Below are 144179 nucleotides of genomic sequence, written 5' to 3'. Positions count from 1 at the left end.
ATAATACGTATTTAATACGTGGAAAACATAGAGTTGACTTGCAACACTTAATCTTTCTATAAATATATAAGAATTGACTATCCATTAAGAACTCACTTAGCTTCTCCATACCTGCCTTCATAACTACAAGAATCAATTTCAGCTTTTTTTTTTTTTTTTTTTTTTTTTTTTTGGTTTTTCCAGACAGGGTTTCTCTGTGTAGCCCTGGCTGTCCTGGAACTCACTCTGTAGACCAGGCTGGCCTCGAACTCAGAAATCCACCTGCCTCTGCCTCCCAAGTGCTGGGATTAAAGGCGTGCGCCACCACCGCCCGGCTCAATTTCAGCTTTCTAAAGAAAGACTCAATGCAATATTTTTGTGTAGAACCTGAATTCTCCCTTACTGATGAATCTGGTGTATCCGAATTAAAATAAGATTTAATTATTATGTTAAAATTTATTTTCCTTAACCTTTATTAAAGAAATATGATTTCTATTATTTTCACGTGCAAAGTTTCAAGTTCCAAACACCTATATGAACTGCAATTTTTTTCTATATTTAGTACAAAAACTAGTAAAAGTCTTTTTTTTTTACTCTTCAACAATAGTTAAGATAAAAACACGTTACAATAAACTCAAACTGTCCTGTTTTAATAAATGTAAACCATTCTATTATCTTGTAACACACAGTCGCTGGGGTTGGCAAGGATAAAAGTGGTGAGGGAGATGCAGTCCATCCCCCTTGCCTTAGGAGAGCTGTGCAGCTCACAGTAATAAAAAAAACAAAAAACAAAAAACAAAAAAAAAACCAAAAAAAAACCAAAAAAACATTGAACAAACAAGAAGGTTCTATAGAACTTAAAACTAATATGTTACAGAAATTTCAACTTTCTGTCAGCCATTTGATTAAACAATAACTTACTAATCCTTTTTAGAAATTGTGTTTTCCTATTCCTCCTATCCTGAAACTACACCAGTGTAACTAGATAATCTCACCTATACACTACATCCATCCATGCGCACACATAGATATACATAGTAGGTAAATATTGTATATACTAAGATGAACCTCAAGAGTTTTTATACATATAAGGTAAAACAGTTCAGATGCTCACCCCATTTGCTTTCCCTTTATTTTCTGTCTCAATCTTCTTAATTATGTGATTTCTAAAGAATAAAAGAATGTAAGTTAATGTATCTGACTTGAAAGCTTAAAATGCAAATTCTCTATTACTTACTGTTTCCCTCTTAAGTACTAGAAAGCTAAACCATAAACATTATATTTGTTTGAGGAAAGGATAATTCTTGTCCAAACTAAAGACATGAACATTTTCTTTGTTTTCTTGTTTTTCATCTATTTTCAAAATAGGGTCTAAATTTTCTACTACTTCCATGGCCTTCTACTGACATTTATCAAGCACTGAAATTACAAGCACACAAAGGCATATCCACTGGTGTTCTGTAACTTTCTCTACAAGATTAACTAGAACCTATCATCTCTAACATAGGAGTTGTCATTTATTTACTATGTGAATAACATATGTTTTTCATAAAATGAACAATACATTTTTCCTGAGCATCTGCTCCTGGTTTTACATTTGCTTTTTATAGAAGGCGTTTTCTAACACATTAAACCCTATACCACCACATATAGGATTGAAGTCCTGTATTCAGCCACAAACCAGCTGGCTTGTGGGGAGCAGACAGAAGGTGACTATCATCCTTGCAGCCATCTTGAGCCATATACCCTGACAAGAGGCTTGATTACATCAGCCTACAACAGCTGAGACCACTCTGATAACATCTTGGTTTAGATACCCAGGATCTTCCCTTGGGTGTGTGAGATTGAAGTTGTGTGACTTAAGGGCATGACTTAGAAATCAGATTTAGAGACCAGACCTAAGGGCATGGCTTAAAGGTATGACTTAGAGGCGTGGCTTAGATGTGAGACATATAAAAGGCGAGAGGCAGACAGAAGAAATTATTATTAAGAGTAGGAATTAGGAGAGTACAACTTGGAGTACAATTATGAGTACTATTATGGGTAGGAATTAGGCAGAGTAGGAATTAGGCATTGAGGAAGAAGACACTTGGACTAGAGAACTTGGAAGAAGAATTATTAGTTATTATGTACTTGGCACTTGGAGGAAGAACAGAGAATTAGGCATTAGACATTAGGCACTTAGCACTTGAAAGAAGCTTGGAACTTGGAGGCACTAGGAACTAGGGACTAGGGACTAGGAACTCAAGACTTGGGACTTGGACTAGGAAGAGAGACTGAAGAATAAACAGGATTGAGTCACACTGTCTGGTCTCCATTCTTCCAGTTGGTCCTCACTCTCTCTCTTGCTGAACCCTGACCTGCAGATCGGAGCAGCTCGGGGCAGTGAAGGCTCTAACATTTAGCCCCCAAGGCTTTTGGCAGAGCCAGTTCAAACATTGACAGAGCAGTCAGAGACATTTTGGCCCTCAAGCTTGGGGCAGCTTGGGACGCAACACTGGCTTACTACTATTCCAGATGATATGACATAAGAATCAAGTATGCAGGATTAACTCAGTAAAAATTTTAATGGGAAAAATGACAACACTTGAACAAGTAACACAAAAATGTGAATTTAGATGCTACACATATCCAAAGGCAAATATATGGTCACAGACTTACAAATGCAGGACTTATGACAATGCTATACTAAATTCACATCCTGGATATGCTGTTTTTTATTTATTTATTTATTTATTTATTTATTTATTTATTTATTTTTTGTAGCATTAATAAGTACAAAATCTGCTTAAGTAACATTAATAAAAAAATTTCATTTCTTGATAAAAATATATGAGTAACAACACCCAAAACTGGACTACACCAGTTATTCATTCTTTCAAATGTCTATCTACAGTGTTACTCTAATTAAATTTCCCACTGCAGACTGAGGGTCAGACTACAGCCTTACCAGATGTTGTCTTAAGGTCCTCACCCTAGGGCCAACTTGACTTCTTGGTAATGATGGTCTGACTACATAGAAAAATCAGAGGGTAGATGCAAAAACAATTTTTTAAAATCCCCACTCATTTCTACTTGTCTCAGGCTCTGGCTGAATCGTTCATGCACTATGACAGCTAATTGTGAATACATCCAACTCTCATAAAAGGCCAGTGAAAGAAGAACACAAACTGGAAAAAAATTTTAAAAAGCCTATTTAGTCCCAAATCAGAGGAAGCCTGCCTGATAAGATACTGGATAGAGCAGGAAGTGAAGATCCACTTAAATATATTTAAAGTGCAAATTATACTAGCCCTCACCAAACTCCCAAAAGTTAACAAAATGATGTAAGTATTAAAAAAAAAGAATCAAGCCAGGTGCAGGACTTAAACCCCAGCACTCAGAGACAGAGGGCAGGCAGATCTCTGTGAGTTTGAGGGCAGCCTCGTCTACAAAGTGAGTTCCAGGACAGTGAGGGCTATACAGAAAACCCTGACTCAAAAACAAAACAAAATTCTGACAATTAGCTTTCCTGTGTAAAGCCTGACCCTTTAGATAATCAATAGTAGCATATCCAACAAAAAAAAATGCATGTATTACTGGCAAGAATATACACCATTAACAATACATGTTCTATGCTGTTACAGCAAACTAGAAATACACATGTGGAAAACAGCTGTGTCAGAAATATAGTAAACCACACATTTAAATAAGTAACATTATTTGGATTTGTACTAAAAAGTCAGACCCCACAAGCAGACCATCATGTACTTAGGTGATGCCATGTGAATGTTCTCTATTTTAATTGGTCAATAAAAGTAACAGAGCCTATGATTGGATAGTTGCAGGGAAAGGTGGGACTGGAGGCTCAAAAGGGGGTGGCAGGTAGAGGAAGAAAAAGAGAGAAGGAAGAAGAGAGGAGGAAGCCACTATGAACCAGAACCTCGTGGCCAGGAGAAACCACAATTAATAAGGAGTCTTAGCTTTGGGAAATAAGTTAGTATTGTATTAGATTTGCCCAATCTTGACATATGACTTATAATTAAAATATTTGGATTGTGTGTCATTTATATATATGGGCTATTAGGGTTGGAAATTTTAGCAACAAATTGGTGCACCTTATGTCCAGCTTAGAACCTATCTATGCTGAGATGAAAATCCGCCCCCCATTCCCCACAAAATAAACAAAGAAGGCTTCACTCTAAAGCTGCATCAGGGTGGAAATTAAGCATGCAATGAGTCTAAGAAGTCTACAAAGAGCTGACTGAGAGGCTCCCTCTCCAAGCTCCAAGCAAACCTAGGCATCCAAAGGTAGCATCCCAACCCTGAGCTGGGACACAAGGTGGCGCCAATGTCACAACAGTGTTGGGGTTCCCTGAAAGAAAAAACAGGGACCCAAAGTCAAGGCTTCCAGAGAAGCAGCCTTCACAACTGGAGATCAGCATCTAAAAAAACAGCAGCTATCTTTCCAAAGCTTTCTCACAGACACAAGAAGCTGATCTAGACATCTGGGCCCTAAGTCAACCCTTTCTGATTTCCTATATTCTCCCCAACCCCCCCTCCCAATCTTCACACACTTCTAAAGAGGGCACAGGACAGCCAAACCAGTTCTCACAAATGATTACACTGCAGGCTGCCTGAGATCAATACACTGCAGGCTACAGCCCAGACAACAGATCAGAGGGCTCACAACCACAAAAGCCAAGGGGCTTTGTGCAGTCAGCCCCTCCCTACTAATAAAAGAAAAGGAAAGAACCACAGAAAGGACCACTAAGTCCTAAACCAAACACAAGAGAAAAACAAAGACAACAAAGAATAAGACCAAATAATAAAAATTAAAATAGTGGCCGATGGTGTTGGTGCATGCCTTTAATCCCAGCACTTGGGAGGCAGAGGCAGGGGGATAAGGGTGATAGATTAACAATCAATAATCAATAGCAATCAATAATCAATAAATGGTAATCAACAATTATCAATACTAATTGATAACCAATAATAATCAATAATTGATGGCACACACTTTTAATCCCAGCACTTGAGAGGCAGAGGCAGGCAGATTTCTGAGTTTGAGGCCAGCCTGGTCTACAGAGTGAGTTCCAGGACAGCCAGGGCTACACAGAGAAACCCTGTCTTGAAAAACAAAAACAAATAAATTTAAAAACAAACAAACAAACAAAAAAACCCCAAAAACAAAAGACAAAATAAAACAAATATGGAGTCAGTCCTGTTAAGGGCCTACTCCTTAGAGATACCCTTTCCAGACTGACAATATTGCCCTTTCCTGACTTCTTTGGCAAAACCAAATGTTTTCTGCTGTATATGTACCCTTTCTCAAGCAAAAGAAAACATCAGATCCTTTCTTAGGAAAATCACAAGCATGCACCACAAAGGACATCAGAGCCAACCCTAATCCTGAGTCCCTGCATGAAGATCCTGAGAGATAAAGTGAAGCCTGGGTTGCTCCATGGACTCCAAGATGTTGGAGGCACCTAAGCTGTGAGACATCTGCCAGGAAAAGTGGCTTACACGAAGTGGAACCAGCCTATAAGAGATATATTCTGGAAAAAAAAAAAAAAAGCCAGTCAGTGGTCATGCATGCCTTTAATCTCAGCACTCGGGAGGTAGAGGCAGCTGGATTTCTGAGGTCGAGGCCAGCCTCATCTGGATACATCTGGCTGTCCTGGAACACAGAGTGCGTTCCAGGACAGCCAGTGCTACACAGAGAAACCCTGTTTCAAAAAATAAAAAAATAAAAAATAATTACAAAAAAAGAAATACATTCTGCATGCAGAAAAGATGGAGGGATGGAGCCATCTAAGCCCTCAGATATCAGATACTAAGCTAGATATTAAGGGTTTCAACCTTCCTAATGCTGTATCACTTTAATACAGTTCCTTGTGTTGTGGTGACTCTCAACTATAAAATTATTTTCTCGTGGCTACTTCATGACCATCATTTTGCTACTGTCATGAATTATCATGTAAATATCTGGTTTCAGATGGGTCATGGCCCACAGCTGGGAATTGCTGAGCTGGGGATTCGGTGATTACATGCTGGGTTATCAGTCTTGTTGGGGCCAGCATTTTCTGACGATGCACCCATGCCTCCTTTTAGGAATAGTCATGTGTATCTGTGCCATTGTATGCTGAAATTAATTCACTATTCAAACTCACAGGGTTTATTGAGACTGTGGAAGACTATGGGGGCTTCTGAAGTAGGATGAAATATACTTTGCGTTATCACAATAGCCTCTGAGCCTTTAGGGCCTAGGAGTGGAATGTAGTGGTTTGAATGAGAATGTCTACCATAGGATCAAATATCTGAACACTGGTGGTGACTTAACAGGCTACACTTCACTAGAGGCAGGCTCTGAGGATAGTATGTAGACTAGCCTCAGTTCCAGTTCACTCTCTCTGTTCATGTTTTGGGGTTTAACATGTGATCTCTCAGCTCCCTGCCATGATGGTCTCATCCTTCTAGAAGCACAAGCCAAAATAATCTCTTCCATAAATTACCTTGGTCATAGTATTTTTTACAGCAACAGAAAAGTAAATAATACAGATTATAAATAATTGAGGATTAAAACATTTTTTTTTTCTTAATCCTAAAAAGTTCACAATAAAATTGGGCACCAAAAAAGTAAAATGTACTCAACCTCTGTGTTCCACTAAATATTTCAGACAGTGTCCCATCCTCCTGTGTAGCAGATCTGCTCCTCCAGCATCTGGATCTTGGCAGCCATGTACTGATCCTACAACCAAGAAAAGGCAAGACAATAAACAACAGTTACAGCTCCCTGCTGTAATAGTCAGTCCAGCAGCCTGCCCAGCAGAGTCAATAGCTCTGGAAATGAAGTAGTGGAGGCAGTGGTCCTTTCTAGAACCCAAAAGTGCATGTGGCTGGATAGAATATGCAGGCAACTCTGGAGGATGAGACGCAAAGAGAATGTCTGAGAGGATCCTGTTGGCTAAAGGGTTATGCCAGTTTGAGGCCAGAGGTGACCTTCCCCCAGAAGGAATCTCTCCTCCAATGAGTCCAAATGGCTACTTAAAGGGTGTGACTCATAGCAGACCATGTCCTGTGCCTACCACTACTGTGTAGCCCACTGTCCAGCTATGAACCAATACGCAACACTGAAATGCTATGAGCGAGAAAAACAAAGCTGTAAGACAAACCTAAGCTCTTGAAAAGGCAAGTAGGTAAATGTTAGCAGTGGGGGCAGGGGTCATAAGCAAAAACACAAAAGCAAAAACTGAACAGCTCTGATAGTAAATCCTGCTGTCCTGAGGTAACTGACATGCAGTTGTGCCGTGGGTAGACAGGAAAGCAGTACTTTTTTTGCAAATCTTTATACCAAGAATGTTCTCAGAATGTAGACATAGTCATTTTCATATTTATATTTTATTTTATATTTTACATTTTGTATGTTATATTTTATTTTATCATATTTTTATTTCTTTTATTTGAATTTTATTTTACAGTCTATATTTCATTTTATATTTACATTTTATTTTATATTTTATATTTTATATTTTATATTTTATACTGCATACAACTGACAACTACAAAAGTCCCTAAAGACCACATGTGGCAATTTTTTATCCCACTTTCTGGAAATGGGGTTGGGAGAAGGAGAGAACAAGCTGTCAACTGAATCATACCACATGTGTACAAACTGCCCCTGTCACTACAGGACCACCCATTGTCCAGCACAGACCCAAGATAAGCACAACTAGAAGCTGATTGGGGAGGAGAGTTACATCAGGATGAGCCTCCAGACAAAGTCAAAGAAAGAATGTGGGCTTTTGTGGTTCAACAGACTGAGTTCATAACCCAGCTCCACCACTGCAAACTTAGTGACCCAAGGAAAAATCCCTCCTCCTCAGGCCCTTATCTCCTCAGGGGCTAAATGAGATAGCCCTGGATATTCCCATTAGGTACTGGAGCAGGTAAGTCGACCAGGCAGCAACCCACATGAAACCCAATCAAGTGGCATGGTAATGCCCTCCATCACCATAACATGCCAAGGGATAGCGATAGGTTCTTCTGACTTCCATATGTACTCAGTACAGGTACAGTAGGCAAGCCCTGGGGATTAGGCAAAGTGGAGAAAAGTTCAGAAGTCTTTGCTTAACAAATGGTGGGTAAGACCTTCAAATATCACAAAACAATCCCTGACATTAAAGATGATTTAGTATGTAAAGGAATATGAACTATTAATGGATTGAAAGACTTGAATACAATTTACAAAATTCACATTCAAAAATATATACAGAGATGAAATCCTCCGGAGTTGATAAACACACTCAGTTAAAGAACAGCTAATTAAAATGCCAAGGAAAGGGTACTGACTGATTTCAGGTAAGAACTATTTAAACTGGCTCCAGCATTTATGCAGAAGAACAAGGGGCCAAGAAGGACCAAACTCTCTTGAAAAACTAGAGACTTGCCTTGCCATGGAGACTTAGAAAGTTATAGTAACACACAAAAAACGACCCAGGCACATATGAAAACCTAGGTAGTATCATGTATCTGTAGAAGGAAGATATCTAATCAATGAATCTAGAACACACAGGATGTAAAAATCAGAGTTCTGTCCTGTGTCAAACATGAATAATAATCCACATGTATTCAGGTCTTAAATACATGAATAAAAACTTTGAGAAACATAAAAGCTCCTCCTCACTTAAGTCAGCAGTTCCTGAGTGTCCATGTGATAGCAGACAGCGTAGAATTATTAGGATGTGAGGGCACCATGAAATAACAGAGAAAGTCCAATTTAACAAAAAAAAAACCAAAAAAACCAAAAAAACAAAAAACCAAAAAAAACAAAAAAACAGCAATTTTGTTTTTCTGTGTATCTAAAGATTAAACAAACAAACAAGAATTAAAACTGGAAGCTATAAACAGTGTTGGTGGTGCATTCAACTGCTGACAAATTTAGTACCCAAACATAAAGCTAAAAAGTAATGAACCCCCCCCCAAACAAAAACGAAAAAAACCCAAATCAATAGAAAAGTAGACCTGATTCAAAACAGGGAAAGAATGGGTAGTTAACATGTAAAAAGATGTGTGTGTCCTGGTACCTGGTACCAGCATCTCACACCTGCTGGTTGTTGCTGAGTAGAGACCAGCTACAGAGATATCAAAGCTAAGCAAGTTGCCCTTGGATTTTGATAGGAGCTAGGTGAGCAGGTGAGACTAGGATCGAGGCAAGGGGAAGATGGTGATAAACTCTTCAGTGTGTCTCTTGTGTGTGTGAGTGTGTGATGGAGGCCACCACGACAGGTCTTGCTGTGTAACTTGGCTGCAAGCTGTTGTGGTGAGTAATCTGGCTTTAGAGGCCTGCTCCCTTCCCCTCCCCCCCTGCTGGTCCTCCCTTCCCCCACTGACATGTGCCTGCTCCTTGGGTTCCAGTGAGGAAGCTTTGAATCTGGGCTAAGCCCTTCCTACCATGCTGTCTCCACTCCTTCAGCACTTTTACCTGCTTCACCCTCCATCAAGCTGAGGGTCACCTGCCTAGAGGAGGTGCTCACCTGAGTACAGCATGAGGACCCACCCACCATCCCCTCATTTGTCCAATTCTTAGAAAGCACTGGCAAGTACACAGGGAACCATCCCCTTCTGCTAGAATCCCCATTCTTCCTAAGATCCACACCCGCCTTCAGCACATCATGTGGTAGTGACATTTAAGAAATGTGTCTTTAAAACTTGATTTGCTCTAGTTTGTGGTTTGTCATAGGAATTCTGAAAATACTAAGTAATTAAAACAGGTAGTGGGGTAGTAAAATTCTCTTCTCTTCCAGGGAAGAGTTCTAATTAGGAGCAGGTGGTAAGATCTCTAACTTCTAACCTCACACTAGAAAGGGCGGGTGCACCAACAAACTGCTGCCATGCTTGTAGAAAAGATAAATGTATTTGGTTTATTGTAAACATATTCCAGATCCATGCTGTGTGCATGACACAGACCATGGCCTACAGAGTCCCCCCTGCCCCAAACCAAGCTAGAATCATTTTGAAGGCATCACAGGCCGTTATACCACCTATGGCCAGCAGGTGGGGACATGAGACTGGCCAGGAGCCCAGGCTGCTGAGTGACAGTCACTGGTCAGAAGGCACTAAATATCTATGCCCACAGAGTCTTTATATAATTAATATGTGTGCAGTGGGCACACCAAAACGGTAGGATGAAACTCTGAAACAGGAAAGAGAAGGTTGGAGGGAACAACAAACATGACAGCACTCATGTAGACCGAGACACCAGGGAAACACACAGAAGCACTTGGTGGACACAGATCCTGGCAAAGGAATGGAAAGAGCATAAGGCCTCGTCCCACAAGACGGTGACAGAGTAATTCTTAACATCCCAATGGTTCTAGTCACCAGAAAGTGAATCAGAATACCTGACCCAACTTTCCTAAAACACCAACCATGTGACCAGTAACACTAATCATTACAGTGCCCCTCTCCCTGGCCCCCTTAACTATTCCACTCCCAACTATGGAAATACCCACCTCATCTCAGACCAGTCTCACAGAAAAAAAAAATGCACTCAGGTGCCTCCTTGACCCCCAGGGTATCACAGAGCTAAGACAGTAAGGACCATAAAGAAGACCATCCATCCTAACAGCCTGGACTGGAGAAGAAGCACCATTCTTAAGGGGCACGAGTCACCCAAGGTCACACAAGACTCTAGCAAAGAACAGAAGGCAGATGAGACTCACACTTCTTCCTTCGAAGCCTAGAGTTTCCTTTTCCTCTACACACACACACACACACACACACACACACACACACACACACACACACGTTTCTCTTAAAATCCTGATCACTCCACAGGAGATGCATACAACTGCCATGCAGGCTCCCTGAGGCCGTCTTTCTCCTGTCCCCATGCTTCTTCTGGACCAGGCTTGGCAGGTGACAGCCTCAAGACAGTGGCAGGATGGAGCCTGGGGATGAGCTAAACATCTGTGCTGAGTAGTCTGAGGTGTGGTGAAGAGAGACAGGGGGAGGCAGCAGTGAGGACGAAAGAAGCAGATATGAATTACGTTTTCATCCAGTTTGTGTAACTAGGAAGTACTTGTGTATGCAGTCACCAGCATCACACATAAAACAGGGTATTTCCAAGCCAGCCCATCCATTGATACTTTCTCTAGAAAAATTCATCTCCCTTTGTCTTTTTCTCATCCTGGAGCCTCCTGGAGCCTGGAAAAGTGTTGCCAGACCTGTTGGCTGCCCAGTCCACAGCAATCCCTCAAAAGCAGCAGGCTGCCCACCCCCATCCTGTATCCTTGCTTCCTCCTCTTCCTGGGAGCCACCTAAGTGAGCAGGAGACTGTGACCTCCACACCCCTTTCCCATGCCCACCATGCTACAGACTGTGCCTGCTTTCAGAAGCAATAGAAGAAACTCAGAATCCATCCTCACTGTCCTGGACCAACACAGGGGCACAGCTGCTCGGTCTGACTCACACCCATGGATGCAGGTTTCCTGGTGCAGGAACTTCAGTGTACCTTTCCTTAGGAGAAGGAGGCAGTGGCAAACATTGCCATCTTTCTAGGAGAGCATGTCTCTCCTGGAAGACTGACAAGTTGAAGCCTCCATTCAGCCATAAACAAGAGGGAAAGGGGAACAGAAAGCTGCAGGGATTGGGAGGGTGCTGCAATTTTTAAAAGCACTTACCTTTGGTCAGAGAAGTGTAAGATAGTGCAAGGCAGAAGTGGAGGACATTCATAGTGTGTAAAGCAAGGAGGAGCAACAGAAGACTCAATGGTAAGGACTCACCCAGAATATCACATTGAATAGGAACATCGTGTGCTTCAAGCAGCTGCGATAGCCCCTGGCCAGGCCGCACTTGGTAAATTTTAGGAGGAACACAAAAGACAGGTCCAGGTAAAACCCACGTACTTGCTGCCTTTGGGTGCATTGTACTTGTCAGTCTTTTTGTTTTTGTTTTGTTTTTAGTTTTTCAAGCCAGGGTTTCTCTGTGTAGCCCTTGGCTGTCCTGGAACTCACTAGGTAGACCAGGCTGGCCCCGAGCTCAGAAATCCCCTGCCTCTGCCTCCCAAGTGCTAGGATTAAAGGCCTGTGCAACTACTGCCCTGAGTACTTGTCATTCTTAATGCCGGCCTCCGTGCGGTTCTGATCAGTGAACCAGCGGTGCCTTAGAAGGTGCCAGCAATGAAGCCCTGGCCAACAGATGGCCAGAGGTGGACGACTTGGCAAAGTCCGAACCCTTGCTGTCCAAAGACGGACTCCGGTAGATCGAAGAATCCTCTACTCAACCTCTCTATGCTCGCCTCAATCCCTGGGGGCACGAGGGGTACATTGCTCCAAGAGTGGAACGGAGGGGGCACCCCGAACGGGCACGGGTTCTGAGCGAGCGGGCTTTGGAGCTTCACATGCCCTCTCTCTGCACCCCAGAGCACTAGCGGAGCAACCAACTCTGGGGTTCACTCCCTCTGGGACAATGCCCCGCTCCCAGACTTAGCCCGCTGGCCCTGGAGGGCTCTGCGGCACCGCTGTAAACACTCGTGGGGAGCGGGCTCGCCTGCATAACTAGGCTTCTTTGGAGAGACTGCATTTTGACTGCTCTTTCTCGGGTGGCTGCACCACTGGCCAGACGCAGCACTGGATGCGAAAGGGCACCGGGATTCTGGCTCCGCAGCCACGCCTCTTTCAGCCCGGGCCCCACCACCTTGTGGGCACAAGGCTCCCTTGCTCTGCGACTTTGAGGAGCCTCTGCGGGCTCTGGGCTGCCTGGGTGGGCCACGGGCAAAAAGCTGCAGCTGCAACCACTGGGCTCGCCCTGCTAAATCCTAGCCCTGGCTCTTAACAGTCTCTGGGCCCCACCCCCTGCTTTGCATCTGACTAATGGGGTCAAGGTTTGTCTGGTTCCAGTAGGGGAGCTACTCCCTTCCCCAATGACACAATATCTTTACTAGCATTTGCGGTCTGCTTGTGGGCCTAAAGTAGCATGCCAGACCCTGCTAAATGTCGCAGGCTCAGTGGCTGGGAATGAACTAATACCTCAATGGGAAAGCACTGGTCTCTTGCCCCAGCAAGGGCAGCGAGCAGATGAAGAGAACTGGAGACAAAAAGAACCCAAGAAAACCAGAAGATAGGGCTAGGGGAAAAGGCTGGAAGAAAAAGAAACAGCAGCCACTACCAGGCTGGCCTCCGCCCCCCTATGAATATCAGGCCTGGCTAGCCTGGGGCACATGGTCTTAAGAGGTACCTTTACACACACACACACACACACACACACACACACACACACCACGCTTTTGCACATGCGCGGCTCCAAGAGACTCCTGCATCTGTGCAAACCCTGCCTCCGCGTTCCTGAGTGGGACGATGGGCTTCAAGGGGCAGGCGGCTCAAGTGGGGTACTGCTTTTGCCAGCAGTAGAGCAAGGTAGCAATGCTTTTGGTAACACCCGAGTCCTCTCAGAGCCAAGGTCAGAGAAAAGACTGGGGAAAAGCCTGCCAGGGGAACATCTAAAACAGCCTTTGATCCTCTTGTAAAACACTGCAATGAAGACAGCCTCCCCTGAGCTTATGCAGGAGTCTGCATTGCTGACATGGGGCCACCAGGTCATGGCAAATGATAAAAACTAAAAGACTGTGGGGGGTGGGGGGGGCGGGGGAGCAGAGACCGAATCTCTCCTTTGTGCAATTAATCAGTGTGGAGCTAACTTTTACCAGGCTCCCAGCATCTAACAAGGAGCTCAGGCTCTGGAAGGCACTCCACAGGGACAGCTAGATGGATGACGCCCTTCCTAGGAGTAGAGATGTCGACCCTGAAACCTTCAACCTGGGCTCCAAGGGTGAGGGAGCCCTTGAGGAAACACAGGAGTGCTACTGCCTCCCTCTGGGCAGCAGAAAATCTACTTAGGGGAAGAAGTTACTGGAGGCACTGACAGACTCAGATGGCTGTGGCTGTGCAGAGAGGGGGATAGTGACTCTAACTAGGGAGACTTCACCTTCACTTGCCCCACCCCACCCTAGAGGTGATAACTGTAAGATCTGTTTTGACTCTTCTGAGTCGCTTTTGAAGAAGAGAGGCCAGTAGCAGCAAAGCTCTGTGTGAACAACCACCACTGACATCTCTCCTTTGGGGACCAATAGTCCTGGGATATTGTCTGCAGAAAACAAAACAAACAAACAAACAAACAAAAAAAACCCAAAGAGCTGGGTCTTGTGAGAATACCAAGCAGTCTTACCAGGAAAGCTAATACTCCCTGTCCTCTTCAGCCTCACCTCCAGGATGCAGGGTTACAACTTCTCTCTTAGAGCATTACTTCTGGTCAGGGCACCCACCAGCTGGACTAGAGTCAGGAGAGCTGCTCTCCCCTGGCAGCTCCTGCCTGGCTGGCCACCATTTCTCCTGTCAGTGTGGAGGCCAGGATACCCAGGTTTGTTATGTGTGAAGTGAACCAACAGGGGTGAGACCAGTCAGAGCAGACAGGGTCTGAACACAACATGGTACCATTATATCTCAGGTGGAATGAGGTGTTCCCAAGGGTCCCCATGCTAGCCCCTACCTTGTTAATGTTTTCCCATGTCTTCTCCCTAGCTCACACCTGCTCTGGTCACACCAGTCTCCCATGGCCCCTGGACTGCTCCATCATTGGGGCTGATTAGAAATGAATATACACTTCATACTTTATGCTAATCTGTGAATAAAATTTATAACTTATGCTAATCGGCTGGTTCCTCTACAAATGTGCTCCTTGAATATGCTAATTTATGCAAAAAATGCTAATTTATGCAGAACCACCAGTGGCCCTGACTCTGCAGAGATCAGTTGCATAAATCTGCATCCCCCTTGCACCCTGGCTGTGATCTATGCTGATTTCTGCTGATTTCTGCGAAGGCGACTTCTTATATACACCTCCAGGGCTTGGGACCAGACAGCCAGATGCTAATGGGCAGGTAAAAGAAAAAGGCTGTCCAGTGTCATGGCCCTGCTCTCCCTGGTCAGGCTTGTCAATGCTACAGTGAAGTCTTGCTGTGACACCTGGGCTGAGCCACTATCAGACTAATAAGGGAAAATGCAATTCATCAACCCTTACATTCACCAGGCTGACCCTCCCATATAGGTGTGGTGACCGCTCTGTTTTATGGAAAAGGAAATGGTAGGTTTGGGTAGCTTTCCAAGCCCAGTGTCCTCCTCTCTTGGATTTTAAACACTTGCTGCCCTTGGCAGTCTAACAGAAAAGGCGCAAGACGGAGCCTGAGGTAGCATGTCCCAATTTGGGGTTAGGGCTGGGGTCATAAGGTAAAAGGACGCTGAATTAGGACAACAGGGAGGAAGATGGCTGGGGTGGTACTCTGGACAGGACCGGTCATCAGCAAAGGGTGGTAATAAAGGATGGAGAGAGGGAAGTGCAGAAGAATGCAGTGAGGTACAGAGGGATTTGCTGGGCAGTGGTGGTACATGCCTTTAATCACAGCACTTGGCAGAGGCAGAGGCAGGGGGATGACGGTGATGGAATAACTATCAATAATCAATGCCGATCAATAATCAATAAATATTAATCAATAATTATCAACATTAATTGATAACCAGCAATAATCAATAATTGATGGCACACGCCTTTTATCCCAGCACTTGGAAGGCAGAGGCAGGGGGATGACAGTGATGGAATAATGATCAATAATCAATGCTGATCAATAATCTATAATCAATAAATGGTAACTAATACCAATTGATAACCAATAATGATCAATAATTGATGGCACACGCCTTTAATCCCAGCACTCGGAGGCAGAGGCAGGTGGATTTCTGAGTTCAAGGCCAGCCTGGTCTAAAGAGTGAGTTCCAGGACAGCCAGGGCTACACAGAGAAACCCTGTCTCGAAAAAACAAAAAACAAAACAAACAAACAAACAAACAAAAAACCAAAAAAAAAAAAAAAAAAAAAAAAGAAAGAAAGAAAGAAAAAATCTGCTGTGTGTGTTCCTAAAACTAATAAGGAAAAGAAATAAGGTTTGCCTCAGTGGGAGGGCTCATAGTTCTTAGAAGGGATGAATTAATCGTTTAGTTCACATTAAAAATCAGGGTAGGCTGCATCTTCTACAGAGCGGCTCTCTCCCTCGAAGTTCTATGCTATACACACCATCATGACTCACTTGCAGCTGGAACCTTCTGCTGACTTCAGGGTCTCCTGTCTCCTGTCCCTTGTCCCTGGTTCCCTCTACTGTGCCTGGAGGCTATAGGGATGGTGCTGGAGTCTCCCGGAAGAGACAGAACAGAAGAAGCACTTAGCAGTGCTCTATAGTTCAGAAGATGGAAATGTACCCAGATGTCTGCTCTGCTCAGAAACCATCAAAGGGAGCCGTGTGTGTTTCTTTCTCTTCTGTTTTGTTTTTTTTTTTGTTGTTGTTGTTTTATTTGTTTGATTTTTGTTGTTGTTTTTCAAGACAGGGTTTCTCTGTGTAGCCCTGGCTGTCCTGGAACTCACTCTGTAGACCAGGCTGCCCTGGAACTCAGAAATCCGCCTGCCTCTGCCTCCCGAGTGCTGGGATTAAAGGCGTGTGCCATCAATTATTGATCATTATTGGTTATCAATTAGTATTGATTACCATTTATTGATTATTGATCAGCATTGATTATTGATCGTTATTCCGTCACTGTCATCCCCCTGCCTCTGCCTTCCAAGTGCTGGGGTAAAAGGCGTGTGCCATCAGTTATTGATAATTGCTGATTATCAATTAGTATTGATAATTATTAATATTTATTGATTATTGATTGGCATTGATTATTGATAGTTATTCCATCATCGTCATCCCCCTGCCTCGGCCGCCCAAAACATCAGGGTTTTTTTGTTTGTTTGTTTGTTTTTGGGTTTTTTTGTTTTTGGGTGTTTTTTTTTTGGTTTTTCAAGACAGGGTTTCTCTGTGTAGCCCTGGCTGTCCTGGAACTCACGCTGTAGTCCAGGCTGGCCTCGAGCCATGTGTGTTTCATCTCCACTGGAGGGCTAACAGTGCCCATCAGCATGGGCCTCCCTGTTGCATGTCTGAGAACTGGTTCTCTCTCTCCTCCCTCTTCAGGCTGGCTCAAGTCAGTGAAGGTGCCTCCAGCTGGAAGTTCATACTGAAAGCACTCAGTCCTCCCAAGACCTCCAAAGAGTTTTCCTCAGGTCAAGCAGTGCCTGAAACCTCCAGCCGTTCTAGAAAATCTTTCCAAAGTTTTAGATTGAGTCAACAGAGATTTATCCCAGTTGTGGCCCAATCAAATTGGACATCTGCCCAACCATGACCCAGTAGGCTACACCTCCTCTGCACATGCCCAGAATGCATGTTCTGTATGCACATGCCACTCTGAAGGCACAGGCACACACTCACTCTCTGCCTCCAGCTCCCTCCCTGTTACTGCCTCTGCCCGAGTTCTCCTCACCCTGTCGTGTGCTGAGCATCATTGCCCCAGAGCAGAGTCATCATCCATGTCTGTGACACCCACAGTACTGTCCCCTGCCTGCCTGGTGTGCCTTTACCTCAATGGATGCCTCCCTACCATCTTGGCCTCCTCTGCAGACCATGCATCTACAGACACCTCCAGATTCAGCCATCTCCAGAAACTATAATAAAGCTCAAATGTCCATCCTGGACTCTGTGAGCCTCCGCATGGAGCCGTACTTCACACACATCCTGCACACACAGAGATGAACAAAGGAAAGGAGAGAAGCTGGGGTGAGAGGAAGCAATCCTCCTCCATCAGAATTACCAAGCTAGGACAATCATGGAATTTCCACATCCACTGCAACCTCAGGGGACATACTCGGCTCATCTATCCTGGGAAACATAACAGACACTGCTTGCCCCGAATACCACCTTCATCACCTCTGTCCAGATCGCCCTTTTTCTTGCACACTTCACAGACTATGAGCACAGACACTTTGTCAAAGGAAAGCAAAGATGGGCCCTGTCTTCCAAAACCATGGCCCAGCAAAGTAGAAATAATAAAACTGGCCGGGCAGTGGTGGCCCACGCTTTTAATCCCAGCACTTGGGAGGCAGAGGCAGGTGGATGACAGTGATGGAATAATGATCAATAATCAATGCTGATCAATAATCAATAAATGGTAATCAATACTAATTGATAACCAATAATGATCAATAATTGATGGCACCCACCTTTAATCCCAGCACTCGGGAGGCAGAGGCAGGCAGATTTCTGAGTTTGAGGCCAGCCTGGTCTACAGAGCAATAGATACTAAGTGCTTCCCAACCAGCCCATGGGGAAAGCCCTGACCCACAATGCTTGGCCACCATGGCCAATTGCAAACAACCCATTAACACCAGCTGGCAAATTCCCTGATTACTTACTCCTATGAAGCTCTCAATTGGCCATCTAAGCAGACTTCAGCAAAACACTGTAACAAACCCAGCCCCACCCAGAGCCCTCCACCCCCACCCCACCCCCAGTAAAAGTCTCAGTGGTTAGAATTTGTGGCTTAGTGATGGATGGAGGCTGAACAAGGCACAGGGAAAACAGGGCAGGGAGCTTTCTCAGTCTGCTGGGGCATCCTCAGAGAGACCATGAACCCCAGAAAGACAACTGCAGTCATCCTGTCCCATGAGGCAGACCAAGTCCGTGCTCTGGGCAAAACCCTACAGATTGCCGGGCGGTGGTGGCACACGCCTTTAATCCCAGCACTTGGGAGGCAAACACAGCTGCGATTACGGTGATGGAATAACGATCAATAATCAATGCTGATCTATAATGAATAAACAGTAATCAATTATTATCAATACTGATTGATAAACAATAATGATCAATAATTGATGGCACACGCCTTTTATCCCAGCACTTGGGAGGCAGAGGCAGGTGGATTTCTGAGTTCGAGGCCAGCCTGGTCTACAGAGTGAGTTCCAGGACAGCCAGGGCTACACAAAGAAACCCTGTCTCGAAAAACCAAAAAAAAAAAAACAAAAAAACAAAACCTACAGCTTCCCACGGCCCCCAGAGTAAAAGATGAAGTTCTTACAAAAATCCATGCCATCTCTTCATCCCTCCCTTTTCCACCCTTCCTCACTCTGGCCAGAACCCATTCTGTTCTCTTACCTCAGAGCCTGAATTCAGCCTTGGTGTTCAGTCTACCTGAGTATTCTTTCCTCAGATCTCCACACCGCCAATTCGCCTGCCTCTTAACTGTCATTCAGATGTCTCCTTCTCTGGGATGTCCCCACCACACTCTCCCACCTTCTGCTTCCTCCAACCCACTTATTCCCCAAACACAAGGGAACATGTCTTTTTACTACAGAAACTGTTTATGATGTCAACCGACTAGAACCACCTTCAGAAGGGCAAAGGTGTGTCTGTCCGGTTCCCTGCCACATTTCCACATCCAAGAACAGAACTCTACATGTATGTGGAGGGAGCAGTGGCAGGGGGTCTGCACATTTTTCTGCATCAGTGAGTGAAGGCAGGCAGGCCTGGAGGTGGTTTCCCTTAGCTACCATCTTGATTTTCTTAGAGGGGATAGCTAGGCTGAAGTTTATTCCCTGATCAGCAGAGACCCCAGATGCCCTGGCTCTTCCACTGGGATGTAGGACAGGTATCCCTTGTCCTAACTCTGCACTTCACTTGCTTTCTTCATTTAGGCTGCAATGAGGCCCTATATGGCTAACCTGGACCAGCAGAAAGTGCCAGGGAGGAGGCCAAACAGGATGCCAAGCCTGAAGGCCTCCACTGAGCTACAGTGGGAGAGCTGAAGTGAGGATTGATGTGTTCCTCAAAAGGTTCAGAGAAGACAAGCCCTCTGAACCCCCTGACACCAGTTATATGCCTCCAGCCACTTTGATCCCCCATTCCCTACTCTGAACCAAGAAGAACCACCCCCCAAGTGATGTCTACTCCAGTGGTTAGGGCCAAGCAGCTTTTCCACCATGCCTCAGGTAGGCTCCCCACATGCAAGGCAGACAGCTCATACTGCTATTTTAAGTTCCGCAGGCCCTCACAGTGACAGAGGAGGGTCTGTGAGCAAATTCAACATCAATTCTGAATCTTTTGTGTGCCAGGTGAGGCAGGAGCATGTTCCCTGGCAAGATGCAGTTTTTGGAAGAGTTGGCACTTCAACTAATCCCTCCAGAATGGCTCTAATCCCACCAGGATAAAGGCTTTCCAAGCTAATGGGCCATGTGACTAAAGGCACAAAGGCAGGTAATTTATAGACCCATGCAGGAAACAGAGACTTGGCTGCTACTTGGAAACATAAGTCTACAAGGCAAAGGCAGGCCGAGGACAAATTCTGAAGAGCCTTGTGCTACACTGAGGAGCCTGAAAACAAGCAACAGGGACCCTCTGAAGGTTCCAGGGTGGCAGTATGACATGACCTGAGGGGTGCTTGGGGAAGGAGACTCCAACCACAGAAGTGGACAATGGGGTGGTCACTTCGGTGGGTCTCTTCTGAGGGAAGCATCAGACAGGGAGAGTGTTCACAGACTGCACTGAGGGAGGGCTCTGATGGGTGGCAAGGATGCAGGAAACACTGTTTCTAGGGGTGCACTCCAATTTATTTAATTAGGTTGAACTGAGGAAAGCAAAAGGAGGGAATTCTGTGCAGGCACTGGAAAGCTGCCAACTCCAGGAGCCTGTGTTGTGATCTGGTGCTGAGAGCCCTTCATCTCTTCCATTACTTTTATTTATTTATTTATTTATTTATTTATTTATTTATTTATTGAGTTAGGGGAGGGGAATGGGGGAGATGAGAGAGACACAATAGAATGGCTCAGAGAACAAAAGCTCTGGTTCTTTTGGTGCCTCACTTTTATCAGGGCGTGCAGCTCTCTCAGTACCCTATAATCACAGTGCAGGCAGGAATGCAGCCAGTGACTTACCATTCAGGCATGGACGCATTCTGGACAGCAGGTCCTCCTGCCAGTGTCTGCCAGCTCAGATCTTGTCCACAGGATAAGAAAGGAGGCCTGAGAGTGGACGGGTTTGGGCCAAGGTCTAGCTGGTCCTCTGTGATCTCAGGACACGGGACACCTACAGTTCTCAGTTGGCCCTGACAACAGCAGCTGCCACTCTGAGCCTACTATGTGTCTGAGGACCGTGCTAGTTTTTAAACTTCATAGAATGCCCGATGAAGTATTAGTCTTGCCACTTTGCAGATGGAGTAACTGGGGTTCAGAGGTTAAAGAGATCATTCAAAGACATGAAGCTAAGACTAAACTGGATCACTTTATCTTCAAAACCTAAGTCCTTAACCTATGCCACGCTGACCTGATAAGAGGAAACACACACACACCCCACCCCTGCCCACATGCCAGCTTGCCAATAGGCTTCCTGGGAGAGAAACACATCAAGGGAACCAGTCTTACAGTCCTTCTAGACTACAGGTGCTTAAGGCAAATGTGGCCCTTGGGTTGGATTGGCCAGCTCTCAGTTAAACAGGCCCTGGACCAAGCCCTTCTTCTGTCCCACTTTCTAACTCACCCACTATCACTCTACCCATGCCATCACTGGATCCCTGGACTCCAGTGACTGCTACAGGTCATGTTCAAGTCTTACCTTGATTCTGTCCCACCAAGGTGATAGAGCCAGTGGTTCCCCCTGCTGTACTTGGGTCTATCTTGGAGGGATGCTGCACTGGGCTTCACCCTGGAGATCAATACACATGCTGCAGGCTATAGCCCAGACAAAAGACCCAGAGGGCTCACAACCACAAAAGCCAAGCATCTTTGTGCAGTCAGCACCTCCCTACTCATAAAAGAATCAGAAAGAACCACCAAGTCCTAAACCAAACACCAGAGGAAAACAAAGACACCAAAAGATAAGACCAAATAATAAGAATTAAATAGTAATAACTGCAATCTTTTCCTCCTTCATTTCCTCCCATGTGAGTAAGGTGCTATAAAAAGGAGTTTCTTAACTAGTGATTTAAAAAACAGTGGTTTTGTTTTTCTTTTTAACATTCTTAGTTTCTCAGAGTATATGTGCCCAAAGTCGAAGAAATTAAATTTGCCAAGATATGTTGAAGAAAATTTTGCATATTCTAGACACTAACACTAAAAACTGTACTAGGATCCACACTAAAGTAACATTTACCAGCAAAACTTGTAATTATAAACAGTATGATCCAGCCAGGCAGTCTTTAATCCCAGCACTTGGAAGCCAGAGACAAGTAGATTTCTGAGTTCAAGTCCAGCCTGGTCTACAAAGTGAGTTTCAGGACAGCTAAGGCTACACAGAGAAACCCTGTCTCAAAATAAATAAATAAATAAATAAACAAACAAACAAGCAAACAAACAAACAGTATGATCTGCCCTCATTAGGCAAAGCAACTATTTTGATTGATTAGTACTTAATTTTAACTTAACAAACCTGTCCTGAATGATTCAGTCATCCCAGAGACAACAGTACAATACCACAGTAATGAAAATGTAGCTTCAGCTTTTGTCTACATAACAAGGAACTACACTAAGCACTGAAGAGTGCTAATATGCACATACATTAAGAGTCTTTGTCCCAGAGAAACAATGTAAAATTATTTAAACCAGGCAATCTAGCAGTGGTGTATGAACAGAGAACTTAAATACTAAACATGTATCAGCAAACTGTACAGGTTAAAAAAATGCAATACTGACATACATATTGTAAACAATTTGCTGTGGGGATAAACATACATAAATGTCACCATAAGAAGACTCAAAATTAAAAAAAAAAATTGGGAATAATACCCACTAAACAAAGACAAGTTCTAAAATGATCAGAAAGGAAATAATCTAGATTTGGTGAATTAAAATTCAGAAAGAGGTTATTTGGAATCAAAAAACAGAAAATAAAATTAAATAAATAAATAATTTGGGAGGTGGGACAGAAACTGATGGAACAGTCTCACCGTGCAAAAGAAAGTGGGTGAGTACGTATCTTAGAGTTTTATTGCTGTGAAGAGACACCATGACCAAGGAAACTTTTATAAGGAAAACACTTCATTGGGCTGACTTACAGTTTCAGAGTCTCAGTCCATTATCATCATGGTGGGAAGCATGGCAGCATCCAGGCAGACATGGTGCTGGAGAAGGAGGTGAGAGTTCTACATCTTGATCTGTAAGCAGCAGCAGGAGACTGTGTCCACACTGGACACAGCTTGAACATCTATTAAAACCTCAAAGCCCACCTTGACAGTGACATACTTCCTCCAACATTGCCACACATACTCCAAAAAGGCCACATCTCGTCATAGTGCAGCTACCTATGGAACAAGCATTCAAACACATGAACCTATGGGGGCCATTCTTATTCAAACCATCACAGTAGATAAGTCTTCAGACAGAAACTGCATAGCTAAAACTATATATAACTTAAAATTTCCTGATATCTTCACCAACCCACAAGACACTCTACTCAACCACTGCAGAGATTAGACCCAGGAAGAGTAGACAGAGCTGGTAGAAGAGACAGCAAAAACAAAGGGGTAATTGGGTGATACCCTTTCCAGACTGAGAATATGGCCCTCTCCTGACTTCTTTGGCAAAACCAAATGGTTTCTGCTATGTATGTACCCTTTCTCAATAAAGAAAGAACATCAGATCCTTTCTCAGGGAAATCACAAGCATGTACCACAAAGGACTTCAACCCTAATCCTGAGTCCCTGCATGAAGATCCTGAGAGATGAAGTGAAGCCTAGGTCACTCTACAGACTCCAAGATGTTGGAGGTGCCAAAGCTGTGAGACATCTGTCAGGAAAAGTGGCTTACACGGAGTGGAACCAGCCTGTTAGAGACATATTCTGCAGGCAGGAAAGATGGAGGGATGGAGCCATCTAAGCCCTCTGATATCAGATATTAAGCTAGAAAACTGGTTTTCAACCTTCCTAATGCTGTATCCCTTTAATACAGTTTCTTGTGTTGTAGCGACCCCAACTATAAAATTATTTTCATTGCTACTTCATGACTGTTATTTTGCTACTGTCATGAATTGTCATATAAATTACAATTTTCAGATGTTCTTCGGCAACCCCGCTATATATGGGTCAAGGCCCACAGCTGGGAATTGCTGAGCTGGGGATTCGGTGATTACATGCTGCATTTTCAGTCTTGTTGGATCCAGCATTTTCTATATGCCCCCATTCCTTCTTTTAGGAATAGTAATGTATATCTGTGCCATTGTATGCTGAAGTTAGTTCACTATTCAAACTCACAGGGTTTTATTGAGACTGTGGAAGACTATGGGGGCTTCTGACGTAGGATTAAATGTACTTTGCATTACAGCAATGGCCTCAGAGCCTTTGAGGCCTGGGAGTAGAATATAGTGGTTTGAATGAGAATGTCTACCATAGGGTCAAATATCTGAACCCTGGTGGTGACTTAACAGGCTACACCTCACTAGAGGCAGGCTCTGAGGATAGTATGTAGACTAGCCTCAATTCCAGTTCACTCTCTCTGTTCATGTTTGGGGTTTAACATGTGATCTCTCAGCTCCCTGCCATGATGGTCTCATCCCTCTGGAAGCACAAGCCAAAATAATCACTTCCATAAATTACCTTGTTCATAGTATGTTTATTTTACAGCAACAGAAAAGTAAATTATACAGACTATAAATAATTGAGGATTAAAGCAATTTTTTTCTTAATCCTAAAAAGTTCACAATAAAATTGGGCACCAAAAAAGTAAAACATACTCAACCTCTGTGTTCCACTAAATATTTCAGACAGTGTCCCATCCTCCTGCATAGCAGAAGTGCTCCTCCAGCATCTGGATCTTGGCAGCCATGTACTCATCCTACAACCAAAAAAAGGCAGAACAATAAACAACAGTTACAGCTCCCTGCCACAGAATTAATTTAAAAGACCCCCTGACAGATTTACAAACACAATTTCACTTTTTTAACCCTAAAAGAATTAGGCTTCACTGAATTGATTATCATGTCTTTTTTGTTTGTTTGTTTGTTTTTTGGTTTTTGCAGACAGGGTTGCTTTGTATAGCCCAGGCTGTCCTGGAACTCACACTGTAGACCAGGCTGGCCTCGAACTCAGAAATTCACCTGCTTTTGCCTCCCAGATTATCATGTCTTTAAAGTAAAGCTGTAGGTGACAACAATGGTATGTGTTGTCCAAACTGCAAACGACTTGTTTTTACCGATTATTAAAATTTTATATGTTGCCTGTATTTTCTCAAAATAGACACATGAAAAAGAAAATGTTTTACTATATATAGATGATTAACTGACAACACTATGTATTAGATACTTATATATTTTTCCCAATTCTCAGTATTACATGCAATGCTGAGATAAACTAAAATATATTAAATTGTTCTGTGCAAGAATATCTACTTCCTCAGGACAAAATCCTTAACAGTAAAATAATCTTTAAGGGTTAGAGTTTATAAACACTGAAAATACAGAGTTGGTGTATAAAGTCACATGTTATACCTGAAGTCATATCATAAAATAAAAATATCAAAAATTATCTAGACATGTAAATATCTTTAATCATTAAAACATACCTATTTCCCAGCCATCATTTTCTGCTTGCTTCCTGCAACACTGCCTCATGGTGGGTGGAACTTCTGTATGAGGAGAAAAAAATAAGTTAATTTTATACCATAATGTACTCTTCACTGATCTTCTATCAAGGGAAATGGGAGATTTGAAAATTTAAATGTCCGATTAACGCAAGACAAAAGATTAATGCCAAGTAAACCTTATCAAAATGAATTATTCTCAGGTTGTTTTATCTGTTCTATCTGTCCAGAGAACATCCTCCCTACAATTTAAGCCTCATATGTAAACACTTCTCAATTTTTCAACTGGGTCAGAGAGGTTGATGGAGAAAGAATCTATGCCCTCCTGAATAACAACACTTAACATTCACTTTGCATAAAACATCAATAAGTCCAACTAACAGTTACTTACTTTTTACCGCCAACTAGTTAAACAATCTACTAAAATATTCCCTTTATCCTCTGACCTAAAATGTGCCTTAAACCGTGTCACACTAGCCACTCAAGAAAACACACACAGTATAACACATTACCCATACAAATGCATCCTCCAAGAAGTTCATTAGAAGAAAACATCATATGCTGGGCGGTGGTGGTGCACGCCTTTAATCCGAGCATTGGGGAGGCAGAGGCCGGGGGATCACAGTGATGGAATAATGATCAATAATCAATGTCGATCAATAATCAATAAACACTAGTCAATAATTATCAATATTAATTGATAACCAATAATGATCAATAATTTTTGGCACATGCCTTTAATCCCAGCACTTGGGAGGAAGAGGCAGGCGGATTTCTGAATTTCAGGCCAGCCTGGTCTTCAGAGTTAGTTCCAGGACAGCCAGGGCTACATAGAGAAACCCTGTCTTGAAAAACAAAACAAACAAAAAAAAAATGCATCCCCCAAGAAGTACATTAAAAGAACACATCATAAGGGGCTGATTATTGTGATAACAAATTTAATACATGAGGCTGAAATATAATACAGCAAGGGAGTATTACTGCAGCCCCATGCCAAGATGTGCTCTCGAGAAATTACTATATACAAGAGGTCAGATATAAGGAGGTTTATTGGGAGAAGGGAGAGGGGTGAGGCCTGCAGACTGGGTAGAGGCAGACAGACAAGAGCAGAGCCATGAAGGCAGAGAAGGAAAGAGGGGGCAGAGGACAAAAAAACACTGGCATTTGTAAGGGAACACTTAACTGTACCATAAAACACAAGATTATTAAATGCTGGCATGTCTCAAGCTTCAGGCTTAGGAACTAACTAGTATGCCAGTTAAGTCATTGTTAGATCCAAAGAGGCACAAAGTCAAATTCTTCTAGCTACAAGTTAGGCTATCACTGCATTATGGTTCATAAATACAATATTCACATAGATTTCTGTAATTATATGAGTATACATCAAAGATTATTATATGAAGCCTTACATACACTGTGAAATTCAAATCGGCTTTGGTAAGATTTATGAGAGTCTTTAAAACATATTTTATCAACACACATGACTCTAGTTTTTGAAATCAACTTTGATTTGGTTTCACTTTCTGATATTTGTATTAATGATATATTATATACATGAAAGATGGCTAAAGACACACAGACTTTGTCAGCTAAGTCACTGGAGTGAGAAAGACAATTTATATGTTTTAGGGGCATATGTAAAAGACCCTGAGAATACATTACTAATTCTGAGGATAGAAGAGTTTTGCTTTTAAACTTGCTTTAGGCATGTGCAAGGGTGTTCAGTGGTGTCCATGTTATCAAGCCCAGAATTTCCATGCTTCTCTTAAATTCTCCTTACCTAGATTATATGCCAGTCCGAAAAACTTCTTCCCTGGCCGGGCGGTGGTGGCACATGCCTTTAATCCCAGCACTTGGGAGGCAGAGGCAGGGGGATGACCGTGATGGAATAAAAAAATCAATAATCAATGCAAATCAATAGTCAGTAAATGATAATCAATAATTATCAATACTAATTGATAACCAATAATGATCAATAATTGATGGCACATGTTTTTAATGCCAGCACTCGGGAGGCAGAGGCAGGCAGATTTCTGAGTTCGAGGCCAGCCTGGTCTACAGAGTGAGTTCCAAGACAGCCAGGGCTACACAGAGAAACCCTGTCTTGAAAAAACAAAAACAAAAAATAAAAATAAAAATTAAAAATTAAAAAAAATTCATCCCTTAAGAGTCAAAGAGATTGCTATTACAAAATGACAGGTTCAAACTCTGAATCTATATACCTCCTTTTAAAAGCAAATAACTTGAGAATTCTGCTAATGTGTATGTCACAGCCATTAAATATAAATAGTGACTGAGAATGTCCCCCAGACTCAGATATTTGGACACTTGTCAGCTGGTGGTGCTGTTTGGAAGGGATTAACAGGTATGGCCTTGCTGGAGGAAGTAAGTCCCAGGAGGTGAGCTTTGAGAGGTTGAAGACTGTTTTCATATCCAGTCTGCTCCCTCTGCTTCCTGCTTTGTGGCTGAAGGTGTGAGCTCCCAGCATTCTGCTCCAGCTGCCATGCCTGCTGCTTGTTGCACTGCTTCCCATCATGATGTCTATTAAACTGTAAACAAAGTTACTCTCTCATGGGAAAAGGAATGGGAAGGGGGCTTCCTCAGGTTTGCAACCTACTTGTCAGAACACCAGGATTCTCTGCTTGAGAACATAAGCTTCCTCTGTCTCAGTCAGCTGAGAATGACAAAGACTCTAGGTTGCCTGGAAGCCAGCAAGCTGGAAGCAGTCTCCTCATGCCATTTCTCTACAAATAGTCAAATATATCTTCAGATTTAAAGCCAGGTAGTACACCTATAATTTCAGTGTCTGGGAGGTCGAATGAGAATCAGGAGTTCAGGGAAAGCTCAAGAGCTCAAGACCAGACTACAGGAACACAGTCTCAGTTATAAATAATATATAAATAAGAAATAAAAACATAGTAATTCACCTGGGCAGGGGTGGTACACACCTTTAATCCCAGCACTCAGAGGGAAGCAGAGGCCGGGGATCACGGTGATGGAACAGCGATCAACAATCAATGTCAATCAATAATCAATAAATGGTAATCAATAATTATCAATACTAATTGATAACCAATAATGATCAATAATTGATGGCGCACACCTTTAATCCCAGCACTAGGGAGGCAGAGGCATGTTGATTTCTGAGTTCGAGGCCAGCCTGGTCTACACAATGAATTCCAGGACCGCCAGGGCTACACAGAGAAACCCTGTCTCAGAAAAACCAAAATAAGTAAGTAAGTAAGTAAGTAAATAAATAAATAAATAAATAAATAAAATAGTAATTCATTTGATAACTCATTTAAAATCACCTTATGCTCACCAGGGTTTTTACTGAGAAAAGTCAGAAAATTCTTACTGATGGTGTAGTGAGGATGGTAGACAGGTCTGACACTGAGATAGATGCTAAGACTATAGATATGGATCAGGGGTGCAGTACTTGCCTACCATTCAAGAGGCAGTGGCCTTGGTGTCAATACTGAAAAAAAAAAAAAACAAGCAAACCCCATAGAAAACTAAAACTGCGTTTTCTATACTAAATTGTCCCAAGGCAAAGACACCTCCCAAGTAGTGGAAATTAGTTATGAATAAGAGTAGAACAAAATTTACAAAGATCTGCTACTTCTCCCCAAATGGGATTCTTTCCCCTCTGAGAGTAGATAGTCTGTCAACTTCAGAGGAAGGGCTGAAAAGTGGGCCATGTTTTTAACAAACACCATACTAAATTAATGAGAACTGGAGTCTAAGAATCTTCCAAATATACTGATCTCTATATTAGGTTGTTGGTATCTTAGAAATAAGAACAAACTAGAAGTAAACAAATTATGGCAAATTATATAGTGGGATTATTGCCTGGGATAGAGACATAACAGCTAGAGGATCAATATTTGCTCTTATGCTAATTAAGGCTTATTGTAAATACAAAGGTTGTGTGTGTCTTCTATCTGAGAACTAAATGGCCAAAGGCAGGGTAGAACCCCTGAGTTGAGATTAAATAATTTCTACAACATCCACATACACAACTCCTGCACACTCACACACATAAAAATAATAAATGTAATTTTTAAGATTTATTTATTATATTTGTATGAGTATACTATAGCTATTTTGAGACATACCAGATAAGGACATCAGATTCTATTACAGATGGTTGTGACCCACCATGTGGTTGCTGGGAATTGAACTCAGGACCTCTGGAAGAGCAGTCAGTGCTCCTAACTGCTTAGCCATCTCTCCATTCCAATAAATGTAATTTTTAAAGTGGGTTAAAGCACTTGTCATTAAGCATGAGGACCCAAGTTCGATCACCAGAACCCCTGTGGTCTGACAACCTCCCTACTCATTGTCCTCTGACCTCCATATATGCACACGAACACATATAGACATACATACACAGAATAAAATAAGGTCATTATAAAGTACTTACTTTATGTATTTATTAAAGGTTTTTCCCATCATCTCTTCTTGACCCAGACTCACTTCTGTCTTTGGTTGATGTAGCAGCCTGCGGCCACAAATAAACTGGGTTTGTAGAGTGAAAAATTATAAAGGCCATCTTATGAAATATGTGTAAATTTTTCGCCTTAGACCTTGGGCAGAAAAGCACCTGCCAGCAGGTTTGGGTCCATCTAATTAGTTACAGAGGAGGGGGGAGTTACAGTACAAAGGCCTGTTAAGAACATCCCAGAAACTGACTGGCCAAGGGAAGAACTACACCCTGCCCCATGGTACGGCCTACTAGTGTTCAAAAAAGGTAAAACAACCAGTCCTGTGCACCCGCGAGAAAGTTCGATTTTTCCCTACCCCGCCCATATATAGGCGCTATGCCCCTGAGCCACGAGGTCAGTCCCTCTATCCCCTAAGTGAGATATGGGGATATGGGCTGGCCCAGAGCTCTGATTTAATAAACCACCTCATGTGCTTTACAGCAAGACGGTCTCTCTTGTGTCCTTTGGGTGCGTGCTATCCTGTGACTTAAGTGGACCCCTTTCTGGGGAGTCCCGGACCTTTCAGGTTCACCTGAAAGGGGGGCTGGGAATAAAAGGGGACAGAGGGCGAGAAGAGACAAAGCCAAGACAAAGTTCTCTGATCAAGGCTTGAAATTTAATAATTGGCTTTCACATATAAAGGGAAAGGGGAAGCCTCACCCCCCAGAGTCTCTTCTCCAGGGGCTAAGCAAGGAGATAGCAGTCTGGGAGGTGTCAAGGATAGCTCAGCAGTGTGGGTGAGGGGTGTGCATCCTTAATCAGGGGCCAGAGGTGTAAGGAGCTAGCTCAGCAGGCAGTCCATTCAACTCAACTCCAGTGGCCAACTTCAGGTCTCCAATGCAGGCAGCTTCCCAGGTCCTTCCTTATTTGGATCTCTAGTGGTAAACAGCATGTTCCAGCCAGCTCAACCTAGACGGGTTAGCAGCCTGGGGGAAGGGCACAGGTTGACATAGCTTGTTCCCCACATCTACCTCTCCTTCCCTCAGGCCTATCATGCTCACACGTGTTTCTCCTCCCTTAATGTCCACTTTTAAATCTATATTAAATGCTTTATAAACTACAGTTCTGGGGACTAGACAGGTTGGTTATACATTAAAAGAAAACTTGCTGCTCATGCAGCCTGGAGTCCAAATCCCAGCATCCTTCAAACACCCATGACTACAGCTTCCATGAATCAGACAACATCTTCTTAGGCAGAAATAATGAAAAACTGCTTGTAATTTGGAGGAACATACACTTACAAATATATGCAAAACTTTGTCCTTTTAAAATGTTGCTCACAAAAGAGTTAGGATCTGGGTCACGAGTCAAAGAGAAGTAAGTAAATATCCTGGTTCCTTTATACCATGTGACCCAAGCAAGTACTATTATCTCTACAAACCTGTTTCTGAGTGTGCCAAATTTTTGCGGTGCTTTTGAATATTAAATGGGAAAGCACTTAGCAAAGAGTTCTGGAACAGAGCCCATACATAGTAATTTACAAATTATTATTAAATTTTGGAACAAATGTTAAAAAGACAAGCAGTGTTTCATTTTCATTTTTAAGTGTCAGGCACATGGCTTAGAATCCTGACTTAAAGTTGAGACTGAGATATAAAAGAAATTATAAAAAGCCATTTGCCAACAATAAATGATAAGTAAAATATCTAGTATTATGGAAATATAATTGACATAGGCAGAATCATGAGTTTGTAAGAATAATTTGATGCATAATCTCAAGGTTTTTATGATTAAATGTGATTTCATTTTCATAAACAATAAAGGAAAAAACAACACATCTTAAAAAAGGAGAGCAAAGTTAAGTATGTAGAATATACTAGGTTGCTTTACGCTCTAACTTGAGAACCAAAATATAACATGTAGGAAAAACTCCTTGTACAAACTGGTAGAAAACATCACACTAAAGATGATAAAACACCTCTCCTTCCTGAACACTTCAAAACACAGACTTCCCTGAGATCTTCGAGTTTTCCTGTCTGGAAACAAGAAGGCCCAGTAACTTTGTCCATCACCACAATCATATTTCCAGTAGAACATCAAAGCAAAACCTAGGAAAGCCACTCTGGTGGCTTTCTCACTCTCAGTACTTTTTATTTTATTCTAGACATACAGAGAAACTATTTAGAAAGTCAAATAAACTTTGGTAGGCAAAAAACTTTCACTCAAAAACAATAGAAAGACGAATTCTATTTTATCTTATGACAATAAAAAATGTTGTCAGAAGACAGGCAATGGTAACACACTTTTTATCCCAGCACTGTGGATGCAGAGGTAGGTAGGCAGATCACTTGACTTTGAAACCAGCCTGATCTATAGGCTACCAAGGAAGAGGCAGGGTTTCACAGAAAAGTCCTGCATCAAAAAAAGAAACAACATGGTTGAAAGTGTGGGTTGTCTGCTTGTTTGATTTTAAGGGTTAGGGAGGTGCTCAATAAGTGAAGTTCTGCCCTGCCAGCAGGAGGGCCTCAGTTCAGACTCTTATCCACTTGAAATCTGCTGCACTGCTGCCTGTTTCTATCCACTCCAACACTTTGTCTGACAAGACACAGATCCTAGGAGTCAGCCAGTCCAGCCAAAATGGCAAGGCCAGATTCAGTGCTTGACTCTAATATTAATGTAGAGAGCAGTGGAAGACATTGGGCATAGTCCTAGGGCCTCTACACACAGCATAGAAAACTCAGACCTATGTTCTTTAGTATGTATTAACTCAATTCCTCACTATAATGCTATGAAGTAGGTAATACTATAGTCATCATATACAGCTGAAAAAATGAAGCACCAGACGTCATTAACCAGTCCAGGCTCATGCAATCAGTAAATGGGGGCTGGCAGGATCTGGACGGAAGATGTCACATGTTCAAATCAACTACAGGATCCACTTAGTTAGAATTTTTACCAAGAGCCTATTAGGTACCAGGCACAGTTCTAAGTACTAGGGATAAAATTATAAATAATCTAATGGATCTCTACCCTGTAGTTAGGGAGAGGAGAGCCACAAAGTCTAATGGGAATAAATAACAAGTGAAAAGTGCATCTAATAATAAATACAAATGAGAAAAATATTTAATACCAAACAAAAGAGTCAAAAAGCAAAAAAAGACTTGCTTCTATTTTGGGAATCAGGAGTTCTCTCAAGTAAAGAACAGTAATAGAAGACAAAAACAACTACCACCAGTCAGAAGAGGTGTCCAGTGAATCTGCCTGGGTAGCATCCTGAAGCCCAATAGTGAGAGTCACAGGGTAAGGCTAAGGGTAATTTGGCAGCTGCCCTGATGGCAGGGAGAAGGAGCTTAAATTCAATCCTGTACGTAACTCAGAGCTTTTCGAAGAATTTGAGAACAAAAAGTTCAATCCATGTTCTTTTTCAAAAGAACTTGGAAAAGATCATTCTTATTATGTGAGGTACAGCAAGCAAAGTAAGGACACCAAATGACAGCACTAATCCCACAGTCTAAGGAAGATGACACTAGATCTTAAGACTTGCTTTTGTATAAGGTTTACAAAGAGATGAGATATTAAAAGAACCTACAACTTGTCTCTCAATAATCACTTTTCTCATACTCTCAAGTTCTGTTCAAAGAAAATTACATTTCTAAATATCTATGAAAACCCACATTGTTTCAGTTGGCATTGTTGTTAAAATAAGGAAAAAGAATTTTTGGTTGCTTTTTTCCAATATTCTGCTTAACTTACCCTGTGACTTATTTTGGTCTTTATTTATGGAAACTATGCAAGGCAAAGAGAGAAACCTTACACTGGAGGTGAGCGGTGAGAGGAAGCTGGAGAACCACAGCTCAGGCCCCTGGCGCACCTTTTCTGATCTGCAAAAGCTGGAGCAGCAGATCCTCACACTCACAGGGAATGAATGGCACGGGTCGCACCAGCGCTGGAGGAAAGAGTGACTTGTGACACTGTCTCGGGGGCTTAGAGGCAGGCCCGTGGGCGCACAGGTCGGCAAACCACACAGTGCAGGCAGCAGAGCTGGGGTGGCCACACCGCGGCGGAGAGGGAACCGGGGGTCCCGGTTACACAATTCGGCAGCCTGAGGTGTGAGGGCAGCGCGGACCGAGAACTCCAGACTCCCCGCCATTCCCAGACCTGCTGGTCCCCGCGAGGGTCGCTCACCTTCCACACCGCCTCAACACACCATACCTGGGCCTCGCTGTCACCACCGCACCACCCTCACCACAGCCGGGAGGACATCGGAGAAGGTAACCAGTCAGCAGGGCTCAGAGCAGCACCATCTGAAACACGCTGCAGCCCTTGCTTCCTCAGTTGCGGCACCGCCTCGCGCCTCCACAGTGGCCCCTCCCCACTCCTCCCCCCACCAGGCTTCTCTAGCGTGCCCTGTCCCCATCCTCTGAGTGACTGGGCAGCTGAGTGAGAGCTGCTCGCATTCAGTGTGCACAGTGTACAGGGACTGCTAGGGCAGAGAGCTAGGCGACCTAGTCCCGGTCCTCCAGCCGAGTGGGGGGATGGCATAGCCTTGTGGTCCATTGCTGGCTGGCAAAGGAGGCCTCTGTGGTATCCAATTTGAGACTCCATTGTTATTGCAATAATCTTTATTGTTGGAAGACTCAAACAAGAAGCCAACCAACTCCTCTCCCAAAGTCCAAGACTTTACTTCCTCCAACTTAGACATTTGAAAGAGTTTGCAAACACTCAGTACTCTTTTAAAAACTGACTTTGCAAACCTGACTTTCCCGTGCCCAGAAAGACAGGAGATATTCAAATAAAATCGCTCTGGGTCTCCCTCTTTTTCACTCTCCTTCATAAATTCAACTTCGGTATTACATCCCCATCCCTAGAAAGCTGCATGTTTCTCTGGACCCACATGAAAAAGATAGATACAGCTTAATTTCAGGAGTTACAGAGCTCCTAGATGTACCACCAGTATGTCATGTCATGAAATGCCAAAGGGAAGAAAAAAAGAAAGAAAGAAACTGAAGATTTGGAAAATTAGGGTTTTTTTGTTTGTTTGTTTGTTTTTGTTTGTTTTGTTTGTTTGTTTGTTTGTTTGTTTTTTCGAGACAGGGTTTCTCTGTGTAGTTCAGGCTGTCCTGGAACTCACTCTGTAGACCAGGCTGGCCTCGACTTCAGAAATCCACCTGCCTCTGCCTCCCAAGTGCTGGGATTAAAGGCGTGTGCCACCACCGCCCGGCAAAATTGTTATTTTTAAAATTGTCTCTACACAGCAGTTGTTTCCACTAAGAAAACTGACAAACTTTATTTTTGAGACTGAAAAATGCACATGTTCCAACACCGTTCACAAAATTCATTATAACCCAATAATTAGTTATAGCATACCTTCTGTCCACCACTCACTGTACCAGTCTTTGTGCCAGTGGATAAACACATTGATTTCCTGTGTTCAAAACTACTTTTAGTGGCCGGCCAGTGGCCTAAATTTCTACTGTCTGAGAATAGGCTAGAAACTCTATCTTCTGCCTTTGATCTAATTTTTAAAGATCAAATGCCTCAATATTTTAATATGTACAATTAAATTTCCTTCTGCTTACTATATAAGTCTATTCTTAGGCTTCTTAGCTGTCATGTCAGGAATCAATCCCAGAATTCCCATGGAACCCACTTTTAAAGAATTTGAGCATATCCTGGCAAGACCTTTTCAAGTCTTCTCTAAAGTAGTTTTTCACTCAGTCTCTCTTCTGTGGAGCTTAATATCTCTGTATACTTAAATGATTACCATTATATTCCCTTCTGTCCTTAAAACCAATTAAATCAATTTTCCTTATCACTGTCCTTTTCCTGCTTTTTGGAGGCCAGCAGCCTTTTACTGTCTGCCTCTGCCTTCCTCCAAATACTCTGTCTCTGCACAGCAAAAACTCCCAGCGCCTGTGAGCAGCTCTTCCTAACAGTTCCAAAGCACAGGAAGAATTCCCCATTTGGTTCAGGCAAAATCTGTATTCCCTTCTATCTTTAAGAACAATTAAACCAAACTTTAGAATCCTATCCTTTGATTGCCTGCTTGTAAGAAGCAGGCACCTTTAGCTTTTCATGTCTGGCTCCCTGCCTCAGAGCAGACATCCTGTCTCACTTCTCAGCAGGGGATCCTAGCACCTGTCAGCCCAGCCAGTCAATGTGTTCCCTTGTTTAAGTTCCCCACCTCCCCCTCCCCCAGAAACTGCAGCCACCACTTGACTCACTTCACTCTTCTTGCTGAGAAACCAATTTCTCCTCTTCCTAGACTTATATCACTGTGTGTATGTGATCAATCCAAGAATTCCTAAATTAATAGTGGATTCTTGACTGTATCTTTTTACTTATTTTTTTTTTTTAATTTTCATACAATGTATTTTGATCAGGTTTTCCCCTTCCCCAAATTCTCCCAAAATGTAGTCTTGATGAGACTGACCTATACTTGAGAGGGTGAGGACAAACAAACAAACAAACAAGAAAAGAAAAGATAGGAAAAGAAAGGAAAGGAAGGAAAGGGAAGGGAAGGGAAGGGAAAGGAAAAGAAAAGAAAAGAAAAGAAAAGAAAAGAAAAGAAAAGAAAAGAAAAGAAAAGAAAATGTTTGAAAAAGCATGCACTCATTGCAATGTTATCTGTCCTTCATTCTATTAAGAAAAATAAGCCAAATTGTCCTGAGAGGAATGAAATATACCTGTAAAATACAAAGTTAGATGGTTGTTCATGAAATAGTGGTCACCTGACGTGTCATTTTTTTGTTTGTTTGTTTTGTTTTGTTTTTTAGGTTTTTTTTTTTTTTTTTTTTTTGAGACAGGGTTTCTCTGTGTAGTCCTGGCTGTCCTGGAACTCACTCTGTAGACCAGGCTGGCCTCGAACTCAGAAAACCGCCTATCTCTGCCTCCCAAGTGCTGGGATTAAAGGCTTGCTACACCACCACCTGGATCATTTATTTTTAAATCATATTTTCTGTTGGAAAATAAGAGTTGGGAAAGTATTACTTCTACTCTTATTTACTTCATCTTCAAGTGAAGAAAGCATGAAATTGTTCAGTGGCTATACATGACTGTAATCTCAACGATGGGGGGAGTCCCAGATGTAGGAGAATCAAGAGTTCAAGGTCATCTTTGGTCATGTAGCCAGTTGTCTGGCTACAAGGATACAAAAGAACTTGACTCTGCTGTCCAATACCAGGTAAGGTGTTGATGTGTATACACTCTGCCTAAGAAGCAGCACAGGTCCAGCTCAAGCTGACAGCTCTGAGAAGTCCCAGCCTTGGTCCACTCAATTTGCTGTGAATGGGAATCTCAGACAGATTTACTGCTACTTTGGGCAAATAGATAATGAGGAGCTCAGCTTGTCACAAACACATTTAAAGAATAAAAACACTTTCAGAACATAAGAAGGTTGAGGTAATAATTTCTGAAGTTCTTAGTGCTTGGAGCTGCCAACTGTGGCATTCTGCAAACTTCAGGAGCCAATTTACATTGTAGGCTTAAAACTTACATTAGTTTAAACAAACAAAACATAAACAAACAAAAAAATGTTTAAACCAATGGATCACTTCAGTTGTGAACTGTGTTAAGAATTAATATTATGAAAATACATTAAACCTTAAAATTTTAAAGGTTCTGGTAGCAGAAGAGGTAGAGGATTAAAACAACAAACAAGCTGTCTCAAGCCCAGTATGTTATCTATCATGAGCAGGTTGTGATAAGGGTTTAGGGTCCCCGTGGGAAGACGAGGGACAGGTCGTTTCCACTCAGGAATCATATACAGGATTGACTGTGAGATGGTCAGTTCCCCGAGAGGGGAGGGAGTATACCAGAGATAGAGGATTGATCTTTAATTGCTCTTTAATAATGCACAACAAACAATATATTATCACCAATGCTAAAGCTATTGTAACACCGAGGTATTGCCACATTTCCTATGCATTAACTCTTATCAATATCAATACAATAAAATAAGCACATGCTTCTGTGCACCTCTTCATCCACATCTTTAATTTTAAAATATGGTTGTCTAATCCCCTAACCCTAACTCAAACCCTGCTTGCTGTGGGGCATATTTCTTAATTACACCTTTTGAAGTGAGAAACCCTTTATTAATCTTGCTCTTTTGAGATATTCAGATCCACCTTTAATCTGGGCTACAGATTCTTTTGACAACCTAAATATATAAAGGACATTGGACAGGTGGTGTTTTGGGTTTTGTTTTTAGTATTTGCCCTACTTTTTTACAAAACAGAGGTGATTTGTTTGTTTATTTGTGTTTTAAAACTGGTATTAACGGAGCTGGAGAGATGACTCAGTGGTTAAGAGCACTGACTGCTCTTCCTGAGGTCCTTGAGTTCAATTCCCAGCAACCACATGGTGGCTCACAACCATCTGTAATGGGATCCGATGCCCTCTTCTGATGTGTCTGAAGACAGCAACAGTATACTCACATACATAAATAAATAATTCCTTTAAAAAAAAAACTGGTATTACTAAGTACTTAATTCTTCAGAATTCTTGTATTCACTGAAGATCAGCTGTAATATCCTGCAACATGAAATCAACCAGCCCTTGAGGTTTCTAATTTACCTTGTCCAACAGCCTTTATTGGGACATTCTATTACATAACCTTTCTGTATACAAAGATTCATTCTCTCTATGATTTGAGCTATGTTAATCTACAAAATGTGTACTAATACAACTGTTGTTTTTCTCCACTTTTCCACTAATGAAGATGTGCTGGCTACCAATAGTGCTCAACTGTGTTTCTCTTATGTTTCTGGCTTTTCTCCAGGGTTGATTGATACCTGTCATCTGGTGGAAGGAAGCTGCAGTTTCCCTGAGCTCAGAATGAAGCCACAAAACAAGACTCTTGTTTCCTAAAATCCCTCTTTAATGTTAACATTCTGTCTAAAACTCTACCTCACTGTTACCTGATGACAGCCAGGTATCCTCCCCACAGCTTTCTCTCTTTAAAGAGAGATTGAATGTGTTCTATGAGTGTGGGGTAAAGGGATGTCTCAGCAGACTCTTGCCTCAGGCTGAGATATCTTTTCTCCCTATGGAACCAGCCACAAGACAGTATTAGTATAGAATATAGCTTATTTAGGACATTGGGAGGGGAGTTAAGAGGGTAGTAGAGGCAGAAAAAGGCAGAGAGAGGCAGAGAGTAGAGAAGTAGAGGCCAGGCATGAGCATGTGGAGAGAGAGGGGGGAAGGGAAGAGCCCAAGAGGGCAAGAGAAAGAGAACAAAAGGTCAAGAGATCAAAAGAGAGGAAGGGGTAAGCAGCCACCTTTACAGGGGGTCAGGCAATAGCCAGGTAACCATGGGGAAGAGCACATCTGGCTGTTGCCAGGTAATTGGGGTGAAGTTTAGACAGAATGCTAAGAAATAACTGGGCATCCTTCCACTTTTGGTTCAAATTGATACCTCCACTGCACACTGAGTACTGGGCTATGGAAACTGTTCACCTTGATTACATGAAGAAGAAGGCAAGTGCTGTGAGGAAAGCTTAGGTAAGGTCTGGAGTCAGGTCCTGGTAAGTGCAGGATCATTGTTCTTGGGGCAGAACAGCAGGCAGCTTAACAGCCAGAGCTGGAATGCTGGGTTCTCCCCCAGGGCTTGGTGGGGTGAGATTCCTCTTTGAAGACAGAAACAAATGCTAATTGGGTGTAAACTACTCCTGAGCTCTTGAAAAGGTCTGATCCTGGCCCAGAGGCACACTTTAACCTTGAGGAGTGGTAAGACTCACTGGCCAATCAAGGCTCCCAGGCAGACCTGTCAATCAGACAAAGAGATGGGTTCTTCCCAGTGTTATTTTGCAAGTTTGCTATGCCTGTGCAGGCTTGAATGGTCATCTGTGCCCTGCTCTGAGCTCTGCTGTGGGTGCTGTGTGGAGACCTCAGGGGAGCTCTGAAATCGAGTCATGGTGAGCACAGGATCACTGCCCACAATGGGTAGGGGCAGGCGGGTGAGCAGTGGGAGCTAGGGTGCTGGGTCCTCTCTGGGGCTGCATGGGAAGCATCAGCCAGATGTGACCACCTGTGAGGTCCCTGGTGATGCCCCTCATGTGTTAGATCAGGAGGTGACCTCTGAGTAACTTCATGTAAAATCAGCTGTCATGGCTGATTCTGAATCTGCCCCAAACATTTGGACCAGTTGCTTTATTATAAAAACCTGGGTGGTTTCTCTGACTCTGCAGCACATGTGTCCATACCCTTCTGTCTTTTATAGTATACATTAAGAAGACAGGCACAGCTGGGCAGTGGTGGCTCACGAATTTAATCCCAGCACTTGGGAGGCAGAGGCAGGTGGATTTCTGAGTTTGAACCAAGCCTTTCTACAGAGTGAGTTCCAGGACAGACAGAACTACACAGAGAAACCCTGTCTCAAAAACCAACAAACAAAACCTGTTTTTAAGAAGACAGGCATAAATCTAACAGATCTGCTTTCATACATTACTTGTTTTAGTTTTGTTTAGTTTTTCTTAATTTTTTCCATTGCAGTTTTTTATGTTTCTTTACTTTTATGTTTAGTGTTTGATTATTATGAAGTAAAGAGACTGTTTTCCCCTCCAATCTCTTGGGTCTTTTGGATGCTTCTTGTACATTAACATGCATGTTCTTTGGTTTAGGAAAATTTGCATTATTATTTTATTGAAAATATTTTCTAGACCTTTGTGCTGAGGTTCTTCCTCTATTCCAATCATCTGTAGTTTTCCCTTCTCATATGTTTCAGAAGTCCTGGTTGTTTAGGGTTAGAAAAGTTTTAGAATCCACTTTTTTTTTTTTTTTTTTTTTTTTTTTTTTTTTTTTTTTGTTGACCAATGTATTCATTTTGTCCTATTCTTCTTTAATGTCTGAGACTCTTTCCTTTTCCCTGGGTGAACCTTGCCTCTGCAGTTGTCAGTGCACAGGTAATTTCAATGCTCTGCTCTCAGGGACTTAGCAACTGCTTAAGACATTCCCTGCCTCCATCACCTGCTGCTGTTGTCAGGTGTGCTTTATATACATGGACCACCAGCTACACAGCTCTCTCTGTTTGTTCCCTGTCTCTGTTCTCTGCACATGTCCCCTCTATTTTTTCTCTACTCTCAGGGCTCTCTTTCTGCTTCCTGTTTGTGTTCCTGTCTGCAGGTCCTCTTCTGTGCCTCTATCCCTTCGCCAAGTTCTCACTCATCTCCCTTCCCCTAAACAACAACTTTTTTTTTTTTTTTTTTTTTCTGGTTTTTGAGACAGGGTTTCTTTGTGTAAGCCTGACTGTCCTGGAACTCACTCTGTAGACCAGGCTGGCCTCAAACTCAGAAATCCACCTGCCTCTGCCTCCCAAGTGCTGGGACTAAAGGCTTGTGCCACCACCGCCTGGCTAAACAATGTCTTTTGTACCATATCTGTTGAATGTTTTTATTTCTCAGGACCTGCTGTGATAGGATAGCTTGGATATTTTGGTGACATATTTCCCTGGTTATTATTTATTATATTCCTATGCTGGTGTCTAGGCCACTAGGTTTAAGGTGATTATAGATTTACGTACTGATTTCTGGATTTGTCTTGCTTGGTTGGAAATTTTGTTCCTAGGTTGCTGTTTGATGTCTGGATTTACAAAGAGAGTTGCCTGAGTGTTGCTTCATTTACTTACGTGTTTGGTGGGTATCCTCAATAGGGAATGCTTGCTAATGTTGGTAGCAGTGAGAAGAGGTGGGCAGGAAGAGATGATCTTAGCATCTACAAGGAGACATAGTCAGGACAGAGGTAAAGCTGCCTCTGGTGTTTAGTACAGTACTAGGGGAAACTGTGATCATTGCATCTGGGATAACAAACAGTGAGGTAGATTTATAGAAAGCTTACCTTGTGTCCTGGCAGGTAAAGCAAGTGGTTGAACAGGGACTGTCTGCCCAAGAGGGGCTGAGACACAGGTATGAGGCAGGAAAGGAAGGACAGGTGGGGATTGTCTATCTTACCTATAAGAGGCACGCACAGGGGGAGAGGCAACTTCCACTGGTATTCTGTCTCAGAGTAAGTGCAACTGATATTAGGATGTGCAGTAAGAGATAGTGAGGTAGGTCTTTGGATAAAGTACCTTTTCTACTGCAGTGCATGGCTTGTAGTTGAACAGGAGCATCTTTCAATAATAAGGACCTCAGGCACAAAGATGAGTTTGTAAAGCCCAATCAATTCTGTTTTAGAGAGTGTACGAAGTCTATTTGAGCAAACATCCTATGACAATCCCCCCTTGTCAACAGCCAGTCAAGGTACAACTGCAGGGTTCAGTTTCATGTAGATAACTAATTCACCTTACAGAGAAAAAGTTAGTCTACCCACCATGATTGTCAGATGGTTTTGCTCCCTTGATTGGTTCCTGCAGATTATGCCAGACATGTCGTTTTTAAAATATTAAGTTGACGACCTGTATGTTAATGTCTCAATCTTTCTGTAACTACAATAAATACCCAGCACCCCTAGACTTGGTCTCTCTGTTTTGATCTCATGTGAGGCTGACTGGTGAGAATTCTTATTACAGAGCTCATAATAAAGACCTCCCTATGTTTGCATTGCAATGGGCTCCTTGTTGGTCTTTGGGGTCTCTGTGAGTTGGACATAACATCTTAGTGAGTGTATTGACCCAAGATCCTCAGGACTCACAAACAAAAGATTGAAAGGCTGTTTGTTAACATGCACCATTGTTGTTTTTGGGTCAGTGGCTTGCCTGCTAGATTTGTTTCAGTGTGCCTTGGTTTTCAGGTTTTTCTTGAGTATATGTGGAGGGAGATGACTAAATTGAATGTGAAACCCTGCTAGAGTGGATACACTGGAGAGTCATAGCCCCAAAGTGCTTCAAAGATGTTCCAGAGACTGGTATTCTGGACAGTGTGCCTCTGGTCTAAATTTCTGGGAAGGTTAGAGCAGGCTTGGAACCTTGCTACAGGGCTCACTCCTGCTGCCATCCTGTTTTCTTTTTTCTTCTTCTTCTTCTTTTTAAATGATTTATTTTTATTGTCTTTTTTGTTTTTTGTTTGTTTGTGTGTGTGTTTTTGTTTTTCAAGACAGGGTTTCTCTTTGTAGCCCAGGCTGTTCTGGAACTCATTCTGTAGATCAGGCTGGCCTATGCCATCCTGTTTTCATTTCTCCTCTGTACAAGTGGAGGAATCTCCTGGGTAGCCTTTACAGCCCCCTTGTGGCTGTCTGTTATGTGTGTAGCACTTTATTATTCTGTGACTGAGGAAATGAGACTGTTTCCATTCCAGTTGATTTAGTTACTGACCCCTCACCTTGGGTTAAATCCTTCTTACCAATAAAACTAATACCCATTGACTAGTCCATGACAGAAAACTCTTCAAGACAGCATCCAGGGCACAATCGCTTTCTTTCTACCTTGTTTTACAGGGTGGAAAGGACAAAGACCTCATTTTCCCTCCCATTTCATTCTACCCTCTGCCCCGTCTATATGTGACTCTGTAGTTTTGGAGTTGTCATTAGATGGAAGGTTGTTCTTCATTCCAACAGAGTTAGCATATCTTCCTTGGACCAGAGATCCTGTCCTTTGGGGAGGCCATTTCCAAGTCTGTGGGGCAATCTGCTTCTCTATCCACCTTCCAGCTGTTTTAGCCACATCTTTGGTAGCACTGGCCTGGGAACCCAGGGTTAAAGACACCTCTCCCCAGGTCAGCACAGCCTCTGAGCTCCCCATTCTAGTGTATCCTTCCCTGCTCTGAACCAGATGCCCTCCCTATTTTGTCCTGGCTCAGCCACAACTCCAAGTCCCTCATGGGGTGGCAGGGGCTCCTGTAATTGATATGGTTAAATCATTGATTTTGTGGTGTAACAACTTTCTCATTTATTTTTGTGTCTATGTCATAGTTGTTTTCAGTTCTCAGCATTTCAGAGCTACAGTCATCTGAAAGAGTCTCAATTCAGGGCGTGTCCTCATCAGAATGGCTGGTTGCTATGTCTGTGAGAGATAGTGTTGATGATTGATTAGGAAGGCTCTTCCACTGAGGGTGGCAATATCCCTAAGCAAGTGGTCCAGGGCTGGATGAGAGAGCAGGCTGAGCATGAGACAGTGAGCAAGCAAGAGAGCAAGCCAGGAGACAGTGTGTGTCCATGCTTTTTGCTTTCAGTTTCTAATCTAAACTCCCAAAATGATGGACTGTGATCTGACAGAACCATGTACAACAACCACTTATTACCTGAGATGCTTTTGCTCAGAGCATTCAATCACAGCAGCAGAGTAGCAAGTTAGAACAACAACAACAAAATGGTATCCAGATGTGATTATGCTGCTGGACAGAATCTATATTCTCTTTTGAAGGAATGTGGAGAATATCACAAACTGAGATGGCAAAATCATAGAGAGCTGTACATGGATCTTAATCAGTTGTTCTCATAGGACATGGAAGCTTGGGTGTTGACAGTAATGCAGCCAAAGGTAGTTGAGGTCGTGCTTGTTCAGTGGAAAATAGACTCTGAGAAAACTTTAGAGGTCATTTGTGTGATACTTTTGTCAAAAATCTTCCCTACTTTGGCTTATGCCCTGAGACATTGAGTAGGGTAAAATTTAAAACTAATATGCTGATTTGTATATTTTTATTTTATTTATATGTATTGTTTACTTTTCCCATTTATTTATATATTTCCTTATATCTCAGTTACTACCCCCTCCCCATTCCATCTTCCATAGTACCTCATCCCTGACTCCTTTTTTCTCCCCAGGGAGTGTTGGGGGCCACTTGAGTATCCCCCAGTCATGGCATGTCAAGTCTCTGCAGGGTTAAGCACATCCTCTTCTACTGAGGTCAGACATGCCAGCCAAGTATGGGGAACAGTGTGGACAGACAGGCAACACCTTAAGGGACATCCCCCACTCTGGTTGTTGGGGAACCCATGTGAAGACTGAGTAACATATAGAGTACATATAATACTGGGGACCTCTGTCCATCCTGTGTATACTCTTTGGTAGGTGACTCAGTCTCTGAGAGTCTCCTAGGGCCCAGGTTAGTTAACTCTGATGGTCTTCTTATGAACTTCCTGTTTTAAAGGCAAATAGTTGGGTCTGTCTTACACTTTCAAGTGTTTAGTTCATGACCAACATAGCAGGTAATAGGGACCAACTGAAGAAGGCATCACTGATGCTAACTCAGTCCTGGCAGGACAAATTTAAAATATAAATTAAAAATAAAATAAAATATAAAGTATAAAATAAAATAAAGTTTAAAATTTAAAATATATAATAAAATAAAATGTAAAATATAAAACAAATATAAAATATAATATAAATACAATTTTGAAATGTAAATTAATAAAATAAAGTAAAATATAAAGTATAAAATAAAGTTTAAAATTCAAAATATATAATAAAATATGAAATGTAAAATATAAAATTTAAATTCAAAGTACGAAAATAAAATAAAATATAAAATATATCAAATATAAAATATAAAATAAAAAAGTAAAATATAAAATAATATAAAAATAAACTATAAATATAAAGTATAAGTATAATAATATTTTAAATTTTATATTTTATTTCTAATTTTAAATTTTATATTTCTAATATCTTAGAAAAAACTTTCCCCAGTATGCAATACCTAATAAGGTAATAGAACCCGATAATGGACCTGTCTTTGTTGAACAGAGACCTGGACTGACTTGGCCTTGGAGACTGGTGGGAGTGATTAGACAGTACTCCTTCCCTTTGCCTCATTCCAGGTTCAGAACACCCCAGGGACTGGTTAAATCCTGTGTGGGAGCTGCCACTGCTCACTGAGACAGGGGGGCACTCAATCCTTTTCTTCTTTTTTTTTTTTTTTTTATTCTTTTTTTCTCTTTTTTCTTTTTTCTTTTTTTATTCTTTTTTCCCCTTTTTCTTTTTTCTTTTTTTCATTTTTTCTTTCTTTTTTCTTTTGTTCTATTTCTTTTTTCTTTCTTTTCTTTTTTCTCTTTCTTTTTTTCTTTTTTCTTCTTTCTTTTTATTCTTTTTTCCTTTTTTCTCTTTTTTTCTTTTTTCTTTTTTGTGTTTTTTTTTTCTTTTTTTCCTTGTTTTCCGTTTCTTTTTTTTTTTTTTTTGAATTTTATTTTTTTTTAAGGGCACTGAATCCTAATATTGTTCTTTCCAAATCCCTGTTTACCCACATGAAAGCTCAACGAGGTGGCTCAACATATGAGACCGGAGGCCTGAGCACCAGTTCCAAGCAGGAAACGCAGTCTGACATCACTGAGTTGGAAACTTGGAACCCAGCTGAACGCACCTGATGAAGACTCCAGCCTCAACCCAAGATACACGGGCTCTAGTGGCTGACTTTGTAGGCTACAAGCTAAGGCAGAAGGGTTATGTCCGAGGAACTGGCCCAGGAGAAGGCCCAACAGCCGACCCGCTACACCAAGCCATGCGGGCGGCTGGAGATGAATTTGAGACCCGCTTCCAGCGCACCCTCTCTGACCTGGTTGCTCAACTACAGGTGACCCCAGGCTCAGCCCAACAATGCTTCATCCAGGTTTCTGAGGAACTATTCCAAGGAGCCCCCAATTGGGGCCGTCTTGTGGCATTCTTTGTCTTTGGGGCGGCCCTGTGTGCTGAGAGTATAGACAAAAACTTAGAGCCATTGGTGAGGCAAATACAGGATTGGATGGTGGCCTATCTAGAAATACACCTGGCTGACTGGATCCACAACAATGGCGGCTGGACGGAGTTCACAGCCCTGTACGGGAACAAGGCCCTGAAAAAGACATGGTGTCTACGGGAAGGGAACTGGATGTCAGTAAAGACAATACTGACGGGGGCCGTGACACTGGGGGCCCTGATATCTGTAGGGGTCTTTCTTACATTGGTTTTTCTTCATCCAGGCTGCTGAACTTTTGTTAGAGAAAGGGTAAGTGCTGTTCAGATTTTAGTGTTATGCCATCAATATCGAACTTTAGGTCAGGAAAATGAAAGTTATGATCATACTGAAGTTTAAATTTTCCAAAAATTTACGTTAGAAGTGGGGTGGGAGCGGGCCTATGAATAGTTAAGTTTTTATGATTAAAAACCTAATGGAATATTAACAATGTGGTAAATCCTTTGCATGTCATAGTTCTTTACACATACACAAAGAAATTACACTGGAGAGAATCCTCATTAATGTAATCACTGGGGAAAAACTGACAATTCACTTTTATCTGCGACTACATAATAGAACGCATTCAAGAGAGTGACTCAGTGTCATCAAGGTGCTAAGCCCTTGCACTGCACAGTCATCACCCATTACATAAAAGAACACATACTAGAGAGAAACTGAATGTCATGAATGAGGTAAAGACTTTCCAGGACACAGTCATCTCTGAATACACAAAAGAAAATGTGCAGAGTGAAATTTATGAATGTTGTCAATGTGATAAACCTATGCATGTCACTGTACTCTCCAAACACTTAAAGGAACACACGCTTTAGAGAAACCTTACAGATGTAATGAATGTGGTAAAGCCTGTGCATATCTCTGTAGTCTCCAAAGACATAAAAGAACACAAACTGAGCAGAAACCTTTTGATTGTTCTAAAGTTGGAAAATCGTTTACATGCCACAGTGGTTTCTGAATACAGAAATGAACACATATGAGAGAGAAACCATCTGAAAGTAATTAACATGTTAAAGCCTCTGCACGTCCTAATCATATTTAAATGCATGAAAGAATTCATAGTTGAAGTAAACTGGTGATTTAAATATTCTTGACCCTAAAAAGTGGCAATATAAAGAGATGTGCCTTGTGGGAGTAGCTGTTACCTTTTTGAAGGAAGTGAATTACTATGGTTGTGGTTTCTGGAGCTCAGGCCAGTACAAAACAGACCCTCCTGCCACCTGGCTGGAAGAAAGTCTCTTCTTGGATGCCTTCTCATGAAGATGCAGAACTCTCAGCTTCTTCTCCAGCATCATGGCTGCCTGCATGCTGACATTCTGCCTGCTATGATGGCAATGGACTAAACATTTGAAAGTGTAAGGCAGACTGAATTAACTATTTGCCTTTAAAACAGTTGCCTTGGTCACAGTGTCTCTTCTTAGCAATGGAAATTCTAAGACAGAAGTTGGTACCCCAGACTTAAGTATTCTTATTGGTAGGCCTGACCATGCTTTTGTTGAAAGCAATGTGGGTTTTTAGACTTTGCATTTGTACATGCATTAAGTGAACTTCATGGGCCGTCCTAGTAGAACACATATGACCTAAGTGTAGTTTGAACTTTGCATAGAATTTTTATAATGTTTTGCTGAAGAATGCTGTTGTGTTTTGTTCTCATCTGAAGGTAAACAGGTTTATTTTGTAAACTGGATTGACAGAGGAAGTCTCAGGAAAGCCAAGCATAGCTTTTAGCCTGTGATTACTCTCATGGTGATTGTTTTGATCATGCTTAGTAATCTTAGAAAGAAAAAATATGAAATGTTAGCTTCAAAGAGAAAATCTCACCAGGAAGTTGAATGAAGCTAAATTCTATGATCAAAGACACACAATGGCATTAAAGAAATGGTGATATTATGGCAAGATTCCATTCACCTAAACATATGGAGGTGAAGTTGTATGGATGAGAACTGTATAATGTTAGGCATTATTATTAACTGGTTATTGTTTTTATGTGGACATAAGAGGATAAAAGTACGTGTCAAATTGAGAATTGATGGATTGTGATTACTATACAGGGATTTCAACTTAAAATCTACAAGGATATAGGATATACTTAGGTCCAGGCATGGTGGTACACACCTTAAACCCCTGGAGATGAACGTCAAGCAGATATCTGATTCAAGTCATCCTGGTACAGAACAAGTTTAGGTAATGAAAAGGTTAGATTTGGGCAGAGTGTTACACACGTATTACTCAACATTCAGAAGATAGAGCCATGCAGATCTGAGTCCAAGGTTCATCTATAGAGCAAGTTCAAGGACAGCCGAGCTTAGGCAGTGAAGTTGTTGAAAACTAGAAAGCTGGTGATGATGTAATAGAAGGGGCGATGTTTGGGCCCCAGCAGGCAGAGGAACTCAGGAACTTTGTCCATGTGGCTCTGCTTTTAGAGGAAAGAATAGAAGGGACGACTGAGACCATTGATGCTGGTTGGCTGTAGTTAGAAAATTAGTGGGGATGAAGAAGAAACCAGCACCACTGAAGTAACATATTCTATTAAGTGTTTTCTGAGAGGACAAAGAAGTTGTATTCCAGAGGTAGCCAAGGTTGTCCCTTGTGGTGCAGCTTGACTCAGTCCTATGCAAGACTCACCCAGGTGGCACAGGTTTTAAGGCATGAATGTTTCATGCAGTGCAGGTGAGGCTTGGCACCTTGAAGGGAGCATGAGAGGAACACAGTCAAGACTGTCACAGAAGAACCCAGCACATTGAAGATGTCAGTCCCTTGGGATGAGCAGAAAGAATAGCAGCAGCAGTTGAGAGGAGTCAAGCAGGACCTAGTGTACCATAGAGGGAAGAGCTAGAGAGAGACCCAGCTTCTTTGGAGCAGTGCAGAAGATCATCCGTGGATCCCAGATACTGGAACAAGAAGATGTAATTTTGAAGTTACTTTGGAGACCCCAAGTGTTTTAGATTCCAGAGCTGTGGGATACCTTCTTAGAAAAACTAGTTTTAGGAAATAAAATCAGCCAAAGAGAAAGAATTGTGTTCCAGTGAGCAAAGCAGGAAGGAGTTGGAGATCTGAAGAACGCTTTGACATCAGACATGGAGATGCAGTGTTTGGAGATTGCCTTGCCGGCTTTTGGTCTTCTTTTGGCCCAGTATTTCCTCACAATGGTAATTAAGAATGGTGACCTATATCCTGTGAATTTGGATGGATATTATGTGCTATATTTATGAATGTATAGGAGATTACAGTTACATGATTAGAATGATCTCAGAAAAGACTTTAAACTTTAGACTTTTAACATTTATGAGACTTCTATAGATGATGAGGACTTTTTAATTCGAACCTCACATATTTTGTATTATGCTATTTTTAAATATGGTCCCCATACACTCATGTGTTTGCACAATCATATGGGGGCCAGGCAGTGGAATGTGGTAGTATAAATATGCTTGGCTCAGGGGGTGGGAGGAAGTTATTATGAGATGTGGCCTTGGAGGAAGTGCATCACTGAAGGCTTTGAAGTTGCACCCAGTGCAGAATGGGCCCTCCTACTATCTCCCTGGCAGACAGTCTCTTCCTGGCTGCCTTTGGATCAAGAAGCAAAACTCTCAGCTTCTTCGCCAGCATCATGTTTTCTTTCATGCCTGCCTTGCTTCCTGCTAAGACAAAAAAGGACTAAATCTCTGAAACTGTAATCCAGTCCCAATTAAACTGTTGGTTTTATAGAAGTTGTCTTGTTCATGACTTCTCTTCTTAGCAATGGAAACAGTAAGACAGAAACCCTGTGAGTGTATTTAATACAGTCTAGCCTTTGCACAATTCTCTAGTCTTCATTATCATGAAAGAATAAGTGCTAGAGTCTAAGCATGCCCCCTCCCCCCCCCCGTGACACAGGACACGCCTCCTGAATCTTAAACATGCCCCCAGAGTCCAGAACATGCTCCCTGTTACTCAGGACATTCTCCCTGAGTCTTAAACACACCCTTGTGACTCTGGACAGAGTTCTAAACAGGCTCCCTGTGTCATAGGACACACCCCCTCTGAGTTTTAAGCAAACTCTCTGTGACTCTGGACACGCCCCCTGATTCTTAAGCTTGCCCCTTTGTGACTCAGGACATGCCCCTGTGACTCTTGACACACCTCCTGAGTCTTAAGCACACCCCCTGTGTATCAGGACACACCTTCTGAGTTTTAAGCATACCCACTGTGACTCAGGGCTTGCCTCCTCAATCTTTAACATACCCTCTGTGACTCAGGACATGCCCCTGAGTCTTAAGCTTGCCCCCTGTGACTCTGGACTGGCCTCCTGAGTGCTAAACATGCACCCTGTGACTCAGGACATGCCCACTGAGTTTTACACACATTTCCCTGTGTCTCAGGTCACACCCTTGAGTCTTAAAAACACCTTCTGTGACTCAGGACACACCCCCAGAGTCCTAATGGACATGTTTAGTATAATGAAGCCTTTGCACACCTCTGGAGTCTTCATCATTATGAAACTATTCATACTGGACAGTGGTTACATACTGCCTTTGCATCACGGGGTCCACTGAGATCCAACACAACCACAGGAGAAGGAAAATGATAAGAATTTATTGTAATCAAGTCACTACTGATAAATCAGAGCCGCAAAATTATACTCAGAAGGTTAGCTGCAATACGCCAGCCTCAGCCCCACCCTGAACCAGAAAGTTATATAGCTACCAAAAGTCAAAACCACAAAGTCCTGTGCCAAGTTACACCTATATTTTTCTACCAATCACGTTTGTTTTGTTTTTTGTTGTTACTTTATGTCCAATGATACAGAATGTAGGTTGTATGGTCATCATTATCACAGCCATTTGTTCTTTTATGGTTAGGAACATGCATTCCATTTTGAGAAATAAAACATGAATAACAGAGACTAGTGTTAGGAATGAAGACCCCAAACTTGGGAGACCCTTACTCCAGTCTCGGGAAGTAACGGCCACCTACAAACTCACAAGACACCATACCTGGATGCAATCAGCAGAGGTTTATTAGGGAGGAGAGTTGGCAACCAACAGTCAAACAGCTCACGATCACAAGAGTAGAAATTGACAAAAGACCAGCAAGCTGAGGGGCATTTTTAAAAGTTAAAACCATAAACCAGGGGAGTGAGAAGGGGGGATGAGGGGTTGTCAAAGATACATAACATAAAAATAGTGGAATATTCCAGAGGAGCTCAAACCTAAATGATTCAGGATCATGTAGAAAGCACTCTGCAACCCATTCCTCACAAAAATGTGGTCTTGCCATGTCACTTGTTCAACTATTTTTTGATTAACTAGTTGATCCAATTTTTAAGTCCTTGCTTTTTGGACAGTTAACCAGTAAACAGATAGTGGTGAGATGGCTCAGAAAACCAGGGTTCAAGTCCCAGCAAAGACATGGTGGCTCATGACAAATGGATCTGATGCCCTCTGCTGGCATGCCAGGGTACCTGCAGAAAAAAGCCATATAAATTAGCTATTAGAATTAGCAATCAGTTAACCAGTAAAAGGCAATTTCACTTAGACAATCTCAGTATTACTTGGTGAGGTAACCTCTGGAGTGTCTAACACTTGAGTTGTTTTATTTGTTATTTAGCAGAAAAGGGCAAGGGATCTATTAAGTTCTACTTTCAGAATAAGCTGGGGCCAAAGAGATGGCACAATTGTTAAGAGTGCTTGCTGCTCTTGCAGAGGAGCAGAGTTTAGTTTGGTTACCCATTGAACCAGAAGCAGAAATTTTAAGGCATATTTGGAGAAATATTTAGTACACTTATCCATGGTTTCAGTTACTTGCACCTATAGTCCACTTCAGAAAATTGTGTGTGTGTATGTTCATGTCTATGTGTGTATTTGTGTGTGTATGTGTGTATCAGCTGTAATCCAACAACGCTACATGGAAACTTCCAGAAAACACTCCATAAGTTTAAATCAATACTGTTCTTAGCTGTACATTGTAACCTCTTATCACCTCACACTATTTTGTCAAAATGAATCATCCATCTTGCTTTATAAACTAGAATAGGGTCCAGACCTTGGGCACCTTGACATCAGGATTGGAAGCTGAGAAAAGTAGTCATACACAAGCCTGAACCTCTTCTTGCCTCTGCAGCAGTCTGCAGTGTTTATGATTTATTGAAAAGCCTCAGGTGTATGGGGATCATGAATTGCAGTTGGGATTTGCTTTCAGAAATGCCATCTAGGAGCCCAATGAACAAACAGAAAAATGTACAACGGTAAACAGTCTTTTAACATTCAGGTCTGACTTTGATTTTTCGTTTTGCTACTAAATTCCTGTGAGAATTTAGAAGGGGTAGAGGAACCATTCTGAGCCTTGGTCTCCTTATACACAAAGGAGGATACTAGGACTTCTCTTACATGATGTCTGTGCAGATCAGCTGTGATAACCTTTATGGAGCTTAGCTAAATGTCACTAACCATCAAAGCTATAGTTCACTACCAGACCTCTCTCCTGAACGGCTGAGTTTTACCTGTGCACCAGGACATCTCCACTTCGGATCTATTCTAAGGCAAATTTAACAAAGCACTATCAAAACTCCTGTATATAAACTATTTTGACTCTGAAAACCTGTAACATGTGAAGTCTTTTCCAACCATTTTAACATAGACCCATCCTTTTAGATTTCAGGCTCAAAAATCTCACTAGCCATACCATTCTCAGCAATTCTAATTCTCATCTGAGGCAACTCCATCTTTACTTGCTCCTGTAATACTCTCCTAATGCTGCGACCTTTCCTGACCACATTATGATCTGATCAACATTGTCAGATTTAATACACAGCAAAGCTCACATCTATGATAAGATCATGCTCAACATACATGTATCATTCAAAATAAATATGTAATTCCTGACAATAATCGCATGTGCTCTGCCTTATCTCTAACTCTGATTCTTAGCGTTTACTTTCCTTTGTTACATTCTTGACTTTCTTGCAACAAGTTAGATGAATCCCCATGTCATGATTTAGTATGGCTCATTTCCTCTACTTGAAAACAAGTCTAGATACTCTGGCTATATATATATATATGCATGTGTGTGTGTCTGTGTGTGTATATATATATACATATATATATATATATGTATATATATATATACACATATTATATATACATTACACAAATATATTACATATATATATTATATTACGTATATAAATTACACATATATTACATACACATATTACATATATGACATACATATATTACACATATTACATATATATTAAATATTACATATATCACATACATATATTACATACACATATATATTATATATTACACAGATTACATGCATATATATTAAAGATTACACATATATTATATATATTACATATATTACATACATATATCATATATTATATACACATATATAAATTATATATTATATATTACATATATATTACATATATTACGTACAGATATATATTACACACATATATTAATATATGTATAATATATACATATATATTACATATATATAATATATATGTAAGATCTTCAAATTTATTAGTGAAAACTAACAGACTATGTTTTTAAAAACAGCATATTGCCTGCAACCTACTCCTAATCTCTGTTGAAGTGACCTATGCTCCTTATTAGAGGATCAGTCCAATTATGTAGGGGCTTGTACTGCACAGTGCTGGACTTTCTTTTTGTCATTTTTAAATTTTTTCAGACAATTACATTTCCCACTTTCCTTTCCTCCTATATACTGCCCTTCTTTACTTTTTATTCATTTCCTCAATGAATCTAGTTGTTGCTGTGTGCTTCTGTGTGTGCCCGTGTGCATATTCCTAAGCACATAAATATTTCCTAAGTAATTTACATTTAGTAATTCAGTATTACAGAATGAACAAATAAATGTCTTCACAGCTAGGTGTCTGTAAACAATATTTTGCAAAGGGCAATTGTATTGTACAAGAAAAGTGCTGAAATAATTAGTAGGCAATTTACAGAAAAGAGACTCTTAAAGGAATGGAAAAAGAAATCACATATGCTAAGAAGCAAAAAATATAAATTATATAGGAAGCATATGTAAAATTAAATTAAAAAGTATAATTAAAAATTAAATTAAAAATTAAAAATGTAAATTATATTAATGCCCATTAAGTAGACAATGAGCAACACACAATTACCAAATACAAAAATGCAACAGAACCTGAGATTTAAAAGGTAGTACAGCTGGGACTGGTGCTGTATACATCTAATCTCAGCCCTTGGAAGGGGGATCTGGAGTCCATATCTGTGAGTTCAGTCAGCTTGGTCTACATAGCCAGTTCTAGGTTAGCTGGGGTTACATAATAAGACCCTGGGCCAAAAAGAGTTACAAGAGGCTGATTAATCAGTGATGAAATAAAGCATTTGCCTGACTTTCTACCTCAATTTTTGACTTCGTACCTCAAGTACAGAAACAAGTCACTTCTGTGACAGGGAAATGTAAACACTGATAAAATAGTAAATAACACTAGGTGTATAGACATTAGACATTTCCACTTAGAGACAAATGATATAAATGAAAAAATATAGATGTAAGATTGACTTCAAAATAACCTGGAGAAGCTGAGGTAGAAGAAAGCAGATGGTACTCTGCTTTCTTTCTTTAGACATAAACACCAGGGGAAATCAAAATACTTGCTTTTTGTAATATTATTTTCTATCATTTACTATTTTAAATGTTCAATAAGAGTACAAGTTAAATTTATTATGGTTAATCTAATCAGGTTTTGAAAGCATGTCGTGTACATGCTTTAAATAAAAATACTGCCTCTGATTTAAAGGTTCTTAAACCAGTTGAAAAAAGTCAAGCTTAATACTATTCAGTATGTTGTAAACTTAAGAACAAAACCAGTTGATAATGTTTATGATTATACACAGGACTTAAACTGAACTGATTGTCCCTCTCCATGAACATAATTGAACCAATAGAAAAACACTGAACACTAAACCTACTGGGTGTTTTTCTAAAAGAAAATTCATGTTTGTAAAATACAACATTTCGTCTTTGCTTTTAAAACATGAAAGGTAGCCAAATAAACGTTTTACTTTATTGCTGACATATCTGTACAAGCATGTCTATGTGAGATATGGATTAATAATATTAATTAATAACATTAATATTATTATATTATATGTAATACATAATACATTACATATTATATTATATATAATCAGGGTTAGGGTATACATATAATATAATATATGATAATATTATATAATATATAATAAATTAATATATATTAATTTATTATATATTATTAAATTTTATATTATATATAATATTATTATATAATATTAATATTATTGATATTATCAATATTATTAATCCAACCTGCTGTTGGATGATTATTGTTCATCATTTTATCTTATGAATGTGCATACACATATATAAAAGTATAGATTGGTTAATAGTCTTCAGTCTTGGTGCTAAAACCCCACTTCCTTCCCAACATCTTCAATTCACTATAAAGAAGCAACTGCAAAAGATGAAATTATATTTTAAGTATTGCTTTCCAGATCTCACCTAGGTTAATTCTAACGGTGATAATGCTTCAGCAAAGAAAACAGACTATTATTTGTATACACGTCTATTTGAGAGTAAAGAGAGGGGAGAATGAAACTGAGAGATTTAAAAATACTGTACCTTTTCTTGGAACAAGTGAGGTTTATCCCCATGTTGTGACTTAGTATGGCTCATGTTGTTTTCTACTTGAAAACAACTCTAGATGCTCTGGATATATATATATATATATATTATACCATATGTATACTATATATTACACATATTTTACATATATCAATACATATATCACATGCATATATTATATATTACATATGTATTACATATATTACATACACATATTACATATATTACATGCATATATATATTAATGTAAAAATATAGAGAGCTCCCACCCAATACTAACAAGGCTTGATCCTACTTAGGTCCTGAGATCATGCATCCTGAGTGAGTGCATTCAGACCAAAAGAACATGGAGATGTGTGGTGATTGAGGTGGAAAGGATTGAAGAGAAGTTGGAGGTAGGGAAGGAGTATGATCAATATCGTGCCTGTGAACATTTTTCTGAAAAAAGAAAGTAGAGAATTTCTGCTAGTAAAATAGATGGACCTAACCTAGGCCAATCTTTCTTCTGAAGACAGCTAAAGAATCTGTACAAAGTAAAAACATCGGTTTCTTTTTTCTTTTTCTTTTTTTTTTTTTTTTGGTTTTTTGAGACAGAGTTTCTCTGTGTAGCCCTGGCTGTCCTGTAACTCACTCTGTAGACCATCGAACTCAGAAATCCCCCTGCCTCTGCCTCCCGAGTGCTGGGATTAAAGGCGTGTGCCATCAATTATTGATAATTATTGGTTATCAATTAGTATTGATGATTATTGATTACCATTTATTGATTATTGATCAGCATTGATTATTGATCGTTATTCCATCACCGTCCTCCCCCTGCCTCTGCCTCCCAAGTGCTGGAATTAAAGGCGTGCGCCATCAATTATTGATCATTATTGGTTATCAATTAGTATTGATAATTATTGATTAACATTTATTGATTAGTGATTAGCATTGATTATTGATAGTTATTCCATCACCATCATCCATCTGCCTCTGCCTCCCAAAACATCAGTTTTAAAGCACTGGATTGCTAAAAAATCTGTCAAGAGACACAAGTGAAAGCTGAAGCTGGAAACTCAGGATTTCTAAAATTACAGCCAATTTTTTCTCTATGGCTGCTTGCTGCTTGTTTAAGTCTGGTTCCTGTTCCTGTTATAAACACTTGACCAAAACAACTTAGGGAGCAAAGGGTTGACTTTAGCCTACAGTTTACAGTCCATCATCTATCAATGCCTAGAGAAGAGCTCAAGGCAGAAACCCAGAGGCAGGAGCTAAAGCAGAGCTCATGGAAGGATGCTGCTTACTGGTTTGTTCCCTACTTCTGTTCAGCCAGACTCCTTATACAACCTCCTGTGGACCTGGTTCTCCTCCAACAATTAGCAAAAAAGAAAATGTCTCATAGACATGTCCATTTGCTAGAGACTAGTAGAAACTTTCCCACGGATGTTTGCTTGAGGAAGTGCAGCCCAAGACAGTTCAGGAAGTACAGCTTGCTGCCTGCTCCTAATAACAGAACAGCAGTGTACCAGAACGAGAAAAACCACAGGTCGTCCCTCTGGGTGGTTGACATCAATATGAGAAAAGACCACAGGATGTCCCCCCAGATGGATGAAGATAGTAAGATCAGGGGTTCTGCCTATTTTATGTGTGTGGTGACATAGCCTCTCCCAGGAAAAGGTGAGGTAGCCAGGTGGATTCTGGGAATGTATGGCTGACTTCGATATGCTCATTTTTCCTCGTATTGTCCTCCCTCCCCATTTCCTTGTTAGGAACTGTATGAGTTGAGAGTTGCTTTCGCATTAAAATCAAACCCTGCCAAGTCTCCATTTGCTTGGTCTCGCTTCTTTCTCTCACCCATGTTCCTTTTCAGGTGATATCCCCCTCGATCCTCAAGAATAACTAAGACCTGTGGGTCGTGTCAGCCATTGTCCAATTCAATAGAGGCTGTTTTTTTCGGTCATGAGTCCGTGTTCTAAGGTGCACCGAGTTGACAACCAAGAAAAGCCATCGCACCATGGCCAGAGGACGCTGTCAAGAAAGCTCAGCAACACTGGGACACTGAGGACAGGAGTAATAAAGAGCCTCAGGCTGCCAGACACTAGACAATTCTCCATACTGGATACATCCACATAAAAACTCAGCAAAATTAAAGTACTGATAAATCATTGGGCATGATGGTATATACCCATAATCCAACACTCAGAATACAGAAATAGGAGGATTTCAGGTTTGAGGACAGTCTTGGCTTCAAGTTTCAGTCAAGTCTGAATTACATAGTTAAATTCCTGTCTAAAAACCAAAACTTCCCCGAAAACCCAAAATAAGAACAAACCCCCCGCAGTAACTAACTCAAATACAAAGATACGTAAGAGATGATGTATCAGTGCTACTGGCAATCCAAGTAGTAACATTCTAAAGAAATGTCTTGCTTTAGAATGTGTTACTATGGTTGGACAGTGGTGGCGCATGCCTTTAATCCCAGCACTTGGGAGGCAGAGGCAGGGGGATGATGGTGATGGAATAATGATCAATAATCATGCCAATCAATAATAAATACCAATCAGTGACCAATAATCAACACTAGTCAATAACCAAAAGCGATCGATTATCATGATAATCAATAATTGATAATCAGCAGTCAGTGCTAATCAATAATCGATTCTAATCAATAGCCAATAACAATCAATAATTGATGGCACACAACCTTAATCCCAGCACTTGGGAGGCAGAGTTGGGGGATCAGGTGATGGAATAATGATCAATAATCAATGCTGATCTATAACAAATAATCAATAAATGGTTATCAATACTCATTGATAACTAATATGATCAATAATTGATGGCACACACCTTTAATCCCAGCACTTGGGAGGCAGAGGAAGGTGGATTTCTGAGTTCCAGGCCAGCCTGGTCTACAGTATGAGTTCCAGGACAGCCAGGGCTACACAGAGAAACCCAGTCTGGAAAAAAAAAATCCAAAAAAAAAAAAAAAAAAATCCAAGAAAAAAAAAAATGTGTTACTATTTTAGTTTACTAAAAAATTAAACGCATGCCCTCCTAAGCACTAGGTACAGCATTCTTTATCATAAACACTAGAGGCCACAATTGTTCAGCCACTATCTTTTTTTATTTTGGAAAGTTTTGATAGAGGTGTATCTCGAAGACACAAAATGATCCAACAGTCAACATTTCTGACTGTTACATGGGCTCCTCAGTTTCTGTTTTGAGGCATCTGACATTGTAGGTATCTACAACCAGAAAATTAATTTTGGGGGGAGCCAAAATATCAATAAAGTACTTAAACTGAAAAAAAAAGTTTTGGTTTTCTAATCATGGTTTTTCAAATCATGTTCTATGAATGCACGGAAGCAAATATATATGGCTATGGTGTGAATATAAAATAATAATTAAATAAATAATAAATATAAAATGTCTCACCCAGGTTCACATGTTAAACCAACTGAATGTGCTGTTGTGGGAGGATGTATGGCTTCAATGGAAGAGGCAGGAACATGAATTTCAAGGTCTTCTGGCCTCCCTGGTTCTCTCTCTGTCAACTTCTCCAGAATGTGGCCTCAACTCACAGTATGATCTGCCCCTTTGACTATGGACTGATCTTTTGCAAAAATCTTTGGCCAAAATAAATCCATTCTTGTTGTGGCCCATACTCTGTCTGAACGCTTTGGGGCTAAGTGGTCTGGTCAAGAGAGAGAGTGGGGCTCTTGGGGCAGGAGACGCAAAGAATGGAGACAAGACAGAGGTTTTGATCAAGTCTCAAGTCTCAAGTCTCTCTCTTATCAAGTCTCTTTTATTGAAGGGAATGCTGAGGTATTTATACACTTTTGCCACGTGACTTGTAGGTGTTGATATGATGTAAGCCTTACAGGCATATATGGCCTGGATACCACGTGGACAGCACGTGAACCGCGTGCCTTGTAGACGTGACTACCATGTGCACCTTCTAGCTGGGGACAGTAAACAGCAACACAAAATATGTGGGATATCAGAGTGTGCTTCAGCTGTTGTAGGCTATTGAAAACCAAATCTCTTATCAGGGTATATGGTTCGAGATGGCTGCAAAGATGATCTAGCCGCTTTCTGCTAACAGTCGGCTCCCAACACATTCTTAGGTATTGGGTAACACCCACAAAAATAATCAGATGCACTACTCACCAAAATCCTGATAAAATCACTGCAAATTTATTTTGTAAGTTCTGAAACTTTTAAATGAAGTACATTCCTGATATAGGTAGATTTAAACTGTTTACAGTAAGCTAAGTAACTGATAACAATTGCAGAACAAAATGTGCAAATCTTCAAGTGAAACCTCACAAAACCTAGGCTTAACCAATAAAATGTATTTGTGAAACAAACCCAGAGAGCTCAAGGAAAGACAGACTGTGCAAGTCAGAGGGCACATAAGCATAACAAATTGCTAACATTGGCTATCTCAAAGACAGGGCAATCCACATTGCTACATTCTACACTGCAAAAAGTATCATGTTAACCCAAGATTTTATGTCGGCTTTGCAATGAAAATATCTTATTTACAATCTGTAGAAAGATAAGAGATAACAAACGTCAATAGAAACAGAATTCTGTAGTGTTAGTTGATTTTAAGATTAAGTTAATATAAATTACAAGAATATTTTTATATACTTTAGCTCTTAATTGAAGTTAAAATTTAAATAAGAATGGGAAGGAAATGAAACTGCTAGTTATTCAGAACATCAATATATAGATGCTAGTAGGTCCTGGGAGATTCTTGTTAATTAAAATTACTTAGAAGCTAGATTCTTTGTCAGTTGTAATCAAATAACAAAATCTATTTAAAAGAAACCACCGGGCGGTGGTGGCGCACGCCTTTAATCCCAGCACTTGGGAGGCAGAGACAGGCGGATTTCTGAGTTCGAGGCCAGCCTGGTCTACAGAGTGAGTTCCAGGACAGCCAGGACTACACAGAGAAACCCTGTTTTGAAAAACCAAAAAAAAAAAAAAAAAAAAGAAACCAACTGTTCTGTAGATTGGAATATAAAAAAAAAAATCTTAGAAATAAGCTTCCATTTATGGAATAAAATAAAAGTACTTACAACAAGGAATAGACTGAATTAGTCCAAGCTGTGGGAAGGTCACAAGAAGAGAAATCCCTGGAAGATCACTTTGACTTGAATGTTTGGTAGTATGGTCAGCCCAAGCCACCACTTTTTTTCTCTCTACTAAATTTTCAACATCTTTGAAGTCAGAATCAAAAGCAGCATTTGACAGGCCAGTTTCTTTCAGTCTCCAATACTGTTTTTTTAGGGCTGGAAGCAAAGCATTCAATAAACTACAAACAAGATGACAAGAAAAGAGAGATCTCTGTTATAAACACACTATTATAGTTCTTTGGTACAACAGGCAAAGTATTACAGTATCATTAAAATGATTTCCTATGTAACTTTATTTGAGAAATTCTCTAAGCCTGCACCAAGTCTATGTGAGGCCAAACTGTCCTTTCTTAAAAACTCTCTCTGTTGACTCTCTCTCTTAATACTCATGAAAATATTAATATTAATTTTATCACAGTTCAACTTTGTTTTGTAGAAAATGTTCTACAGGTGGTCCTGATAGTTTCTATGTTATCCTGTGAGTCTATACCCAGCTGGAACTCTGTCATCATCTAAGCCCACAGCCTCTATGACTCACCTCATAGCTTCTTCATAGTCCATGAGGTTAGACTTACAACAGTTGCATGATTATCAAATGTGGATATTTTGGTATATGACATATACACTACAGTATAGTAGCTACACAGAGATAGAAGGTGAGTGTGGGAAAGGCCTGGGGATCTGTGGAGGGGAAGACAGCACCAGCTGCATAGATTTATGAATCTCTGCACTTTGGGCAACTGTACTGTTCTGGGGAGTAAGATTACTAGGTCCGAAAGTGCAATGAAAGCCTCACTTTTGACTTTCGGAGTATCCCCATAGTCTCAAGATTGGAAGTGACAAGTGTGTCACTATATTTAAAGTGTGCATTTAAGCAACAGACAGACATTATGCAGATTGCCTACTTTCTTGGGAAAGTCTGAAATTGTCATCTGTCAGACAGAACTGTGTAGGAGATTGACAGCTCCGGCACTGCCTGCAGTACCGAGCTCAGGCGTAGGCCTGGGGGATTAAAGAAATACTCAGACTCGGTCATTCACTGTGAGAGAATGCCAATGCCTTTACTGAGCAGGTTCAGTATATACACCAAGCCAGGGAAGGAAAAACACAAACTCAGGAAAAAGCAGGAACTCAACTGGGGGGCAACAGGATGTCAAATGTAAATTCCCTTCCTGGGGCATCATCCTTCAAAAGGCTGTTTTGTTCTTAGAAAAACTGCAGAATGTTACTTAGCAGACAGTAGCATACGGAAAGTCTCAGCCAGCCCTTTGGGATCCTACAGAGATGAACCATGCAGAACTGCAGTCATGGACAGTTGTGAGGAAAGTTTTTCTAATTTGTAAAAAAAAAAAAGACTGAACAAATAAGGCTCCCAACAATGCCATTAAAATATAAAAAGAAAGAAAATGTAGCTCTTGATTTCTTACCTTTTTATACCTGAAAAGAAATAAACATGACAATGCCTGTTTTTTTTTTTGTTTTGTTTTTGTTTGTTTGTTTGTTTTTTTTTTTTTTTTTTTTTGGTTTTTACTGGAGGCTCTATCATTAGGGACTATTATGTTATTTAAAATTATTTACATAGTACTAAAAATGAAGAACTCAGGCTAAAATTATTTCCTTTCATAATATGTATTTAATATGTGGAAATCATAGAATTGACTTGCAACACTTAATCTTTCTATAAATATGTAAGAATTGACTATCCATTAAGAACTAGAACTCACTTAGCTTCTCCACACCTGCATTCATATCTACAAGAAGCAATTTCAGCTTTTGAAAGAAAGACTCAATGCAATATCTTTATGTAGAACCTGATTTCTCCCTTACTGATGATTATGGTGTATCTGAATTAAAATAAGATTTAATCATTATGTTAAAATTCATTTTCCTTAAACTTTATTAAAGAAATATGGCTTCTATTATTTTCAGGTGCAAATTTTTAAGTTTCAAACACCTATATGAACTGCAATTTTTTCTATATTTAGAATGAAAACTAGTAAAATTGTTTCTTTTTTTTTTTACTCTTCAGCAATAGTTAAGATAGAAACATGTCACAACGAACTCAAACTGTCCTGTTCTAATAAAGGTAAAACATCCTATTATCTTGTAACACATAGTCCCTGGGGTCGGCAAGTGTAAAAGTGGTGAGGGAGATGCAGTCCATCCCCCTTGCCTTAGGAGAGCTGTGCAGCTCACTGTAATAGGAAAACAGTGAACAGACAAGAAGGTTCTATAGACCTTAAAACTAATATGTTACAGAAATTTCTAGTTTCTGCCGGCCATTTGATTAAACAATAAGTTACTAATCATTTTTAGAAACTTTGGTTTCCTATTTCTCATATTCAGAAACTACGCCAGTGTAACTAGATAATCTCACCTATACACTACATCCATACATGCGCACACATATGAATAGTATATAAATATTTTATATACTATAATGAACCTCAAGGGTTTTCTTTTATACATATCAGGTGAAAACAGTCCAGATGCTCAGCCCATTTGCTTTCCCTTTATTTTCTGTCTCAATCTACTTAATTATGTGATTTCTAAAGAATAAGAATTTAAGTTAACGTATCTGACTTGAAAGCTTAAAATACAAGTTCTCTGTTACTTACTGTTTCCCATCTAAGTACTAGAAAGCTAAACCATAAACATTACATTTGTTTGAGCAAAGGATAATTCTTGTCCAAACTAAAGACATGAACATTTTCTTTGTTTTCTTGTTTTTAATCTAGTTTCAAAATAGGGTCTAAATTTCCTACTACTTCCGTGGCCTTCTACTGACATTTATCAAGTACTGAAATTACAAGCACAAAAAGGCATATCCACTGGTGTTCTGTAACTTTCTCTACAAGATTAACTAGAACCTATCATCTCTAACATAGGAGTTGTCATTTATTTACTATGTGAATAATGTTATGTTTTTCATAAAATGGCCAATACTTTTTTCCTGAGTCTCTGCTCCTGGTTTTACATTTGCTTTTTATAGAAACCGTTTTCTAACATATTAAACCCTATACCACCTCATATACGACTGAAGTCCTGTATTCAACCACAAACCAGCTGGCTTACTACTATTCCAGATGATAAGATGTAAGAATCAAGTATGCAGTATTTACTCAGTAAAACTTTTTACGGGAAAAATGACAACACTTGAACAATTAACACAAAAATGTATATTTAGATGCTACAAATATCCAAAGGCTATTTGGATATTTGGATATGGTCACAGGCTTACAAATGCAGGATCTATGACAATGCTATACTAAATTCACATCCTGGCTACTCTACCTGTTTTTTTGTTTTTGTTTTTGTTTTTGTTTTTTGTAGCATTAATAAGTACAAAATCTGTTTAAGTAACATTAATAAAAAAAATTCATTTGTCTTCATAAAGATATATGAGTAACAATATCCAAAACTGGACTACATCTGTAATTCATTCTTTCACACGTCTATCTAAAGAGTTACTCTAATTATATTTCCCACTGCAGACTGAGGGTCAGACTACAGCCTTACCAGATGTTGTCTAAAGGTCCTCACCCTAGTGGCAACTTGCCTTCTTGGTAATGATGGTCTGACTACATAGAAAAATCATAGAGGATAGATGCAAAAACAATCAAACAAAATCCCCACTCGTTTCTACTTGTCTCGGGCTCTGGCTGAATCTTTCATGCACTATGACAGCCAATTCTGAGTACATCCAACTCTCATAAAAGGCCAGCGAAAGAAGAACACAAACTAGAAAAAAATTAAAGAAAGCTTATTTACTCTCAAATCAGAGGAAGCCTGCCTGATATGATAAAGGATAGAGCAGGAAGTGAAGATCCACTTAAATATATTTAAAGCGCAAATTATACAAGCCCTCACCAAACACCCAGAAGTTAACAAAATGATTTAAGTATTTAAAAAAAAAATCTAGCCAGGTGCAGGACTTAAACCCCAGCACTCAGAGACAGAGGGCAGGCAGATCTCTGTGAGCTCCAGGGCAGCCTACAATTTGTCTACATTGGTCTACAAAGTGAGTGCCAGGACAGTGAGGGGTATACAGAAAACCCTGACTCAAAAACAAAACAAAATTCTGACAATTAGCTTTCCTGTGTAAAGCCATTATGACTTTTTAGATAATCAATAGTAGCATATCCAACAAAAAAAATGCATGTATTACTGGCAAGAAAATACACCATTAACAATACATGTTCTATGCTGCTACAGCAGATTAGACAAGTGCACATGTGGGAAACAGCTGTGTAACACACATTTAAATAACTAACATTATTTGGATTTGTATTAAAAAGTCAGACCGCACAAGCAGACCATCATGTACTTAGGTGATGCCATGTGAATGTTCTCTATTTTAATTGGTCAATAAAAGTAACAGAGCCTGTGATTGTATAGTTTCGGGAAAGGTGGGACTGGAGGCTCAAAAGGGGGTGGCAGGTAGAGTGAGAAAAAGAGAGAAAGAAGAAGAGAGGAGGAAGCCACTATGAACCAGAACCATGTGGCCGGGAGAAACCACAAGTAATAAGGAGTCTTAGCGTTGGGAAATAAGTTAGTATTGTATTAGATTTGCCCAATCTTTACATATGACTTATAATTAAAATGTTTGGATTGTGTGTCATTTATATGGGCTATTAGGGTTAGAAATTTTAGCAACAAATTGGAGCACCTTATATCCAGCTTAGAACTGAACTATTCTGAGATGAGCATCCACCCCCATTCACTACAAAATAAACAACGAGGGCTTCACTCTAAAGCTGCATCAGGGTGGAAATTAAGCATGCAATGAGTCTAAGGGATTTACAGAGAGGTGACTGAGAGGCTCCCTCCCCAAGCTCCAAGCAAACCTAGGTAACCAGAGGTAGCATCCCAACCCTGAGCTGGGACACAAGGTGGCGCCAATGTCACAATATAGTTGGGGTTCCCTGAAAGAAAAACCAGGGACCCAAAGTCAAGGCTTCCAGAGAAGCAGCCTTCACAACTGGAGATCAGCATCTAAAAAAACAGCAGCTATCTTTCCAAAGCTTTCTCACAGACACAAAGAGCTGATCTAGGCATCTGGGCCCTAAGTCAACCTTCCCGTGTACCCTTTCTGATTTCAGATATCCCTTCCAACCCCCACACACTTCTAAAGAGGTCACAGGACAGCCAAACCAACTCTTGCAAATGGTTACACTACAGGCTGCCTAAGATCAATACACATGCTGCAGGCTATAGCTCAGACAAAAGCCAAAAACACAAAAGCCAAGTGTCTTTGTGCAGTCAGCCCCTCCCTGCTAATAAAAGAATCAGAAAGGACCACTGCGTTTTACATCAAACACCAGAGAAAAACAAAGACACCAAATAATAAGACCAAATAATAAGAATTAAAATAGTAACTACTGCAATCTTTTCCTCCTTCACTTCCTCCCTTGTGAGTAAGGTGCTATAGAAAGGAGCTTCTTAACTAGTGATTTAAAAAGCAGTGATTTTGTTTTTAACATTCTTAGTTTCTCAGAGTATATGTGACCAAAGTCAAAGAAGTTAAATTTGCCAAGATACATTGAGGAAAATTTTGCATATTCTAGAGACTAACTCTAAAAACTGTACTAGGATCCACTCTAAAGTAACATTTACCAGCAAAACTTGTAATTATAAACAGTATGATCTAGCCAGACAGTCTTTAATTCCAGCACTTGGAAGCTAGAAACAGGTGGATTTCTGAGTTCTAGGCCAACCTGGTCTACAGAGTGAGTTCCAGGACAGACAGAACTACACAGAGAAACCCTGTCTCGAAAAACAAATAAATAAATAAACAAACAAACAAACAGTATGATCTGCCCTCATTGAGCAAAACAACTATTTTGATTATTTAGTACTTAATTTTTGATCATCACAGAGACAACAGTACAATACCACAGTAATGAAAATGTAGCTTCAGCTTTCCTCTACATAACAAGGAACTAACTAAGGACTGAAGAGTGCTAATATGCACATACATTAAGAGTCTTGGCCCCAGAGAAACAACGTGAAACCATCAAAACCAGGCAATCGACCAGTGGTGTATGAACAAAGATCTTAAATACTAAACGTGTATCAGCCAACTGCACAGGTTAAAAAAAAATGCAATACTGACATACATATTGTGAACAATTTGCTGTGGGGATAAACATACACAAACGTGACCATAAGAAGACTCAAAATTAAGAAAAAATTGGAGAGTAATACTTAATAAACAAAGACAATTGCTAAAATGATCAGAACCAAAAGAATCTAGATTGGGTGAATTAAAACTCAGAAAGAGGTTATTTGGAATCAAAAAAGGAAAATAAAATTAAATAAATAAATAATTTGGGAGTGGAGACAGAAACTGATGGAACAGTCTCACCGTGCAAAAGAAAGTGGGTGAGTAGGTATCTTAGAGTTTTATTACTGTGAAGAGACACCATGACCAAGGAAACTTTTATAAGGAAAACATTTCATTGGGCTGACTTACAGTTTCAGAGTCTCAGTCCATTATCATCATGGTAGGAAGCATGGCAGCATCCAGGCAGACATGGTGCTGAAGGAGCTGAGAGTTCTACATCTTGATCTGTAAGCAGCAGCAGGAGACTGTATCCACACTGGGCACAGCTTGAACATCTATTAAAACCTCAAAGCCCACCTTCACAATGACACACTTCCTCCAACATGGCCACACATACTCCAACAAGGCCACACCTCCTAATAGTGCAGCTCCCTATGGGACAAGCATTCAAACACATGAACCTATGGGGGCCATTCCTATTCAAACCGTCACAGTAGATAAATCTTCAGACAGAAAGTTCATAGCTAAAACTACATATAACTTAAAATTTCCAGATATCTTCACCAACCCACAAGACAAACTACTCAACCAATGCAGAGATTAGACCCAGGAAGAGTAGACAGAGCTGGTAGAAGAGACAGCAAAAACAAAGGGGTAATTGGGTGATACCCTTTCCAGACTGAGAATATGGCCCTCTCCTGACTTCTTTGGCAAAACCAAATGGTTTCTGCTATATATATACCCTTTCTCAATAAAGAAAGAACAGTAGATTTTTTCTCAGGGAAATCACAAGCATGTACCACAAAGGACCTCAACCCTAATCCTGAGTCCCTGCATGAAGATCCTGAGAGATGAAGTGAAGCCTAGGTCGCTCTACAGACTCCAAGATGTTGGACACACCAAAGCTGTGAGACATCTGTCAGGGAGATTGGCTTACATAGAGTGAAACCAGCCTGTTAGAGACATATTCTGCAGGCAGAAAAGATGGAGAAATGGAGCCATCTAAGCCCTCTGATATCAGATATTAAGCTACAGAACTGGTTTTCAACCTTCCTAATGCTGTATCCCTTTAATACAGTTCCTTGTGTTGTGGTGACCCTCAACTATAAGATTATTTTTGTTGCTACTTCATGACTATCATTTTGCTACTGTCATGAATTATAATGTAAACATCTGTTTTCAGACTTTCTTAGGCAACCCCCTTTGTATATGGGTCAAGGCCCACAGCTGGGAATTGCTGAGCTGGGGATTCAGTGATTAGGTGCTGCATTTTCAGTCTTGTTGGGTCCAGCATTTTCTGACTATGTCCCCATTCCTCCTTTTAGGAATAGTAATGTCTATCTGTGACACTGTATGCTGAAGTTAATTCACTATTCAAACTCATGGGGTTTTATTGAGACTGTGGAAGACTATGGGAGCTTCTGAAGCAGGATTAAATACACTTAGCATTATCACAATGGCCTCTGAGCCTTTGGGGCCTGGGTATAGAATATAGTGGTTTGAATGAGAATGTCTATCATAGGCCCAAATATCTGAACCCTGGTGGTGACTTAACCAGCTACACCTCACTAGAGGCATATCTACTCTGAGGATAGTATGTAGACTAGCCTCAATTCCAGTTCACTCTCTCTGTTCATGTTTGGGGTTTAACATGTGATCTCTCAATTCCCTGCCCTAATGGTCTCATCCTTCTGAAAGCACAAGCCAAAATAATCTCTTCCATAAATTGCCTTATTCATAGTATGTTTATTTTACAGCAACAGAAAAGTAAATAATACAGACTATAAATAATTGAGGATTAAAACAATTTTTTTTTCTTTTTTTTTTTTTTTTTTTTCTTTTTTTGTTTTTTTGAGACAGGGTTTCTCTGTATAGTCCTGGCTGTCCTGGAGCTCACTCTGTAGACCAGGCTGGCCTCGAACTCAGAAATCCGCCTGCCTCTGCCTCCCAAGTGCTTGGATTAAAGGCGTGCACCACCACCGCCCGGCACAATTTTTTTTCTTAATCCTAAAATGTTCACAATAAAATTGGGCACCAAAAAAGTAAAACATACTCAACCTCTGTGTTCCACTAAATATTTCAGACAGTGTCCCATCCTCCTGCATAACAGAAGTGCTTCTCCAGCATCTGGATCTTGGCAGCCGTGTACTCATCCTAATCAACCAAGAAAAGGAAAGACAATAAACAATAGTTACAGCTCCCTTCTGTAATACTCAGTCCAACAGCCTGCCCAGCAGAGTCAATAGCTCTGGAAATGTAGTAGTGGAGGTAGTGGTCCTTTCTCGAACCCAAAAGTGCATGTGGCTGGACAAAATATGCAGGCAAATCTCTGGAGGATGAGACCCAAAGAGAATGTCTGAGGGGATCCCGTTGGCTAAAGTGTTAATCCAGTTTGAGGCCAGAGGTGTCCTACCCCCAGAAGAATCTCTCCTCCAATGAGTCCAAATAGCTACTTAAAGGGTGTGGCTCATAGCAGACCATGACCCTGCCTACCACTACTGTGTAGCCCACTGTCCAGCTATGAACCAACACGCATGCTCTGAACTGCTATGAGCGAGAAAAATAAAGTTGTAAAAAAATCCTAAGCTTTTTAAAAGGCAAGATGTTAGCAGTGGGGGCAGGGGTCATAGGCAAAAACACAAAAGCAAACACTGAACAGCTCTAATAGTAAATCCCACTGTACTGAGGTAACTGACATGCAGTTGTGCCATTGGGAGGCAGGAAAGCAGTACTTTTTTTTTTGTCTTGAATATTCTCCTAAAGAAGCACAAAGTTTCTCGTGAAGCTTATACAGCATACAACTGACAACTACAAAAGTCCCTAAAGACCACATGTGGCAATTTTCTATCCCACTTTCTGGAGCTGGAGCTGGGAGAAGGAGAGAATAAGCTGTCAACTGAATCACACCACATGTGTACAAACCACCCCTGTCACTACAGGACCACCCATTGTCTAGCATAGACCCAAGATAAGCACAACTAGAAACTGATTGGGAAGGAGAGTTACATCAGGATGACCTCCCGGACAAGGTCAAAGAAAGAATGTGGCCTTTTAAGGTTCAACAGACTGAGTTCATATCTCAGCTCCACCACTGCTAACCTAGTGACCGAAGGCAAAATCCCTCCTCCTTAGGCCCTCATCTCCTCAGAGGCTAAATGAGATAACCCTGAATATTCCCATTAGGTACTGGAGCAGGTAAGTCGACCAGGCAGCAAACCAAATGAAACCCAATCAAGTGACATGGTATTGCCCTCCATCACCATAACATGCCAAGGGGTAGCTATGGGTTCTCTCTTACTTCCATATGTACTCAGTACAGGTAGAGTAGGCAAGCCCTGGGGATTAGGCAAAGTGGAAAAAAGTTCAGAAGTCTTTGCTTAATAAATGGTGGGTAAGACCTTCAAATATCACCAAACAACCCCTGACATTAAAGGTGATTTAGTGTGTAAAGGAATATGAACTATTAATGGATTGAAAGACTTAGATATAATTTATAAAATTCACATTCACAAACATATACAGAGATGAAATCCTCCAGAGTTGATAAACACACTCAGTTAAAGAACAGCTAATTAAAATGCCAAGGAAAGGGTACTGACTGATTTTAGGTAAGAACTATTTAAACTGACTCCAGCATTTATGCAGAAGAACAAGGGGCCAAGAAGGGCCAAACTCTCTTGAAAAACTAGAGACTTGCCTTGCCATGGAGACTTAGAAAGTTATAGTAACACACAAAAAAAGACCCATGCACATATGAAAACCTAGGTAGTATCATGTATCTGTAGAAGGAAGATATCTAATCAATGAAGCTAGAATACACAGAAGGTAAAAATTAGAATTCTGTCCTGTGTCAAACATGAATAATAATCCACATGTATTCAGGTCTTAAATACATGAATAAAAACTTTGAGAAACATAAAAGCTCCTCCTCACTTAAGTCAGCAGTTCCTGAGTTCCCATGTGATAGCAGACAGCGTAGAATTATTAGGATGTGAGGGCACCATGAAATAACAGAGAAAGTCCAATTTAACACAAAAAAAAAAAAAAAAAAAAAAAAACCTCAGCAATTTTGTTTTTCTGTGTATCTAAAGATTCCACAAAGAAAATAAAAACAAACAAAATTTAAAACTGGAAGCTATAAACAGTGTTGGTGGTGCATTCAACTGCTGACAAATTAGTACAAAAACATTGCAAACATAAAGCTAAAAAGTAATGAACCCCCCCCCCAAATCGAAAAAAACCAAATCAATAGAAAAGTAGACCTGATTCAAAATGGAGAAAGAATGGGTAGTTAACATGTAAAAAGATGTCTGTATCCTGGTACTCAAGAAGCTAGGTAAGGACACTGTAGCATCTCACACCTGCTGGTTGTTGCTGAGTAGAGACCAGATGCAGAGATAACAAAGCTAAGCAAGTTGCCCTTGGATTTTGATAGGAGCTAGGTGAGCAGGTGAGACTAGGATCCAGGCAAGGGGAAGAAGGTGATAAACTCTTCAGTGTGTCTCTTGTGTGTGCGCGTGTGTGTGCGCGCATGTGTATGTGTGTGTGATGGAGGCCACCACAACAGGTCTTGCTGTGTAACTTGGCTGCAAGCTGTTGTGGTGAGTAATCTGGCTTTAGAGCCCTGCTCCCTTCCCCCACCCCTTCCCCGTGCTGGTCCTCCCTTCCCCCACTGACATGTGCCTGCTCCTTTGGTTCCAGTGAGGAAGGTTTGAATCTGGGCTAAGCCCTTCCTACCATGCTGTCTCCACTCCTTCAGCACTTTTACCTGCTCTACCTTACATCAAGCTGAGGGTCACCTGCCTAGAGGAGGTGCTCACCTGAGTACAGCATGAGGACCCACCCACCATCCCCACATCCGTCCAGTTCCTAGAAAGCACTTGCAAGTACACGGGGAACAATCCCCCTTCTGCAGGAATCCCCATTCTTCCTAGGATCCGCACCCGCCTTCAGCATGTCATGTGGTAGTGGCATTTAAGAAATGTGTCATTGAAACTCGACTTGCTCTAGTTTGTGGTTTGTCATAGGAATTCTGAAAATACTAAGTAATTAGAATGTCAGGGAGTGGGATAGTAAAATTCTCTTCTCTTCCAGGGAAGAGTTCTAATTAGGAGCAGGTGGTAAGATCTCTAACTTCTAACCTCACACTAGAAAGGGCAGGTGCACCAACAAACTGCTGCCATGCTTGTAGAAAAGATAAATGTATTTGGTTTATTTTTAAACATATTCCAGATCCATGCTGTGTGCATGACACAGACCATGGCCTACAAAGACCAAGTTAGAATCATTCTGAAGGCATCACAGGCAGTTATACCACCTGTGGCCAGCAGGAGGTGAGATGAGAGTGGCCAGGAGCCCAGGCTGCTGAGTGACAATCACTGGTCAGAAGGCACTGAATGAACATCTATGCCCACAGAGTCTTCATATAATTAATATGTGTGCAGTGGGCAAACCAAAACGGTAGGATGAAACTGTGAAACAGGAAAGAGAAGGTTGGAGAGAACAACAAACATGACAGCACTGGTGTAGACCAAGACACCAGGGAAACACACAAGAACTTGGTGGACACAGATCCTTGCAAAGGAATGGAAAGAGCATAAGGCCTTGTCCCACAAGACAGTGACAGAGTAATTCTTAACTTCCCAATGGTTCTTGTCACCAGAAAGTGAATCAGAATACCTGACCCAGGTTTTCTAAAACACCAACCATGTGACCAGTAACACTAATTAACATTATAGTGCCCCTCTCCCTGACCCCCTTAACTACCCCACCCCCAACTATGAAAATATCCACCTCACCTCAGACCAGTCTCACAGGAAAAGAAACTAATGTACTCAGGTGCCTCCTAGACCCCCAGGGTATCACAGAGCTAAGAATGTAAGGACCGTGAAGAAGATCATCCATCCTAACAGCCTGGACTGGAGAAGAAGCCCCAATCTTAAGGGGCACATGAGTCACCCAAGGTCACACAAGACTCTAGCAAAGAACAGAAGGCAGATGAGACTCCCACTTCTTCCTTCAAAGCCTAGAGCTTCCTTTTCCTCTACACACACACACACACACACACACACACACACACACACACACACACACAAAAGTTTCTCTTAAAATCCTGATCACTCCACAGGAGATGCATACAACTGCCATGCAGCCTCCCTGAGGATGTCTTTCTCCTGTCCCCAGGCTCCTGCTGGACCAGGCTTGGCAGCTGACAGCCTCAAGACAGTGGCAGGGCCGGGCGGTGGTGGCGCACGCCTTTAATCCCAGCACTTGGGAGGCAGAGGCAGGCGGATTTCTGAGTTCGAGTCCAGCCTGGTCTACCGAGTGAGTTCCAGGACAGCCAAAGGCTATTCAGAGAAACCCCGTCTCGAAAAAAACAAAAACAACAACAACAAAAAAAGACAGTGGCAGGATGGAGCCTGGGGATGAGCTAAACATCTGTGCTGAGTAGTCTGAGGTGTGGTGAAGAAAGACAGGGGAGGCAGTAGTGAGGACAAAAGAAGCAGATATGAATTACATTTCATCCAGTTTGTGTAACTAGGAAGTACTTGTGCATACACAGTCACCAGTATCACACATAAAACAGGATATTTCCAAGCCAGCCCATTCATTGATACTTTCTCTAGAAAAATTCATCTCCCTTTGTCTTTTTCTCATCCTGGAGCCGGGAAAAGTGTTGCCAGACTGCTGGCTGCCCAGTCCACAGCAATTCCTCAAAAGCAGCAGCCCGACCACCCCCATCCTGTATCCTTGCTTCCTCCTCTTCCTGGGAGCCACCTGAGTGAGCAGGAGACTGTGACCTCCACACCCCCATCCCACTCCCACCATGCTACAGACTGTGCCTGCTTTCAGAAGCAATAGAAGAAACTCAGAATCCATCCTCATTGTCTCGGACCAACAGCTGGGCAATCTGACTCACACCCACGGATGCAGGTTTCCTGGTGCAGGAACTTCAGTGTACCTTTCCTTAAGAGAAGGAGGCAGTGGCAAACGTTGCCATCTTTCTAGGAGAGCGTGTCTCTCCAGGAAGACTGACAAGTTGAAGCCTCCATTCAGCCATAAACAACAGGGAAAGGGGAACAGAAAGCTGCAGGGGTTGGGAGGGTGCTGCAATTTTTAAAAGCACTTACCTTTGGTCAGAGAAGGGTAAGATAGTGCAAGGCAGAAGTAGAGGACATTCATGGTGTGGAAAGCAAGGAGAATGAGCAACAGAAGACTCAACAGTAAGGACTCACCCAGAATATCACATTGAAGAGGAACATCATATGCTTCAAGCAGCTGAGATAGCCCCTGGCCAAGCCACACTTTGTAAATTTTAGGAGGAACAAAAAGGACAGGTCCAGGTAAAACCCACGTACTTGCTGCCTTTGGGCACATTGTACTTGTCAGTCTTTTTGTTTTGTTTTGTTTTTAGTTTTTCAAGCCAGGGTTTCTCTGTGTAGCCCTTGGCTGTCCTGGAACTCACTAGGTAGACCAGGCTGGCCTCGAGCTCAGAAATCCCCTGCCTCTGCCTCCCAAGTGCTGGGATTAAAGGCCTGCGCCACCACTGCCCGGCATACTTGTCAGTCTTAATGCCGGCCTCCATGCAGATCTGATCAGTGAACCAGCGGTGCCTTAGAAGGTGCCAGCAATGAAGCCCCGGCCAAACAGACGGCCAGAGGTGGACGACTTGGCAAAGTCCGAGCCCTTGCTGTCCAAAGATGGACTCCGGTGGATCGAAAAAACCTTGCTACTCGACCTCTCCATGCTCGCCTCATTCCCTGGGTGCACGAGGGGCGGGAGGGGTACATTGCTCCAAGAGTGGGATGGAGGGGGCACCCCGAGCTGGCACGGGTTCTGAGCAAGGAGGCTTTGGAGCTTCACATGCCCGCTCTCTGCACTCGAAATCATTAGCAGAGCAACCAGCTCTGGGGGTTCACTGCCTCTGGGATGACACCCTGCTCCCAGCCTCAGCCTGGAGGGCTCTGCATCACCACTATAAGCGCGCTTGTGGAGCGGGCTCACCTGCATAACTAGGCTTCTTTGGGGAGACTGCAATTTGACTGCTCTTTCTAGGGCAGCTGCACCACTGGCCAGACGCAGCACTGGAGGCGAAAGGGCGCCAGGATTCTGGCTCCGCAGCCACACCTCTTCCAGCCCGGACCCCACCACCTTGTGGGCACAAGGCTCCCTTTCTTTGTGACTTTGAGGAGCCTCTGCAGGCTCTGGGCTGCCCAGGAGGGCCGCGGGTAGAAAGCCTCGGGAACCTCTGCAGCTGCAACCGCTGGGCTCCCCCTGCTAAATCCAAGCCCTGACCCTTGACTCTGAAATTGCCTAGGGCCCCTTCACCAGTCTCTGGACCCCACCCCCTGCTTTGCATGTGACCAATGAGATCAAGGTTTGTCTGGTTCCAGTAGGGGAGCTACTCCCTTCCCCAATGACACAATATCTTTACTAGCATTAGAAGTCCGCTTGTGGGCCTAAACTAGCATGCCAGAGCCCTGCTAAATAGGGAGATCTCAGTGGCTGGGAATGAACTAATACCTCAATGGGAAAGCACTGGTCTCTTGCCCCAGCAAGGGCAGCGAGCAGATGAAGAGAACTGGAGACACCAAGAGCCCAAGGAATCCAGAAGATAAGGCTAGGGGAAATGGCTGGAAGAAAACGAAACAGCAGCCACTACCAGGCTGGCCTCCACCCCCCTATGAACATCAGGCCTGGCTAGCCTGGGGCACATGGTCTTAAGAGGTACCTTTACACACACACACACACACCACGCTTTTGCACACATGGGAATGCCTACTGCGCACCAGTAGAGAAACTGCAGCAGAGATGAAAGGTGTAGGAAAGCGCCCTCTGGCCTCCTCGGGGCGCACCGCCCTCCCTGCCCCCTCCAAGCGCATGTGCACGGGCACGCGCAGCTCCAAGAGACTCCTGCATCTGTGCAAACCCTGCCTCCGCATTCCCGAGTGAAAAGGTGGGCTTCAAGGGGCAGGCGGCTCAAGTGGGGTACTGCTTTTGCCAGCAGTAGAGCAAGCTAGCAATGCTTTTGGTAACACCCGGGTCCTCTCAGAACGAAGGTCAGAGAAAAGACTGGAGAAAAGCCTGCCAGGGTAACATCTAAAACAGCCTTTGATCCTCTTGTAAAACACTGCAAGGAAGACAGCCTCCACTGAGCTTTTGCAGGAGTCTGCATTGCTGACATGGGGCCACCAGGTCATGGCAAATAATAAAAACTAAAAGACTGTGGAGGGGTCGGGGGAGCAGAGACCGAATCTCTCCTTTGTGCAATGAATCAGTGTGGGAGCTAACTTTTACCAGGCTCCCAGCATCTAACAAGGAGCTCAGGCTCTGGAAGGCACTCCACAGGGACAGCTAGATGGATGACGCCCTTCCTAGGAGTAGAGATGTGGACCCTGAAACCCTCAACCTGGGCTCCAAGGGGGAGGGAGCCCTTGAGGAAACACAGGAGTGCTACTGCCTCCCTCTGGGCAGCAGAAAATCTACTTAGGGGAAAAGTTACTGGGGGCACTGATAGACTCAGATGGCTGTGGCTGTGCAGAGAGGGGGATAGTGACTCTAACTAGGGAGACTTCACCTTCACTTGCCCCACCCCACCCTAGAGGTGATAACATGACCTGGTTCCCCCTGCTGTACTTGGCTCTATCTTGGAGGGATGCTGCACTGTGCTGTACCCAGGTGATCAATACACATGCTGCAGGCTATAGCCCAGACAAAAGACCCAGAGGGCTCAAAACCATAAAAGCCAAGGGTCTTTGTGCAGTCAGCCCCTCCCTGCTAATAAAAGAATCAGAAAAGACCACTGAGTCCTAAACTAAACACCAGAGGAAAACAAAGTCACCAAATAATAAGACCAAATAATAAGAATTAAAATAGTAATTACTGCAATCTTTTCCTCCATCACTTCCTCCCATGTGAGTAAGGTGCTATAGAAAGGAGCTTCTTAACTAGTGATTTAAAAAGCAGTGATTTTGTTTTTAACATTCTTAGTTTCTCAGAGTATATGTGACCAAAGTCAAAGAAGTTAAATTTGTCAAGATACATTGAGGAAAATTTTGCATATTCTAGAGACTAACTCTAAAAACTGTACTAGGATCCACTCTAAAGTAACATTTACCAGAAAAACTTGTAATTATAAACAGTATGATCTACCCAGGCAGTGGTGGTGCACGCCTTTAATCCCAGCACTTGGGAGGCAGAGGCAGGGGGATTTCTGAGTTTCAGGCCAGCCTGGTCTACAGAGTGACTTCCAGGACAGACATAGAAACCCTGTCTCATAAAATCAATAAATCAACCAACCAACCAATCAATAAACAGTATGATCTGCCCTCATTAAGCAAAGCAACAATTTTGATTGATTAGTATTTAATTTTAACTTAACATAACAGTACTGAATGATTCAATCATCACAGAGACAATACAATACCACAGTAATGAAAATATAGCTCGAGCTTTTGTCTACATAACAAGGAACTACACTAAGGACTGAAGAGTGCTAATATGCACATACATTAAGAGTCTTGGCCCCAGAGAAACAAAGTGAAATCATCTAAACCAGGCAATTGAGCAGTGATGTATGAACAGAGATCTTAAATACTAAACGTGTATCAGCCAACTGCACAGGTTAAAAAAATATAATACTGACATACATATTGAGAACAATTTGCTGTGGGGATAAACATACACAAAAGGGACTATAAGAAGACTCAAAATTAAGAAAAAATTGGGGAGTAATACCCGATAAACAGAGACAAGTGCTAAAATGATCAGAAAGGAAAGAATCTAGATTGGGTGAATTAAAACTCAGAAAGAGGTTATTTGGAATCAAAAAAAAAAGGAAAATAAAATTAAATAAATAAATAAATTGGGGTGGGGACAGAAACTGATGGAAAAGTCTCACCATGCAAAAGAAAGTGGGTGAGTAGGTATCTTAGAGTTTTATTACTGTGAAGAGACACCATGACCAAGGAAACTTTTATAAGGAAAACATTTCATTGGGCTGACTTACAGTTTCAGGGACTCAGTCCATTATCATCATGGTGGGAAGCATGGCAGCATCCAGGCAGACATGGTGCTGAAGAAGGAGGTGAGAGTTCTACATCTTGATCTGTAAGCAGCAGCAGGAGACTGTGTCCACACTGGGCACAGCTTGAACATCTATTAAAACCTCAAAGCCCACCTTCACAATGACATACTTCCTCCAACATGGCCACACATACTACAACAAGGCCACACCTCCTAATAGTGCAAGCATTCAAACACATGAAGCTATGGGGGCCATTCCTATTCAAACCATCACAGTAGATAAGTCTTCAGACAGGAATTTTATAGCTAAAACTATATATAACTTAAAATTTCCAGATATCTTCACCAACCCACAAGACAACCTATTCAACTACTGGAGAGATTAGACCCAGGAAGAGTAGACAGAACTGGTAGAAGAGACAGCAAAAAACAAAGGGTAATTAGGTGATACCCTTTCCAGACCTAGAATATGGCCCTCTCCTGACTTCTTTTACAAAACCAAATGTTTTATGTTGTGTATGTACCCTTTCTCAAGCAAAAAAGACTAGCAGATCCTTTCTTAGGAAAATCACAAGCCTGCACCACAAAGGACCTCAGGGCCAACCCTAATCCTGAGTCCCTGCATGAAGATCCTGAGAGATGAAGTGAAGCCTGGGTTGCTCTAAGGACTCCAAGATGTTGGAGGCCCCAAAGCTGTGAGACATCTGTCAGGGAGATTGGCTTACACAGAGTGGAACCAGCCTGTTAGAGACATATTCTGCAGGCAGAAAAGATGGAGGGATGGAGCCATCTAAGCCCTCTGATATCAGATATTAAGCTACAGAACTGGTTTTCAATCTTCCTAATGTTGTATCCCTTTAATACAGTTCCTTGTGTTGTGGTGACCCCCCAACTATAAAACTATTTTCGTAGCTACTTCATGACTGTCATTTTGCTACTGTCATCAATTATCATGTAAATATCTGGTTTCAGATGAATCATGGCCCACAGCTGGGAATTGATTGGGTGATTACATGCTGCCTTATCAGTCTTGTTGGGTCCAGCATTTTCTGACTATGCCCCCATTCCTCCTTTTAGGAATAGTAATGTGTGTCTGTGCCATTGTATGCTGAAGTTAATTCACTATTTGAACTCATGGGGTTATATTGAGACTGTGGAAGACTATGGGGGCTTCTGAAGTAGGATTCAATACACTTTGCATTATAACAATGGCCTGTGAGCCTTTGGGGCCTGGGAGTGGAAACTAGTGGTTTAAATGAGAATGTCTACCATAGGCTCAAATATCTGAACCCTGGTGGTGACTTAACAGGCTACACCTCACTAGGGGCAGGCTCTGAGGATAGTATGTAGACTAGCTAGCCTCAATACCAGTTCACTCTCTGTTCATGTTTGGGGTTTAACATGTGATCCTTAAGCTCCCTGCCATGATGGTCTCATCCCCCTGGAAGCACAAGCCAAAAATTTTTATTTTTTTACAGCAACAGAAAAGTAAATAATACAGAATATAAATAATTGAGGATTAAAACAATTTTTTTCTTAATCCTAAAAAGTTCACAATAAAATTGGGCACCAAAAAAGTGAAATGTACTCAACCTCTGTGTTCCACTAAATATTTCAGACAGTGTCCCATCCTCCTGCATAGCAGACGTGCTCCTCCAGCATCTGGATCTTGGCAGCCATGTACTGATCCTACAACCAAAAAAAGGCAAGAAAATAAAAAACAGTTACAGCTCCCTACCACACAATTAACTTAAAAGCCCCCTGACAGATTTATAAATAGTCTCACTTTTTTAACCCTAAAATAACTAGGCTTCACTGTTTTCATTATTATGTCTTTAAAGTAAAGCTACAGGTGACAACAGTGGTATGTGTTGTCCAAACTGCAAACGATTTGTTTTTACTGATTATTAAAATTTTATATGTTCACCGTATTTTCTCAAAAATTGACACATAAAAAGAAATGCTTTACTCTGTATAGATGATTAACTGACAACACTATGTTCTATGTACTAGATACTTATATATTTTTCCCAACTGTCGGTATTTCTAGCAATGCTGAGATAAACTAAAATTTATTAAATTGTTCTGTGCAAGAATATCTACTTCCTCAGGACAAAATCCTTAACAGTAAAATAATCTTTAAGGGTTAGAGTTTATGAACACTGAAAATACAGAGTTGGTGTATAAAGTCACATGTTATACCTGAAGCCATATTATAAAATAAAAATATCAAAAATTATCTAGACATGTAAATATCTTTTATCATTAAAACACACCTATTTCCCAGCCATCATTTTCTGCTTGCTTCCTGCAACACTGCCACATGGTGGGTGGAACTTCTGTATGGAGAGAAAAAACAAGTCGATTTTATACCATAATGTACTCCTCATTGATCTTCTATCAAGGAAAATGGGAAATTTGAAAATTTAAATGTCCGATTAATGCAAGACAAAAGATTACTGCCAAGTAAACCTTATCAAAATAAATTATTCTCAGGTTGCTTTATCTGTTCTGTCTGTCCAGAGAACATCCTCCCTACCATTTAAGCCTCATATGAAAACACTTCTCAATTTTTCAACTGGGTCAGAGGGGTCGATGGAGAAAGAATCTAGGCCCTCCTGAATAACAACACTTAACATTCACTTTGCATAAAACATCAATAAGTCCAACTAACAGTCACTTACTTTTTAATGCTAACTAGTTAAATAATCTACTAAAATATTCCCTTTATTATCTGACCTAAAATGGGCCTTACACCATGTCATACTAGCCACTCAAGAAAACACACACAGTATAACACATTCGCCATACAAATGCATCCCCCAAGAAGTTCATTAAAAGAACACATCATATGCCAGGCAGTGGTGGTGCATGCCTTTAATCCCAGCACTTGGGAGGCAGAGGCAGGGGGATGACGGTGCTAGAATAGTGATCAATAATCAATGCCCATCAATAATCAATAAACAGTAAACAATAATTGTCAACACTGATTGATAACCAATAATGATCAATAATTGATGGCACACATCTTTAATCCCAGCACTTGGGAGGCAGAGGTAGGTGGATTTCTGAGTTCGAGGCCAGCCTGATCTACACAGTGAGTTTCAGGACAGCCAGGGCTACACAGAGAAACCCTGTCTCAGAAAACAAAAAAAAAAAAAAAAAAGTAATTCATTTGCTAACTCCTTTAAGAGCACCTTATGCTCACCAGGGTTTCTACTGAGGAAAAGCAGTGAGAAAATTTTTACTTATGGTGTAGTGAGGAGGGTAGACAGGTCTGACACTGAGATAGATGCTAAGACTATGGATATGGATCAGGGGTGCAGCATTTGCCTACCATTCAAGAGGTGGTGGGCTTGGTGTCAATACTGAAAAAAAAACAAAAACAAAAAAAAAAAAAAAAAAAAAAAACACAAAAACAAAAACAAGCAAACCCCATAGGAAACTAAAACTGAGTTTTCTATACAAAATTGTCCCAAGGCAAAGATACCTCCCAAGTAGTGGAAATTAGTTAAGAATCAGAGGAGAACAAAATTTACAAAGATCTGCTACTTCTGCCCAAATGGGATTCTTTCCCCTCTGAGAATAGATAGTCTGTCAACTCCAGAGGAGGGACTGAAAAGTGGGCTGGGCCATGTTTTTAACAAACACTAAATTAATGAGAAGTGTAGTCTAAGAATCTTCCAAATATACTGATCTCTGTATTAGGTTGTTAGTATCTTAGAATTAAGAACAAACTAGAAGTAAACAATTAAGTTTCCCAGAAATTAAACTCCACCTCTGTTAGAAGTCCGCAAGCAGCTTAGAACACAGAACACCAAATCAAACAATTCCAAAAGGAAGGGGGGTTATTCAGGACAAAGATGTCGGGGAGAGAAATAGAAGAAGAAGATGGAAGAAGAGAGCAAAGTCAGGGGGTTCCACCTGTTTTATATGGGTGGTGACAGAGCCTCTCCCAGGTAAAGGTGAGGTAACCAGGTGGATTCTGGGAATGTATGGCTGTTGCCTTGGCAATGCTGTGGGGGTCACCTAGATGTGATGTCACTGGGTTCTGGAGCCTGATACCAACAACCTCACATTAATTTATCTGTGAAGTGGACTGAAGTAACCCTGGCAAGAAGCAACTGGCTAGAGCAACTGTATTCCACTATGACAGCACTTTTGTTCACTCTACAATCAATTTAAAAATACAACTGGGACACAAAGAAATAAACTATACAAATGAGAGCAATCTAAGAATGAAATTAGTGGATAGAGAACTTTAGCCTTTTCAATAACCACACTATTTTCAAGGATATAAAGCAAAGGATAAAAGTTAACTTATAAAAATCTTTAACCGTAAAACAAATTACAAATCTGTTTTAAGTTCACGCCAACAGAGGCTAGCTAGCTATGCAGCCAGAGCCTATCTCAAACACACCAATCACCAAAATAAGTAAGTGTAACTGCCCCTGAGTGATATTTAATCAATCCAATATCATATACAGATGTAAAGTGCTACCTTACCTTCACATAGAGTTACAAGAAATATTTGTTAGCTAAAACAAATATACAATGATTTAATGGGTGTGCACATTTAGTCATATGACATAACTCATGATGTGACAAATGCAGAGAAAGCAACCTGTGGCAACTCAAGGATACGGTGAGACAAGCGTAGTTTGGACCCAGTCCTATCTCTCTTCTCAGTACCTTTTCCCTTACCTTAACCACCAGTTTTCTTCTTAGTTACTTACAACTGAGGACATTAAGTACAGTGGAATCCAGGGACATCTGTAATCAGTTCAATACCTGGAACCTACACAGAAACCAGACTCCTACCAGATGCCCCTGACCTCCACTAGTTGAGGTTTAGTCTGTCACTACATATTATAATGCTAACTGCAGGCCTCCAAGGCCTGACTATCCCAGAAACAAGAGAGTCCACACATAGACCCAAGTGATGCTATGTGATGTTGCCCCCAAATTATTTCCAACTGCTGAATAGAGATGCCAACAGTCTATACCTGATACCTGAACAGAAGAGACAGAAGTAGGTTTTACCATTCCAGGACTTCCCCTGCATCAAAGAACCTGGAGGGGAAAAGAAGATAAAGGGAGGAAGCTGCCATGGGTTAGGTGAGTCATAAAATAATGACCATGTGGGTTGGCTAATTGGAGTTAAAGCAGCTCAGATAAAACATGGCAAATTATATAGTGGCATTATTGGCTGGGATAGAGACATAACAGCTAGAGGATCAATAGCTGCTCTTATGCTAATTAAGGCTTGTTGTAAATATAAACATTGTGTCTTTTATCTGAAAACTAAATGGCCAAAGGCAGGGTAGAACCCTTGAGTTGGGATTAAATAATTTCTACAACATCCACATACACAACTCCTGCACACTCACACACATAAAATAATAAATGTAATTTTTAAGGTTTACTTATTATATTTGTATGAATATACTATAGCTATTTTTAGACATACCAGATAAGGACATCAGATTCTATTACAGATGGTTGTGACCCACCATGTGGTGGCTGGGAATTGAACTCAGGATCTCTGGAAGTGCAGTCAGTGCTCTTAACTGCTGAGCCATCTCTCCAACCCAATAAATGTAATTTTTAAAGAGGGTTAAAGCACTTGTCATTAAGCATGAGGACCCAAGTTCTATCACCAGAATCCCTGTGGTCTGACAACCTCACTACTCATTGTCCTCTGACCTCCATATATGAACACGCACACATATAGACATACATACCCAGAATAAAATAAGGTCATTATAAATTACTTACTTTATGTATTTATTAAAGGTTTTTCCCATCATCTCTTCTTGACCCAGACTCACTTGTCTTTGGTTGACATAACTCGTTCCCCACATCTAACTTTCCTTCCCTCATTCCTGTCATGCTCGCATGTGTTTCTCCTCCCTCAATGTCCACTTTTAAATCTATATTAAGTGCTTTTTAAACTACAGTTCTGGGGACTAGACAGATTAGTTCCAGGATAAAAAAAAAACTTGCTGCTCATGCAGCCTGGAGTCCAAATCCCAGCATCCTTCAAACACCCGTGACTACAGCTTCCATGAATCAGACAACATCTTCTTAGGCAGAAATAATGAAAAACTGCTTGTAATTTGGAGGAACATACACTTACAAATATATGCAAAACTTTACTGAAAATTACATTTCTAAATATCTATGAATACCCACATTGTTTCAGTTGGCATTATTCTTACTAGAAAAGAAGTAAAAAGTATTTTTGGCTGCTTTTTTCCCAATATTCTGCTTAATTTACCCTGTGATTTATTTTGTTTTTTATTTATGGAAACTATGAAAGGCAGAGAGAGAAACCTTACACTGGAGGTGAGCGGTGAGAGGAAGCTGGAGAACCTCAGCGCAGGCCCCTGGTGCCCCTGCCCTGATCTGCAAAAGCTGGAGGAGCAGATGCTCACATGCACAGGGAATGAATGGCCCGGGTCGCACCAGCGCTGGAGGAAAGAGTGACTTGCGACACTGGACACTGTCTCGGTGACTCAGAGGCAGGCCCGTGGGCGCACAGGTCGGCAAACCAGGCAGTGCAGGCAGCAGAGCTGGGGTGGCCACACCGCGGCAGAGAGGGAACCGGGGGTCTCGGTTACACAGTTCGGCAGCCTGAGGTGCGACGGCAGCGCGGACCGAGGCTTCCAGGCTCCCCGCCATTCCCAGACCCGCCGGTCCCCACGGGGGGTCGCTCACCTTCTCTGCCTCAAGACACCTGGGCCTTGCCAGACTGTCACTCAGTGCCCTCACCGCAGCGGGGAGGACGCCAGAGAAGGTATCCAGTCAGCAGGGCTCCGAGCAGCACCATCTGCACCGTGCAGCAGCCGTCGCTTCCTCAGTCTCGGCACCACCTCGAGCCTCCACAATGGCCCCGCCCCGCTCCTCCCCCCACCAGGCTTCTCTACCACCCCACCCCCATCCTCTTGGTGACTGCGCAGATCCTTGAGAGGGGCTAGCATTCAGTATGCACAGTTTACAGGGGCTGCTAGGGCAGAGAGCCAGGCGACCCAGTCCCAGTCCTCCGGCCGAGTTGTGGATGGCATAGCCTTGTGGTCCATTGCTGGCTGGCAAAGGAGGCCTCTGTGGTATCCAATCTGAGACTCCATTGTTATTGCAATAATATTTATTGTTGGAATACTCAAACACGAAGCCAACCAACTCCTCTCCCAAAGTTCAACATTTTCGTTCCTCCACTTTAGACATTTGAAAAGAGTTTGCAAACACATAAACAACCAGTACTCTTTTCAAAATTGACTTTGCAAACCTGACATTACCGCCCCCCCAGAAAGACAGGAGATTTTCAAATAAAATCACTCTCATTCTCCCTCTTTCCCACTCTCCTTCATAAATTCAACATTGGTATTCCATCCCTATCCCTAGAAAGCTGCATGTTTCTCTGGACCCACATGAAAAAGATAGATACAGCTTAATTTCAGGAGTTACAGAGCTCCTAGATGTACCACCAGCACATCATGTCATGAAATGCCAAAGGGAAGAAAACAAGAAAGAAACTGAAAAGTTGGGGAATTGTTATTTTTAAAATTGTCTCTACACAGGAGTTATTTCTGTAGAGTGAAAAATTATAAAGGCCATCTTATCAAATATGTATAAATTTTTCGCCTTAGACCTTGGGCAGAAAAGCACCTGCCAGCAGGTTTGGGTCCATCTAATTAGTTACAGAGGAGGGGGGAGTTACAGTACAAAGGCCTGTTAAGAACATCCCAGAAACTGACTGGCCAAGGGAAGAACTACACCCTGCCCCATGGTACGGCCTACTAGTGTTCAAAAAAGGTAAAACAACCAATCCTGTGCACCCGCGCGAAAGTTCGATTTTTCCCTACCCCGCCCATATATAAGCGCTATGCCCCTGAGCCACGAGGTCAGTCCCTCTATCCCCTATGTGAGATATGGGGATATGGGCTGGCCCAGAGCTCTGATATAATAAACCACCTCATGTATTTTACAGCAAGACGGTCTCTCGTGTGTCCTTTGGGTGCGTGTTATCCTGAGACTTAAGTGGACCCCTTTTTGGGGAGTCCCGGACCTTTCATCTCCACTAAAAAAACTGACAAAGTTTATTTTTGAGACTGAAAAATGCACATGTTCTAACACAGTTCACAAAAGTCATTATAACCCAATAATTAGTCATAGCATAGCTTCTGTCCACACTCACTGTACCAGGTCTTTGTGCCAGTGGATGAACACATTGGTTTCTCCTGTTCAAAATACATTTAGCATGCTGAGAGAGGCAACTGCTGCAGGATAAGTTCAGAGCTACCATCTGAGAGTAATCTTTGTGGTGGGGGCATAGCTAGAACAAGTCAAGAAAGTAATAATGTGAGCTGAATAATTAGTTGTTAGGTAGGGAAACACCAGAGCAGCATGTGCAGGGGCAGAGATTGAACATCAGGGAACATTCTAGAAACTGTGAAGCATGAAGCAGAGAGTGGCATAGTCTGTCAGGACCAGTGTATTCAGACAAAGGAAGCTGGAGAGGCAAATGGAGGACGGGAGAATGAAGGTCTTATAAGGTTTGCAGATCTATTTTGCCTATGCTCAGGATGAGAAATCAAAGAAAGGGTTAAACAATAAAAATAGCTTAGAAATTCACTCTGGCTGTAGCCATGAGAGATAATGAAATAAAGGACAAAGTCATTTTAAAGAAGTTTAAATATATGAAAGTTCAGAGCAGAGATGGTTCATCTCTATACACATTGAAGTCATCAGATATCAGGGCTGGGGGGAAGGCTTGGTGGGTCAAGAATTTACTACACAACCATGAACAACTGAATTCACATCTGTAGCACTCACATAAATGCAGGTCAGGGGTGTGTGCTTTCCTGCAGTCCCTTTCTAATTGAAATATATCAAAAGCACCCTTTTATAATTAAACCAGAATGTAACATAAACATGAGGCTGCCTTCTGGCCTTTAACTCATATTGATTAATCATCTAAAATCAGTTTGTGATCACAGTTATTTGAAGGACTGAGTCTGAAATAAACCCACGCACCTGTGGTCACTTGATCTTTAACAAAGGAGCTAAAACCATCCAGTGGGAAAAAAGATAACATTTTCAAAAATGATGCTGGTTCAACTGGTGGTCAGTATATAGAAGAATGCATATCAATTCATTCTTATCTCCTTGTACAAACCTCTTGTTCAAGTGGACCAAGGACCTGCACATAAAACCATATCCACTAAAACTAATAGAATAGAAAATGGAGAAAAGCCTCAGACACATGGGCACGGGGGAAAATTTCCTGAACAGAACACCAATGGCTTATACTCTAACATCAAGAATCAACAAATGGAACCTCATAAAATTGCAAAACTACTGTAAGGCAAAGGACACTGTCAATAAGACAAAACAGCAACCAACAGATTGGGAAAAGATCTTTACCAATCCTATATCTGATAGAGGAAAAGTATTCAATATATACAAAGAACCCAAGAAGTTAGACTCCAGAAAACCAAATAACCTTATGAAAAAATGGGGAACAGAGCTAAAAAAAAAAAAAAAAAGAATTCTGAACTGAGGAATATTGAATGGCTGAGAAGCACCTTAAGAAATGCTCACCATCCTTAGTCATCCAGGAAATGCAAATCAAAACAACCCTGAGATTCCACCTCACACACATCAGAATGGCTAAGAACAAAAAATCAGGTGATAGGAGATGCTGGTGTGGATGTGGAGAAAGAGGAACACTCCTCTATTGTTGGTGGTATTGCAAGCTGGTACAATCATTCTGGAAATCAATCTGGTGGTTTCTCAGAAAAATGGACATAGTATGAACTGAGGACCCCCGCTATACCACTCCTGGGCATATACCCAGAAGATGCTTCAACATATAACAAGGACACATGCTCCACTATGTTCATAGCAGCCTTATTTATAATAGCCAGAAGCTGGAAAGAACCCAGATGTCCTGCACCAGAGGAATGGATACAGAAAGTGTGGTACATTTATATAATGGCTTTCTAGTCAGCTCTTAAAAACAAAGCCTTTGTGAAATTCTTAGGCAAATGGATGAAACTAGAAAATATCATGCTGAGTGAGGTAACCCAGTCACAAAAGAGCACACATGGTATGCACTCACTGGTAAGTGGATATTAACCCAAAAGCTCAGAATACCCAAGATACAATTCTCAGACTACATGAAGCTCACAAAGAAGGAAGACCAAAGTATGGATGCTTCAGTCCTTCTTAGGAGTAAAAAAAATTCTCATGGGAGGAAATATGGAAACAAAGTGTGGAGCAGAGACTGCCCCACCTGGGGATCCATCCCATATACAATCAACAAACCCAGACATTACTGTGGATGCCAAGAAATGGTTTCTGAAAGGAACCTGATATCTCCTGAGATATCAGCTATCTCCTGAGAGGCTCTGCCAGAGCCTGACAAATACAGAGGCAGAGTTTGGCAGTCAACCATTGGATTAAGCACATGGAGTCCCTGATGAAGGAGTTAGGGAAAGGACTGAAGGAGCTAAGGGGGTTTGCAACCCCATAGGAATAACAACAATATCAACCAACTAGACCCCTAGAGCTCCCAGGGACTAAACCACCAACCAAAGAATACACATAGAGGGATCCATGGCTCCAGCCACATATGTAACAGAGGATGGCCTTGTCTGGTATCAGTGGAAGGAGAGGCCCGTGTTCCTATGAAGGCTTGATGCCATAGTGTAGGGGAATGACAGGGAAGGGAGATGGGAGTGGGTGGGTGGGATAACATCCTCATAAAAATGGGTGGGGATGGAATAGGGGATTTACAGGGGTGGGGGGACCAGGAAAGTGGACAACATTTGAAATTTAAATGAAGAAAATATCCATTTTTTAAAAAGAAGGTCTCGGTCTAGGCTTCTTATTCTTAAATGAGTTGCATGGTCACAATGTCCATCTAAGAGGAAAAATATTAATCTAAAATTTTATCAATATATATTTATTTAATATCTATGTCTGCTTACTGTATGAACCTATTCCCAGGAACTCTTTTTATATAATTCTCAATTCTGGAATTTCTACTGTCTGAGAATAGGCTAGGCACTCTATTCCCTGACTTTGATCTAATTTTTAAAGATCAAATGCCTCAATATTTTAATATCTATAATTAAATTCCCTTCTGCTTACTGTATAAGTCTATTCTTAGGCTTCTTAGTTGTCATGCCAGGAATCAATCCCAGAATTCCCATGGAGCCCACTTTTAAAGAATTTGAGTATATCCTGGCAAGACCTTTTCAAGTCTTCACTAAAGCAGTTTTTCACTCAGTCTCTCTTCTGTGGAGCTTAATATCTCTATATACTTAAAGGATTACCATCATACTTCCTTCTGTCCCTAAAACCAATTAAATCACATTTCCTTATCCCTGGCCTTTTCCTGCTTTTTGGAGGCCAGCAGCCTTTTACTGTCTGCCTCTGCCTTCCTCCAAACAGCCAGTCTCTGCACAGCAAGGACTCCCAACGCCTGTGAGCAGCTCTTCCTAATAGTTCCAAAGCACAGGAAGAATTCCCCACGTGGTTCATGCAAAATCTGTATTCCCTTCTATCTTTAAGAACAATTAAACCAAGGATTTAGAATCCTATCCTTTGATTACCTGCTTGTAAGAAGCAGGCACCTTTAGCTTTTCATGTCTGGCTCCCTGCCTCAGAGCAGACATCCTGTCTCACTTCTCAGCAGGGGATCCTAGCACCTGTCAGCCCAGCCAGTCCCTGTGTTCCCTTGTTTAAGTTCCCCACCTCCCCCACCCCCAGAAACTGCAGCCACCACTTGACTCACTTCCCTCTTCTTGCTGAGAAACCAATTTCCCCTCTTCCTAGACTTATATCACTGTGTGTATGTGATCAATCCAAGAATTCCTAAATTAATAGTGGATTCTTGACTGTATCTTTTTACTTTTTTTTTTTTTTTAATTTTCATACAATGTATTTTGATCAGGTTTTCCCCTTCCCCAAATTCTCCCAAAATATAGTCTTGATGAGACTGACCTATACTTGAGAGGGGGAGGAGTCCTTTAGTGGGCAACTCTAGGCTTGAGATCTAGGTTAAATAACAGCAACTCAGTTCAAAGTGCAGGAAACCTCAGAAAAAGACAGGCTGGAGATGCAGTACCCACTTTTATTGAAGCCTAAACGTTGGGAATGGGATGAGAAATCTGAGACATTGCTACATACCCATGTCAGGTGTCTGTGTGATGGAGCAGCAGACCCAGACCCCAGTGTAGGTAAACAGAACTTAGACTCCTGTTCAAGCTTCTTCACTCTTTTCTCATCCACTCCATCCATGGATGGTGCCTGTGGAGTGGGTACCATCTCACTTCTTCCTAAGCCATTTTCCAGTTGCTTCTGGAAATTCCCTCACAGACTCATGGGAAATAGCTCAAGTGTGTTTCAAAATGCTTAAAGTGACAAGCAGGTTTAACCATCACAGGGGGTGTCATCCCAGAAGAAGCTTCTAATGTAACACATTCCATCAGCTGGGGTTTAAGCAGATGACAGGATTTCTTTCTATTTCAAAAACAAGAGAATGGGGTTAAAATAGAAAAATAGTGGAGGTGTTTTGTGCACATTGCATGTAGTTATGTCTCTGAGCAACTCAGCTTCCATCCTACTTTAATCTACTGCACTCAGCCAGCCTTATTATAAGGTACAAGCAGCATGTTTTTAAAAATGTAACATATGTACACAGATGAGTCACAGTGTCACAGCACAATGGATTAGGAGAAGCTTATCATGCCAAAGAGCAGTTCTCACCGAGGCCACACATATGCAGGGACTTGTTTCATGTCACATGAACTCATGGGTTTACACTGCTGTGCTTTCTTGGAAAAAAGGCAAAAACTCCAGAGCTTTACACTTTGGACTCTGACAGGGGCGTAATTTGGCTTCCACATGTACAGAGGCTTAACAAGTAATTATTTGAGCAGTTCTGAAGAGCTACAACTAATACATTAATATATCTTACCTGATGATTATAAAATAATAAAAAATATAAAATTAGAGATGTGCTAGCTATTGGATCACTTCAGGGAAGAGATTACACAGAACAGACATTATAAAATTTGGTTTTTATTGATTAAAAAAATGGAAAGTCTGAAAATTGGATATTTAACCTCCTATTTACCTCAAATGGAAGCAAATGCTAGCCAGAACACAGGTCATTAATTTGAAACCAAGAAGCGGTAATGGGAGGTGAGTGAAACAGAGAAATGAAAAAGAAAAGATAAGGTTTCTCTTAGTTATGGTGTAGTAGAGATTGTATAATAGACAAAGGGAGAGCATAGCATAATAGACAAAGGAACATCTGGGAAACTTCAGAATGGCCATGACCCAAGCCAAGTAAGGAGAGAAAAGAGGGGAGAGAAGAGAGCCAGATCAAGAAGTCAGTGTTCTAGACAAGGACTGAGGTGCATATTTTCCATATCCAAGCAGTCCTGGCCTCCAGGTTTTCCCAGCACCCCTCATTCCCTATCTGGCATAATCTGGTCCTAACCCTGAAATTTTCAGCCCAGGGCCTTTTCCTATATAATCCAAACATTTTGGTCTTAACTCTCACTCTTTCCCTTCTCTCTGTGCACACAGTTTCTGATTTTCTCTTTCCCCTCAAGCCACCCCTGCCCAAGTGACTTCCCAGCCTAGGGACCAATGAACTCACCCTGCTGCAATTTCCCAGTAAATGCATTTAATATAATCTAATCCGGATTCAGTGCCTTATTTCAAAAGCATAGAAATAACCTATCACCCGTGAAGAGAAATAACACATCGGTCAGGAGTGTAAGTTATAGATCAAAAAGACCAGGTAAGAAAATGGAAGGGCAGTTGAGAAACAGACAGACCAACCCCTGGGGTAGAGGGCAGCTCTACCAGGCACACCTTGTAAAGGCAGGAACTGAGAAATGTCAGGGAGAACTGGCAGCCACATCTGCTTTATTTGTTAAATGGGCACCTCAGCGATTTGTCCCAGGGTTTGAGACTCGTCAGTAGGGAAAAATGAGAAAGTTCAAAATGATTAATTATAACCTCAAAAATTATTTTATTATTAATTTATTAATTTATTTATTTAGTTGGTTTTTCGATACATTTTAGCTGCCTGACTGTACTGAATTGCTGATGATAACTTCTCAAAACTCCTAAACACTTTCTTGCTCTTTCAGAGGGTAAAAAGCTCCTGGCTTAGGCTGTTGAAACCTGTATCCTAACAGTTGAGGATAAGTAATGAGGCTTTTGTTCTATCTCTGCAGGAACTGTTAGGCATGGACTTGTAACCAAGGTGCAGGTTTGTTGGGGGAATAACCTGGAGATCCTGGTATTGTTGAGGGTGTAAGTTGAAAACTCTAGTCTTGTTTAGGATTAGCCTAGGAAGTGAAGCTAGGCTTGGGCTTTGTTGGGGGAGGGGGCAACTTGGAAACTAATGCTAGTTACCTAAGTGGCCTAGAAGCCTAGTTTCTATTCCTGTACAATGCCCCTGGTATTATACGTGCACCGAGGACATCCTAGTACAGGCCCTATCATCAAATGACTGAGGCAGAAATAACTAGGTCCTGCTTTACTAAGGGTTCTGCCTGTTATGCAGGCCCCATCCAAAAGTGAACAACTGCAGCATGAAAACATGTTTCTTAGACAATCCTGAAAGACACGAGTAAAGGGAAATCACCACAGTTCAGAGCTTCATGCAGTAGTCATGCTCATGCATTTGTCTGGAAATGTGTGATTATTCACTGAATCATCAGCTATAAAGAGTGGGATGGCTTAACTGTCAGAGACTTGGAGACGGAACGATTAGAATATTGTTAAGAGAGACATAAAAGGAAGAAGTATGTGGATAGATTTCTCAAAATGGTCAAAGAAGCCGGGCGGTGATGGTGCGTGCCTTTAATCCCAGCACTTGGGAGGCAGATGCAGGGGGATCACGGTGATGGAATAATGATCAATAATCAATGCCGATCTATAATGAATAAACAGTAATCAATAATTATTAATAGTAATTGATAACCAATAATGATCAATAATTGATGGCACACGCATTTAATCCCAGCACTTGGGAAGCAGAGGCAGGTGGATTTCAGAGTTCAAGGCCAGCCTGGTCTACAGAATGAGTTCTAGGACAGCCAGGGCTACACAGAGAAACCCTGTCTTGAAAAAAATAAATGGTCAAAGAATGTAAAAATAATTATGTAAATACCGATCAAAAGGTAAGTTTGGCTGAGCAAACAGTCAGTAATCAGGTAGTTAGGGTGATCTATTCTGTGGGAAGTCAGCCGTGTCCCTAGTCATATCTGTCATTTTCCAATAGGATCATGAACATAGTAGCCATGGTGGAAAGAGTGGGGTTTATTCATGGATACAACAGTAGAGTCGTCCTCTCACCAAGCCTGACATGGTCACATCTGCTGGTGAGTGCCAGATATACCAGCAGAAGAGACTAACATTGAGCCCTAGATATGGAACTATATCCTGGGTTGCCCAGCCAGTGACTTGGTGACAGGTTGATTATGTTGGACCATTTCTTTTGTGCAAAGGACAAAGCTTTCTTCTTCCTGGAATAGATACATATTCTGCTTATGATCTTGACTTTCATGCACATATTGCTTCTGCCAAATCCACGATCCATGGACATTCTTAGTGTCTCATTCACCACAATGGCATTCCACACAGTATTGCTTCTGACCAAGGAACTCATTTCACAGCAGAGAAGTGAGACAGTGGGACAATGATCATGGATTCTAATGGTATTAATTACTATTAATACCATATTCCTTGTAACCATAAAAGTGCTGAACTGATAGTAAAATAGAATGACCTTTAGAAGACACTTTTACAAGCCAATTATGGGACAGCCACCTGGAGAGCTGGGCAGGGTCCTAGGCTGTATGTATTTTGAATCAGCTTCCAGTATTTGGCACAGTTTCTCTCACAGCCAAGATCCATGGTTTCAGGAATCAAGGTTTTGGAAAACCTGTGTGAAGGTCGCCGGCCACAAGTCTCAGTGGAACTCAGCTCAAAATGGAGGACTCCCTTTATCAGCAGGAATTCCATTTCTCTGCCTGACTTTGTCTGGATTATGTCCCTGCAGGTGGCTGTCCTTATCTAATAAATATCATTTTGCAGCGTTGCTTAAACTCAGCACACAAGTCTCATTCTGGATTCCCTGTGCACATGAAACACATGTATCTGCTGTATTATAAGAAAAGAGAGTTGAAGTTCAAGGGTGTGTGATAGGATATTTGAATAATTCTATAAATCTGGGCATTTGATGGTAGAAACTTTTGCCATCATTTAAATCAGGGAGCATGCATGGTTAGTGTAACAAAGAACACAATCTTTTATTGAGAAGTTCTCTTTGATAATGAGATGGTGTTTCATATTTGCTAAATATAGGTTTTAGATTTTACCTCAGTATTTAATAAGGTTGTTCAGTTTTCCTCAGCTGTATGTAGACCCTGCCATGCTGAAGTATTCCATGGTCTTTTCTTTCATCTGGGATATTGAGATGCATCTATATATATGACAAAGAGAATCGGGAGTGAGAATTTATTTTCTAAATAACATTTCACAAGATCAAACATAATTATTGAGGACTTGTGTCCCTTCAACTGCTAAAGAGACACATTGCATTTTGAAAGTGATCATCCTTTACATATGCCTGCTTAGGATTACACAGCAAAATCAACCTCTTGTTGACATTCTGTTAAGGTCTATCTTAAAATTTCTTGTCTAGGTTATCACTTGACCTTCTGAAGAATCTCTGTATATTCAAGCTTTTTTTTGTACTATTTCTCTCTTAGTGAACATTTCTCCATATCCTTGCTTGGACTGGGTGTGACTTTCCTTGGAGGCTCTGAGGGAATCATCCCTGTGTATTTTGACTCTCCTCAATGTAGACTGGATACAGGATAGCATAAAACTTAGATTACAACCAGTTGGTCATAAATGTTGATCTGAAGACAGATACTTTAATCCCCAAAAAAGTATTTCTGAAAACTTTTATGATTTAAGTGCTTAAATACCTCATTTATTCCTTCAGAACTTCCAATCTTTTCTTCTCATTTGGGAAATGTTCATCATAATCTATATATAACTTTTTTTATTGAAACCATTTACATATTTAGATCATCCTAACATTTTATAAATGTTAATACCGTAACATGCAATCGGCTTAACAAAAAAAATTCACAGTCCATTTTGAGAATATTTATTCATGGGTAGGAAATAAACAATTTTTTTTTGTTTTGTTTTTTGAGACATTGTTTCTCTGTCCCTTCTTTCCAAGTTCTCAGTGGCACCAAATTTCAAAACTATCATAGTTTACCCTAAGATAACAGTGAAATAATTGGTTTTACTCACAGAAAATTGACAAAGTGTTTCTTCTGAGACTCTAGACATCTTGCAATCAGTCACATTAAAAATACTTTACTCAGTATATCTGGAGACAAATTTACATTACCTAAATAGTTATTCCCTTTCGGAGTTGTACAAATACTGGCCAGCCATGTCAAGTTTTTTTTGTTTTTGTTTTTGTTTTGTTTTGTTTTGTTTTTTTTGTTTTTGTTTTTTTGAGACAGGGTTTCTCTGTGTAGCCCGAGCTGTCCTGAAACTGCTGTGATTATTTTAATTCAACAGAGCTGAAGGTATGAAAATGGTTGTGGTTTAATTTAGAAGACAAGATAAGCCCTGAGCTGTATCTGCCTATCTTTGTATATTTATTTGTTTTTAAAGAGGTTTTACTGGATACAAATATGTTTTAAATAATTAACATATTTATGCCTGCATAAAATTTAAAATATATATCATAATTAAAAACATAGATATGTTAGTCTTGTATGAGTGAAGACAATGTCCAATATTAATAACATCTTCTGTTCTAGGAGTAGTAAACTCTTTAAAACATGTTACCTATTCCAAAGAAAGATTTAGACCAATATTATTATTTTATATTTATTGTACCTGTGTGGATATATTGATTAAATATATTTTTTGTCCTTTTATGTCAATTTTTAAGTTTATTTTCATCAGGAACAAAATGAACTAGGGTCAAGTTAACAAATGTAAGTTACTTGTAATTCATTTGCTATTAAGTACATAATGTGAATAACAAACCATGTCTCATGTGTATATTCTACATATAATTAATAAAGAGTCAAATTTTATAAGACATGAATTTGTGTCTATTGCTTGCCTCGGATTCCTGTTTCAGAATTTTCATTGTCATGTGAAAACTACACATAGAATTCTTTAGTAAGTATATTTTTAGGTTGGTTAGAAATTAAGCCAGACATGTCTAGAGTAGAAGAGAAGTGAAGAGCATTTTATCTCAGAGGAAAGTTAACTGCAGAAATAACTGATGGTGAAACACCATATAGGGTAACATAAATGTTCTTTGCTGGCAGCAAGCTCTGTGACTCTCAGAAACTTAATCTTTGGTCATCTGTGTTGTTCTGTGAATATCAAAGTCTTTGCTTCCTTTGTTAGTATGCTAGTTTTGGAGGTAAATGGCTAGAAAAACTTTTAGGTTCTTTTGAGAAGCCTTTCTCTAAGTAAGAGAGAAGCTATCATAATAAGAATGAAACAAACCATTAAGATATAAAATGAATGCCTTGTGGGCCTGATATTTCTTCTTTGTGTAATAGGGATAATATTGTCACAGTGGGACCATCAAGAATAATGGTAGTCACCTTAATCTTAACCCTGAGCCTAACCCTATCCTAACCCTCACCTCTTAATTTCCTAACCTCCTAAATCTCATTCTAAAAACCCTTATCCTAATCCTAACCATGACTGTCTACTCCCCTAACCCTAATTCAAACCCTGTTTACTGTGGGGCATATTTCTTAATTACAACTGTTGAAGTGAGAAACCCTTTATCATTCTTGCTCTTTTGAGATGTTCAGATCCACCTTTAATCTGGGCTACAGATTCTTTTGACAACCTACATACATAAAGGACCTTGAACAGGGTGGTGTTTTGTTTTTTGTATTTGCCCTACTTTTTTACAAAACAAAAATGATTTGTTTGTTTATTTTCTTTTTAAAACTGGTATTAGTAAGTACTTAATTCTTCAGAATTCTGGTATACACTACAGATCAGCTGTAATATCCTGCAACCTGAAATGAATCAGCCCTTGATTTTTCTAATTTCCCTTGTCTAACAGCCTTTATTGTGGCATCCTATTAAATCCCCTTTCTACATACATAGATTCATTCTCTCTATGATTTGAGATATGTTTATCTACAGAACCTGTACTAATACAACTTTTGTTTTTCTCCACTTTTCCACTAATAAAGATGTGCTGGCAAACAGTAGTGCTCAACTGTGTTTCCCTTATGGTTCTGGCTTTTCTTCGGGGTTGATTGATACCTGTCATCAGGTGGAAGGAAGCTGCAGTTTCCCTGAGCCCAGCATAAAGCCACAAAACAGGACTCTTGTTTCCTAAAATCCCTCTTTAATGTTACTGATGTTAGCATTCTGTTTAAAACTCTGCCTCCCAGTTATCTGAGGACAGCCAGGTATCCTCCTCCCCATAGTTACCTCTCTTTAAAGAGAGATGGAATATGTTCTTTTGGTGTGAGGGAAGGTGTGGGGGAAGGGGATGTCTCAGCAGGCTCATGCCTCCTGCTGAGATATTTCTTCCCCTGGAGGGACCATGTCTCATGCTGAGACAGCTCTTACCCCTGAGGAATCCACCACAAGACATTATAGTATAGAAGATAGTTTATTCAGGACATGGGAAGTAGAGTTAAGAGGGTAGTAGATGCAGAGAAAAGCAGAGAGAGTCAGAGAGTAGAGAAGTAGAGGCCAGGCATGAGCATGTGCAGAGAGAGTACTGGGCTATGGAAGCTGTTCACCCTGATTACAGGAGGAAGGCAAGTGCTGTAAGGAAAACTCAGGTAAGGTCTGAAGTCAGGTCCTGGTAGGTGCAGGACCATTGCTCTCATAGGGGAGAAGCAGGAGCCTGAACAGCCAGAGCTGCAATGCTGGGTTCTCCCCCAGGGCTGGGTGGGGTGAAATTCCTCTTTGGAGACAGAAACAAATGCTAATGGAGTGCAAATTACTCCTGAGATCTGGAAAAGGTCTGATCCTGGCCCAGAGGCACACTTTAACCTTGAAGAGTGGCAGGACTCAATGGCCAATTGAGGCTCCCAGGCTGACCTGCCAATCAGACAAGGAGGCGGATTCTTCCCCATGTTATTTTGCAAGTTTGTTGTGCCTGTGCAGGCTTGAATGGTCATCTGACCCCTTCTCTGAGCTCTGCTTGGGTGCTGTGTGGAGACCTCAGGAAAGCTCTGAAATTGAGTCATGGTGAGTACAGGGTCACTGCCCACAATGGGTAGGGGCAGGCGGCTGAGCAGTGTGAGCTGGGGTGCTGGGTCCTCGCTGGGGCTGCATGGGAAGCATCAGCCAGATGTGACCACCTGTGAGGCCCCTGGTGATGCTTCTCACATGTTAAATTAGGAGATGACCTCTGAGTAATGTCACTGTTATGGCTGATTCTAATCTGCCTAATACATTTTCTTTCCTGTAGAAACCTGGGTCGTTTCTCTGACTCTGCAGCACATGTGTCCAAATCCTTTTGTCTCTTATAGAATACATTAAGAAGACAGGTATAGCTGGGCAGTGGAGGCGCATGCCTTTAATCCCAGCATTTGAGATGCAGAGGCAGGGGGATGACGGTGATGGAATAACGATCAATAATCAATGCTAATCAATAAATGGTAATCAATAATTATCAATACTAATTGATAACCAATAATGATCAATAGTCGATGGCACGTGCCTTTAATCCCAGCACTTGGGAGGCAGAGGCAGGTGGATTTCTGAGTTTACACCCAGCCTGGTCTACAGAGTGAGTTCCAGGGCAGCCAGGGCTACTCAGAGAAACCTTGTCTCGAAAACCAAAAAATAAACAAAACTTGTTTTTAAGAAGACAGGCATAAATCTAACAGATCTGCTTTCATACATTACTTGTTTTTGTTTTGTTTAGTTTTCGTTAATTTTTTTCTGTCGCAGTTTTTTTATATTGCTTTATCTTTTACGTTTATTGTTTGATTATTCTGTGGTAAAGGGACTTTTGTTTTTCTCCAGTCTGTTGGGTGTTTTGGATGCTTCTTGTTTATTAACAGGCATCTTCTTTGGTTTAGGAAAAGTTTCCTTTATGGTTTTGTTGAAATATTTTCTATCAGCCCTTTGGGCTGATAGTCACCTTTCTGTATTCCAGTCATCTGTAGTTTTTCCCTTCTCATATGTTGCATTATTTCTGGTTGTTTAGGGCCAGAAAACTTTTAGAATCCACATTTTTGACCAATGCATCCATTTTTGTTTTATTCCTGTTTAATGCCTGAGATTCTCTCTTCCTTTCCTGTTCCCTCTGTGAACCTTACCACTGTAGTTGTCAGGGCACAGGTAATTTCAATGCTCTGCTCTCAGGAACTTAGCAACTGTTTAAGTCATTCCCTGCCTCCATCACCTGCTGCTGTTGTCAGGTGTGCTTTATATACACGGACCACCAGCTACACAGCTCTCTCTGTTTGTTCCCTGTCTCTGTTCTCTGCACATGCCCTTCTCTATTCTCTTTCTCTACTCTCAGGGCTCTCTCTGCTCCTGTCTGTCTGCCTGTCTGCAGGTCCTCTTCTGTGCCTCTATGCCTTCCCCAAGTTCTTCCTTGCCCCAAACAACCTTTTTTGCACCTTAACTGTTCCATGTTTTAATTTCTCAGGACCTGCTGTGATAGGATAGGTTGGCTCTTTTGGTGACATATGTTCCTGGTTATTATTTATTATTTCCATGATGGTGTCCAAGCCTCTGGGTCTAGAGTGATTATTGATTTAGGTACTGATTTCTGGATTTGTCTTGCTTGGGTGGAAGTTTTGTTACTGGGTTACTGTTTGATATCTGGATTTACAGAGAGTGTTGCCTCTTTCACTGACCTGTTTGCTGGGTAAGCTCAAGAGGGAATGCTTGCTAATTTTGGAAGCTGGGAGAAGAGGTGGGCAGGAAAGATGATCTTAGAAATCCACAAGGAGACATAGTCAGTCCTGAGGTAAAGCTGCCTCTCGTGTTTAGTACAGTGCTAGGGGAAGCTGTGATCATTTCATCTGGGATAACATATAGTGTGGTAGATCGATAGAAAGCATGGACTGGAACCTCATAACCCTCAGGAATCCCAACTAAAGGGTTGAAAGGCTGCCTGTTAAAATGTGTCATTGTTGTTCTTTGTGTCAGTGACTTGTCTGTCAGATTTTTGTCTGCGTGCCTTGTGTTTTAGATTTTTCTTGAGTATTTGCAAAGGGAGATGACTAAAGTGACTGTGGAAGCACAGTATAGTGGATGCACTAGAGAGTTGAAGCCACAAAGTGCTTGGAAGATGTTTCAGAGCCTAGGGTAGGGGATGGTGTGCCCATGGTCTTAATTACTGGGAAGGTTAGAGCAGACTTACAACCCTGCTACACAGCTTCCTTCCTATCTTCATTGTCTCCTTTGTACAAGTGGAGGAATCTGCTGGGTGGCCTTTACTGCCCCCTTGTGGCTGTCAATTTTGTGTGTGGCACTTTGTTATTCTCTCACTGAGGAAATACGACAGACTCCATCCTAATCGATTTAGTTACTAATTCCACACCTTGGGTTAAATCCTTCTTGACTACAGAACCTAGACCCATGGACTAGTCCATGACAGAGAGCTCTTCGAGACAGTATCCAGGGCAAAACCAGGCTCTGCCTATGCTGTTTTACATGGTGGAAAGAGAAAGACCTCATTTCCTACCTCCTGAACTACCCTCTGCCCAGTTCATATGTGACTCTGTAGTTTTGAACTTGCAGCTGTCATAAGATGGAATGTTGTTCTTCATCGATTTTAACAAATTTAGCATATCTTGCTTGGACCAGAAATCCTGTCCTTTGTTGCTGATCATTTGAGTTGTGTGGAACAATCTGCTTTTCTGTCCACCTTCCAGCTGTTTTAGACTCCTCTTTGGTAGCACTCCCTGGGAACCCAGGGTTAAAGACACCTCACCCCAGGTCAGCACAGCCTCTGAGCTCCCCATTCCAGTGTATCCTTCCCTGCTCTGAGCCAGCTGTCCTTTCTATTTTGTCCTTGCTCAGCCACAACTCTACCTCCCTCTTGTGGTGGCAGGTGCTCCTGTAATTGATATGGTTAAATCATTGGTTTTGGGTTGTTACAACTTCCTTATTTATTAATGTGTCTGTGTCATATTTGTTTTCAGTTCTCAGCATTTCAGAGCTATAGTCACCTGAAGGAGCCTAAATTGAGGGCGTGCCCTGATCTGAATGGCTGGTTGCTATGCCTGTGAGAGATAGTGTTGATGATTGATTAGGAAGACTCTTCCACTGAGGGATGCAATATTCCAAACAAGTGGTCCTGGGCTGGATGAGAGAGCATGCTGAGCATGAGACAGTGACCAAGCAAGAGAGCAAGCCAGGAGACAATGTTTCTCCATGATTTTTGCCTTCAGTTTCTAATCTATCCTCCAAAAATGATGGACTGTGTGATCCAACAGAATCATGTACAACAACCATTTATTACCTGAGATACTTTTGCTTAGAGGATTCAATCACAGCAACAGAGTAGCAAGTTAGAACAACAGCAACAACAAAATGGTATCAAAGGGTTATTTTGCTGCTGTACACAATCTATGTTGTAGATTGTATTCTTGTGGACAGGACAAATTTTGGGTAGAAAGGTTTTTAGATTGGTTGGTGTCTAACTCTCCACTGGGGGTCATGCCTGACTGCAGATGTGGTCTCTTCTGCATCCATATCTAATTGCTTTGCATCTCAGCTAAGATGGACCACATAGACTCCTAGGTGCCCTCCAATCTGTGGTCTCTGACACATCCTAAATGTACTGTTTCCCCCCAGCCAGCTGCAGATTTTGATTCATTTGATTCATGGAGAAATAGACAGGTGTTGGTCCACATGTGTATACTAGAACTTGACCACCATTTTGTGTTAGACCAAAGAGCTTTCTACTCCTGAGCTACATTTCCTGAACTACATTCTTTATTTCTCATCAGTAGTCTACATTACTAATATTTTTATCTGTCCATTTTTAAATCTTTAAACATGCATTTCCTTTTAGTAAAATTTAATTAATGTTGCTGTTTAAACTGGTTCACTTCATGTTTATGCAAGATGAATACAGAACTGCAGTGAATGTATAATTCTTTGCAGGAACTTCAGTAAAGAATTGTGAATTCATTCTATCATTTTTGTTTCCTGGTTTATTTTTGTAGGAGAGTGAGGTTCTTAACATGGAACTTTTGCTGTCCTGAAACTCATTTCATGACCTTGTTGGCATCCAGCTCAATGACATACACCTGCCTGTACCTCTGTGATTAAAGACATGAGAAAAAATATGTAGCTTGCCCATCATTTCTGTAGTTAGTAATTGTTCATATAGTTTTTCAAGTGTTTGCTAAGTACAGTTGATCTGTTTCTCCCTGCATATCTCTCTCAATTTTTATTTGTGTTACAAAGCTATATCCTAATCAAAGGGTTCAGAAGTGACACAGGTGAACCTTATATTTCACGTTCCTTCTAAATTGACATGGTGATTATAATTCATGTGTCAGCAAATAAGTGGAGGAATCACCTGAATTATATGATTACATTGTCCAGGAGGCATACATTTACTTTGTAGTGGTGTCAGTATCAGGCTTTGTGTTGGACACATGTATGTGATATTTCAGGAAGCAGTGAGTTTCGATGATGTGCATGTGAACTTCACTGCAGAAGAGTGGAATTTCCTGGATCCTTCCCAGAATAATCTCTACAAAGATGTGATGCTTGAGACCTACTGGGACCTCACTCCTACAGGTAAGACTGTAAATTTTCTTTTGCTTCTCAATATAAGGGAAAAATGTTTCTGCATTACTGATGATCATCTCTTATTTCAATAGAGAACAAGTAATATTGAGTTGAATAAATCATGTTCATTGCTGTGAAAATTCAGAGTAACTTGAATTTTGCCTAATTCCAATACCATATCATTTATTTTCTGGTACTGTGTTTTAGGCTATAATTTGGAAGACCCTTATATTGAAGAACAACATCACACTTCTAGAAGTCATGAAAGGTAATTTTAATGTCTAAACTGATACAAATATGCCTGTGAGAAAATTTTAATATGATCTGGAAGCTCTAAAGAATGCAAGTGTGTAACATATCAGTCATTTTATTGTAGCTATGATTATAATATTCTCCCAAAACTGTGTACCTCAAATGTCAGTTATTTGATTTGTGTTTGCAAAGCATTTCTGTAGGAAAGAAGAGAAGGAAACAATGTCTTAAGTGATTCCTTTATTTGATTTGTATCTCCATTAGAACTATGTTGTGGAACTACCAATTTGTATAGTCTCATAATATTTAGATGTTGCACATTGAATAGTGATAAACATGTATTCATAACTTTCTAATAAGCAAATACTCCATGATAAAGTTTGTGATACCCAAATGCTTTTAATGAAACTTTTAAGTTTATAGTGAGGTCAGTTTATGAGAGTCAAGAAAGTTGTTGTGGAGAAACATTAATCATGTCTGCAATGAACAAAAAATCAATGTGTGTGAATTCAATGTAGGAACTTTTCATTTGTTCTTCTTTTTAATGGGTATATCAATTGTTAGAATGGAGGAAACCATGTGTGCATAGAGATACTAAAACAAACAAAGTACCTCTATCTACTTCAGAACAATGAGAAGATATGTAGTATTCTGCCTTTGGTAAACTTTCTGAATAAGATAGACATTTGTAATTAGTTGGTTTTCTTCTTTTACTGGGAACGTCCCCAACGTCAGACTGCAGAAAATCTTTATGGGTACTAGAAGTTTGGAAATTCTTCTGTTTATCCTGGCTCACGGTGCTGTAGTGGTGTGATTCACACTATAGCAAAAACTGTACAGAAAGTACAGTTTTTTTTTTACAGAAAGCAATTAGTGTTTTAATGCCCTGATATCTTCAGACATGTGAAATATATGATATAGAAATCTCATATAGAAAAAGGATGTTATAAATGTGAGCCATGTAATAAGTGCTCTTACCATCTCAGGTATTTTCAAAGAGGTAAAACAACAAACAGTGAGCAAGTACAACCATGAACATCAAAGTGATAAAACCTTAAGATCTGAGTGTTCTTTGTTATTACACCAACTGCATAATTTATTCATATTGATAAAATGATTGATCAGGTTAATGAATGTGGTAAAGCTTTCACATGTGTCCATTATTGTTGCAGGCATGAAAGAAGTCATACTGGAGAGAAACCACATGAATGTAATCAATGTGGTAAAGCCTTTTCATGTCACAGTAGTCTCCAAAGACATAGAAGAATACATACTGGAGAGAAACCTTATCAATGTAATCAATGTGGTAAAGCCTTTTCACATCACAGTCATCTCCAAAGACATAGAAGAACACATACTAGAGAGAAACCTTATCAATGTAATCGATGTGGTAAAGCCTTTTCATGTCAAAATAATCTCCAAAGACATACACGAACACATACTGGAGAGAAACCTTATCAATGTAGTCAATGTGGTAAAGCCTTTTCAAGTCACAGTAATCTCCAAAGACATAAAAGGACACATACGGGAGAGAAACATTATGAATGTAATCAATGTGGTAAAGCCTTTTCAAGTCACAGCGGTCTCCAATATCATAAAAGAACACATACTGGAGAGAAACCTTATGAATGTAATCAATGTGGTAAAGCCTTTTCAAGTCACAGTGGTCTCCAATATCATAAAAGAACACATACTGGAGAGAAACCTTATGAATGTAATCAATGTGGTAAAGCCTTTTCATGGCACAGTCATCTCCAATATCATAAAAGAACACATAATGGAGCAAAACCTCATGAATGTAATCAACATGGTAAAGCCTTTCTATAAAGTTTTCTCCTCCTAAGACATACAAGAACCCATATTGGAGAAAAACTATGAATGTTATCAATGTGCTAAAGCATTTGTATATCCCACTAGTCTGGAAAACACTAATGATCCCATACTGGAAAGACACTTCATGAATGTAATCAATGTGGTAAAGACTTTTCAGACCCTTAGAATCTCCATTATTATTTTAAAAAAAAAAAATGTACAGGAAAGAAACCTTATCAATGTAATCAATGTGGTAAAGCATTTGCAAGTTCAGTCATCTGCAGTGACAGGAATGATTACGTGTAAGAGAGAAACCTGCTTGAATATTAACACAACAGAAATCACAGTGGAGAGAACCCTTATGAACGTAATCACTGTAGTCAAACGTTGGCAATTCACTTTTATCTGCAACTACATAATAGAACACATTCAAGAGAGTCTCTCAATGTAATCAAGGTGTTAAGCCCTTGCACGACACAGTCATCACCCAACATATAAAAGAATACATACTGGAGAGAAACTGAATGTCATGAATGAGGTGAAGCCTTTCCAGGACACAGTCATTTCTAAATACACAAAAGAAAATGTGCAGAGTAAAACCTTATGAATGTAGTCAATGTGATAAAGCCTTTGCATGTCACTATACTCTCCAAACACTTAAAGGAACAAATGCTTTAGAGAAACCTTAACAAATGTAACGAATGCGGTAAAGCTTGTGCATATCTCTGTAAAGATTGAAATGATTGTTGATGCTTGTCACATTTTGTTTCTCATAATAAATAACCTCCAGAAACTCAATGTCAGTGTGTTGTGTAAGATCATACAACTTATTTGCAGTCACAGATTGCTTTTGATATTATTGAAGGTGCTCAAAGACTATTGTGATACACAAAGTCTTTAATAGATTGATTACTTACTAAAGACTTTAGTCTTCTATAAAGATACCAGAAAGTATAGTAGAAATAAACTCTGGAGATTTAAATATGCTTGACCCTAAGAAGTGGCAATATTAAGAGATGTGCCTTGTGGGAGTAGATGTTACCTTTTTGAAGGAAGTGAATTACTATGGTTGTGGTCTCTGGAGCTCAGGCCAGTACAAAACAGACCCTCCTACCACTTGGCTGGAAGTCAGTGTCTTCCTGAATGCCTTCACATGACGATGCAGAACTCTCAGCTCCTTCTCCTGCATCATGGCTGCCTGCATGCTGACATTCTTTCTGCTATGATGGCAATGGACTAAACATTTGAAAGTGTAAGCCAGGCCCAATTAAATATTTGCCTTTAACACAGTTGCCTTGATTACGATGTCTCTTCTTAGCAATCAAAATTCTATCTAAGACAGAAGTTGGTACCCCAGACTCAAGCATGCTATGATAGGCCTGATCATGGTTTATTTGTTTTGTTTTATGGAGCAATGTGGATTTTTAGATTTTGGATCTGTATATGCATTAAGTGGAACTTAATGTGCCGTCCTAGTAGGAATATGAAACACATATGTACTAAGGGTGATTTGAACTTTGTATATAGTTTTTATGATGTTTTGCAGAAAAATGTTGCTGCCCTTTGCCCTTGTCAATGGAGTGTCCTTGAAGATAAGGTACAGAGGTTGATGTTCATTGCATTGACAAAAAAAGTCACAGTGAAGCCAGCAAAGCCTTTGACCTATGTTTAGTCTCATGATGATTTGAGCAAGCATAGTAATCTTAGAACGAAAAAAATATATATATAAAATGTTACGTCAAAAGAGAAAATCTAACCAGGAAGTTGAATTAAGCTAAACTCTGTGACCAATGATATTCAATGGAATTAAAGAAACAGTGACATTAGGGCAAGATTCCATGCACCTAAACTTATGGATGTGAAGTTGGACAAAGGAGAACATTATCATGTTAGGCATTAGTATTACCTAGTTGTTGTTTTCATGTGGACACAAGAATTATCAGTATATGTGAAGTTGACAATTGATGGATTGTGATTACTATACTGGGTTATCATTTTAAGATCTAAAATAAAATACTTAAGTACAGGCATAGAGGTATATTCCTTAAATCCCAGATAAATGTCAAGCAGATCGTGATTCAAGTCTTCCTGGTACAGAATACATTTTAAGTAAAGAAAAGTTTAGGTATGGACACAGTGTTACACATGCATTACCCAGCATTCAAGAGACAGAGCCATGCAGATCTGAGTTCAAGGTTCATCTACAGAGCAAGTTCAAGGACAGCCGAGATTAGGCAGTGAAGTTGTTGAAAACTACAAAGCTAGTGAGGATGTAATAGAAGGGGCCATGTTTGGGCCCCAGCAAGCAGAGGAACTCAGGAACATTGTCCATGTGGCTCTGCTTTTAGAAGAAAGAATAGAAAGAACAACTGACACAATCGATGCTAGTTGGCTGTAGTTAGAAAATTAGTGGGGATGAAGAAGAAACCAGCACCACTGAGGTGACATCATCTGGTAAGTGTTTTCTGAGAGGAGAAAGAAGTTGTATTCCAGAGGTAGCCAAGCTTGTCCTTTGTGGTGCAGCTTGACTCAGTCCTGTGTAAGACACTGGTTTTCATTCATGAATGTTTCATGCAGCGCAGCTGAGGCTTGGCACCATGAAGGGAGCATGAGAGGAACAGAGTCAAGACTGTTTGTCACAGAAGAACCCAGCATGTTGAAGATGTCAGTCCCAAGAGATGAGCAGAAAGAATAGCAGCAGCAGTTGAGTGGAGTCAAGCAGAATCTAGTGTCCTATAGAGGGAAGAGCTGGAGAGAGGCCCAGCTTCTTTTGAGGATCGCAGAAGATCATCTATGGATCCCAGATACTGGAACAAGAAGCTGTAATTTTGAAGTTACTTTGGAGACCCCAAGAGTTTTAGATTCCCCAGCTGTGGGATACCTTCTCAGGAAAACTACTTTCAGGAAATAAAATCAACCAAAGAGAAAGAATTGTGCTGCAGTGAGCAAAGCAGGAAGGAGTTGGAGATCTGAAGAAGACTTTGACATCAGACATGGAGATGCAGAGTTTGGAGATTTCCTTGCTGGCTTTTGGTCTTCTTTTGGCCCAGTATTTCCTCACATTGTTGATTAGGAATGGTGAAGTAAGTCCTGTAAATTCGGACATATATGATGTGCTATTTGTTTTGCAAAGTATAGGGTATCATAGTTACATGATTGGAATGATCTCAGAAGAGACTTTGAACTTTGGACATTTAACATTTATGAGATTTCCATAGATGATGAGGACTTTATTTATTTATTTATTTATTTATTTATTTATTTATTGTTGGTTTTTTGTTGTTGTTTTGGTTTTTTTTTTTTTTTTTTTTTTTTTGAGACAGGGTTTCTCTGTGTAGCCCTGGCTGTCCTGAAACTCACTCTGTATACCAGGCTAGCCTCGAACTCAGAAATCCACCTGCCTCTGCCTCCCAAGTGCTGGGATTAAAGGGGTATGCCACCAGTGCCCGGCAATGAGGACTTTTTAATTTGAAACTCACATATTGCCCGGCAATAAAAAATAAAAATAAAAAAAAAAAAGAAACTCACATATTTTATATTATGCTATTTTTAAATATGGTCTCCATACAATCATGTGTTTGCACAATCATATGGGGGCGAGGCAGTGGAATGTGGTAGTATAAATATGCTTGGCTCAGGGAGTGGGAGAAAGTTATTATGAGATGTGGCCTTTTAGGAAGTGCATCAATATGGGAGTGGCCTTTTAGGAAGTGCATCACTATGGGAGTGGCCTTTAAAGTTCCACCCAGTGCAGAATGGGCCCTCCTACTATCTCCCTGGCAGACAGTCTCTTCCTGGCTGCCTTTGGATCAAGATGCAAAACTTTCAGCTTCTTCAACAACATTGTGTTTTCTTGCATGTCGGCCTTGCTTCCTGCTATGATGAAAAAGGACTAACACTCTGAAACTGTAAGCCAGTCCCAATTAAACTGTTGTTTTTATAGGAGTTGCCTTGTTCATGATTTCTCTTCATAGCAATGGAAACACTAAGACAGACACCCTGTGAGTGTATTTAATACAGTCAAGCCTTTGGACAATTCTCTAGTCTTCATTATCATGAAAGAATACATGCTAGAGTGTAAGCATGTCCCCTGTGACACAGGACATGCCTCCTGACTCTTAAACATGCCCCCAGAGTCCTAAACAGGCTCCCTGTGACTCAGGACATGCCCGAGTCTTAAACATGCCCTCTGTGACTCAGGACTTCCCCCCTGTGACTCTGGACAGAGTTCTAAGCAGGCTCTCTGTGTCACAGGACACATCCCCTGAGTCTTAAGCAAACTCTCTGTGACCCTGGACAGGACCCTGATTCTTAAGCTTGCCCCCCTGTGACTCAGGACAGCCTTCTGAATCTTAAGCACACCCCCTGTTTCTAAGGACACAGCCCCTGACTTTAAAGCATACCCAATGTGACTCTGGACATGCCCCTGAGTCTTAAGCATACCCCCTGTGACTCTGGACTCACCTTCTGAGTGCTAAACATGCACCCTGTGACTCAGGACACGCCCACTGAGTTTTATACACATTCCCCTGTGTCTCAGGACACACCCCTGAGACTTAACCATGCCCTCTGTGACTCAGGTCACACCTACAGAGTTCTAATGTATATGTTTAGTATAATGAAGCCTTTGCACAACTCTGTAGTCTTCATCATTATGAAACTATTCATACTCGACAGTGGTTACATCACTAATTGTGCTAAGGCCTTTACTTCATGGGGTCCACTGAGATCTAACACAACTCAAACACAGGACAAGGCAAATGATAAGAATTCATTGTAATCAACTCACTACTGATAAATCAGGGCCAGAAAATTACACTCAGAAGCTCAGTTGCAATACCCAGCCTCAGCCTCACCCTAAACCAGAAAGTTATATAAGCTTCCAAAAGTCAAAACCACAAAGTCCTGTGCCAAGTTATAGCTACATTTTCCTCCCAATCACGTTTTTTTTTGTTGTTGTTGTTTTGTTGTTTTATGTCAAATGATACAGAATGGTCCACACTATCACAGCCATTTGTTCTTTCGTTGTTAGGAACATGCATTGTATTTTGAGGAATAAAACATGAATAACAGAAATCATGGTTAGGGACAGTTGCTATGTTTTAGGTAACAAAAGATGAGTGATGAAAGCTGGTCAGATATTGTTAAGTACACAGGTCCCCTATGACCTGGGACAAAATTAGATTCAGTTTATGATTAAATGAAGAGTGGTAACAAAAAGGCAGTTCTTAGGGTAAGTTTCTTTCACATCTTTCAAACATTTGTATATTATAGACATATTTGAATACATAGCAGAACATATACTGAATACATATCTTACAAATGTAATAAATGAGATAAAATCTTTTCACAACACAGTCATCTATGAACATAGAAGAATCATCCTGGAGAAATGCTATGAATAAGCAATATCGTAAAGCCTATGTATGTGGCAGTCATCCTAGAAACCATGAGATAAAGGAATAATGCAAGAAACCCCATAAACGTAGTCAATGCATTAAAGTTTTGTACTTTCTTGTATCTTTATATAAGAGTAAATTCTTCAGCATGAAATCAATCTATTAATGCCTTTGTGTATCACAGTAGTCTTTGAGGACCCTCAAGAATACCGAAAGTAATCTGTGACTACAAAGAATTTGGTAAGATCTTACCCAACACACATACACTGAGTTACTCAAGGTTATTTATCATGAGGAAAAATTGTGATATTTGTCAACAATCAATTCAAACCTTATGGTGTCTCTGTATTTTGTTTGCACTTGCAAACTCATTTGTAATGCCACTGCATTTTCTTTGTATTTTTTAGTTGATCATGTATCCAACAACGTTGCTGAAAGGGCTTATCAGCTCTAGGAATTACATTTGGGAAGTTTTGGTCCACTTGTATCATCAGCAAATAAAGATAATTTTGGCCAGGCAGTGGTGGTGAACCCCTTTAATCCCAGTACTTGGGAGGCAGAGGCAGGTAGATTTCTGAGTTCGAGGCCAGCTTGGTCTACAGAGTGAGTTCCAGGACAGGCAGACTTACACAAAGACACCCTGTCTTGAAAAAACAAAACAAAACAAAAAAAAAGAGATAATTTTACTTCCTCCTTTCTAATCTATATTATGTTTATCTTCTTCAGTTTTATTGCTCTTGCTAAACTTTTAGATAGTATTTTAAATAGATGTGGAGAGAATGAATCACCTCGTCTTATTTGTGAATTAGTGGAATTAATATGAATGTCTCTCCATTTAATTTAATGTTGGCTATAGGTTTGCAGTAAAGTGACATTATTATGTTTAGGTGTGTCCCTTGTATCCTTAATCACTTCAGGAATTTTATCATAAAGTGGGATTAAATATTGTCACAAAATTATTCATCATCTAATGAGATGACCACTTGTTTCATTTTTTTACACATTAAGCACATTATATTAAACCATTCCTGATCTCTTTAGTGGAGCCTGCTTCATTGAGCATGGAGTATTATGTTTTGAAGTGTTTTCTTTCTTTCTTTCTTTCTTTCTTTCTTTCTTTCTTTCTTTTTTTTTTAATTTTCTTTTTCTTTTTCTTTTTTTTGTATAAAGATTTATTATTTATTTATTATATATGAGTACGCTGTAGCTGTCTTCAGACACACCAGAAGAGGGCATCAGATCTCATTACAGATGGTTGTGAGCCACCATGTGGTTGCTGGGATTTGAACTCAGGACCTCTGGAAGAGCAGTCAGTGCTCTTAACCACTGAGCCATCTCTCCAGCCCTTGAAGTGTTTTCTATTTTTTTTAATTTATTTTATTTTATTAAATATATTTTGCATCTGTGGTTTTAAGGGAAAATGGTCTGTAATTCTTTTTTGTAGCTGAGTCTTTATATTGATTGGATATTTGAGTAACCATGGATTCACAAAATAAAATCAGTTGGCTGGCAAAGGAGGTCTCTGTGGTATCCAATCTGAGACTCCATTGTTATTGCAATAATATTTATTGTTGGAATACTCAAACACGAAGCCAACCAACTCCTCTCCCAAAGTTCAACACTTTCGTTCCTCCACCTTAGACATTTGAAAAGAGTTTGCTAACACTTAAACTATCAGTACTCTTTTCAAAACTGACTTTGCAAACCTGATGTTCCCATCCCCCAGAAAGACAGGAGATATTCAAATAAAATCACTCCCATTGTCCCTCTTTCCCACTCTCCTTCATAAATTCAACTTCGGTATTCCATCCCCATCCCTAGAAAACTGCATGTTTCGCTGGACCCACATGAAAAGGATAGATACAGCTTAATTTCAGGAGTTACAGAGCTCCTTGATGTACCACCAGCAAGTCATGTCATGAAATGCCACAGGGAAGAAAAAAAAAAGAAAGAAAGAAACTGAAGATTTGGAAAATTTTTATTTTTAAAATTGTCTCTACACAGCAGTTGTTTCCACTAAGAAAACTGACAAAGTTTATTTTTGAGACTGAAAAATGCACACGTTCCAACACCGTTCACAAAATTCATTATAAACCAATAATTAGTTATAGCATACCTTCTGTCCACACTCACGGTACCGTGCCTTTGTGCCAGTGGATGAACGCATTGATTTTCTGTTTTCAAAATACTTTTAGCATGCTGAGAGAGGCAAAGGCTGCAGGATAAGTTCAGAGCTACCATCTGAGAGTAATCTTTGGGGGGGGGGGCATAGGTAGAACAAGTCAAGAAAGTAATAATGTGAGCTGAATAATTAGTTGTTACGTAGGGAAACACCAGAGCATCATGTGCAAGGGCAGAGACTGGACGTCAGGAGAAGTTTAAATATATGAAAGTTCAGAACAGAGATGGTTCATCTCTGTATACATTGAAGTCATCAGCTATCAGGGCTGGGGAGAAGGGTTATTGGGTCAAGAATTTGCTACACAACCATGAGCAACTGAATCCACATCTGTAGCACTCACATGAATGCAGGGCAGGGGTGTGTGCTTGCCTGCAGTCCCAGCTCTCATGAAATACAGTCAGGATTTCCAGAGAAGCTGAGTAGTCAAATTGCTAAATAAGTAACTGGAGACAGTGACTCAAGAAATCATTTTGGCCGGGCATTGGTGGCGCACGCCTTTAATCCCAGCACTTGGGAGGCAGAGGCCGGTGGATTTCTGAGTTCGAGGCCAGCCTGGTCTACAGAGTGAGTTCCAGGACAGCCAGGGCTACACGGAGAAACCCTGTCTCGAAAAACCAAAAAAGAAAAAAAAGAAAGAAAGAAAGAAAAAAGAAATCATTTTGATAAGAAAAGGGGGCAAGGCATAGGGGTTTTCTAGGGAGGGGAAATGGGGAAAAGGGATGGCATCTGAAATGTAAATAAAATATCCAATAAAAAAAAGAAATCATTTTGATGACATTATTTCAATCTTCTTGTATCTGTTGAGGACTGTTTTGTGACTGATTATATGGTCAGTTTTGAAGAAGGTACCATGAGGTGCTGAGAAGAAGGTCTATTCTTTTGTTTTAGGATGAAATGTTTTATAGATATATGTTAAATCTATTTGGTCCATAACTTGTGTTAGTTTCAATGTGTCTCTGTTTAGTTTGTGTTTACATGATCTGTCCACTGCTGACAGTGGGGTGTTGAAGTCTCCCACTATTATTGTGTGAGGTGCAATGTGTGCTTTGAGCTTTACTGTGCAATGTGTGCTTTTTTAGCTTTATGAATGTTGGTGCCCTTGCATTTGGAGCATAGATGTTCAGAATTGAGAGTTCTTCTTGGGAGATTTTTCCTTTGATGAGTATGAAGTGTCCTTCCTTATCTTTTTTGATAACTTTAGGTTGAAAGTCAATTTAATTTGATATTAGAATGGCTACTCCATCTTGTTTCTTGGGACCATTGGCTTGGAAAATTGTTTTTCAGGCCTTTACTGTGATGTAGTGTCTGTCTTTGACACTGAGGTGCATTTCCTGTATGCAGCAAAATGCTGGGTACTGTTTATCCAGTCTGCTAGTCTATGTCTTTTTATTGGGAAATTGAGTTAATTGCTGTTTAGAGATATTAAGGAATAGTGATTGTTGCTTCCTGTTATTTTTTATGTTATTTATATGTTTGTTTGGCTATCTTCTTTTGGGTTTGTTGAAAGAAGATTACTTTCTTGCTTTTTCTGGGGTATAGTTTCCCTCCTCATGTTGGCGTTTTCTCTCTATTATCCTTTGTAGGGCTAGATTTGTGGAAAGATATTGTGTAAATTTGGTTTTGTCATGGAATATCTTGGTTTCTCCATCTATGATAATTGAGAGATTTGCTGTGTATAGTAGCCTGGGCTGGCATTTGTGTTCTCTTAGGGTCTGTATAACATCTTCCCAGGATCTTCTAGCTTTCACAGTCTCTGGAGAGAAGTCTGGTGTAATTCTGATAGGACTGCCTTTATATGTTACTTGACTTTTTTCCCTTACTGCTTTTAATATTCTTTCTTTCTTTGGTGCATTTGGTGTTCTGACTATTATATTACAGGAAGAATTTCTTTTCAGGTCTAATCTATTTGACTTGTTTAAGACTTCTTATATGTCTATGTGGATCTCTTTCTTTAGGGTAGGGAAGTTTTCTTCTATAATTTTGTTAAGATATTTACTGGCCCTTTAAGTTGTCACTCTGTTCTATACCTATTATGTAGTTTGGTCTTTACTGGCCCTTTAAGTTGTCACTCTGTTCTATACCTATTATGTAGTTTGGTCTTCTCATTGTGTCTTGGATTTCCTTTTTTATTTATTTATTTATTTTATGTATATGAGTATATACACTGTAGCTGTCTTCAGACACACCAGAAGAGGGCATCGGATCCCATTACAGATGGTTATGAGCCACCATGTGGTTTCTGGGAATTGAACTCAGGACCTCTAGAAGAGCAGTCAGTGCTCTTAACCTCTGAGCCGACTCTCCAGCCCTTGGATTTCCTTGATGTTTTGGATTAGGAGCTTTTTTAATTTTGCATTTTCTTTGAATGTTGTGTCAATATTTTCTATGGTATCTTCTGCACATTGAGATTCTCTCTTCTATCTCTTGTATTCTGCTGGTGATGCTTGTGTCTATGACTCCTGATCTCTTTCCTAGGTTTTCTATCTCCAGGTTTGTCTCCCTTTGTTATTTCTTTATTGTTTCTATTTCCATTTTTAAATCCTGGATGGTTTTGTTCAATTCCTTCACCTGTTTGTTTGTTTTCCTGTAATTCTTTAAGGAATTTTTGTGTTTCCTCTTTAAGAGCTTCTAACTATTTACCTGTATTTAACTGTTCTCCTGTATTTTTTTAAGAGAGTTATTTATGTCCTTCTTAAAGTCCTCTATCATCATCATGAGATGTGATTTTAAATCAGTCTTGCTCTTCCAGTGTGTTGGGGTATCCAGGACTGTGGTGGGAGAACTGGGTTCTGATGATGCCAAGTAGCCTTGGTTTCTGTTGCTTATGTTCTTTCCCTTGCCTCTGGCCATCTGGATATCTCTGGTGTTAGCTGGTATTGCTGTCTCTGACTATGGCTTGTCCCTCCTGCAAGCCTGTGTGTCAGCACTCCTGGGAGATCAGTTCTTTCTGAGATGAATTTGGGTATGGAGCACTGTGGCACAGGGTCAGCTCTGGGGTGCAGATGGAAACCAGCTGTTGAGCAAGCTTACATACTAAAATGATGACTGTGAAAATGTGCATTTCAAGAATTGTAATAGAACCCAGAAGAAAGAATTTATATAAGCTATTTTGGTGACTATTACTAATTCTTACAGAAGCAGAAAAGCTAGTATATGATACTAAATTGTTGGTTGGACAGTACCACAACCACTTTCTTTCACTTAACACTAATTTTCTAGAAGTTAAGTGTAATATGTTAGCATATTTTTAATGTTTGAAGCTTTCATTTATGAAGACTTCTTGCTACCACTATCTTGTGGGAAATCAATGTTAACATTGAAGAAGCCGAGCAGCTGGTGCTTGCCTTAGCACTTCCCTCTTACCCCCGTGCACACAGAAGGCCCGCTTGTTCCTTCCAGCCACTTGACTCTCCCAAAAGACACAGCCAATGTCAAGGGCCTACAAATCCTCTTTCCAATAGCAACTCCCCAAGCCTGAGAACAGATAAACTAATGCAGCCTTCAGCCTCCATGACATAAACTAATGCAGCCTTCAGCCTCCATGACACTGGAAGCTGGCACCCTCTCTGATAGATGGCCAAGCACTCCCCAACACATGTGGCTTATGGTCTTGAGGAAAGCAAAAACCACACATCCTTAGAGAGAAATCAAGTCAATGAAGCACTCCCAAGCAGCTGTGACTGGTTTGTAGAAACATTTAACCCTGATAACACCATAAAAGCCAAAAGAACAGCCTCCCCCAAACATGCAACCCTGCCCACTGACCAAACAGATAAAATTATAGCTTGTCTTATCTGCTGTATAACCCTGAAGCCCTGGACCTGCTTGTATAAATTCCCTAAACGCCTAGATGCAGGATCAGAACTTTGCTTCCTGCAATTTGTGGTCCAAACCTGGGTTTGAATTAAAGGCTCTTATGTTTCTCTGCTGCGGATATCACAATTCTTTGAGATATCTTAGAAACCAGGAGACCTGGGCATATCAATATAAGCAACACACTGATGGTGAAAAGAGAAATTTGTAAGTGGGTTTATAACAAAATTCAGTGATGTGAACTTGATTTCATCCAAATACCATGTACCACAAATGCCTACTCTATGCTAGGGATAGGTTGAGTATTACTGGATCCCAAGACCTGTCCTCAACCAGGTAACAATGTCCTCTGAAGTCATTGGGCATCCGAGGAAGAATGTATTAGTGATTTCTCTTGGGACAGATCCAATGTAGCATACTGTTGTGTATAGTTTTTCACTACCTGTTTTTGCTCCAGGAAGTGGCCACACTACCAGCCCCCACCCCCCCACCCAGCTTCACTTGAATTTGCAGATAAAAGACACTTACACAGTTGTTCCTTTTCAACATGCCTTTGAACAGTATTTCTGGGTTCTACCTTCTCTCACCTGGAAAACCTGCCCTTACCAATGCTCTTAGCTCTGCTCCTCCCACCTGCCCTCAACTTCAGTGGCTAGTTCCATCTAGCTCCTGCCAAACATCTCTGACCACCCTCCTGTAGTAGTGGCCACAGGCCCAGGCTTCTCCCAAAACCTCACATACCTGCTGGGTTCTTCACCATCCAAAACATGGCAAAGCTCCTTCTCCATCCTTCTGTCTCCCTGCCTTCCTCTAGAAACCTAGAAGTCTCACCTGTACTTTCCACTCAGCAAGTGGCCCATGGCTTTCTTTACTGACAAATCAAAAACCAATTGGGCAACAGGAACTTAACATCAAAAACCACCCCTACACCTCACCTTTTCTGTCCAATAATAAAAAATAAAAAAAATGAAAGACTTTTCTCCCCGACATAAATTGAACACAATTATAAAAATCATGTAAATTACACAGTGTGATGTACAAATAACATCTAGTCCATCATATTTGTCTTTTTTAGTGTTTTTGTTTTTTTTTCTTTCGAGACAGGATTTCTCTGTGTAGCCCTGGCTGTCCTGGAACTCACTCTGTAGACCAAGCTGGGCTCGAACTCAGAAATCCACCTGCCTCTGCCTCCCAAGTGCTTGGATTAAAGGCATGTACCACCACTGCCCAGCCATATTTGTCAATTAAAGTATTTTACTGTCATTTCTAACTGAAAGAATTATGATCCTATCCCTAGATTATGTTTAGATTTTAGCTTGTTATGCCATCTGAAAACCATGTCCTCCACTCTATAACCTCTCTCTCTCAATGTTAAACAACTTGAGTTTGATTATGAGAGTAAAACTAGTCTTCAACTCAGTCAGAAATTTGAAAATGATTTAAATGTTACCTTATAGGAAGCAATAACTATAGCTTCTCAAACTTAAACAGAAAGGTGTGCTGTCAGGAACAGATATTTCTCATTATCAAGTAATTAAATAACATTAAATGTCACATCCTATGGGTTTCTGGTATCTTTGATATATATATATATATATATATATATATATATATATATATATATATATTGTTAAACCTTGACTACTCTTAGCTATTTCTAATTGATATATATCAAAAGCACCCTTTTATAATTAAATCAGAATGTAATATAAACATGAGGTTGCCTTCTGGCCTTTAACTCATATTGATTAATCATCTAAAATCAGTTTGTAATTACAGTTCTTTGAAGGACTGGGTCCCACACACCTGTGGCTACTTGATCTTTGACAATGGAGCTAAAACCATCCAGTGGGAAAAAAGATAACATTTTCAAAAATGATGCTGGTTCAACTGGCGGTCAGTATATAGAAGAATGCACATCAATTCATTCTTATCTCCTTGTACAAACCTCTTGTTCAAGTGGATCAAGGACCTGCACATAAAACCATATCCACTAAAACTAATAGAATAGAAAATGGAGAAAAGCCTCAGACACATGGGCACAGGGGGAAAATTTCCTGAACAGAACACCAATGGCTTATACTCTAACATCAAGAATCAACAAATTGAACCTCATAAAATTGCAAAGCTACTGTAAGGCAAAGGACACTGTCAATAAGACAAAACAGCAACCAATGGATTGGGAAAAGATCTTTACCAATCCTATATCTGATAGAGGAAAAGTATTCAATATATACAAAGAACCCAAGAAGTTAGACTCCAGAGAACCAAATAACCCTATGAAAAAAATGGGGAACAGAGAAAAAAAAACAAAAAAACCAATTCTGAATTGAGGAATATTGAATGGCTGAGAAGCACCTTAAGAAATGCTCAACATCCTTAATCATCCAGGAAATGCAAATCAAAACAACCCTGAGATTCCACCTCACACACATCAGAATGGCTAAGAGCAAAAAATCAGGTGATAGGAGATGCTGGTGAGGATGTGGAGAAAGAGGAACACTCCTCTATTGTTGGTGGTATTGCAAGCTGGTACAATCATTCTGGAAATCAATCTGATGGTTTCTCAGAAAAATGGACATAGTATGAACTGAAGACCCTGCTATACCACTCCTGGGCATATACCCAGAAGATGCTCCAACATATAACAAGGATACATGCTCCACTATGTTCATAGCAGCCTTATTTATAATAGCCAGAAGCTGGAAAGAACACAGATATCCTTCACCAGATGGATGGGTACAGAAAATGTGGTACATTTTTACAATGGGTTTCTGCTCAGCTCTTAAAAACAATGCCTTTGTGAAATTCTTAGGCAAATGGATGAAACTAGAAAATATCATGCTGAGTGAGGTAACACAATCACAAAAGAACACACATGGTATGTACTCACTGGTAAGTGGATATTAACCCAAAAGCTCAGAATACCCAAGATACAATTCTCAGACTACATGAAGCTCACGAAGAAGGAAGAGCAAAGTGTGGATGCTTCAGTCCTTCTTGGGAGTAAAAAAATACTCATGGGAGGAAATATGGAAACAAAGTGTGGAACAGAGACTGAAGCAAAGGTCATCCAGAGACTACCCCACCTGGGGATCCATCCCATATGCAATCACCAAACCCAGACACTATTGTGGATGCCAAGAAATGGTTGCTGAAAGGATCCTGATATAGCTGTCTCCTGAGAGGCTCTGCCAGAGCCTGACAAATACAGAGGCAGAGTTTGGCAGTCAACCATTGGACTAAGCACATGGAGTCCCTCATGAAGGAGTTAGGGAAAGGACTGAAAAAGTTAAGGGAGTTTGCAACCCCATAGGAATAACAACAATATCAACGAGCCAGACCCCTAGAGCTCCCAGGGACTAAACCATCAACCAAAGAATACACATAGAGGGATCCATGGCTCCAGCCACATATGTAACAGAGGATGGCCTTGTCTGGTATCAGTGGAAGGAAAGGTCCTTGTTCCTGTGAAGGCTTGATGCCATAGTGTAGGGGAATGACAGGGAAGGGAGATGGGAGTGGGTGGGTGGTGTAACATCCTCATAAAAATGGGAGGGGGGGTGGAATAGGGGGTTTACAGAGGGTGGGGTGACCAGGAAAGTGGATAACATTTGAAATTTAACTGAAGAAAATATCCATTTTTTTTTTTTTAAAGAAGGACTCGGTCTAGGCATTTTATTCTTAAATGAGTTGCATGGTCACAATGTCCATCTAAGAGGAAAAATATTAATCTCAAATTTTATCAATATATATTTATTTAATATCTATGTCTACTTACTGTATGAACCTATTCCCAGGCTCTCTTTATATAATTCTCAAGGCCTAAATTTCTACTGTCTGAGAATAGGCTAGGCACTCTATCCCCTGACTTTGATCTAATTTTTAAAGATCAAATGCCTCAATATTTTAATATCTATAATTAAATTCCCTTCTGCTTACTGTATAAGTCTATTCTTAGGCTTCTTAGTTGTCATGCCAGGAATCAATCCCAGAATTCCCATGGAGCCCACTTTTAAAGAATTTGAGTATATCCTGGTAAGACCTTATCAAGTCTTCTCTAAAGCAGTTTTTCACTCAGTCTCTCTTCTGTGGAGCTTAATATCTCTGTATACTTAAACGATTACCATTATACTCCCTTCTGTCCCTAAAACCAATCAAATCAATATTCCTTATCTCTATCCTTTTGATGCTTTTTGGAGGCCAGCAGCCTTTTACTGTCTGCCTCTGCCTTCCTCCACATACTCTGTCTCTGCACAGGAAGGACTCCCAGCGCCTGTGAGCAGCTCTTCCTAATAGATCCAAAGCACAGGAAGAATTCCCCACGTGGTTCAGGCAAAATCTGTATTCCCTTCTATCTTTAAGAACAATTAAACCAAGGATTTAGAATCCTATCCTTTGATTACCTGCTTGTAAGAAGCAGGCACCTTTAGCTTTTCATGTCTGGCTCCCTGCCTCAGAGCAGACATCCTGTCTCACTTCTCAGCAGGGGATCCTAGCACCTGTCAGCCCAGCCAGTCCCTGTGTTCCCTTGTTTAAGTTCCCCACCTCCCCCACCCCCAGAAACTGCAGCCACCACTTGACTCACTTCCCTCTTCTTGCTGAGAAACCAATTTCCCCTCTTCCTAGACTTATATCACTGTGTGTATGTGATCAATCCAAGAATTCCTAAATTAATAGTGGATTCTTGACTGTATCTTTTTACTTTTTTTTTTTTTAATTTTCATACAATGTATTTTGATCAGGTTTTCCCCTTCCCCAAATTCTCCCAAAATGTAGTCTTGATGAGACTGACCTATACTTGAGAGGGGGAGGAGTCCTTTAGTGGGCAACTCTAGGCTTGAGATCTAGGCTAAATAACAGCAACTCAGTTCAAAGTGCAGGAAACCTCAGAAAAAGACAGGCTGGAGATGCAGTACCCACTTTTATTGAAGCCTAAAAGTTGGGAATGGGATGAGAAGTCTGAGACAATGCTACATACTCAGGTCAGGTGTTTGTGTGATGGAACAGCAGCAGACCCAGACCAAAGTGCAGGTGAACAGAACTTAGACTCCTGTGCAAGCTTCTCCACTCTTTCCATATCTGCTCCTTCCATAGATTGTGCCTATGGCATGGGTACCATCCCACTCCTTCCTAAGCCATGTTTCAGTTGCTTCTGGAAATTCCCTCACAGACTCATAGTAAATCATTCAAGTGTGTTTCAAACTGCTTAAAGTGACAGGCAGGTTTAACCATCACAGGGGGTATCATCCCAGAAGAAGTTTCTAAGGTAACACATTCATCAGCTGGGGTTTAAGCAGATGACAGGATTTCTTTCTATTTAAAGAAACAAGAGAATGGGATTAAAATAGAAAAATAGGGGAGGTGTTTTGTGCACATTGCATGTAGTTATGTCTCTGAGCAACTCAGCTTCCATCCTACTTTAATCTACTGCACTGAGCCAGCCTTATTATAAGGTACAAGCAGCATGTTTTTTAAAAATGTAACATATGTACACAGATGAGTCACAGTGTCACAGCACAATGGATTTAGAAGAAGCTTATCATGCCAAACAGCAGTTCTAACGGAGGCCACACATATGCAGGGACTTGTTTCATGTCACATGAACTCATGGGTTTACACTGCTGTGCTCCCTAGGAAAAAAGGCAAAAACTCTACAGCTTTACTCTTTGGATTCTGACAGGGGCATAATTTGGCTTCCACATGTACAGAGGCTTAACAAGTAGTTATTTGAGCAGTTCTGAAGAGCCACAACTAATACATTAATATGTCTTATCTGATGATTATAAAATAATAAAAAATATAAAATTAGAGATGTGCTAGCTATTGGATCACTTCAGGGAAGAGTTTACACAAAACAGACATTATAAAATTTGGTTTTTATTGATTAAAAAATGGAAAGTCTGAAAATTGGATATTTAACCTCCTATTTACCTCAAATGGAAGCAAATGCAAGGGAGAGCGCAGGATGAAAAATGTTGATGATGTCATCACCTGCATGTCCAACAGCTTTTTGAAATCTGGAGCACAACCTCCAGACCAGAATACAAACTTCAAGAGAATGCCTCGACCTCCCTAATGATGACTCTTAAGGCATTTTCCAAAATACACAAACATGGGCTTCAACTTATTGCAGGTGGGAAAGAAAAAAAAACCATGAGGTGAAGGGTCCAGTGTCTAGTGACCCCTAACTTGCTGTGTGACACATATCTGATCTTTCTGATCTTTCATTTACAAACTAAACAAGGAAACAAACAAACAAAAAAAACCCCACTGTGTCCTTGAAGTTCACAAATGTAGGCTCCCTGGAGAGTGGCCATTACTTCACATGCAGCAGAACTGAGACAGGTTTTTCTTTTCTTCTGTGGTTAACATTCTACACACAGAAACCAATGCATTCTTATTCTTGGATCTGTTTATTGATGATCTATTTCAGTCTTGCTGTGTTTGTTTGGGATAAAGTCTCACATAACTAAGGCTCGGCTTAGAATTATTATGAAGTCTGGACAAGAATTCAAAAAGGGCAGGAACCTGGAGGCAGGAGCTGATGGAAGCTGTAGAGGAGGGCTGCTTACTGGTTTGCTCCCCATGGTTGACACAGTCTGCTTTCTAACAGAACCCAGAACCCCCAGCTCAAAGATGGCACCGCCCATAATGGGTTGGCCCCTCCCCCATCACGAACTCATTAAGAAAATGTCTTAGAGCTGGATCCTATGTCGCCATTTCCTCAGTGGAGGTTCCCTTCTTTCAGGTAACTCTAGCCTGTGTCAAGTTGACATAAGTCTAGGAAGATACCTCCTTTAAAGTTGAAAATCTGAAAGATAATTTTTTACTTAGGGGAAGATTTCCCAGCTTATGGCTTCTATTCAGGAGGTCTACAGTTCTAGACCTATAAGCTGGCCATCCACATGTAGAGCAACCTCTCAGCTGCTGGTGAAGATGTTCTTCCTACTCCAAGTGCTCAACACCCAGCATGACAATAGCTGAATCTACAAGATAAACACCTGAAATCTAAATTAATTTCCCCCAAAATTCTGCTACTGACTAACTTTGATGTAAGGAAAGAAAACAGTTGAGCAATTCTATCACATGCATCAATTTACATCTCCTTTTCCACATATACCATAATTTTTATTTCCTCCTTGCTATCCCCATCTATTATATCTGGATACACAATAAATCCTTGAGAAGGTGTCTAAGCATAACCACCAATTCTGTCTGATTTCTGACTGGATTAATTCTATCCCCAGGGTCACTTCTTGTGACATAAAGTATGATTCTCTACTTTTCTGTTCCCCAAACGTCAGAATTTATTTTTAAAAGAAATTTCAAGATTTTTAATTTTATAACCATTGGGTTATATTTTCTTACTTTGTATTTTTTGGGAAGTGGTTCTCTTTCTATATACACTCTAGAGACAAATGCCCCAGAAAGATCACAAAAGCACAAACTCTGTTCTGCCTGTTCTTATTGCATTGCATGGTTCTCACCATGGTGCCTGAGAGTCAGTTTTCAGCAGGCTCAGACCTAAGTCAGTGTAGCAGCAATCTATGTCTGGATAAAACAGGAAAGGTAACTGTATTCCTTTAAGAATGCTTAAGAGTGACACCTTCACAATGTCGGGGATTTTAAAGTATGACTTCCTATGAGAACATACACCCCTCAAATGAACATTTGCACTTAGCCTTGAAAAAAAGACTATAGGTTCAATCTAGGGTCTGGATTGGGTTTATTTTCTTTGGCAGATAAATAACTGAAACAGGAGAAATTCACAGCACCACAGGCAACAGTGTTGTGTGGGTATCCATGAGAGAAGACTCCTAGGACATGGGTTTAAACCAATAGAATGTCTTATTAGCCAGCAGGCAGTAAGGCTGGATGTTAGGGATCCCTGGGCTGCACCAAGCCTTTCTTAGGGTGAGTTTTAAGTACAAAAGCCATGTTCTAGGTTTACACACTTCAAATGATAAAAACAGTTAGCCAGAAGCAGAAGTACAATAGCCATTATGGTTATTACATTTAGAGATCTTCTCAGAACAATGGACTTTGATGGATTTTGCTTTTGTTTTATTTGTGGCAGATGGTACAGTCTATGTGCTCAGTTTTACAGTCTGAATGGTAGTTGTATCTTAGAGACAGTTGTGCTAAGGCCTCAGTGCCGACTAAGATCTATGGCCCTGTTATATAATCCATTGGTCTTAGTTAATGATTTAAGTCATGGACTCATTCTGCTTTAAAGAAACATAATTGTTCCTAAGATGCATTTATTTAATTGAACTGCTACATAACTGGCCATATAGGTTAGCATGCAGGGACCAATTGTAAACCATTCAGAAGGAGAATTAAAGGTCCTGTAAGAACAGATAGTGGAATAGCTAACCAAAGGTAACAAGAGAACAGGAATGAATATCAATTCTTCAATCAATCTCTCTCTCTCTCTCTCTCTCTCTCTCTCTCTCTCTCTCTCTCTCTCTCTCTTCCTCTCCTTCTCCCTTTCCCTCTCTTTCTCCCCCTCTCTGTATGTCTGTCTCTTTCCTTCTCTCTCCCTCTTTTTCCTTCTCCCTCCACCTTTTTCTCCTTTCCTCCCTCTTTGCTTCTCTGAAGTTTGCAATCCATTTTTCAAAGGAGGCTCCATTTCCTGAAGTTTCCACAACTGCACAACAGCATGGCCAGGTTAGGATGCAGTTTTCAAACTTATGAACTGTGAAAATTATTTCACATTCAAACCATAAAAGCTAATTCTAGAGCTAAATATCAGTGGCCATGACATAGTAAAATAGATTAGATTAATAAAAAGTCCATTTTCTTGTATAATAAGAGTCTCATAGGCATTTTCTTTACCTACAATAGGAGAACAAAGACAGTTATCAGTAAAAGCATTTAAAATATATTAGTGAATGTATGACATAGGTGTTTTATATCAAACTAGAGAAATCCCTCTTATGGATGAGTCAAATGAGACCTGTCATCCTAGCAATGGACTTCAGATTGGACCTCATGAAAGTGTTGCTCATCCACAGGTGAACACTAAGGTAGACTGGAAATGAGGACTATGAACCTCCTACAAGTTATGTGGACCTCAGAACAGATTGCTTGACATACCACCATGAAGTTCAGTGTTTCCTTTCTTTTTGGTGCTTGACCCACTTGTAAATGCAACCTATCAAAACCTATCCCTACCTCTGAGTTATCTGAACTTCAACCCTAACCCATTGGACATTTGGTCTTATTCATGATAATTTACTAATTCCTATAAATTGTGTGTAAACCTTCTGAAGTGGCTAATCTGGACTTCAAGACTTTTGGGAAAGTATATTAACATCAGCACTTGCATCCATCAAACTGTCTATGTCAATATCATTCATTTGTACTATTAATTTGGGTCTTTGATCATTGACCATTGTTTGCCAGAACACACATTTTCCAGGACTCCCAAATCTCAGGCATCAGGGTGAAAGTTGTGCAGTGCAATGAGAACAGACAGAGCGTAGAGTGTATGCTTTTATATCCTTCCTGGGGCATTTGTCTCTGCAGTGCCAAGGGACCACTATCATGGGAACTGAACCTAGCCTCAGAGATCCTAGCAACTCTGTACCTTGTAAAGCAAGGCTTTATACCTATCAGCAGAGACAGTGGTGTCCTGAATCTGCCATTGTGAGCTCAGCATCCCTGCAGTGTTACATAGTCTCCAGTCCCTCAATCTATCAGACCCCAAGTGAAACTGGGGGTATCCTAGCACCCCAGAAGTCTGGTAGGGTTTCTTGCCCTTGCTTAGTAAGCTATAGCCCTGCTGGATCATGCTCCCCAAAGCCTGACCTGGCTGGAGCCGTGATGAGGACCAGGTTGTGGCAGTAGTCCCAGAGGCTCTGGTCCAGGTCCTTGGTCCAAAGGCTCCATTGGATTGAGTTTGTAGTATATCCTCTACAGCCAGCTCATCTGAAAAGACCCTTGTCAGTGGAACAGTGGCAGCTGCCCAGCTCTCTAGACATGTTCACTAGTTGCCCCAGAATTTTCCTGGACCTATATTGCTGCTGTTGAAAACAAGCAAAAGAAACTTATTCTAAGTGCTACTATTTCATTTTCAGACTCCATTTAATAATAAATTCAAGATTCCAAGTCTGAGTGAAACTGGGCACCCCCCAATAGGTAAACAGCTTCTATTGTAAACAAACAGTTGCTTGAGTTCACACATCTCAGGTTCAACTTCTCAATCTTGCTGGGATGGTCAAAAAAGTACATGTTCTCAGGCCCAGAGACCAAGTCCTACCCTAATTGATGGGAACTTTCTTGCTCAATCTCTTATGTCAAAATATGATTGGACAGTGTCCACCCTCCTCCCCCTTGCTCTAAGGTTTTATCCTTCAAATAAAGTGCACAACGTGTTAGTATTCTGTCTAAACTCCTCCTCCACAGTTACCTGGCAACAGCCAGGTATGCTCTTCCCCACAATTACCTGGCAAGAGCCAGGTAGGCCTGGCCCACTATAAAAGGGGCTGCTTGCCCCCTCCTCTCTTTCTTAATCTCTTAATCCCTTGCTCTCTTTCCTCTAGCTTCTCTGTCCCCTCACCCCTCCTCCCTTTCCTTCACCCCTCTCTCCACATGGTCATGGCCAGCCTCTACTTCTCTTTATCTCTCTCTCTAATCTCTCTTTATATTCCCTCTCTCTCTCTCTCTCTCTCTCTCTCTCTCTCTCTCTCTCTCTCTCTCTCTCTCTGCTTCTACTACTCTCCTGGCTCCCCTCCCCATGCCCTGAATAACTCTGTTCTATACTATACTGGTGTGTGACTGGTCCCTCAGGGGGAAGAGATGCCTCTGCATGGGCCCACTGAGACATCCCCTTCCACATACCTCTCCACACACCCACAGAACATACTCTCTTTATCTCTTTATCTTTTTATAAACACTTCAATAATAGTTTTTGTTAGCTGCCTAGACCTGGTATTTGAGTTATGTTACATTTAAGCAGGTCTGGAGAGATGGCTCAGTGGTTAAGAGCATTGACTGCTTGCTCTTCCAGAGTTTCTGAGTTCAATTCCCAGCAACCACATGGTGGCTCACAACCACCCTGTAATAGAATTTGATACCCTTTTCTGGTGCTCTGAAGACAGCTACAGTGTACTCATATACATTAAATAAATAAATCTTTAAAAAATTAAAAAAAAAAAAGATTTAAGCAGACCCCACAATACTACAAGGCCACATCTCACCTGTATGCCTCTAGTTTTATATTCCATTTCTCTATCGTGGGATTTCTCTGTAGGACTGTCACTATCCATTCTGTTGGTCTTGCCCTACCTCTTTCCCTTTGGGATTTATTTTCTTGAGTCCCATTCTCTGGGACATGGGATTTAATCAGGATTCCCACTTACTCACTGGGTACTACTATGGTACCTCCCTCTGAGCCTTTTCTGTGTGTCTGTGGCTGGGGATTGGAATGTAGAGAATGCATACTAAGGAAATGCTCTGTCATGAGCTCAATTTCCATGTAACATGAGTGTCAAGGCTTAGCACAGCTGCTTAGGTGTCCAAGTTCTTCATAGAAGCAAACAAAGAATTGAATGTCCAGTGACACAAGCAATGTAGGAAAGGACATGGCAAAAAGTGTTTTCTAAAGTTGGTCCACCTTTTTGAATGGCCTATGATGGATGAGCTCTCAGAGGCATGGATCCCAGAGGCTTCATTCAAGAACTGCTTCTCCCTACTGATAGGCATTTCCTGCCACTATTACAGATCCTAATGATTCCTGAGTTGGACAAATTTCCTGCAGATCGACATGAAGAGCAACTTTCATTAAAATAACGCTATTTAGATGGATTAAAGACTTTATAGAATTCCTGATTTGGTTCAAATATTTTTAGGAGGAATGTTTAATGAGATGGTTTTAATTGTTTTTTCAGAAAGATGTACCCTTCTCAGCCCTGAGCAGCCTGAACAGACTTGATTGCCACACACGACTCAACACCTAGGTGAAGTCATCTGCTTTGTTTACACTTACAACTTCCTGCAGGACCTTAACACCTAGGTGAAGTCAGCAGCTTTGTTTACACTTGGAGCTTCCTACAAGAACTTAGAAGAACAGACTGCCTGCTGAGCCTGCTTTGTGACATGATCCAGCTGAAACAAAAAACTGGTTCAGCTATCTCCAAGTGTGGTCTATCCAAGGAGGGCTTTCCTTTTCTTGAGAAGAAAGAGAGGGGGCAATTGGGGGAGGGACTCATAAGAGTGAGACTGGGAAGAGAGTAGAAGGTGTATGATTTTGATATAAACAAAAAAAATCAGTTATTGGAGAAAATATGAAATTCTTAAAATTCTGAACAATTCTGGGCCTTGGGTGATTTACAGGATACAGGAACTTGTAGACATAGACATAATTAAATTTACAGAAGCTCAAATCAGGAAAAATTTGATATAAATACATACAGTTAATGTAAAAGAATAAAGCATTCTCACTAGCGCATCTAAGCATGGTATGTCCCCTTACATACACTACAACATTACAATAGTGAATCCCTTCAATAAAATATTTTAAAAATGAATAGGATGGATTATTCTTGAGAAAAAGCAACATAATCTACCTCAAATTCCAAATTTTTAAAGGCTGATAAAAAATTCACCTTACATTATTCAAGAAAAATAATATTACACTTTTAAATGGCTGTTTAAAGAACTTCATTTTGTTTTCAGATATTGGCTAAATTCATTGGTTTTCTCCTTAAAACAGTGGACATAATTGAACAGTTCTCCATAAGACAGGGCTGTTGATACAACATCATATCCCACAGGAAAGAATTCAGACTTTTCTAAGCATATTTTTTATGAAAATTTCATCTATTCACATCACAGTCATATAAAATTATGAGATTCTAATTGTTTCTTAAGGTACCTGTCAATTATCTTTGATACATAATCTGTAAGGAGCAGGCCCTTAACAGAGCTGACTCCAGTTTGTAATAGGAAAGAAAACAAGTTTGAAGTGAAGTTGTTTTGAAGTGCTGTGATAACCAGAAGTTGTTTTAATAATCAAAAGTTGTTTTGAAAACCTTATGAATCAAAATATTTGTACATTAAAATAAGTTGTTTTGAATTAAGTGTGATAACCAGCTGTAATGAACTCATAGCCCCACAGATAACCAGACACATTTGGTTATCTGCCATGTACATCAGAAGTAACCCTAATTCAAGCATAAAAGAGAGCCCTTGGCTGGAGCACTTTATCACACTGGTAGCAATGGTTACCTAGGCCTCCTCTGTAGACCAAGTACTCTGCAGCATGGATCATCAAAGCAGCAGCTGAGAGACTGAACACTCTGTACCTGATCATCAAGGAGACAGCCGAGAGACTGAAGCCTCTAACTTTGTGGTCAAGCCCTCTCTGGACCTGAGCTGCTGGAAACTACAGTCATAAGGACTCATGAATGATAATGTACTTACTGCTCTGTTTATTTCTTCGGTAATTAGCAACTTACTATTTGTGTTTATTGTATTGATATTGATAGAGTCAATGCATAGGAAATGTGGCAATACCTCCTTGTTACAATAGCTTTAGCATTGGTGATAATATATTGTTTGCTGTGCATTATTAAAGAGCGTTTAAATATCAAACCTCTGTCTCTGGCATACTCCCTCCCTTCTTGGGGAACTGACCATCTCACAGTCAATCCTGTATACGATTCCTGAGTAGAGAATCCCACGGGGATCCTAAAACCTTATCACAACCTCCTCACGACAGATAACAGACTGGGCTCGAGACAGTATTAAACATGTACAAATTCAAATCACAGGAAATCTCTGCAGCCCCATGTTCTTCTTACTAGGTTTCTTCTGTTTGAATAAAACACCATGACCAACTTAGCAATTAAAGTCTTATTTCACCTTAAAGTTACAGTCCAGCATGAAGAGAAATTGTAGAGTGAAAAATTATAAAGGCCATTTTATGAAATATGTGTAGATTTTTCCGCCTTACAGAACTCGGAACTGAAAATAAGATTTCAGGCCTTCACATTCCAGGTGAAGGACACTTGCTGGATTACATTCCCCAAGCCTCACCCAAGGCAGGAAGGCATTCCTGACTACAGATAAAGATGTTATCACCTAGGTGGGGCCATAGCCCTATAGCCGGAAAAAGTGACTCTAGATCGTTTGGGCTAGATTCTCTGAAATGTTCTACTGTTCTTGGTTACCCCTCCCTTGGTCTTCCCAGTGCTATGTTCAAAATTTGTAAAACAACCAATCATGTGTAAGCGCGCGAAAATGCCTTCCTCCCCCCACCCCATGCTATAAAAGACCCTTTATCCCACCACACGTGGCCAAAAACCCTGCTCTTGGAGCTAAAGAGCTTGTCGTTTTTGACCGCCGGCTCCTCCCCTAATAAACCTCTGCTGATTGCATTCAGGTATGGTTTCTTGTGATTTTTGGGTGGTCGCCATTCCGGAGGCTTGAGGAAGGGTCTCCCGAGTATGGGGGTCTTCAAAATTAAGTCAGAAACACAAAAATACACACAAACATATCACACACACACAAGAAAGGAAGTCATAAGACATGTGGAAAACGATCAAATACATAAAATTTTAATTATTGGCATAGCTGAATGAGACACTAAGTTAATGGCATGGATATCTTCAGCATGTTCTCAGATGAAAACTCCCCATACTAAGGAAAGGCCCATCTATGCATAACAAATCCCCCCACACACACACACACTCACACAGAACACCAAATTGATTAGATGAGAAAGGAAATTCCTCTGAGCATTATTAAAACACTCAGTATATATAAAAAATGATGTATATTGAAAGCTGTGAGAGAAAAGAATACTAACAGCTGATGTTTCAGTGAAAACTCTGAAATCCCCAGAGGTTGTAGCAATGCATACTGTCTTAAAGACTAGAACAGCAAACCAAAAACAATATACCCAGCAAAACTGATGATTTAAGGAGAATGGAAATTTTCCATGACATAAACAGCCTAAACAAATTATATTCAATAAACTAAAACCTAAGGGAAATATAAGAAACATTATTTCTCCCTGAAGAGAGAATTCAGCATTGCAGAGAGAGTCATATTGTGGAAAGCCTTAATTATTAAAGAATAAAATACACTAAAAATAAAACACCAAAAATCAGCAACAGAATTACCACTACTTATACGTGCATATCAATAGTTTTAAATATCGGTGTCCTCATTTCTTCAGTCAAAGGACAGACTGAATAGAAAGATCAAGAAGGAGTGGGATAGGGAAGTAGACCACATACACTTGATGGATGGAGCAGGGTCCCAACAGCCTCACTTTATTATTTATTTATTTATTTATTTATTTATTTATTTATTTATTGCTGTTTCAAAAAACTTTATTTTTAATTGGTCCAAGACTTGGGAGAAGCTCCAGGTCGGTTACAAAGCTGCCTAGTGGCTTGAGAGGTTCATTCAGGTGGAGGTACTGAGGCTCAGGGATGCCTGTGGCACGCCAGTCTGTGCTAGTTGTGGCACTGCCAGCCTCTGGAGGTTGGTCAGGTGGTTGCCCATCATCTTGATGAGTTTCACCTTCTTATCCAGGAAGTGGCTTTCCAAAAAGTCACAGAGATGAGGGTTTGTGTGGGCAGAACTCAAGAGTATACAGATCCAAGAGGGCCTTTTTCAGGTTCTTCTCCAGGGCCAAGGCAGCTTCCGTGGCCTCCTGGGTTTTACCCCATTTATCTTGAGATGGTTGCTGCACATCCTGGAAGAGTGCACACACACACACACACACACACACACACACACACACACACACAGTGCTTCTCCTTGGCCAGTTTGCGGAAGAAGTAGCCTATGCCCTCCAAACCCATATCATCCATTCATCCCTATCAAAAAAGAAGCCCAGAGGCCCAGAGAGATGTAGATGCAGGAGGCCCGCAGGTGCAAGTTGACCAGGAGGTTCACGGCAGCTTCCACTTCAGTAGAATAATTCTGACAAATCTGAGAGGGCATGGCTGATCCCGAGTATGGGACTAACCATGAAGACTGGTCCTAAGAGCTATGGTGGAGGCTGCAACTGGAGAGACTTGTAAGGCAGCTGGAAGCTAATAAAGTGGGACTCCCCAGGTCTGTTCTGTCCAAACATTGTTGAAGCAAGACCCAGACCCATTCGACCTCCAGCTCTAGTGCTGATTAATGATTATTGTAAATAATAAAATTTGTGTGGTTTTGATCCGGGAACTGAATGATCAAAGGCAGGCTTCACGCCCCAGATCAAGGTTAAATATTTTCTACAACATACTCTGCAGGTCTTCATGTGGTGTCCTTGACCCCTCCAGTTTGCTTGAGAATTTTGTCCAATTTGAAACAACTAAATTATTCCCGAAACCTGTTCAAATCTCCTAAATTGTTCAATTCTTTTCAACTATGTTTTCAATGCATTCAAGCACCTAAAGTTGAAGACAATTATGTAATTGTTAGTGATGTCATGTTCATTTGTTGTTAACAGTATCACACATACCCAGAGCTTAATAATGAGTCTTTTTTTGTTTGTTTGTTTTAGTTTTGTTTTCAAAACAGGAAATCTCTATATAGCCTCAGCTATCCTGGTAATCTATCTGTGAATCATGCTGCTCTTGAATTCACCAAGATTCTGCCTGCCTCAGCTTCCCAAGTACTGAGATTAAAGGCATGCTGCACTACCACCTGACCCATAAAAGGTCTGGTTTCTTGTCTGGTTGATCATATATTGCATCTTATAGGTAGTTCTTAAATTAACTTTAGATTAGACCTGGGCACAGTAACCTTTGGCCAATGGGACATTAGTAAACACTGATCCCTCTAGCTTCTGAAACTCTTGTTCTATCATGTGAACAAGGCTGGACTAACTTGCCATAAATGGAGAAGAAATCACTACCCACTTCACACGACAGACATGATAGAAAAACTCCAATTAACCAGATAAAATGCAGAGCTGAGCATCCCATAAAGAATTAATGTGAGTCATGAACAGAATGGGACTTTTCAGGCATGAGATTATGGAATATTTATTATTGCAATATAAATATGCAAATACAATTAATTCATACAATACACTGAATAGAATTCAAATCAACTAAAATAGAAAAAACAGAGGAGATATTTTGGAGATAGAACGTTCTCAATTATAAAAAGACAGAAGAAAGCATCAATTCAGAATCTTCTCTCAGTTTATGTTTGATGTTTTTGGAGTATTTTGTGGAGGTATTCACTTATTTCTGTACATACAGGATTTGAACCAAATTCTAACAAATCTTGCCAGCATTTTGAAAACGAGTTGTCAAAAGAATAGTCAAACAAAAGAAGAATGGAGCAATATGTATTTACAGGGATAGTAGAATCTAATAATTGAAAAACTTATATACAGCTAACTAAAATGGTAGATCCAGAGGAGACCTCAGAAAACCTACTGCCGGGCATGGTGGCACACGCCTTTAATCCCAGCACTTGGGAGGCAGAGACAGGCAGATTTCTGAGTTCGAGGCCAGCCTGATCTACAGAGTGAGTTCCAGGACAGTCAGGGCTATACAGAGAAACCGTGTCTCGAAAAAACAAACAAACAAACAAACAAACAAAAAAACCAACAACAAAACAAAACAAAACAAAACAAAACAAAAAACAAAAAAAGAAAAAAAAAGACAACCTACTGCAATTGTCCCTTCTGCAGAACACCATAGTGTTTAATGGTCTTGTACCAAGAGCTTGCTCCATATTTACTACTGAATGAAAATATGTTACAAATATCCTCTCAGACACTAGACTCACCTCAGTTCTTATTGAAATAGATTTGAAACATTTCCTCAAACAATTATACAAATATCATCAAGTGAAGGCAGAATCTTCTCAAAGTAACAACACAGATAATAGACGGAGAGTGTCATAGAGCTTTGCTCTTTGAAGCTTGATTTTTTAATCAAGTAATGTATTTTTATTCTTTTCAAAGAACTGTGCTGTCTTGTGTAGTCCCATGGACTACTAGGAAGTAAAAAGACAGAACATGGACTTGAGTACATCGAAGACTTCACATAGGTTTCAAATGGGTACATTGATCATGCACATGAATAGATTTTCAGAAAATTATTTACAGATTTGGTTGCAGTTCCAAAATGTAGTCATAAAATTGTATTTTCTGATTCTTCTAAAATTCGATTAGTATTTACCTAAATTTATCTCTGGCCACTTACACTGCTTTTAAATCTAAGAATGTAAAAAACCTTCTCTCACCTGTGAACCAAGCCTTGTAACTAGGCACAGAAAGACTCATACATACTGCATTATTCCCCTTTGGATGTGTCCTGTCACTAAGACAGCAGTAGTCAGCATATGGGGCAGCATTCATCACATCAAAGTCGATGAAGTTATTGAAGGTATCCAGAATCCTCTCACTGTTACTACATATCACCAAACTTTTGCCCAAAAATGTATTGATGTTTTCTCCAAGTGTTTTCAAGTAGTTCTCAAGGAGATATTGTACAAGAAAACTATGAAACAAAGGGGCAAATATGTCATGCTGTCATTTGACAAAGTTATAAATCACATTTGACTCAAAATTTTAGAGCTTAGAAAAATGTAAAATTCAGAATCCTGTGGAAAGACTCCATTCAAGAAAATGTATGAGCAACTTTCCTCTTTAAAATAAATGTAATATTTACAAAAATACACTGAAGAAAAATTGTAAGATACCACCAGTCAATCAAACACAATAAGCTAATGGTCAAAGTGAGCAAACTGGTGACTAAACTTCATTGCATCCTTGAATAGATGTGGAATCTCATAGAAGACTTAGGTTTAGTTATGGATATGATGGTGTTTCTAGACAGCTTTAACTCAGAAGACTTATGCTGCCTGTGAAAGTACAACCTTTTGACTGTAATGTTTGGCTGAATAAAAAGATGATAAATTAGGAAGCCAAGTGAGCACCCATTTTCATTGCTCTTTGCTTCTGAACTGCATATGCTACTAGATCACTTCATGCTCTCAATAGTATTACATATCATGGGCTGTATAAGCCCAAAACATGAGCTAACATAAAGTTGTCTTGAAATTGCTTGTGTCTCGTATTTTGTAATACAAGGAGCAGAAGAACTAACATACGTACATACAGCATTTGTATTTCTGGTTTCACATTTATAAGCCACTAAGTAGTCAAAACTGCTATAATTGAGTTTTTACATAAAGTATATAATATCTTGGAGGCAGAGACTCTCTTTTGTGTAGGTGCAGAGAGCTCTTCTGTATAGAAGGAATGGATCTGGAGAACCAGCGGCAATCCTTCCATGCATTGATGTGCCTTGGACTTCTTGTTTAGTATAGTTTGTGATGACTTTTGGTCAAAGTTCATTTTCATTAGACAATGGCAAAGATGAATTCTGTTTATAGCTGAAATTCTAGTTTATGACTGGAACTCCCCAGAATGTCCATGTATTGAATGCTTGGTTCCCAGCGTCCAAGACTGGGTGAACAAGAACATTTCATCTTTAGACCCAATCCTTCCAGGGATTTGGTTATAGGATTGGAAAGGTACTTATTTTGCTAAGTCAATGGTACACAAGTATAGTTCCAGATGAGCCACAAGTAGATTGGAGAAACTGCTGTGTGTAGAGCCAGCATTGCCCACAGCATGAAGCTCTTCAGAGCTGAGAGTGAAGAAATATATTTGTACAGTCTTACACGTTTCTCTTTACTAAGAGCAAGAGGTCAACCTTGTCTTGTTAAGCTCTAACACCTGTGTTTTTTCTATCATCTCACAATCCTGGCTAGCCAACATTTCCCCCTGGGGAAGTAGATTTAATCTCATATCATTGTCATGTATTCAGAGATTTATACAACCTATATAGTCTATATTTTATAACAACTTTATTTGAAACAAAGCAAAATTCAAAGTAGTTAGATATACTTGCTTTTTTTAATTTTCTGAGGCAATATTTCCCATTGTAGTTATGACTATCCAACAATAACTAAGTGACCCATTCTGGCTTCCAACTCTTGGTAAATACTCTCAGCTTGTAATGTACTGAGATTGCAGGTATGAGCCATCATTCAGGACTTATAATATAGTTCTTTCTTTAAAACACTCTTCATGTGTAGAAGTAAATACAACTTGTCAGTTTGGGCCACAGTTTCAGCTCTAAGAATATCAAGCTTTAAACTTTGTTGTTCACAAACAGGTAGTGCATCATTTGCTTTAGTACATCCCCTTGGATGTTACAAAGGAAATTTTTATGTGTATTTTAATTAAGAAAGTACTATGTGTATAAAAATAGTGATTACAGAGAAATATACAACTTAAGAAGTCACCTTAGCCCCCAACCATACACAGATTCCTACATGAGTCCCATACAGAACATTAGCTGAACTCTACTGACTGGCACAGTGAGAAGACAAGTGCATTTACTGCACTGGGACTAGAAACCTAACAACAGAGTTTGGGATTTTTGGAAATGATAATGAATCTCTTTTGAGGACAAACATCTTCTAGAATATATTCGAGCAAAATAATCTTCATGAATAGATTTTGAATGAGAAAAATATTTGCTTATTATGTCAAATTTTTGTAATTGTTTTCTTAATTTAAAATTTATAGTTTTGATTTACACTTTCATGAGAAAGACAGTAATGAACTCAAACACAGGATTCTTGGTTTTGACAAGTGGTCTGAAGGATAAGTTTATACTTTAAAGAGTGTCATATTAATAATTTTGATATTGTTATACCTGTACTTTTCAATGATGATGCTAAGAAGTTGGAATGAGATTACAAACAAGTAAGACCTAATATGTACAGCATTTAATCTCAAATATAACTTCTTTAAATTGAGGCTTTGTGATTAATTCTTCAGATGTTCAAATGTTTTTTATCTCCATACACTTAGTCGCCAACTGATAGCAAACTTTTGTGACATTGCTCAGCCTTGCTGAAGAAAGGATATGACTGAATGCATGCTTGGAGATTTCATTGGGATGCTTGATATCCAGTGCCTTTCTCTATTTTGTGCTTGCCATTGAAGACATGATTCCCTCAGCACATTAATTCTATTCTCAGCTATGTGTCAGTGCCATAGGGACTATTATCCCACTGGAACTGTAACTCATGACAAGTTGTCTTCTAAAGTGGCCTTGATCATGATACCCAAAAGGTATATAATAATTCATAATGAAGGAAATTGTTCATGATACTATAACTTCCCTAACTTTTGATGCAGATTCCACAATGTGTACAGAATCCCTGCACAGGTTTGCTTCTTCTCCCATCTGCCTCAACTGACTGCGACTGCCCCCACTTAAGCCTCCCCAGGATGCCTAGCTGCCATCAATGTGTTCTCTGGATGGAGGCTGGGGAGTGAGCAGTGTGTGACCACCAGCATATATGGAGTGGCTGTTTGGACCTCTATTTGGATGGGGTGGTGACAGCTCAATTGTCTTGCCTTGACCGCCATCCCTGTGACCAGGCATGAGGGATGTGGGGGAGGTAGGAAGAACAGGCAAACACATATGTACTTCTGGGTGTCCAGTTCTTGGACTCTGGCCTTGTTAGACAGAATTCAATGTCCAGTCATACTTTACTAGCCAGCAGGGCTGCTTCGCTTGCTTTACCTCCCAGAGTGTGATCTACAGGGCAGTTGGGGTGCCTCTGGAGCCCCCATCCCTCAGGATGCTTACAGGAAAAGAGGAGCCCTGAAACTGTCTTTTTTTTTTTTTTTTTTTTTCATGCCAGACACTGGCTGACAAGCTAGGCTTTGGCTGGGCTGTTCCTTCACACCCCAAAACTCTAGTCTAAGCTTTGGCCTAAGATGAGGAAGAACTGGCCTGGAAGCTTTGGGAACCAACAAGAAGCACTTCTGTTAACAATGGGAAATCACAGGAACTCAGCTCAGCTTATGGCCCTCTAGCCTGCCTCAACTGAGGAGCCCAGGGAACTACTGCCATTGTTAACCACTTGTGTAGTACCTCTGAGGCTACAGACACCTCATAAATTGCCACATCACAGAATTAAAGGGGAAAATCAGTGGTGCTACTCAACCTAATACACATCCTCTCCCATGGGATTTGCTGTTCCCAGTGTTCTGTTGGCCACCACCATCACCCCACACACCCAAACCCACTGCCAGGTTCCTTGAGTCAGCACCTACTCACCATCCTACTCATAACCCACTGCTGTGAGCTAAGATGCTTGGAGGCAGCTCTGGGCACAACCACTATACAGGGTGTTAGCATGCAGGCCAGGACTGCCATGACTCCCATGGCTGGTGATAGCTTCCTGAATCTCTGAGCGAGTGTGGACATGCTACCCATCTTGAAAGGCTCCAGAACAAGTGGGAGGGCTCCTCTTGGGAAGTCTGTCAGAGGAGAGCAGTGAGTTACTGGGGTGAGCAATGGGGGGGGGGGTGGGGTGGGGGGGAGCAATGGGGAAAACATGTGGTCTCATACCTGTACCTGAACCCCAAGCCATCCTACCAGCTGTGGTTCCCCCCCTCCTCTTTTTCTCCCAGGCTTCTGCAGAGCTCCCAGCACTCAAGTGTATTTTCCCTAAGTTTTATTTTGTCCTTTGACCCCAAACTCTGGTAAAATTAGGGGAAATTTTATTATGATCTTTGGGTCCATTTTACATTTAAACCCTCCCAGTAGTTTTTTATAGAGGCTTTTGCAATACTTAAGCAGGCCTTGAAAGACTACCAAAAGGATGCTTCATTGTATTCTTTTTGAAAAGGCCTTGCCTTTTCCCAGCCCACAGGAGTAGTATTCCTGCCAAGAATAAACAAGTCCTAACTCTGTAGATGACTACTAGGTAGGAATCTATTACTGAACTACATCTTTAGTGTCATTAATATTATGTCAAAGAATAGGAACAAGTGTAGAGTGAAGGGAGGAGAAGACATGTGTTCCCTTAGAAGCCAGGATTCCCAACAAGCTTCTGCAGGCAAGGATAGGGAAGATGGAGCAGCCTGCCGTCTATGGGCACTAGCTTTCCAGTCACATGCACAGCCAGTCAACAGTTCCTCACACATAAACACAAACCCAAAAAGAAAAAAAAATCATCTTCACAGGGAATAAACACTAGTCTCAAATATGTGCAGAAGAGTCCAAAGTAGCTATAATTAAGCTGGGATCTCCCAGAGATGACACAGACTAAGGGTAAATCTGAGGAGAGAGAAACCTGGCCAGGTCACTTTGACATTGGCAACCCCGCTGCCAGGCTGGAAAGGGCAGGGCACAAAGACTGAGTAGGACAGGTCATTGCAGGCTTCAAAATGTGCACCAGGCTGTCTCCTCCCTGCCCTTCCTCTCTGAGGTAGGAAAGTTCCTGAGCCTTCCCTGGTTGTTCTTAGCTCTCTTTCACTTGTGGGCTGATGCCAAAGTCCCTGGACCCTGTGATCAGCACCCAAGGCAAAGATGCCACAGGGTGATCTTTCAGGAATTGAGACAGCTGAAGTCAATAACAGTTTTCAAGTGTATGCATGTATGTATGTATGTATGTATGTATGTATGTATGGTTTGTAAGAATGTGGGCTGAAACGTTATACCTTCCACCCATCACCTTTGTGTATGCATGTATATGTGTAAAGCTTGTCTGGGTGTGTGTTGGAGCTTGCTGTGTCCACCTATTGTGTGTATTTATGTATCTATGTGTGAAATGATTGAAGCCTACTTGCTGGAGCTTTGCTCTAACCAATCTATGTATGAATGTATATATGCCTGTCTATAGATCTGTAGGCACGCATGTATGTATGTGTATTTGTATGCATGTATGCTTGTGTGTATGAAGTTCCAAGGAACCCTGAAGTTCCCACTTCAGAGGAGCCAAGGACTCTAACGTGAAAATTCTATGACACATGCCTCTCAAGGCAGCTAGACCAGACCGACTTCATGACTCCCTTCAACTACCTGCACAGCATGCATATCAAAATCTGCCTTGACCTGGAGAGACTACCCATTCCTTCTTAAAATTATTCAGGGAACTACCCTGGCATGTTGACACATGCCTCTGATTCCAGCACTTGGGAGACAGAGGCAGGCAGATCTCTGATTTTAAGGCACTTCTGATCAATAAAGTGAGTTTGAAACTATCCATAGGTACCCATAAAAAGCCTGGGGGTGGAGGGTAACAGGGCCTTTCATAAGTTTTAGTTAAATTTCTTGATTTTCATACAAAAGAATTAAGAAAATGGGTAGTCCTTTCTCATATCCCAAATATCTTAATCAAACAATTGGCTTTTGAAAACACAAATACACTAGAGAAGACCTGTATCAAAACGCAACCAACCAAACAAACAAAACAAATGAAAAACAGAAAACAAAAACAAAAGAAAGAAAACACTAATACATATTCTAAACAGGAAAGCAGGTAAGCTAGCTGCACATGTTCACCTTGCCTTCTGCTCCTGCAAACTAACAAGCCCATAACCACAGCCCACCCATGTGAAAAAACAACTACCAACAACAAACCAACCCTTTTCCTGCCTCTCAGGCCCTGGCATTTCTTTTTCTTTTCTTTTTTTTTTTTTTTTGGTTTTTCGAGACAGGGTTTCTCTGTCCTCGAAACTCACTCTGTAGACCAGGCTGGCCTCGAACTCAGAAATTCTCCTGCCTCTGCCTCCCAAGTGCTGGGATTAAAGGCGTGCGCCACCACTGCCCGAAAAAGTATACCAGGGACAAACTCATATACCCTCAAAAAAGTACCCAGTTTTCCAAACATCACACAACTGGAGAAGTTACCTGCAGTTGGCAAAATCACGCCCTTGCTATAGTAAGAGTCAAATCACAGTCAGCTGCTGTGGACAATCTGAAACAGCTCCATATCCCTGGACACATGGGATTAAAATAAAAGTACATTCTTATAATATTTCTGTGTTTTAAAAACAAATCCAAATTCCAAAATTCTCCCTACAGAGAAATGCTGCAGTTAACTGAGGTTATAAACCAAATATATCTAACAAATATTTACATTTCACCCAACCACCAAAGAATATGCCTCCTTCTCTGCACCTCATGAAACTTTGTCTAAAATTGATCACATAATTGCAAACAAAGCAAATCTTAACAGATATAAGAAAGTTGAAACAATTCCCTGAATCTTATCAGACCACTACAGATTAAAGGCAGATAACAACAAAACCTTACAAACTCACAGAAATTGAACAACTTTCTACTGAATGAAAAAAAATCGGTCAAGAAAGAAATCAATGACTCTCTAGGATCCAATGAAAATGAATATACAACATGTGCAAGCTTTCGGGGATACAATGATAGCAGTTCCAAGAGCCAAATTTATACTAATAACTTAACAGCATACCTGAAAGCTTAAACCAAAAGAAGAAATCACACACACAGGCAGAATACGTAACAAGAAATATTAAAATTGAGGGTTGAAATCAATAAAACAGGAACAAACAACACAATAAAAATAATCAAGGAAACAAAGAGGGTTTGTCAGTCTCATTGATTTTTCTCAAAGAACCAAACTCCCCCATAAAACCAGTCAGTCTACCCCCAAAAATGGATTTTTGTTTGTTTGTTTTGGTTTTTTTTTTTTTTTTTTTTTTTTTTTTTTTGCCGCAGTTCAGTACAGTAGCAAACACCAAATACTGTGCAGTGGGGACTTCACAGGCGAGGAAAGCAGGAGCATAGCGGAAACATTGTGGCAGTGGCTGTGGGGACTCAGGAACTCCTGCTCAAGCTGCACCCTGGCTCTGATGCACAGCAGTTAGCCCATGGCTGAAGACCTGGCTCCCCCACTGCCTGCCTTGCTTGTGTACTATGGAGCAACTATGCCCAAGCTGAGCCGGCAGGGCAAAAGTGCCTGCGGAGGACCTGCAGGGACAAACTCAGTCAACTTCATTAGAGCAAAGGGTGTAAAGTGTTCTCCTTCACGTAAGGCTCCCCGAGCCCATCTTTCATTTCATGACTTAATTTGGATGGCTTGTATTTCCCTTCATAATTTTTTTAAGTTTCTTTTCTGTATGGTTGTTCTCTCTCTCTTTCTCTCTCTCTCTCTCTCTCTCTCTCTCTCTCTCTCTCTCTCTCTCTCTCATTTTTTCTTTCTTTCAATTAAGCTAAAGGACCAGCAATTTGATATGTTCAACCTAATATTTGTTGTGGGTTTTGCCATGCATACTTGCACAGTAAATTTTTTTTTCGTAAATGTGTCACACTTTAATAGGATCCATTAGTTTAGCTCAATCTGTGATCTGGGGTTTTTCAAGGCAGGTTAATGTTGGGGGAGGGAGGGGCATTCATCTCCAACTCCTGAAGCTTGTGCTTCAAACTCCAAATGCTTATTAATTTCCAATATTTTGTCAGTGTATGTGCATGTGTCTGTGAAATATGTGCCACAATTTTTAGTTCTTAGTTTCTACCATGGGTTCCAGGGATTGAACTTGGGTAATCACACTAGTCCAGCAAATTCTTTTACCTGCTACTGCACAAGTGTGTGTGTGTATCTCTGTGTGTGTGTGTATCTGTGTGTGTGTGTGTGAGAGAGAGAGAGAGAGAGAGAGAGAGAAAGCATGTATGCACACGTGTAATTTTCACATATGTATTTACTGTATATCAGGCCTATCTCTGCCTCTCAATAGCATTATCCATCCTTTTCTCACTTCTCACCATTTCTTTTTATCTCTCATGACAGTTTTACTTTGTTCATGTCATAGAGATATTCGTATTTTTATACATAAGCATAAAATGGAGGAATAGACACACACACACACACACACTCCGAGTGAAACAAATTTAAAATCAAAAAATAAAAACATGCAGTCTTTTTGTTCAGTAATCAGTATTCATTAGCTTACGCTTTTTTAAATTTTTTATACAATTCATGTATTAAATTAATGGGCATTCACCTTGAAATTTTTCCATAATGCTGATAATAGCTTTCTTGATGATATCCTTGGGGGTTTCTTAAATCTTATTAAACTATCTGCAGATAAACATGGGTTACTGTGCCTTTTTTATTCTTATACCTTTATAAGTATCAACAAAAGCCTTCAATAGAGTATTGTACAATAGACTATGGCCCAATGTCAACTTTTAATTCATACTAGTGACAAGTCTTAAAATATCACATTTCTCCATTCTGACCACAGCAGTATGCTGTCTATAAGGGTGAGCTCCACTTAAAAAGTTCAGTGGTCTGGCCGGGCGGTGGTGGCGCACGCCTTTAATCCCAGCACTTGGGAGGCGGAGGCAGAGGCAGGTGGATTTCTGAGTTCGAGGCCAGCCTGGTCTACAGAGTGAGTTCTAGGACAGCCAGGACTACACAGAGAAACCCTGTCTCGAAAAACCAAAAAAAAAAAAAAAAAAAAAAAAAAAAGAAAGTTCAGTGGTCTCATGCAACAAATA

General features: G+C 40.7%; 1 pseudogene; it reads left to right on the top strand.

Annotated features, from left to right (window-relative positions):
* Positions 1-46098: 46098 nt before the first annotated feature.
* Positions 46099-46698, top strand: LOC143437268 (bcl-2-like protein 2 pseudogene; annotated as a pseudogene).
* Positions 46699-144179: the final 97481 nt, after the last annotated feature.

The sequence above is a fragment of the Arvicanthis niloticus genome, chromosome Y, assembly GCF_011762505.2.
Source record: "Arvicanthis niloticus isolate mArvNil1 chromosome Y, mArvNil1.pat.X, whole genome shotgun sequence".
Classification (NCBI taxonomy): domain Eukaryota; kingdom Metazoa; phylum Chordata; class Mammalia; order Rodentia; family Muridae; genus Arvicanthis; species Arvicanthis niloticus.
This window is presented reverse-complemented; position numbering and strand designations above follow the sequence as displayed.